Source organism: Bufo bufo, chromosome 3 (genome assembly GCF_905171765.1).
Source record: "Bufo bufo chromosome 3, aBufBuf1.1, whole genome shotgun sequence".
Lineage (NCBI taxonomy): Eukaryota > Metazoa > Chordata > Amphibia > Anura > Bufonidae > Bufo > Bufo bufo.
Window position 1 is genome coordinate 377710138 of NC_053391.1, and position 144179 is coordinate 377854316.

The 144179-nt window shown below is 44.0% G+C and overlaps 1 protein-coding gene across 1 annotated transcript; it reads left to right on the forward strand.

Annotated features, from left to right (window-relative positions):
• Positions 1 to 14681: 14681 nt before the first annotated feature.
• APPBP2 (amyloid beta precursor protein binding protein 2) lies at positions 14682 to 99436 on the forward strand. The gene is made up of 13 exons (XM_040424692.1): positions 14682 to 15087; positions 55390 to 55478; positions 56712 to 56863; positions 57996 to 58119; positions 60363 to 60531; positions 62259 to 62348; positions 67077 to 67144; positions 67234 to 67339; positions 85559 to 85683; positions 88191 to 88276; positions 89301 to 89491; positions 95739 to 95904; positions 96998 to 99436. Exons 1-13 carry the CDS (start codon positions 14950 to 14952, stop codon positions 97252 to 97254), a joined length of 1761 nt encoding a protein of 586 aa, XP_040280626.1. The 5' UTR covers positions 14682 to 14949; the 3' UTR covers positions 97255 to 99436.
• The last annotated feature ends 44743 nt before the right edge of the window (positions 99437 to 144179 follow it).

A 144179-nucleotide genomic window follows, 5' to 3' on the forward strand; every position in this document is an offset into this window, starting at 1 on the left:
TAATGTCCTTCTCTCACATACATGACACTTATCAAATACCCCACAAAGAATTCTATAAATTCTTGCAGATTAGATCCTTTCTGGTAAAACTGAAGGAAACCTCACTACAAATCCCCAAAATAGCACTGAGATACCTCCACGAGGGACATCCCAGAAGAGGCGGAATATCCCTCTTCTACAATCTCCTAGGCAATGAGTGGTCTAAGCCGCCTCCCTTGATAAAATGGGAGACTGACCTCCAAAAATCCTTCTCAGCAGAACAATGGTATACTGCCTTCTGCATGGTCACTACTGCTTTCCATAGTGTATTTCATCAGGAAGCAGTATTTAAAACTAGCCGACGATGGTACTTTACACCTACCAGACTTCACATAATGTTCCCATCCTCATCGCCTGACTGCTGGAGGGGTTGTGAACATAGGGGATCTCTCCTCCATATACTATGGTCATGTCCCAAGATCTCGCCGCTGTGGGACAGTGTACAGAAGTTACTAGATGACTTTATTACCAACAGACTCCAGAGCTAGCGCCTCTCTTTATTGATATTAGTACCCTGGCACGCCCATACAGAACAGTAACCACTCATATACACTGCTCAAAAAAATAAAGGGAACACAAAAATAACACATCCTAGATCTGAATTAATTAAATATTCTTCTGAAATACTTTGTTCTTTACATAGTTGAATGTGCTGACAATAAAATCACACAAAAATAAAAAAATGGAAATCAAATTTTTTAACCCATGGAGGTCTGGATTTGGAGTCACACTCAAAATTAAAGTGGAAAAACACACTACAGGCTGATCCAACTTTGATGTAATGTCCTTAAAACAAGTCAAAATGAGGCTCAGTAGTGTGTGTGGCATCCCCGTGCCTGTATGACCTCCCTACAACGCCTGTGCATGCTCCTGATGAGGTGGCGGACGGTCTCCTTAGGGATCTCCTCCCAGACCTGGACTAAAGCATCTGCCAACTCCTGGACAGTCTGTGGTGCAACGTGACGTTGGTGGATAGAGCGAGACATGATGTCCCAGATGTGCTCAATTGGATACAGGTCTGGGGAACGGGCGGGCCAGTCCATAGCATCAATGCCTTTGTCTTACAGGAACTGCTGACACACTCCAGCCACATGAGGTTCTAGCATTGTCTTGCATTAGGAGGAACCCAGGGCCAACCGCACCAGCATATGGTCTCACAAGGGGTCTGAGGATCTCATCTCGGTACCTAATGGCAGTCAGGCTACCTCTGGCGAGCACATGGAGGGCTGTGCGGCCCTCCAAAGAAATGCCACCCCACACCATTACTGACCCAATGCCAAACCGGTCATGCTGGAGGATGATGCAGGCAGCAGAACGTTCTCCATGGCGTCTCCAGACTCTGTCATGTCTGTCACATGTGCTCAGTGTGAACCTGCTTTCATCTGTGAAGAGCACAGGGCGCCAGTGGCGAATTTGCCAATATTGGTGTTCTCTGGCAAATGCCAAACGTCCTGCACGCTGTTGGGCTGTAAGCACAACCCCCACCTGTGGACGTCGGGCCCTCATATCACCCTCATGGAGTCTGTTTCTGACCGTTTGAGCAGACACATGCACATTTGTGGCCTGCTGGAGGTCATTTTGCAGGGCTCTGGCAGTGCTCCTTCTGTTCCTCCTTGCACAAGGTCAGAGGTAGCGGTCCTGCTGCTGGGTTGTTGCCCTCCTACGGCCTCCTCCACGTCTCCTGATGTACTGGCCTGTCTCCTGGTAGCGCCTCCATGCTCTGGACACTACGCTGACAGACACAGCAAACCTTCTTGCCACAGCTCGCATTGATGTGCCATCCTAGATAAGCTGCACTACCTGAGCCACTTGTGTGGGTTGTAGACTCTGTCTCATGCTACCACTAGAGTGAAAGCACCGCCAGCATTCAAAAGTGACCAAAACATCAGCCAGGAAGCATAGGAACTGAGAAGTGGTCTGTTGTCACCACCTGCACAACCACTCCTTTATTGGGGGTGTCTTGCTAATTGCCTATAATTTCCACCTGTTTTCTTTCCCATTTGCACAACAGCATGTGAAATTGATTGTCACTCAGTGTTGCTTCCTAAGTGGACAGTTTGATTTCACAGAAGTGTGATTGACTTGGAGTTACATTGTATTGTTTAAGTGTTCCCTTTATTTTTTTTGAGCAGTGTACTTATGGCAACCAAGCTAATCATCACCCGGCACTGAAAAAGTCCTCCCCCACCCTAACAAAATTGACTGCCCTGGTTAAGGCCTCTTTCACACTTGCGTTGTCCGGATCCGGCGTGTACTCCACTTGCCAGAATTACACGCCGGATCCGGAAAAACGCAAGTGTACTGAAAGCATTTGAAGACGGAACCGTCTTCAAAATGCGTTCAGTGTTACTATGGCAGCCAGGACGCTATTAAAGTCCTGGTTGCCATAGTAGGAGCGGGGAGCGGGGGAGCAGTATACTTACAGTCCGTGCGGCTTCTGGGGCGCTCCAGAATGACATCAGAGTGCCCCATGCGCATGGATGACGTGTCCAATGCGATCACATGATCCATGCGCTTGGGGCGCCCTGACGTCACTCTGGAGCGCCCGGGGAGCCGCACGGAAGGTAAGTATACTGCTCCCCCGCTCCCCGCTACACTTTACCATGGCTGCCAGGACTTTAGCGTCCCGGCAGCCATGGTAACCATTCAGAAAAAGCTAAATGTCGGGTCCGGCAATGCGCCGAAACGACGTTTAGCTTAAGGCCGGATCCGGATCAATGCCTTTCAATGGGCAAGTGTTCCGGATTTTTGGCCGGAGCAAAAAGCGCAGCATGCTGCGGTATTTTCTCCGGCCAACAAACGTTCCGTTCCAGAACTGAAGACATCCTGATGCATCCTGAACGGATTTCTCTCCATTCAGAATGCATTAGGATAATCCTGATCAGGATTCTTCCGGCATAGAGCCCCGACGACGGAACTCTATGCCGGAAGACAAGAACGCAAGTGTGAAAGAGCCCTTACTCGACTTATATGTACGAGAAAATGTTCTTCGCTCAACAGCCCTCCATGACAAAATTCCATGCTATTTGGTCAGTATGGAAGTCTAGCAGATGGTTTGTGACCTAGTCCACCTATCAATGTGATAACCACCCCCTGGAGATCCCCTTGACCGATCGCATAAATGTTCTTGCTCATCAGAATGGTATACAGGTGACAGCTGGTATTACTCACTCGGACACTCCTATAATTTTTTTTGCTTTTATATATATTTTTGCTCTTCTATTTTCAATTTTTTCTTTTTATGATTATTTATGTGTTAGTTTGACTCTTGTCTACGGTTTTATTTGCAAATCCACTGAGACCCACATTTTGGACCTAGACCTAACCACTATCTCGGTTAGAAATCATATATCGCTCTGAGTGTGAGAAAGTTTAGATATATACGTACCTTCACTCTGTATTGTAAAGCCTATGTACATTCGATTACTTACTGATGTATGATACGACTCTGATAATTGATTGTATCTGTTAATTGAAAAATAAAACTTATTGGATATAAATATATTCTTTTAAGGGGTGTAGTTTCCAAAATGGGGTCACTTTTTGAGGGTTTCCACTGTCGGGGTGCGTCAGGGTCTCACAAAATGGTGCCTAAAAACTATTCTAGTGAAATCTGCCTCCAAAATTCATATGGCGCTCCTTTCCTTCTGACCACTGCCACGTGCCCATAGAGAAGTTTACCGCCACATATCGGGTATTTCTGTAAACTGCAGAATCAGAGTAATATATATTGAGGTTTATTTTGCTGTTAACCCTTGCTGTGTTAAAAGAAAAAAAATTGATTAACATAAACAATCTACCAAAAAAGTGAAATTTAAAAATTTCTCCTCCATTTTCCTTCAATTTTTGTGGAGCACTCCAAGGGTTAACAAAGTTTGTAACATCAGTTTTGAATACTTTGAGGGGAGTAGTTTCCAAAATGGGGTCATTTATGGGTGGTTTATATTACATAAGGCCCGAAAAATCATTTTATAACTGAATTGGTGCTTAAAAAATTGTTTTGGAAATTTTGTTTTTAATTTGAAAAATAACTTCTAAACCTTCTAACGTCCTTAAAAAATACAAAGACATTTACAAAATTATGCCAACATACAGAAGACATATGGGAATTGTGAATTTTTGTGATTATTTTATAAATAAAGGTGTAATATATCAATTCAAATTTACCACTGTCATGAAGTACAATGTGTCAAGAGAATTTTTTTTTAAATGGCTTGGATAAGTATTACCACATAAAGTGACACGTGTCACTGAAGTGTTAAAATCCGCTGCATGTCAATTTATTCTATTTTTCCTGACAGAATATTCTCTATTCACTTCAATGGGGAGAGTAAAATCCGCATGTAAATCCGCACCAATTGATGCTGATTGTTGGTATGGATTTCCTTGTGAACACCTGCAGATTTCAGTGCAGATTCTCTGCATATAAATCCTGAATGTGTGCATTTACCCCAAAGGTTTAACCTTAGCACTGTTCACTAAGTGTTTTTTTTTTTTTTATTTGGTGTGGACACCGTGCTGAACGTCGCCTGACATCCATGTTGCTTCTGCCTCCTGTTCTTTTCAATGTGAGGCAGCGCTAAAGATTGTGGAGCGGCGGTTTAAGGCAGTGACAGTGCTAAGAAGGGATGTGTGCCTCACTCCGCGATCTTCAGCACTGCCTCCCATTTAAAAGACTGAGAGACATTTTGATGTAATGTCCGCTCCAAGATTCTGCAGGAAAAAACCCTATGTGAGAGGCCTCAACGGGTTGGTTCACATGGAGGATTTTGTCCACGAGTCCCACAAATAAATCCTCAGCATATCCCATGGCAGAAACCGTTGCGATGTGGGTTTTCATGCGGACCCGCTCTAGAAGGAGCTCCAGTTACTGCACCAAGAATGGACCTGTACACTCTTGACTAGGGATGAGCGAACTTCTGTTTTCAAGTTCAGCGTACAAAGTTCGTATTATCTAAGAATTCCGTTATGGATTCCGCTACCACGGACCATAACTTATGGTCCATGGTAACAGAATTCAACCGAACCTTGTACGCCGAACTTAAAAACACAAGTTTGCTCAGCACTACTCTTGACGTGGTCTTGGAAACCACACGGCAAACATCATCAGCCACATGAACCGCAACACTGCCTCTTAGGCTGGTTTTGTTATGGACTATTGATACAAAATGGATACTTGCTTGTTGAGGACTATGTTTAGCTAAGATGGCGGCCAGGCATTCAGCCAACACCTATAAACTAGAATCTTACTTTGTGTTTTATCATGTGTTTCTTTGTGGTTTCCGTTCAGCTCAAGCAAGCAGTTACAAAGAAAGAAGAAGTAACGGTTTCACCCACGAGCAAGGGGGGAGGGGGGAGGAATTTTCTCTGGCCGTCAAGGTTACAGAAAAGTATAGAGTTCGTAGCCAATAGAAAAGATATACTCTTATCTTTCACCCCCCCCTCCCACTTCTTCCTGTCGTAAAACCTATGTATTGTCTGCTGTTTTCAGAAAATAAACTAGAGATACTGTTTTAACTCCGTGCTGTGGGTTGACTCAGTTTTTGATCTCTCCGTGCACGTACATTAATTAATTTGGAGCAGTGCATCAACCGAACTGGCAGCTTGGCCAGAACCAGAACAATTTTGGCGCCCAATCGTGGGGCTCGAGGATTGGACCCTCTGTTCCCGTACCCCCAGAGACCAGACGAGGAGAGGCGCACTAACGGACACCGGGATCGCAACCCGTGATATGAGGTAAGAAAATTGAGTCATCTTGCCCATAAAGTGTCCCCTGGTGTAGCCTCTTGGTGTTCGTCTGAGGGAGGGGTGCGGAAGCAGTCTGGGACGTCCTCGAGGGCATGAAAGTAAGAACCCCATATGTTTTTTAAAGTCTTGATGTACTGTGTTGTGCCTATAAGTTCTGAAGACCCTGTTGACAAGTATCACTGACTGAGACACGGAGTTCTCCTGTGTGCCTGTATCAGAGTTCAGCCCGGTGTCTGACTCGAATCTCCATAAAGGGGAAGATCACAGATGGGGGGAGAGCGGTTCGCGGTAGCCCAGAGTGTGCTGACCGGGACTCAAAGGTCTTCACGTCCAGTGATTACTCTATACAGAGGTCTTTAGGCGGCTTCAGTAGGTACGAGAGATAATGGGAAATGAGGAAAGTGTCCCGAAGGGCTACTGTTCACCTGAACAGTACGTGGCGGACAGGAGAGGCAAACGTTTCATAAAAGGATTAACTAAGTTGGAGAAGAGTTATAGTGTCTGTAAAGGAGGCATCCTATGTAGTGCCACCTGGCAAGTGTTGTTAAACGAGAAGAGGGGGAAGTTAGAAGATGATAAATTGACAGACATGGTCCGTGTGTGGTTGGACTGTAGTAAAGAATTTGAACAGACCGGGGGGGAACTAAATTTTGATGAGAAAAGACAGAGATATTTCTGTAAGCCTGGTGTTGCATTGATACATGACTTGCCACCACCCTATAATGGCGCCGGGAAGAAAGCAGGTGGGTGGACCTGCAAAACATGTGGTCAACAGAATCCCTCCTCCCGTGATACGTGCCTTCCCTGTGGGGTTCCCCACCCACAAAACCACACCTTGGTAACTACTCCCCAGCACGTCCCATCACTTCCCGTGTTAGCTACAGCGCCATCTTGTCCCCAGGCAACGGCCATGAACGGACCTTTAATATCATTCGGTCCGGACCCCCCCGTCACTCCTATGTCACCCTTGTCCCTTCCTACTACCTTGTACCCCATGGTTAACCCGGACGGTACATTCATGCTACCCCACTCACCTGCCACCCTTACTCCTATAATGGTAGGGGGGGCAACCTGATGAAGCAGAACAGGGGGATGCAGACGGTGCTGCAGAATCCACAATGGGCATACAAAATGCACCGGGTAATATGCAGACTCCTTCGCGGGGTACCCCGACAGACTACGGTGATCCGCCAACTTTATCCCTGGCACCACAGTGGACTGTGCCCATGGTCGTGCGCCCATCACGACGTTCACAAGATCGAATACTGCAGGGTCAGATTACAGAGTTACAAAAGAACTTACAGAAAATTGAGCAGGGAAACCTTGAGACACTGAAAGAAGCCCTAGCACTTAACCGGCCACAGGGACCACCAAAATATGTGTCTTTCACCCCACAACAGTTATTCACCATAGTGAATTTGCTGCCTGACCCTGAGACCCATCCCATGCCCTTTTTCAGGAAACTGTCCCAAGTGCATCAAACCTATGGGTGCACATGGTCGGACCTGCAAAGTATAGTGGAAAACAAGACAGGTGAATACTCCACACTGATAATGGATCAAATCCACATCCCTGAACTTAAAGGTGCTAACTTTGACCCCCGGGATCATGAGTCTGGAGAATTCTTTATAGAACAACTGCAGAAATGGACGAAAGCAAGATTAGCAGACCAATCCACGACATTACAGGATATGACACAGGAAAAAGTTGAAACTGTCGAGAAATTTGCTCAGAGGATTAAACAAAATTACAAAGACATGGGTTTTAGTCAGAATGAGCCTGTTCATCTCAGACTCTTGGCCCGCTCGTTTGTCGATGGTCTACAACCAGAGATAAACAAAGCCCTTGTGACCTGTCGCCCCGAGTGGAAATCCTTGACACTAGATATGTTGGAGCAGATTGCAAAGGGTCTAGAGAGTAACACAAAGAAAACCCGTGCTGCTGTGATAGCCGTAATGTCAGGAGAAGATGGTGGAGAACACCCACCCCCTTATGTCTGTTATGGGTGCGTTAAGCCCGGACACATAAAACGGCACTGCCGTAGCAAACATCTGTGGCCAACCAATCAACGGCGACAGGGGGGCACTCAGCCCCCTTCATCGCAATAGGACGCTGGCAAACCAGTGCAGGGAGGGGACATTCCATATATGACAGTCTCTACCCCTCCTACCGGTCCCACCCCTCGAGTGACTCTCGAGGTTGCAGGGAAGGAACTTTCATTTCTTGTGGACACTGGTGCAGCCCGCAGTGTATTATGTGAGACTGCCGTACCTCATTCTTGGCTCACTGACATTCAATTACCTTGTTCTGGACTAGAGGGGGTTGTGCAACATAACTCCGTGACCAAGCCACTCACAGTCACTTCTCCTAGATTCTCCCGGACTAAAACCCCCCAACTCCACCTCCCTGCAGGAGTCATGTCGCAGTTTGTTGTCAGCCAAACATGCCCCTTCAATCTGTTAGGCTCTGATTTTCTTCAGAAAATCCAGGCTAACATACAGTTCAAAGAGGATGGAACAGTCACCCTCGGTACAGCCCTACACCCGGAGGATACTTGCCTCCTTATGGCATTAACCACACTTCAGGACGCTGACTCATATGAACAAGGGGATTCGCTGCAAACCATTTTGCACCTCATCCCCGATACTCTCTGGACCAAAGGACCCCATGATATCGGACGCCTCAATGTCCCACCGGTCACTGTGACCCTGAAGGATCCCAAGGTTCTGCCATACAAAGCGCAATATCCGCTTTCTATCTCACAACAGGATGCTATTACCCTCCAGGTGCAGGCCCTCCTGCAGAATGGGGCAATCAAGATCACTACTTCTCCCTGTAACTCACCCCTTTACCCAGTACGGAAGAAAAGGGAGAAAGGACAGCCTCCAACGTACCGCATGGTGCAGGACCTCCGAGCTGTCAATGAGGCTACTGTTCTTGAGACACCTATTATCCCCAATCCGCACACACTCCTTGCTGGCATTCCACCCACTGCCACTACTTTCACTGTCATTGATCTGGCCAATGCATTCTTTTCTGTTCCCTTACATGAGAAATGTCAGTTTATTTTTGCTTTCACACATGCAGGCAAACAGTACACCTGGACTGTTATGCCTCAAGGGGCTCAAAACAGCCCTTCCTGCTTCAGCAAGGCTATGTCCTCTGTTCTGCAACCCTGGCAAGCAGATCACCCGGATGTGGAACTCCTCCAGTATGTGGATGACCTTCTCCTCTGTGCGGTCTCTCCCCAAATCTGCATGACAAAATCTGTCTCACTTCTCCAGTTTTTAGCCTCTGCTGGATGTCGAGTCTCACAAGCCAAACTACAACTGTGTCTCCCCAAAGTTGTCTTCCTAGGTCATTGCATCTCTCAAGGTCACAAGCACCTAACTGAGGCGAGGAAGAAGGCTATCTCTGACATCCAACTCCCGGACACTCCTCATCAGCTGCAAACCTTTCTGGGACTCATCTCCTACTGCAGGCCTTGGATATCTGATGCTTCTGTCCTCATGCAGCCCTTATATGACTGTATACCTCGTAATGCTGCTACTCCTTTCCAGATGACAATGGAGGCCGGAGAAGCTTTTCAGTCATTGAAGGCCGCCATTGCATCTGCCCCTGCTCTTGGCATCCCCAACTACAACCTTCCTTTCCGGCTGTATGTCATGGAACGCCAAGGTCACGCCACTGGAGTCCTCACTCAAACTCATGGTGGCCGCAATCGACCCTTGGGTTACTATTCTAAGCGTCTTGACCCGGTAGCCAGAGCTGCCCCTTCCTGTGTCAGAGCTATCCATGCTGCCAGCTCTCTTCTAAAAGTCACATCTGACGTTGTGCTGGGTCATCCCCTCACTATTCTGGCTCCCCATGACATTTCTGCCATCCTCCAGCAGACTCAACCTAAACACCTCACTGCACAGCGCCACCTCCGGCTTCAGTGTAGTTTGCTTCTGCCAGATAATGTCACCATTTAGAGGTGCCACATCCTCAATCCTGCTGCACTCCTTCCTCTTCCAAGGGGGGAGTATAATGGAGATTCTGAAGATTTTATTGATCTACATGCTGAAGAGGATCTTCAGGAAGAAGAACTATGGGCCTCAACCGACTCTCTTTACAAGGAACAAGAACATGATTGCATCACAATGATGGAAGCTGAAGTAGGGACACCACCATCAGTCCAAGACACTCCTCTGACAAACCCTCATTGGATTCTCTTTGTGGACGGCTCAAGGTACGCCGATGACAAGGGGAAGTTCCATACAGGCATGGCAGTCACAAGTGAACATGAAGTGCTGTGTGCAAGACAATTGCGCCCAGACCAGTCAGCACAAGAAGCTGAACTCATTGCCCTCACTGAAGCCTGCCTCATGGCAAAAGACTCTACTGCCAATATCTACACAGATTCTAGATATGCCTTTGGAGTGGTTCATGACTTTGGACTAATATGTAAGGCCCGGGATTACATCACAGCTGCAGGAACCCCGATTAAGAATGCTGCAGCAGTAGCAGCCCTAATGGCAGCAGTACTCCTGCCCAACCAAGTGGCAGTGATCAAAGTAAAGGCCCATACTCGAGCTGACACCCCTGAGGCCGGAGGAAATGCCCTAGCTGACCAAGCAGCCAAGGAAGCAGCAGTGAAAGAGGAAAGAGTCCAGTCAGACCAGATTATGATAACACAGGAAGACCTGGAACAAGAAGAAATCACATGGGACCTACTGAAACAAATGCAGAAACAGGCCACTCCCAGGGAAAAGGAAATCTGGCTGAAAGAATCAGCCCTCGAAGAAGAATCTGGACTCTGGACACAAGGAAAGAGAGTCTGCCTACCCAGAGCTCTTTATCCCCTAATAGCCTCAGTGGCCCACCCACCAATCCAAAACCATCATGAAAGAACTAATTGACAAAATATGGGTGGCCCCAGGGATAACCCCTGTCCTGGTGAGACATACTCAAGCGTGTCTCATCTGTGCAGAGTGTAACCCCGGCAGAACCGAGCCCACTCCCAGAAAATGTCTCCCGAAAGCCTTATATCCCTTTCAGAGGATACAAATCGATCATATCCAGATGCCAATGTGCCAAGGGTTTCAATATGTGCTAGTAGTGATAGACTTGTTCTCTGGGTGGCCAGAAGCCTACCCCGTCCGAAACCAGACAGCAACCACTACGGCAAAAAAACTGATGCAGGAGCTTGTCTGTAGGTTCGGAGTACCTGAGGTCATTGAGAGTGATCAGGGCCCAGCATTCACTGCTAGTCTAACCCAAGAGGTCTGGAAGATGGTAGGGTCACACCTGGCGTATCATACCCCATACAGGCCCCAAAGCAGCGGCAAAGTCGAAAGATTGAACGGGGTGTTAAAATCTAAAATGCTGAAGATGACCAGGGAGACAGGGCTTAATTGGGTTCAGTGTTTGCCTATAACCCTCTTTTCAGTTAGGCATACACCAAGGCCCCCACACAAACTAACCCCATATGAGATCTTATTTGGAACAGGGCCAAGAATGGGACAGTATTTCCCACAACAGTTACAAATGCATTATGAATCTGTTGCAAAATATGTGATAGCCTTGAGCAAGCAATTGTCTAATATACATGCACAAGTTTTCTCTTCCATTCCAGATCCTAACTCCCTGGAGGGAAGCCACACTCTCAAACCTGGAGAGTGGGTGGTGGTCAAGAAACACGTCAGAAGCACCCTCGAACCACGATACGAGGGACCTTACCAGGTGTTGCTGACCACCCCAACCTCTGTGAAACTCGAAGGGAGACCCACCTGGATCCACGCTTCACATTGTAAAAGAGTGAAGGCTGTCCCACCGTCCCAGGAACCATAAGCCATGAGGATTCTGATCATGACTTTGACAGTGGGCATATCTGCAGTATTCACGCCACTGGGTGATGAATGGGACAATTCACTGATACGGCATCATCAAATTTTAGTCCAGGGGTTGAAGGAGACTGAAACTCTGAGAGATTGTTGGATCTGTACCCACAGTCCCGTGAGTTCAACCAGTATGCCTTATTTTGCAATACCCCTGGACCTTTCTGAACTGATTGACCTGTCTAATTCTACCATCTTTCTCACTAGTATACACCAAGTTAAATCCAGTACAAACAAGGACAGGGAAGTAGCCTTACCTGTTGCAGGATGGGCAGATGCCCCATGGCTCATGATAAACAGATCAGGACCCTCGGTAGATTATAGCTCTACTCCTTGGCAAGAGGGACACTGGGCTAATGTCACATGTTTTCCTAGCTGGACACACTGTTATTGTCTCCAAGTACAAACCAAAGGTATGACATTTAGTCCACACATACACTCAGGTTGCAATTATTCAAAAACAGACAGCCACGTGCAGTGTATTGGTGTAGATGCTGTGAACGGAAAGGATCTGCCCTGTAACAACCGTACTGTACAGGATCTCCGGACAGGTATATTAGCTAACGACACCGAAAGTCAGTCAAAAGGATATGAGTTGGCGAAAGGGACACAATTAGCCAAACTAATTACCCGATTATTCAATGGCACAGCAGTAGCAATTCCAGACGACATATACTTAGTTTGTGGACACAAAGCATACAAATGGTTATCCGAGAATGTCACAGGACTGTGCACCATCGCCAGGCTTACTCCTGCTACCTTTATAGTACCACACTCTGAAATTGACGTAAATGCAGTACCTAAACACACCTTGTATCGTAGGGCCAAAGATAACACAACCAGACCAAATGGCAAGCCACGTGTAGTAGAGATGAGCATTACCAACAAAATTGTTAGTTCCATCTTCATATATCCCATGATAATGCAGATGTGGGATCATCTGGTAGTAGCAACAGACTACCTGGATGACCAAATATGGGAGGTGATGAGACTTATGAATACCTCAAACATTGTGCAAAACCAGTTAATCATCGTCACCAACCAACACACATTAGTTCTAGATTATGTTACAGCTAAAGATGGAGGTATGTGCCAGATTGTGGGACCCTCTTGTTGCCATTACATAGACCCGCAGGGTAATTTGCAAGTTAAGGTGGATATAGAGAAGATGGCGGATTTAAGAGATAAATGGCTGGATGCACATAAAGCTGATAAAGATACATGGTGGTCTGATACCTTCTCTTCCCTTAACCCCAATAACTGGTTCAAAGGTATTGGGGGTTGGCTCATGGGAATTGTCCAAGTAATATTGCAGGTAGCTCTAATAATATTGGTGATATATGTAGTGATTAAGCTCGTTCTTATTTGTGTGACCCGCTTTTCAAAAAGAATGAAGAAAACTGATGAACGACCTATTATGCTCCTCTACGATGAGGAAGGAGAGAAGGAAACATCGTTCAACACAGCTCCCCCTCCTCACAATGATGCCTGGCTGAGATGAATCCCAGGGTATTACCACAAGTCCGAGCAACCGGGAGCCTACCTATAAGGGGTAGGTTGTCGCCACTGCGGGTGAAGAGGATACGAATGGTATTCCCAGGGGATTCGCTAGGCGAAGGGAAAGTCTACAATCAAGTTTCCAAGGGGGGACTGTTATGGACTATTGATACAAAATGGATACTTGCTTGTTGAGGACTATGTTTAGCTAAGATGGCGGCCAGGCATTCAGCCAACACCTATAAACTAGAATCTTACTTTGTGTTTTATCATGTGTTTCTTTGTGGTTTCCGTTCAGCTCAAGCAAGCAGTTACAAAGAAAGAAGAAGTAACGGTTTCACCCACGAGCAAGGGGGGAGGGGGGAGGAATTTTCTCTGGCCGTCAAGGTTACAGAAAAGTATAGAGTTCGTAGCCAATAGAAAAGATATACTCTATCTTTCACCCCCCCTCCCACTTCTTCGTGTCGTAAAACCTATGTATTGTCTGCTGTTTTCAGAAAATAAACTAGAGATACTGTTTTAACTCCGTGCTGTGGGTTGACTCAGTTTTTGATCTCTCCGTGCACGTACATTAATTAATTTGGAGCAGTATATCAACCGAACTGGCAGCTTGGCCAGAACCAGAACAGTTTCACACGGGCGTTGCGGATTGGGGCCGGATGCGTTCAGTGAAACTTGCACTATTTTGCAAGCAAGTTCAGTCAGTTTTGTCTGCGATTGCGTTTAGTTGTTCAGTTTTTTCCGCGAGGGTGCAATGCGTTTTGATGCGTTTTTCACGCGCGTGATAAAAAACTGAATGTTTACAAACATCTCTTAGCAACCGTCAATGAAAAACGCATCGCACCCGTACTTGCTTGCGGATGCAATGCATTTTTCACGCAGCCCCATTCACTTTTATGGGGCCAGGGCTGCGTGAAAAACGCAGAATATAGAACATGCTGCGATTTTCACGCAACGCAGAACTGATACGTGAAAAACAACGCTCATGTACAAAGCACCATAGAAATGAATGGGTCAGGATTCAGTGCGGGTGCTATGCGTTCACGTCACGCATTGCACCCGCGCAGAAAACTTGCTCGTGTGAAAGGGGCCTTATTAAACACAACGGGAGGCAATTTCAGCGCAGTTTTGGCCTGGTTTTCAGCACTGAATCTTCACTTGATGGTTCCAATGCGGATTTGGTGCAGACACCAGGACCAGGGTTTTTGTCCGGCAGTTTTCGAGTCTGTGCCAAGATGTATAGGTCCATTCTCGGCACGTTTGCGTTGCAACCCCCTCGCAAAGCTGCAGAAGGAGCCTGCTCAATGTTTAGTTCTATTCAACGCAGCTAGGCTGTCACATGAAAACCACGGTAGAAACCGCAGCGGTTTCTGCTGTGGAATACGCGGAGAATCTCGTCACGGAAGTATCAGCTCTGCTTCTCCTAGAAGAGGCAGTCGCATCAGACCCCACGTGACCTTCCTGTCAGCCAGCTCATCCCAGACCCTCCTCTTACGCCACTACCCCTGTGCGCGATGAGGTCATTGCCGTGGTCGCTCACGTTCTGCGATCAAGGCGATATAGAAAGCTAAATGTTCGCTTCTAACAATAAATAAGAGCGGCGCCCCTGAGTGACAGTACCGGGGAGGAGCAACCTAGGATAGCTAGTGATACCGTGCCCTGCGGCGGGGGGCAGAGAACGGAAATTATAGCTGTGCCTGACAAGGAGGGAGGGGCTAGCTCCCGGGCCGTTGCTGTAACCGGAGAGTAGGGGGAGCGGTGGGCTCTGCCGGGGCCACCAGCGATCATGGCGGCGGCGGAGCTGGAGTGGATTCCGGAGACCCTGTACAATACGACTATTTCCGCAGTGGTGGATAACTACAGCCGAGCCCGTAGGGACATCCGCAGCCTGCCCGAGAACATCCAGTTCGACGTGTACTACAAGGTGACAGCGCGATGTGTGTACTGTCTGTAGTGTGTGATGTGTATACTGTCTGTAGTGTGTGATGTGTGTACTGTCTGTAGTGTGTGATGTGTGTACTGTCTGTAGTGTGTGTGATGTGTGTACTGTCTGTAGTGTGTGTGATGTGTGTGATGTGTGTACTGTCTGTAGTGTGTGATGTGTGTACTGTCTGTAGTGTGTGATGTGTATACTGTCTGTAGTGTGTGTGATGTGTGTACTGTCTGTAGTGTGTGTGATGTGTGTACTGTCTGTAGTGTGTGTGATGTGTGTACTGTCTGTAGTGTGTGTGATGTGTGTACTGTCTGTAGTGTGTGTGATGTGTGTACTGTCTGTAGTGTGTGATGTGTATACTGTCTGTAGTGTGTGATGTGTGTACTGTCTGTAGTGTGTGATGTGTGTACTGTCTGTAGTGTGTGATGTGTATACTGTCTGTAGTGTGTGATGTGTATACTGTCTGTAGTGTGTGTGATGTGCGTACTGTCTGTAGTGTGTGTACTGTCTGTAGTGTGTGATGTGTGTACTGTCTGTAGTGTGTGATGTGTCTACTGTCTGTAGTGTGTGATGTGTCTACTGTCTGTAGTGTGTGTGATGTGCCTACTGTCTGTAGTGTGTGTGATGTGCCTACTGTCTGTAGTGTGTGTGATGTGCCTACTGTCTGTAGTGTGTGTGATGTGCCTACTGTCTGTAGTGTGTGTGATGTGCCTACTGTCTGTAGTGTGTGTGATGTGCCTACTGTCTGTAGTGTGTGTGATGTGCCTACTGTCTGTAGTGTGTGTGATGTGCCTACTGTCTGTAGTGTGTGTGATGTGCCTACTGTCTGTAGTGTGTGTGATGTGCCTACTGTCTGTAGTGTGTGTGATGTGCCTACTGTCTGTAGTGTGTGTGTGTGTGATGGGCGTACTGCGGGCCGTATACAGCCCGCAGAGCTGTCCGGAGCCAGCAGGAATGGAGATGAGCACTTCCATTGTGGAAGCGCTCATCTCCATATTCATCTGTATCGCCGTCCTCAGGATACCGATACAGATGAATGGTGCGGAGGAGCAGGGAAGAGGCGTCTCCCTTGCCCGTTCCTCTGATATATATGCCCATTGTGGCTTCATGAGTCAAAAAGTTTGCCAACCTCTAGTGTGTGTACTGTCTGCAGTGTATCTAGTGTGTACTGTATCTAGTGATGGGTATACTGTAGTGTGTACTGCATCTAGTGTGTGATGTGTACTGTATGTAGCACAGTGTACGCCTGTACTGTATGGATCTCCATGTACATTATGTAGCGCAGTGTGCGCCTGTACTGTATGGATCTCCATGTACATTATGTAGCGCAGTGTGCGCCTGTACTGTATGGATCTCCATGTACAGTATGTAGCGCAGTGTGCGCCTGTACTGTATGGATCTCCGTGTGCAGTATGTAGCGCAGTGTGCGCCTGTACTGTATGGATCTCCGTGTGCTGTATGTAGCGCAGTGTGCGCCTGTACTGTATGGATCTCCGTGTGCAGTATGTAGCGCAGTGTGCGCCTGTACTGTATGGATCTCCGTGTGCAGTATGTAGCGCAGTGTGCGCCTGTACTGTATGGATCTCCGTGTGCAGTATGTAGCGCAGTGTGCGCCTGTACTGTATGGATCTCCGTGTGCAGTATGTAGCGCAGTGTGCGCCTGTACTGTATGGATCTCCGTGTGCAGTATGTAGCGCAGTGTACGCCTGTACTGTATGGATCTCCGTGTGCAGTATGTAGCGCAGTGTGCGCCTGTACTGTATGGATCTCCGTGTGCAGCGCAGTGTGCGCCTGTACTGTATGGATCTCCGTGTGCAGTATGTAGCGCAGTGTGCGCCTGTACTGTATGGATCTCCGTGTGCAGTATGTAGCGCAGTGTGGCTCGCTCGCGGTTTATGTATTTCACCTGCTGCTACGGTCTTTTCCTTGTCCATGTGTGCGCTCAGCTTGCCAGTTTTACCAGTGCCATGTCTTGAATTCTATAGGTATCATGCTCATTTTTCATGGTCTTGGTATCAAGGATGTTATTTGACACTGAAGGGGAGACTTATCAAAGCTGATGCAAAGGAAAACTGTCTTGGTTGCCCCTAGCAACCAATCAGAGCAAGCCTTTCATTTTCCAAAGGAGCTGTGAAAAATGAAAGATGAAATTTGATTGGTTGCTATGGGCAACTTAGGGTACTTTCACACTAGCGGTTTTCTTTTCCAGCACTGAGTTCCGTCCTAGGGGCTCAATACCGGAAGAGAACTGATCAGTTTTATCCTAATGCATTCTGAATGGAGAGAAATCTGTTCAGGATGCATCAGGATGTCTTCAGTTCAGTCTTTTTGACTTTTCAGGACGGAGATAATACCGCAGCATGCTACGGTTTTATCTCCGTCCAACATTCCGGAACACATGCCGGATCCGGCATTTTTTCCCATTGACATAAATTAATGCCGGATCTGTCCCCAAATGTTCCAACAAAACGCATCCGGCATTGCGGTCTGCGCATGTTTAGACCGCATAAAAATGTGAAAAAAATAAATGCCGTATCCGTTTTTCCGGATGACACCGGAGAGACGGATTTAGCATTTCAATGCATTTGCCATACGGATCAGGATCCTGATCCGTCTGACAAATGCCATCAGTTTGTATACGTTTTGATGGATCCGGCAGGCAGTTCTGGTGACAGAACTGCCTGCCGAAATCCTCTGCCGCAAGTGTGAAAGTACCCTAAGCCAGTTTTCATTTACACCAGTTTTGATAAATCTCCCCTTGAGTATTTTGTGTACATGGCATCATCTCTGTAGGTCAGAGACAGGAAAAGGAAAAAAAGAGGGTTAGTCACTGGGCCGTCAGAACGATGGTCCAGGGGTAACTTCGCAGGGCGCCAAAAGTTGGGGCAGAATAAGTGTCCTTTTGATTTCACCTGAATATTAGGGGAAAAAATGTGTGGAATGAAGAAGTGGAAAAGGATGAGGGCAGGCTGCCAAAATGGTCTCAACCCACCTTGAGAGCCTTAAGGTGGGTGATTGGAGAGTAAGGAGTGGGGTAGCGTGGGGACGCTGAAAAAAGAGAGAACCACAGGGAGGCGCCAATATCCCTAGTATCTAGACTTGTGGGGGTATGTAACCCAAAAGATAGCAGTTATAAATAAAACAAATAGTAAACAAATGGTAAAAGCAATGGTAAATTGCAAGTATAAAATTGGTATTTAACCACTTAAGGACCACAGGTTTATACCCCCCTAAAGACCAGGCCCTTTTTTACAAATCGGCACTACACTACTTTCACCGTTTATTGCTCGGTCATGCAACTTACCACCCAAATGAATTTTACCTCCTTTTCTTCTCACTAATAGAGCTTTCATTTGGTGGTATTTCATTGCTGCTGACATTTTTACTTTTTTTGTTATTAATCGAAATTTAACGATTTTTTTTGCAAAAAAATGACATTTTTCACTTTCAGTTGTAAAATTTTGCAAAAAAAACGAGATCCATATAGAAATTTTGCTCTAAATTTATAGTTCTACATGTCTTTGATAAAAAAAAAATGTTTGGGTAAAAAAAAAATGGTTTGGGTAAAAGTTATAGCGTTTACAAACTATGGTACAAAAATGTGAATTTCCGCTTTTTGAAGCAGCTCTGACTTTCTGAGCACCTGTCATGTTTCCTGAGGTTCTACAATGGCCAGACAGTACAAACACCCCACAAATGACCCCATTTCGGAAAGTACACACCCTAAGGTATTCGCTGATGGGCATAGTGAGTTCATAGAACTTTTTATTTTTTGTCACAAGTTAGCGGAAAATGATGATTATTTTTTTTTTTTTTTTTTTTTTTCTTACAAAGTCTCATATTCCACTAACTTGTGACAAAAAATAAAAACTTCTATGAACTCACTATGCCCATCACGAAATACCTTGGGGTCTCTTCTTTCCAAAATGGGGTCACTTGTGGGGTAGTTATACTGCCCTGGCATTCTAGGGGCCCGAATGTGTGGTAAGGAGTTTGAAATCAAATTCTGCAAAAAATGACCAGTGAAATCCGAAAGGTGCTCTTTGGAATATGGGCCCCTTTGCCCACCTAGGCTGCAAAAACGTGTCACACATCTGGTATCTCTGTATTCAGGAGAAGTTGAGGAATGTGTTTTGGGGTGTCTTTTTACATATACCCATGCTGGGTGAGATAAATATCTTGGTCAAATGCCAACTTTGTATAAAAAAAATGGGAAAAGTTGTCTTTTGCCAAGATATTTCTCTCACCCAGCATGGGTATATGTAAAATGACACCCCAAAACACATTCCCCACCTTCTCCCGAGTACGGGGATACCAGATGTGTGACACGTTTTTGCAGCCTAGGTGGGCAAAGGGGCCCATATTCCAAAGAGCACCTTTCGGATTTCACAGGTCATTTTTTACAGAATTTGATTTCAAACTCCTTACCACACATTTGGGCCCCTAGAATGCCAGGGCAGTATAACTACCCCACAAGTGACCCCATTTTGGAAAGAAGAGACCCCAAGGTATTCGCTGATGGGCATAGTGAGTTCATGGAAGTTTTTATTTTTTGTCACAAGTTAGTGGAATATGAGACTTTGTATGAAAAAAAAAAAAAAAAAAAAAAATCATCATTTTCCACTAACTTGTGACAAAAAATAAAAAATTCTAGGAACTCGCCATGCCCCTCACAGAATACCTTGGGGTGTCTTCTTTCCAAAATGGGGTCACTTGTTGGGTAGTTATACTGCCCTGGCATTTTCCAGGGGCCCTAATGTGTGGTAAGTAGGTAAATGACCTGTGAAATCCTAAAGGTGCTCTTTGGAATGTGGGCCCCTTTGCCCACCTAGGCTGCAAAAAAGTGTCACACATGTGGTATCGCCGTATTCAGGAGAAGTTGGGGAATGTGTTTTGGGGTGTCATTTTACATATACCCATGCTGGGTGAGAGAAATATCTTGGCAAAAGACAACTTTTCCCATTTTTTTATACAAAGTTGGCATTTGACCAAGATATTTCTCTCACCCAGCATGGGTATATGTAAAATGACACCCCAAAACACATTCCCCAACTTCTCCTGAGTACGGCGATACCAGATGTGTGACACTTTTTTGCAGCCTAGATGCGCAAAGGTGCCCAAATTCCTTTTAGGAGGGCATTTTTAGACATTTGGATACCAGACTTCTTCTCACGCTTTGGGGCCCCTAGAATGCCAGGGCAGTATAAATACCCCACATGTGACCCCATTTTGGAAAGAAGACACCCCAAGGTATTTAATGAGGGGCATGGCGAGTTCATAGAAATTTTTTTTTTTTTGCACAAGTTAGCGGAAATTGATATTTTTAATTTTTTTCTCACAAAGTCTCCCGTTCCGCTAACTTGGGACAAAAATTTCAATCTTTCATGGACTCAATATGCCCCTCACGGAATACCTGGGGGTGTCTTCTTTCCGAAATGGGGTCACATATGGGGTATTTATACTGCCCTGGCATTCTAGGGGCCCTAAAGCGTGAGAAGAAGTCTGGAATATAAATGTCTAAAAAATTTTACGCATTTGGTTTCCGTGAGGGGTATGGTGAGTTCATGTGAGATTTTATTTTTTGACACAAGTTAGTGGAATATGAGACTTTGTAAGAAAAAAATAATAATAATTCCGCTAACTTGGGCCAAAAAAATGTCTGAATGGAGCCTTACAGGGGGGTGATCAATGACAGGGGGGGTGATCAATGACAGGGGGGGTGATCAATGACAGGGGGGGTGATCAATGACAGGGGTGGTGATCAATGACAGGGGTGGTGATCAATGACAGGGGGGTGATCAATGACAGGGGGGGTGATCAATGACAGGGGGGTGATCAGGGAGTCTATATGGGGTGATCACCACAGTCATTGATCACGCCCCTGTAAGGCTTCATTCAGACGTCCGGATGCGTTTTGCGGATCCGATCCATCTATCAGTGCATCCGTAAAAATCATGCGGACATCTGAATGGAGCTTTACAGGGGGGTAATCAATGACAGGGGGGTGATCAGGGAGTCTATATGGTGTGATCACCACAGTCATTGATCATGCCCCTGTAAGGCTTCATTCAGACGTCCGGATGCGTTTTGCGGATCCGATCCATCTATCAGTGGATCCGTAAAAATCATGCGGACGTCTGAATGGAGCTTGACAGGGGGGTAATCAATGACAGGGGGGTGATCAGGGAGTCTATATGGGGTGATCACCACAGTCATTGATCACGCCCCTGTAAGGCTTCATTCAGACGTCCGGATGCGTTTTGCGGATCCGATCCATCTATCAGTGCATCCGTAAAAATCATGCGGACATCTGAATGGAGCTTTACAGGGGGTTAATCACCACAGTCATTGATCATGCCCCTGTAAGGCTTCATTCAGACGTCCGGATGCGTTTTGCGGATCCGATCCATCTATCAGTGCATCCGTAAAAATCATGCGGACATCTGAATGGAGCTTTACAGGGGGGTGATCAGGGAGTCTATATGGGGTGATCACCACAGTCATTGATCACGCCCCTGTAAGGCTTCATTCAGACGTCCGGATGCGTTTTGCGGATCCGATCCATCTATCAGTGGATCCGTAAAAATCATGCGGACGTCTGAATGGAGCTTTACAGGGGGGTAATCAATGACAGGGGGGTAATCAATGACAGGGGGGTAATCAGGGAGTCTATATGGGGTGATCAGGGGCTAATAAGGGGTTAATAAGTGACGGGGGGGGGGGGTGTAGTGTAGTGTAGTGGTGCTTGGTGCTACTTTACTGAGCTACCTGTGTCCTCTGGTGGTCGATCCAAACAAATGGGACCACCAGAGGACCAGGTAGCAGGTATATTAGACGCTGTTATCAAAACAGCGTCTAATATACCTGTTAGGGGTTAAAAAAAACACATCTCCAGCCTGCCAGCGAACGATCGCCGCTGGCAGGCTGGAGATCAACTCTCTTACCTTCCGTTCCTGTGAACGCGCGCGCCTGTGTGCGCGCGTTCACAGGAAATCTCGGCTCACGCGAGATGACGCCTATTGGCGTTAGTGTGACCTGGGAGCGCCGCAGAAATGACGCCTTTCGGCGTTAGCGTGGCGGGAAGTGGTTAAAATCAAAATTTTAGTGACTCACTTCACCCAGGAGGGTAATGTGGGATAAAGCTCAAGACACCCACATCACACCTCCTGCGCCTGGATATATACCTATATGCTCCTGATGAAGGGGACCCACCAAGAGGCCCCGAAACGCGTTGAGCTGCTCACTCCCCCAACCCTGGCTTTTGGAATAAAAGAAAGAACAAGGACTCGAGAGTGATCTTTGTTCATCTCTAAAGACTCTACTGGCGATCCAGGCGCAGGAGGTGTGATGTGGGTGTCTTGAGCTTTATCCCACATTACCCTCCTGGGTGAAGTGAGTCACTAAAATTTTGATAAAATTTTGATTTTAAATACCAATTTTATACTTGCAATTTACCATTGCTTTTACCATTTGTTTACTATTTGTTTTATTTATAACTGCTATCTTTTGGGTTACATACCCCCACAAGCCTAGATACTAGGGATATTGGCGCCTCCCTGTGGTTCTCTCTTTTTTCAGCGTCCCCACGCTACCCCACTCCATCATCTCTGTAGATCGGGGCTCTACAACTCCCAGCTTGCCCTCTAATGTTTTTACTGAAACTGGAAGTTGTAGTCTAAGGCCCCTGCAGGCCACCGTTCCTCCCGCAGCGAGTCCGCATCGCAGCACCCGGCCTGACCTCCCAGCACTGACCGGATTCACATAGCATGATATGGATTTATGATGCTATGTAACCCTTACAGTTCTGGAATGTATTGTTTAACAGTGGCATAATGCTGCCAGTGTTATCTAATACATTCCAGAACTGTAAGGGTTACATAGCATTATATTAATTTATGATGCTATGTGACCCCGGCAGCGATGGGAGTTCAGTCCGGGTGCTGCGATGCGGACTCGCTGCGGGAGGAACGCTCGCCTGCAAGGGGCCTAACAGCTGCTCAGCCACAGGTTTCAGACTGTTGATCTATAGACATCCGTGTACTTGTGATTTGGGGCTCCTAGTATATCCAGTCCAGTAAAGCCCTGTGTGGGCCACTTGTCAGTGCTGGTGTAGTAGTTGGTAATGCCATGGTCATTGTGGCCCCCTGTTCTGGAGCTAGATGCAGGTCCCACCTCCAGGACTTGCACCTCAGACATTTATGTGCATATTATGTGAATAGATGCTAATAGTGTACTGAAAGTATAAGAATCCAATATGTTTGCGGTGTCCTCTTCTGTGTAGTCACTTTTATCTGACATATCTCTCTCTGGCAATGTTGAGTGGAGACCAGAGTAGCTGGCACTACAGCCACCATAGAGGCCATCACCTAGACTTCTTTGTGTTGAGATCTGCTTCCTGTCCCTTAAGGCCTCTTTCACACGGGCGTTCCGGATTTGCTCTGGATGTGTCGCGCGTGCATTGCGGGAAAACCGCACGAGAAGGCACACAATTTCCGTCAGTTTGGACTGCGTTTGCGTTCCGATGTTCAGTTTTTTTTTTTCCGCGCGAGTTGCAATGCGTTTTGCACGTGCGTGATAAAAAAACTGACTGTAGTACCCAGACCCGAACCCGGACTTCTTCACTGAAGTTCGGGTTTGGGTTAGGTGTTCTATTAATTTTATTATTTTCCCTTATAACATGGTTATAACGGAAAATAATAGCAATCTTAATACAGAATGCTTACTAAAATGTGGCTTGAGGGGTTAAAAAAGAAAAAAATTAACTCTCCTTATCCAATTGATCCCGCAGCTGGCATCGTCCTCTTGCTTCTTCTTTCAGGACCTGCAAAAGGACCCTTCCTTCAGCAGGACCTGCGCTGACGTCACCACGATTATGTCATCAAAGGTCCTTTTGCAGGTCCCGAAAGAAGAAGCAAGAGGACGATGCCAGCTGCGCGATCAATTGGATAAGGTGAGTAAATTTTTCTTTTTTTTCTTTAACTCCTCAATGGACATTTGACTTTGCATTCTGTATTAAGAATGCTATTATTTTCCCTTATAACCATGTTACAAGGGAAAATAATACAGTGAATGTACTTTGATGGAGTCCGGGGTTGCTTTCATCCCTATCATCTCCTAGCAACCATGCGTGAAAATCGCACCGTATCCGCGGATGCTTGCGAGTTTCACGCAGACCCATTCATTTCTATGGGGCCTGTGTTGCGTGAAAAACGCAGAATATAGAACATGCTACTATTTTCACGCAACACACAAGTGATGCATAAAAATCACTGCTCATCTGTACAGCCCTATTGAAGTGAATGGTCCGAATTCAGTGCGGTTGCAACACGTTCACCTCGCATTGCACCCGCATGGAATTCTCGTCCGTGTGAAAGGGGCCTTAAAGGGATTCTGTCACCTGGATTTTAGTGACAGAGCTTTTAACATCATCACATCAGTCTGCTCGTTTTGTATTGAAATATACTAGTATTACTACCCTAAGTGTTGTCATTTGTCTAGAAAATTACTTTTATTAATATGGTCATGACCTGAGTAAGGAGCCCAAGGGGCTGTCCCTCGGCCGTTGGAGCCCAGCACCGCCCCACTGCTAATTTATTCACTCCTCATTGCCGGCTGGCGCATGTGCAGTGCGTCCTGTGAGGTTGATTCCAGGTATCCACGGCGCATGCGCGAGATTGTGGCTCAGCGAACGCATTCCAATGTCAGCGTTTGGAATCGACCTCACAGGACGCACTGCACATGCGCCAGCCGGCAATGAGGAGTGAATAAATTAGCAGTGGGGCGGTGCTGGGCTCCAACGGCCGAGGGACAGCCCCTTGGGCTCCTTACTCAGGTCATGACCATATTAATAAAAGTGATTTTCTAGACAAATGACAACACTTAGGGTAGTAATACTAGTATATTTTAATACAAAGAGAGCAGACTGATGTGGTGATGTTAAAAGCTCTGTCACTAAAATCCAGGTGACCGAATCCCTTTAAGGTGGATTTACACAGACCGACTGAGCTTTGCTTCCCAACAGTCGGCTGCTTGTTCAGTGAAGGAGACCACAGCAATCTCCTTCACCGCATGAGGTCGGGGGATTGCTATAGTGATCCCTTGTCCTCATAACGAATCATAGCTTCTGTGTTTAGATTACACGATGTGCTGCTCTGAAGCCATGAACGGTGGTGCCTGCACGAGCGACCGGACCACACGATGAATGCACGTTTCGCCTGTTCATTAGGTAATCAGCTGCACATTTAGACAGCCAAATGACGCTACTTTCACACTAGCGGCAGCACCGTGCCGCCTGAAGTCTGCTCCGACCCCATTCACTATATGGGGGCCGGGCCGGAAGTCCGGCCGCAGCACGTCAAACTTGCCGAGAAGCGACCAGAATAAAACTACAACATGTCGTCGTTTTATTCCGGCTGCCGCTAGTGTGAAAGTAGCCTGATAGGGACGATTATTGGTGTGTCTAAATGCACCTTTACTGGCAGTTCTATTTCAGATCTGACAACTCTTGTAGGATTTGTAATGGTGGCCATATTGGTTGTCAGTGAAGTTTAACTGTAATGATGCACGTTTTGTAAGCACTTGATCATGCACTCGGCATCTGTCACCAGTATGTTGGTTGTCACATACATGAGCAATTATCATTTCAATACCTTTCATCATCATCATCATGGTCAGGGTTTTTAAACAGAACGTGTCACCAATAAATGCAGTGTAATCTGCAGGTAGAGCTGGAGGTGCTGAGCAGATTGATGTATAGTTTTCTGGGGGGAAAAAAATCGCTAAAACTTTAAATTTGTACATTTAAAGTGGTTGCCTCACTTCAGCAAATAAAATTTGTCATGTACAGAAAGTTAACACAAGGCACTTACTAATGTATTGTGATTGTCCATATTGCCTCTTTTGCTGGCTGGATTCAGTCCTACATGCAGGACTTTTTTCCTATCGTCCATGACAGCACCATGAGAGAGGGTCCGCCTCCCAGGACAGGAAACCCACAGGTATAAAAAAGAAGGAGCCTCTCTCTTCCTCAGTGGTTTCCTGTCCTAGGAAGTGGATCCTACAGGTTTGGCCATAGAGGGGAATAGTTTCTCCCTCGGCATCTGAGAGTTTTTTTATTAGCTATGGGGGGGTGCCGGGTGATTTCCCGGCTCCACACACCCGAAGACACAGCTGGGAAGCGGGGCATCTGTACTGAGCGGCTGTGCCTTCATCTTCCTGCTTGTAGCCTGACTTCAGTACGTGCCGAGGAGACGCGCGATGAGCTTCCTAGCTCTACCTCCACCTCACTCTTCCCTCACCCCGTGTACTAACCGGGTGGAAGACCCTCCCGCTGTTGCGGGCATCTCTGGAAGTCCAGACAGGCTCCCCATGCGTCACGCTAAGCCGGGAGAGGACGGAGTCATATTATAATAATAATAATAACCCATCCGGCTCATCCTCTTATGTGTGCACGAGACGCAGGAGCGTGTAAAATTCTGCGAGATTTGTTCCTGCAGACCATTAAGTGCGGGGAAAAAGCGATTTTTAAATTCAGATACCCAGCTACAAGCCAAGATCTATGTTGGGAAGGTCCGGATTCAGGCTGTTGAAGGTCATGGAGAGTACTAGTGACCAGAAGGAGCCGTCTACCCCTCGCCTGTGGTATGGATGGAGGGTATGTGACGTTCTATGAATACGGGCTTATGGCAGTCTTGTTGTTTTTCAGGATAAACCCAAAAAGGCATCCTCTAAAACAAAATACAAAGAATGTGGATTGTGTAAAGCAAAGTTAGCTCCCGCCTATACTAAGCTACTTTGTCGCCCTTGTATTGAGTCCACAATTGCGGAAGAATCACCTTCTATGATGAAATGCATGAAGAAGTTAATTAGAGAGGAAGTGGGGAATGCGCTTAAATCTAAGAAGGTTCCTCATAAATCTCAGGATAAGTCCTCCTGCACACGACCGTTGTGTGCACCCGTGGCCGTTGTGCCGTTTTCCGTTTTTTTTTTTCACGGACCCATTGACTTTCAATGGGTCCGTGGAAAAAATGGAAAATGCACCGTTTTGCAGCCGCATCCGAGATTCGTGTTTCCTGGCCGTGAAAAAAAGGACCTGTCCTATTTTTTTCACGGCCAACGGTTCACGGACCAATTCAAGTCAATGGGTCCGTGAAAGAACACGGATGCACACAAGATTGGCATCCGTGTCCGTGATCCGTAGGTTACTTTTTATACAGACGGATCCGAAGATCCGTCTGCATAAAAGCTTTTTCATAGCTGAGTTTTCACTTCGTGAAAACTCAGAACCGACAGTATATTCTAACACAGAGGCGTCCCCATGGTGATGGGGACGCTTCTAGTTAGAATACACTACAAACTGTGTACAAGACTGCCCCCTGCTGCCTGGCAGCACCCGATCTCTTACAGGGGGCCGTGATCAGCACAATTAACCCCTTCAGGTGCGGCACCTGAAGGGGTTAATTGTACTATCATATCCCCCTGTAAGAGATCAGGGCTGCCAGGCAGCAGGGGGCAGACCCTCCCCCCCCCTCCCCAGTTTGAATATCATTGGTGGCCAGTGCGGCCCCCCCCCCTTCCTCCCTCTATTGTAATAATTCGTTGGTGGCACAGTGTGCGCCCCCCCCCCCCTTCCTCCCTCTATTGTAATTCGTTGGTGGCACAGTGTGCGCCCCCCCCTTCCTCTAGGGTTGGTGCACAGTGTGCGCCCCCCATCGGCCCCCCCTCCCTCTATAGCATTAACAACATTGGTGGCCAGTGTGCGGCCTCCCATCTCCCCCCCCCCCCCCCCATCATTGGTGGCAGCGGAGTTTTCATACTTACCGGCTGCTGCGATGTTCGTGTCCGGCCGGGAGCTCCACCTACTGGTAAGTGACAGGTCTGTGCGGCGCATTGCTAAATGAACTGTCACTTACCAGTAGGAGGAGCTCCCGGCCGGACACAGACATCGCAGCTCCCAGGTAAGTATGAATCTTTTACTATTGTACTATTGCTAGTAACCCGCTGCCACTAATGATCGGGGGGGGGGGGGGGGGGGAGATGGGAGGCTGCACACTGGCCATCAATGTTGTTAATGCTATAGAGGGAGGGGGGGGCCGATGGGGGGCGCACACTGTGCCACCAACGATTTATTACAATAGAGGGAGGAAGGGGGGGGGGGGCGCACACTGTGCCACCAACGAATTATTACAATAGAGGGAGGAAGGGGGGGGGCGCACACTGTGCCACCAACGAATTATTACAATAGAGGGAGGAAGGAGGGGGGCCCGCACTGGCCACCAATGATATTCAAACTGGGGAGGGGGGGGGGGGGGAAGATGGGAGGCCGCACACTGGCCACCAATGTTGTTAATGCTATAGAGGGAGGGGGGGCCGATGGGGGGCGCACACTGTGCACCAACCCTAGAGGAAGGGGGGGGCGCACACTGTGCCACCAACGAATTACAATAGAGGGAGGAAGGGGGGGGGGCGCACACTGTGCCACCAACGAATTATTACAATAGAGGGAGGAAGGGGGGGGGGCCGCACTGGCCACCAATGATATTCAAACTGGGGAGGGGGGGGAGGGTCTGCCCCCTGCTGCCTGGCAGCCCTGATCTCTTACAGGGGGATATGATAGTACAATTAACCCCTTCAGGTGCGGCACCTGAGGGGTTAATTGTGCTGATCACGGCCCCCTGTAAGAGATCGGATGCTGCTAGGCAGCAGGGGGCAGTCATGTACACAGTTTGTAGTATATTCTAACTAGAAGCGTCCCCATCACCATGGGATCCTTCAAAAATCAAGGAAGACCCACGGACGAAAAAACGATCACGGAAAAACGGGACCCCGTTTTGCGGACCGTGAAAATATACTGTCGTGTGCAATAAGCCTAAATCTCCAGTTTATTCTGATCTCTTTAGTTCAGAAGAACATTTTTTGTTAGAAAGCGGGGAGCTGGGCTCGGATTCTTCTTCTGAGGGGGACAGAGGTGGTAAACCCCTGTTTCCTATTCAGGATACGGATCAGCTGTTAAAAGCAATAAGAGCAACTATGAACATTGAAGACCAAAAAGAGGTCCTTTCCATTCACGATGTAATGTTTGAAGGTCTAGAAGGGAAAAAGCGGAATTTTTTCATTCATGAAAATGTATCTTCCTTAATATCAAATGAATGGAAAAATCCAGATAAACAGAGTTTTATTCCGTCATCTGTGAAGCGGAAGTATCCCTTTGAGGAGTCAGATTGTTTATCTTGGGATTGGGCCCCAAAGATTGATGTTCCCGTAGATCCTCCCTCCCCTTTGATGATTTGGGTCAGTTAAAAGACCCTATGGATAGGAAGGCAGACCACTTTTTGAGACGCACATGGGAATCACTGGGGGCCTCCTTTAAGGGTACATTCACACGACCGTGTGTAATCCCTTCCGATTTGCGGTCTGCAAATAACGGAACCGTGTGTTTGCATTTTACGGACAAATGACTTCCGTATGTCTTCCGTTTTTTACAGTCCGCAAAAAAACGGAAGGAAAAAAATAATAATTATTAAGGCCTTCCAAAATATGGAAACGGATCCGCAAAAAACCGATGACATACGGAAACCATTCCGTATGTCATCTGCAATTTGCGGATCCATTGACTTGAATGGTGCTGCGCACCGATCTGTACGGACAATAGTAGGACATGCTTCATATTTTTGCGGAATAGAAATGCGGACACGCGGATGCGACCAACATACTGAATGTTGTCCGCACATTTTATTCACCCATAGGAATGAATGAGTCCGCTTTTATTCCGCAAAATGCGGAACGGATGCGGATCGGTCGTGTGAATGTACCCTAAGCCTAATATTGCTGCTACTTGCACAGCCAGAGCCCTGATTTTATTTATCAAACAGCTCGAGTCTCAGATTAAAGACCCCAGAGAACAATTATTGGAGAATATTCTAGTTATTATAATAATATGGTGGCTCACTCCATCGATAACTATGGATTGGGTGCTACTAAGCCTGATGACTCGCCCAGTCATAAAGAATTGTAACAAAAAACTAGCTATAAAGGCTGAGCACTCACCACCTGGACCCCACGGAGAAACAGATGAACCTGAGTAGTAATAACGCCTGAGTATTTTAATATTAAGAAATGCAGATAATGCGACATAATAATAAAACAATAAAAAATGGTAAATGCACAAAAGATAACTATGGTACAATATAAAATCTAAAATAAATAGTAACTGAGATGGTTATATATTGGGTCCACTGAGGAAGGGGCCAGGAAAAGACCCCGAAACGCGTCTGGTTGTTTAGAGACCCGCACGTCAGCTGATGGACAACTATTTATCCACTTACTCTGGATTTGGACCCTCATTCATGCAAAGTCCACTATCATAGAAGCTAGATTTTTACCTGGCATATAAGGAACGCCGCGATTTTAATATTCGGTCCTGACAATCGGGAGACACCACTTGAATAATCCTCACGGTTGGAGACAGTCCGGAGGGCTACTGGACACCGTATGGACTAGTGACTGTCGAATCGTCCGAGTCGTTCCAGCTGATAACTTGTAACCAGGTACCGCTGTATCCGACATTGTAAGCCACGTGGGACGCCACTGTGTGCGCAAGTCGTACGGCAATACAATTTCTCTATACTGGGAAGTAGGGATCGACCGATATTGATTTTTTAGGACCGATACCGCGCCACCAATGAAGATAAGTCTCTCAATCATTCATATACAGGAGGCGGGAGCTGGCTGCAGAATCACATAGCCGGCTCCCGACCTCTATGAGCGGTAGCTGCTGCGATCCGCGGCACCTGAGGAGTTAACTACCGCGGATCGCAGCTATCGCTCATAGAGGTCGGGAGCCGGCTATGTGATTCTGCAGCCAGCTCCCGCCTCCTGTATATGAATGAATAAAAGGCTTATCTTCATTGGTGGCGCAGCGGCCACAGCCCCTCCCCTCCTCTTGTCTTCTCTTCTGTCATTGGCGGCAGCAGCAGCACAGGGGGAGGAGACACTGCTTCCTTCTCCCCTGTGCTGCGGAGGGAACACAGAACGCGCTGAGAGCAGCGCGTTCTGTGTTCCCCATACGTTATCGGAATATCGGCAAAATAGATGCCAATACCGATAACGTTCAAAATCCTCAATATCGGCCGATAATATCGGCCAAACCGATAATCGGTCGATCCCTACTGGGAAGTGCAATCACAATATATCTGTCAGCGAATTTCTGTCGAATTTTTGACAGCCATAGGCTAGGAAACAGTATATGCGATACCAGTTATGATGGTCATTATCACCATCTACTGGGAATTCTAATCACAATATATCAGCGATTTTATGCCGAATTTTTTATTGCCAGCACATCGATAACAAACAATCGAGTTGGGAACATTATAAGCGATATAAGTTACGATTATAACTACTATCCAATATCGATGTCTCAGTATTGAATATCCGAATTATAATAGAAGACACATACTGCTACATATAGGAACGGTGATTCCATCCATGCTGTCAATATTTATTACTGCTATATAACCACCTCAGTTACTATTTTAGATTGTACCATAGTTATCTTTTGTGTATTTACCATTTTTTTTTGTTTTTATTATTATTTTTATGTCGCATTATCTGCATTTCTTAATATTAAAATACTCAGGCGTTATTACTACTCAGGTTCATCATATTCTAGTTATTGCTAAGGTGGCGGACTCTTTAGCAGATGCCTCTGTAGACGCTGTTAGATTATCTGTAAGAGCCACTTCGTTATCTAAGGCTACTTTCACACTCTTGTTTTGTGCCGGTCCATCATGGACGGATCCGTTCAGATAATACAACCGCATGCATCCATTTGTATTATCTTTAACATAACCAAGACGGATCCGTCTTGAACACCATTGAAAGTCAATGGAGGACGGATCAGTTTTCTATTGTGCCAGATTGTCAGTGAAAACGGATCCGTCCCCATTGACTTGCATTGTGTGCCAGGACGGATCAGTTTGGCTCAGTTTCATCAGACGGACATCAAAGCGGAATGGAGACAGAACGGAGGCAAACTGATGCATTCTGAGCGGATCCTTTAACATTCAGAATGCATTAGGGCAAAAACTGATCCGTTTTGGACCACTTGAGAGAGCCCTGAACGGATCTCACAAACGGAAAGCCCAAAAAATTGGTCATGCGATGTAGTATCTAAAAACCGCCTATGTAACATCCCTTGCGAAGGAAAGTATTTGGCTCCACCTTAGATTACATTTTAGTGAAAGGAAAAAGGGGTTTCCCTCTTGGTTCCGCAGGCAATATAACCCCTTTCGTGAGAATAAAAGATTTCCCGGTAAAGATAGGAACATGGGTAGAAAGGATAACTAAATCAAAGGATATCTAAATCAAAGGGCTTTGTGTTCAGGGGTCAGGGCTCTGCTCCCAGGAAGGATAATACACAATTACACCAGGGTGAGAGGAAGATTGTCAAACTTCCTCCCCGCCTGGACAAAAATGTCAAACTGCAATTGGATCTTAAAGGGTTTCTATCACTTCGTTTCACCTATTTAGCTTTCAGACACTAGCGATCCGCTAGTGTCTGCTTTATCTAACCATCCTAATATAACTGTTTATTGGGCAGCCGTTTAGCTAAAAAAATAACTTATATAGATATGCAAATGAGCCTCTAGGTGCTATGGGGGCGTGATTAGCACCTAGAGGCTCCGTCTACCTTAACAAACTGCCGCCGCCCAGCGCGTCCCTCCAGCCCGCCCATCTCCTCCGGAATGCGATGCTCCTCGTATTCGGCGCATGCGCAGTGAATGTCTGATCGCTTCCCTGCTCAGACATCTCCACTGCGCCTGTTCCTCGGAGCACTATGACGTCATCGGCGCAGGCGCAGTGGAGATGTCTGAGCAGGGAAGCGATCAGACATTCACTGCGCATGCGCCGAATACGAGGAGCATCGCATTCCGGAGGAGATGGGCGGGCTGAAGGGACGCGCTGGGCGGCGGCAGTTTGTTAAGGTAGACGGAGCCTCTAGGTGCTAATCACGCCCCCATAGCACCTAGAGGCTCATTTGCATATCTATATAAGTTATTTTTTTAGCTAAACGGCTGCCCAATAAACAGTTATATTAGGATGGTTAGATAAAGCAGACACTAGCGGATCGCTAGTGTCTGAAAGCTAAATAGGTGAAACGAAGTGATAGAAACCCTTTAACCTCTCTAAAAGAGGGGTTCAGATTGGAGTTCAGCTCTTCTCCACCAGAAAAGTTCTTTGTTTCAGAAAGAAATCAGAATTCGTAAGGGGCGCTAGAAAGAGAGGTGGATACGTTATTAAGAAACGGTGCTCTTATTCCTGGCCCTCCTGGGGAAAAGGGTATTATTCCAATCTCTCTAGTGAAGAAGCCAAACACTTATTACAGGAAAATTATAAATTTAAAAGGGTTGAACAGATTTCTGAAATACAGAAAGTTCAAGATGGAGACATTCAGATCTGTAGTAGGCCTTCTTTTACAAAGATTGTTTTATGGTAGTCCTGGATATAAAGGACGCGTATTACCATCTGCTGATTTATTTGGTTCATCAAAAATTTCTGAGAGTGGCACTGCATCTGAAGGGGAAAGTAAGACACTTTCAGTTCCAAGTACTTCCATTTGGATTTTTTTGGCTCCCCGTATATTTACCAAGTTGGTGGTGGAGATGGCTGCTCATATAAGCGAGAAGGACATCTTGTTTGTTCCCTACCCGGACGATTTTTAATTAGTAGCCCCATCCAGGCAGAATTGTCTTTCACAGGCAGACCAACTAATTCAGATCATGGAATGATTGGGTTGGATAGTGAACATGGAGAAATCCAGGATGATCCCCCTACAGTCGCAGAGGTTTCTGGGGATTTTGCTCGACTCGACCTCCCAGAGATCCTTTCTGACCTTGGACAAAGTGAACAAAGTAAGGTCAGTGGTGCAAGAGCTAATTCTGTGCCCTTGCGTTTCAGTCAGGAAAGCTATGTCCATCCTCGGTACCTTGACATCATGCATTCCAGCAGTTATGTGGGCTCAGGCTCATTCCAGGGATCTCCAGTGGGAGATTCTCCAGTCATGGTCAGGGACGCCAGAGGAGCTGAACAGCAAGATTCTAATCTCCAGGAAGACCCATCTTTTACTAGAATGGTGGCTGATACAGGAAAATCTAGATCAGGGGGTCCCGAGGAAGGTGGTAAATCCTTTAGTAGTCCCTACAGATGCCAGTCCGTCTGGGTGGGGGGCCCATGTTTTGGACAGAGTTTTTCAGGGATCCTGGGACAGTGCAGATTGGGAGATATCTTCCAATGCAAAGGAATTGACAGCAGTTCGGAAGACTCTGTAGAAAATCCTGCCTTTGCTTCAGAACTGGCATTTAAGGGTTTTGTCCGACTGATTCCACGGTGGCCTACTTAAATCGTCAAGGGGGCACCCGATCCAAGGAGTTGATGGGAAATACGAATCAAATATTTCCCTCGTTGTTCCCTTGTCACTATCAGCCCTTCATATCAGGGGTATAGACAACTGGAAAGCAGACTACTTAAGTCGAAACAGACTGGACCAGAGGGAGTGGTCCTTGAATAAGGACATATTTGCAAAGATAGTAAGCCTGTGGGGGTTGCCAGAGATAGACCTCTTTGCAACAGGAAGGTGAAAAGGTTATTTTCCATTAGTCCAGGGTATTCTCCCATAGCAGTGGATGACTTCCTTCAGCCCTGGGGCAGAGGTCTTCTGTATGCTTTCCCTCCATTACAATTGATTCCCAGGGTGTTAGGAAAGAGAGAGCTTCTGTGATCTTGATAGCCCCGTCGAGCATGGTTCACCTGTCGGTCAGGGAGCCATGAATCCTTCCGGAAATTCCGAATCGCTTGTGTCAAGGCCCAGTTATACATCCCCCAGTCAAGGGCCTTAACTTGACGGCTTGGTTTTTGAAAGGTCACTACTGATCCAAAAGTGGCTATTGGGGTTGGTAGTCTCTACCTTATTAAAGAGTAGGAAGGAAATTACTACAGGCATATACGCTCGAGTATGGTCAGTTTTCTTAAAGTATTTAGGGATACCTCTTTCACCTTTTTGTCAGCTTAGCATCCCTAGGACTTTAGAGTTTCTCCAGAGGGGATTAGATAAGGGGTTGGCCTTAAGTACCTTAAAAGTTCAGATTTCCGCCCTGAGTGTTTTGTTTGATTCAAGTCTAGCTGCTCATCCTTTGATTGTTAGATTTTGTAAGGCCGTTGCTAGGAACATCACGGCTAGCATCGCTAGGGTCCCTCCTTGGGACCTTGGCCTGGTCCTTCAGGTTTTAGTTAAGGCACCCTTTGAACCCCTCTCTGAAGTCCCCATTAACATTCTAACATTAAAATGTGTCTTTTTAGTGCAATCACATCGGCCAGGAGATTAGGCGAGATGCAAGCTCTTTCCATCAACCCTCCTTATATCTCCATTCAGGAGGACAGGATTACTCTTTGCCCCGATCCAGCATTTCTCCCCAAGGTAGTCTCGGATTTTCACAAGGGCCAGGAAGTGTTTCTCCCTTTTTGTGATCACCCTAAGGAAGCTGAGCTCTATCATTTGGATGTTAGGAGATGTGTGCTGCCTTATTTAGAGGCTGCCAAGGGGTGGAGGAAGACAACCTCTTTGTTTATACAATTTGCAGGCCCTAATAAAGGAAAATCAGCTAGCAAGAGTTCATTAGCTAGGTGGATAAGGCAGGCTATCTGTTTAGCTTATGTTTCCCTACAGAAGCCAGTTCCCTGGGGATGGTCGGCTCACTCAACAAGAGCGGTGGCAACTTCTTGGGCAGAGAGAGCAGAAGCTTCAATCGAAGACATCTGCAAAGCCGCAACTTGGTCATCTTCCTTGACCTTTAAGCACTATAGGTTGGATCTTTCTTCTTCTTCTGACTTGTCCTTTGGTCGTAAGGTTCTCCAGGCCGTGTTCCCACCCTAGTTTTTCTCTGGGATCTCTCATGGTGCTGTTATGGACAATAGGGAAAAATGATAATTACACTTACCGGTAATTAGATTTTCAAGAGTCCATGACAGCACCCCTAAATTTCCCACCCTTTTTACTTCGGTGTTGGTGACGGTTCTTGGGTATGGTCACAAGGTATGCAAAAAAACAGAGGCTATAATTAAACGTTAGAGATCATATGTCCTCAACCAAGCAAGCGAGGAAAGTTGGAGGATTGGATTATGGGGGGCTTCTCGTCTCTGAAAACCACTGAGGAAGAGAGAGGCTCCTCCCTTTTTTTTTTTTTTAAATACCTGTGGGTTTCCTGTCCTGGGAGGCGGACCCTCTCTCATGGTGCTGTCATGGACTCTTGAAAATCAAATTACCGGTAAGTGTAATTATCATTTTCTGTCCACTACAAAAACGTTCTCCTGAACAGAAACGGATCCCTTTCTAGTCAGTGGGGTCCGTTAGGCTCCTTTTGTTTCAGGTATTTGCAGAATACGGCATTTTCGTTGTTTCCATTCTTCTGCTTCTATAACTGAGCAGAACAACGGAAATAAGAGGGGCTGGTGTGAAAGTAGCCATACACAGAGAATGCCATCAGTGACTGACAATTATCTTTGTATACACACTTGCACAGAGAATGCTATCATTCACTGATAACACCTCCCCTGTATACAACTATCAGTGACTGACAGCCATCTCTGTATACAGTCTTGCACAAAGAATGCGATCAGTCACTAACACCTCCCCTGTGTACAACTATCAGTGACTGACAGCTATCTACGTATACACACTTACACAGAGAATACTATCAATCACTGATAACACCTCCCCTGTGTACAACTGTCAGTGACAGCTATCACTGATAACCAGTGATGGCCAGTTCGCATTGTTTGCCAGCGAACACATGCGGGCTGCCATCTTTTCTCACAAGTCCGGCGATGCACAGGTAAGCCCTTACCTGTGCCTGTGCCGCGAGCCAGTCTGAAATCAAATGCGGTCACCGGGAGCATGCAGTTCCGGGGGGCCCTCATCGGGCTGTTCTCGGAACTGCCTGCTCCTGGTGACCGCATTTGATTTCAGACTGGCTCGCGGCACAGGCACAGGTAAGGGCTTACCTGTGCATCGCCGGACTTGTGAGAAAAGATGGCAGCCCGCATGTGTTCGCTGGCGAACAATGCGAACTGGCCATCACTGCTGATAACGCCTCACCTTTTAACAACAACTGAAGTCAGAAAAAGCAGAGATTTTAGATGTATAATTTACAAGTTTTATGATACTTTTCCCACAAAACTATATATCAATCTGCTCAACTTCTCCTCTATAACCTAGTTGCTACAGGTTCCCTTTAAGAAAATCAAGCCCTTGCAAGTGTTGTCCATCTTCTGATGTTTTCTTGTCGTATCATTTTAATATATCATTATAGGGGTCGTCCAGTATTTTTGCGTAAAGACCTATCCTCAGGATAGGCCATCAGCTGTTCTGTGTAGCTGCACTACAGGACGTTGGTTGTGGACCTGCACTGTAGCGGACAGCGCTCATCACTGCAGCGCTGCTCCAAGTGAAGTGAATGAGATGCCGTGATGAGTGCTGTCCACTACAATGTTGGTGCTGCTCAGTAGCTCCAGCGCGGACTTCCAACTGATTCAGCCTTTAATTGCATGGTTGCATTATGCTCCACATCAGTGGTTATCGACTTCAATGAATTTTGTCTGGATCAATGGAAGTTCACATGGGGTGTGTATGCGATGGCAGAATTCTATCTGCCAAATATGCAGTAGCTCAGGTTAGAGAATTTCATCTGTGGTCGGCAGAAGCTACATGTGCATGGCATAGACACACATGTGAATAAGGCCTTAGCATGGTGTTGCTGGTTGGATCATTTGTATAAACTTTGTCATAGATTACACAAGCATTACATTATGTATGTATGGCCAGATATACATTTCCAACAGTCCAGTGTGTTTTTGTTGCAAATTATATTTTCAATGTAAGTTACACAATATATCTGAGATGCTCACCAGTCTATGGACTGGCGCACAGCCCACCAACTACCAATTGATGTTAAAACATACGAGACAAAAGAAAGACAATGGCCGACTCACAGTGGACTTGCATACACTTTGCTAAATCAATACATATACATTTATTATAAAAATGATATCCCCATTGTAAAATTATTCAAAACACACTCACCGTCCCTTTAGGTGTTTAAAATGCAGAGCTCTCGCATAAAACCTCCAAATATGGCTTTGTGATCCCTTATAGTCTCTTATATCGATATATCTAATGCGCACTTAATTGTATCTTATTTATATAGATGTCTTGATAGCCACAGTCTAGCGCTCCTGAGCTTATGCTGGGGTTTATAGTACTATTGGATTATGAAATGTCCCGCTGTAGATAAATGTTCAATAGTCTAGTGCTCCTGCGCTCGGACTAGGACTTCTAGTCCCCACGAGCTATGCCTAGAATGTCCCACTATGTATCACTTATCATGTTAGATCGTTCTATGTTGATGGTGGTTTATTACTCACGAGACCCACAGCGCTGTGTTCGTATGCAAGTTGACTATAATTTCAATGTGCTGATTGATCATTACAGCATACTGTATTAATAAACATGATGCATGTTTTTTTTTACTTTTTATTTAAAGAACAGAAAACACATACAAAGCTATGTATTATTTTAATAATTTGTCATTGTTAGTCATTACATACAATTAAAGTGGCTCTGTCACCAGGATCATTCCTATTACCCCAGACATGCTGCCGGGTAGGGCTCATCATTCTGATTAACACAATACCTTTCTTTTGTCTGTATGCCAAACGGCTGCAGAGAAATCTGTGTTTGTAGTCATATGCAAATGAGAAGTTGGAGCACCAGAAGGCAGGTCTGAATCCTTTGAGCACTGCTATGTAACACCCCCTGTGCCCTGCACACTCCGCCTTCCCCTTGGTTGACAGGGCTGGACATCAGACTGGGGCAGAGCTGTTTCCTAGCATGGAGTAAAGTAGAACTGGCTTAGTTACCCATACCAACCAATCAGATTCCACCTTTCATTTTGGACAGCTTCTTTGAAAAATGAAAGGTGGAATCGGATTGGTTGCTATGGGCAACTAAGCCAGTTCTACTTTTCACCAGGTTGATAAATGACCACATTGAGATCTGCTCAGAAAGCTAATCTACATATCACTGCTTTATTCACAAGCATGATATATGATTATACAGACACCAGTAATATGTGTCGGCTTATAAGCATAGAAAAAACATGCATCTCCATGTGGTAATACTATAGCTTTGTGCCAAGTGCATGATTTTGCATGTAGAGCTCCCAGGTTTGAGAAACTTCCAGGTGTTTTTTTTCTTCAGATATTTTTTTCATTTTCCACATTTAACCCATAATAAAAGTCTAATGGGAGTCATTTATTAATAAATAAAGCCCCTTCTCTGGCGGTGGATCGCTGAAGTTATGAAGAGGCACAGGCTCGTCCCCTTCTCTGCCTTAATCCCGCTCACTTTCTTAGACTTGGCGTGAGCGGAGAAATGTCACAGATTGCGTCACAGATTGAGCACGACTTATGGTCAAAATAACATCCATATTTATTTTTTTTGGTTGTGTTCTTCTGACTGATCAGAAGAACTGAAAGCTAAAGGGGGATGTGAACCTGCCCTAAGCTGCCTGTTAAACCATGCCTGTGGCAGGACTTGACAGGCAGCCAGTTAAAATCCCATAGTCTACAATAGTATTCTATTGCAGTCTATGGCACAAGTGATCAGAGGATTGCATGAAAAAACTAAAATATTGAAAAATGTAAATCCTCCTTTCCAATTTTACACATAAAAATTAACATAACAACATAACGGGAATCAGTGTCCCAAAAGAGTTTGTACATTTAAAATTATAAAAATAGTTTTCCTGCACGTTAAATGCCATAACGGGGAAAAAAATTAAAAAAATTATCAAAAAGTCGTATGTATCCCAAAATGGTACTAATGAAAACAGTAGCTCTCCCTCAAAATAGCTTTGTAGATGAACATATGGTAAATTAAATGGTGCTGTGAAACAATAAAATAACCCCGATATGGCCATGTGAACAGAAAATATAAAAAGTTGTGTCTCTTGGAAATGTAAAGTCAAAACCTGGCTTGGTCCTTAAAGGGACACTGACAGGCCAAATCAGCATATATAGTTATATATATGACATTACAGGTCTTATAGAGTCTTTTAAAAGCATATAAGTATCCCCCCTGTCCACCTTATAAAAAACGAAATATAAAGTTTTATAACCTGCCTGTCTCGTCACCAATCTGCCCAAGGGGCGGCGTTTCATCTTAAAATGCGCCCAGCCAGCCGCTCCCAACTGCCGTTCTGAAGCCCCGCCCAGCTCATCAATATTCACTTCGCTGGGCGGCGGCTACAACTCTCCCCAGTCACGATCCTGCGCATGGGCAGATTTGACATGAACGATGCCAGGAGGATTCAATTGCCCATGCGCAGGATCGTGACTGGGGAGAGTTGTAGCCGCCGCCCAGCGAAGTGAATATTGATGAGCTGGGCGGGGCTTCAGAACGGCAGTTGGGAGCGGCTGGCTGGGCGCATTTTAAGATGAAACGCCGCCCCTTGGGCAGATTGGTGACGAGACAGGCAGGTTATAAAACTTTATATTTCGGTATTTAGAAGGTGGACAGGGGGGATACTTATATGCTTTTAATAGACTGTATAAGATCTTTACTGTCATATATATAACTATATATGCTGATTTGGCCTGTCAGTGTCCCTTTAAGAGGTTAACTCTGTTTTCTGTTTTTATGAAAGGTCAGAAACATAGAACTCACAATATAGATGTGAACTCATGCTTTCCTTAAGGGTCCATTCACACGTCCGCAAGTGTTTTGCGGTCTGCAAAACACGGACACCGGCCATGTGCGTTCCACATTTTGCGGTCCGCACATGGCCGGCACTTTGAATAGAAATGCCTTTTCTTGTCCGTGTCTGTGGCCAAGAATAGGACGTTCTATTATTTTTTTTTTTGCGGAACGGAAGTGCGGATGTGGACTGTGTGCTGTCCTCCTCTTTTGCGGGCCCATTGAAATGAATGGGTCCACATCTGATCTGCAAAAAATGCAGAACGGATGCAGACCAAATCTACGGTTGTGTGAATGCCCCCTAAGAAGCATCCTGACATCAAGAGAGAATATGCAACATGCAGTAAAAGTAGTGCAGTTAAGAACTGCGACAATATAGAAGAAATTGGATGTGATTACATTTTTTTATTTTTTTGCTATTATTGCATTATTTTATGTCATAGAAACTCAACCTTGAGCTGGTCTTATAGAAAACTACATTTGCTGTACTCTATTACAGAGCTGCACACATTTCGATCGATACCCATGGTCACTACCAAGAACTTGCTACGCTTTAAAAGAGTGCAGGATTGTCTAGAGCAGGGATCAGCAACCTTCGGCACTCCTGCTGCTGTGAAACTGCAACTCCCAGCATGCAAACTTACTTGGCTGTTCTTGTAATTCCCACAGAAGTGAAAGGAGTATTCTGGGAGTTGTAGTTTTAGAACAGCTGGAGTGCCAGAGGTTGCTGATCCCTGGTCTAGAACTTCCTCAAACCTGTAGTCTAAAAGCCAACTGCGTGTGAACCAAACCCAGCACTGGGAGAATGTCCTGCATGAAACCTTCCAGTGTTTCCTTGTCTTTTCTCCATACCTTTCCTCCGGTCTATCTCTCACATGTCACCTTCTCCAATTCACTCATTCACTTTTTCACATATAGTACAACATCTTGCCCATCACTCAACCTCACTTTCTATCCTCTTTCCCTCTTTCAACATAGCTGCTCTGCCCTCAACGATTCCCATACCAGCCAGACTTAGAGGCTCGCGAGACTAAAGCGGGATTTCGATTTCGGGTTAAAATAAACTATCCCCACTGCACTCCTTAAAAGGCCAATCACTTAGAGTAACGCCACTGCAACTAGTGACCACATCAGCAGGCATCAGCGCTCTCCACCCCCCCCCCCCTCTACACAGAGCGCTCGCCATACATCCCCCCCCCCTCTACAAAGAGCGCTCGCCATACACCCCCCCCCCCTTTACACAGGGCGCTCTCAGTGCACCACCCCTCACAGTCTGCTTCCTGGGATCTTTTATTCCCTTGTCCTATTCACCCTATGGCCTCTTTCACACGGATGAGATTTCCACGCGGGTGCAATGCGGGAGGTGAACGCATTGCACCCGCACTGAATCCGGACCCATTCATTTCTATGGGGCTGTGCACATGAGTAGTGATTTTCCCGCATCACTTGTGCGTTGCGTGAAAATCGCAGCATGCTATACTTTGTGCGTTTTTCACGTAATGCAGGCCCCATAGAAGTGAATGGGGCTGCGTGAAAATCGCAAGCATCCGCAAGCAAGTGCGGATGCGGTGCGATTTTCACGCACAGTTGCTAAGAGGCAATCGGGATGGGGACCCGATCATTATTATTTTCCCTTACAACATGGTTATAAGGGAAAATAATAGCATTTTTGATACAGAATGCTTACTAAAATAGGGCTGGAGGGGTTAAAAAAATAAAATTTAATGCCACTTAATCCTCTTGTTCTCGCAGCCGGCATCTCTTCTGTCTTCATCTGTGAGGAAAAGGACCTGCGGTGACGTCATTGCACTCATCACAGATTAAGACAGAAAAGAAGCCTGGCTGCGCGAACAAGAGGATTAAGTTGAGTTAAATTATTATAATTTTTTTTTTAACCCTCTCCAGCCCTATTTTAGTAAGCATTCTGTATTAAGAATGCTATTATTTCCCCTTATAACCATGTTAAAAGGGAAAATAATACAATCTACACAACTCCTTAACCCAAACCTGAACTTCAGTGAAGAAGTTCAGGTCTGGGTACCACATTCAGTTTTTTTTATCACGCGCATGCAAAACACATTGCACCCGCGCGATAAAAACTGAACAACGGAACGCAATCGCAGTCAAAACTGACTGCAATTGCGTACCTACTCGCGCGGGTTTGCTGCAATGCACCCGGGACGTATCCGGAGCCAAAACGTGACGCCCGTGTGAAAGAGGCCTAATAGCTAGATTTGCTTTGCTGATCATGCTTCCTTGATCCCTAGGTGCTGGGCCTTGGCTCATTCGCTTCCAGTCCTCCGCTGCTTGTCTTGGGTTTCTGCCTGAAATCTTTTATCTTGATGCCACTGCAGCCAATCATTGGCCACAGTGGAGATCTGCTCCCCTTGCATCACATGACCATTTAACATAATGCAAGGGAACAGTGGTCAGTTATTGGCTGCCCTGTGCTTTGTGCACACGGATTACACTGCTGGGGCTCCCATCAGAAGCTACCACTGCACCACCCATGAATATAATAGTTATAATACTGGGGGGGGGGGCGCGCACTGCGCCACCAATGAATATAATTAACACATTAATGTAAGTGTAGGCAGCGGTATCACATGCACGGCAGGAGGGGTAATTGCCGGGGATTGCAGCGACATGTCATAGAGGGCGGGTGCCGTGCATGTGATACCGCTTCCGGCACCCGGCTGCCTACACTTAAAGGATAACTGTCATATTTTCACTCAAAATTCAATTTTCATATGTTGTTGCTGCTGTGGTAATAATTAATAATCACTAATTATAGTGTTCACATACCACTTGTTTAATAAGATTCCGTCCATAGCAACTGCTCCTCAGAAGACTTTTTTTTTCTGACTATCTTCTCAAGATGGCCGCCGATGGCCTTACCCTGAGGCTAAGACCTCCTTCCCTAACTACCCAGAATATATATATATATATATATATATATATATATATATATATATATATACATATATTCTCACAAAAAGGGATATTTGGCTTTTGGGTGAAATTTATGGAAAACGTAAAAAAGTTCACACTGCAGTGATATTATATTATGAAAGTAGGGCATTTAAGTAGAAGCATGCAATGGTGATTTCCTCATCTCAAACGTTTTTTTTTTTTTTTTTTAACCAAAGCCAACAGTGGTAGGTATAGTAGGTATACCTCCACAAAAATGTCACTGTCTCAATAACTTGTCATGTGGCCTCGAGCATCAATTACAGCTTGACAACGACGTCTCATGTTGTTCACAAGTCGACTTATTGTCTGCTGAGGCATGGCATCCCATTCTTCTTGAAGGACAGCCCTCAGGTCATTGAGGTTCTGAGGTACAGAGTTACGAGCCTCTACACGTGTAGGTTTTCAATGGGATTCAGGACTGGAGACAGTACAGGCCACTCTATTTGAGGTACCCCAGTCTCCAGCAGCCGTTCCCTAATGATGCAACCTCAATGAGCTGGAGCATTGTCATCCATGAAGATGAAATTAGGCTGTGTTGTTCATGTAGAGGCATGATGTTATTCCAGTAGTATGGGCTTGTCACTGTACCATTCACAAAGTGTAGGGCAGTTCTGTATTGACTAGACACACCTGCCCACACTAACACCACCACCACCGGCTTGATGCATAGCGCTCTCCTTGACGTCTCCAACATAATTGGCAGCCATCATTTTTGCTCAGCCTGAATCAACTTTCATCAGTGAACAGCACTGAGGCCCACTTGTCCCTCATCCAGCGTAGATGCTCCGTGGCCCATGCAAGACGATGATGCCTGTGTCTGATGTAAATGGTTTTGTATGGTCTGACGTGACACTTGGGTGCCTCTAACCTCCCTTAAATGTGCCTGGAGTTGTGTGCCATTCATCATCCTGTTCCGCAGGGCATTGTTCACAATGAAGCGGTCATCAGTGTGGAATGTGGCCAAATGACGTCCACTTCTATGCCTTTCTGTGACTCTTCCAGTCTATCTGTTGCAACCTGCTGATGACACTCTGTGACCCTCTAAGCTCAGTGGTCACAATGGTGAGTTACTGTTGATCAATTGTTAGCTGTCTTCTTGGTCTCATGATGTCAAAACATGAACAGCATGATGAGGAGGACTGTTTAAATACCAATTCTAATTGAACCAGTATATATTGGTTGATTCATGGATCAAAGACCTGTTGTGAGTTTTGCCGTTAAGCTCCTTGTTAGATAGCAGCAAGTTGTGCAAAAATTACTGAAACGTTAAACAATTGGATATGTGCATTCAAAAGTTTAGAGAAGGTCACATTAAAGGGTTTCTATCATCAGAGATTCTGTTATGTAGCTGACTGACATTAGCGATGTGTTAATGTCAGCAGTACATAAGTTTTCTTTATACTTTTGTCCCTGCCGCCGTTCACCTAAAAAACACACTTTTAAAATATGCTAATGAGCCTCTAGATCAGGGGTGCACAACCTGCGGCCCGGGGGCCATATGCGGCCCTTGATACCATTCTGTGCGGCCCCCAACCATCTGGTAACAGACATGTATGCCTATGTCTTGTAGCATGTATTTTTCATGTATTTCTCCCATTACATGGGAGTCCTGGAAGTGTAACTAGACATTAATGGTATATAATGTGTGTTCAATATAACATAAGTACAATATTTCAGTTGTTAATACACCTTTAAATTTTAATTTCGGCCCTCGTCATTGGTTCAGTCTGGCGATGTGGCCCCCAACCTGGAAACGTTGTGCACCCCTGCTCTAGATGCTATGAGGGCTTTCATTAGCACCTAGAGGCTCGGTCTACTAACCATTTATCCCGCCCAGGTCCTCTGTTTAGCCCGCCCCGCTCCTCTTGAATGACGTCAGAGATAGCTGGATCGCTGAAGAAATCCTGCGCCTGCGCCGTCCACTTCTGTATTCGGCGCAGGCGCAGTGAGGAAGCCAGCACCAGGAGCGCGTCATTCACTCACTGCGCCTGCGCCAAATACAGAAGTAGAGTTTTGGTTTCAAGTTTTAAAGTGGTTTTCCACCTTAAAAATCAACTGCCGAACATATTCAACGAAGTCGCGCGCGACTTTGCGAAAAACTAACTTAGGCTCATCGGAGCCCATACATTTTAATACTGTTTGGAGACTGATCTCTGTACAGTATTAATCCGAAGTGGTGAATGAAGCGACTTCGGATGTAGCACCCGAAGCTCGCTTCGCTCAACACTAGTGACAACGCTAGTCCACACAAGTTCTGTCCATAAAATGGCTTCTGATGGAGGGTCATGTGACCAGGCAAATCAGCTCCATGTGATGTCGCCTCCATTCAAACACATTGCAGTTTAAGTGCAGGGTCAAAGAGTGCAGGTGGAGGGTGTAGTGTATTTGAATGGAGAAGACATATTAGAAGACATCACATGGAGGTCACATGACCCTCCATCAGCGGCCATTTTATGGACAGGACCTCTGTGTGGACACTACAAAAGATTTGGCAAACAAGTGGGCATAGCTTATGAAATATAGAAAATGTGCAGAATTTCAACAAAGGCTATATTAGTAAGTGCCATTTAGTCACCTTACAAACACAGTTGTCAAAAGTAACCAGAAAGTGGCCAATCCCTTTAAGCTTGTTAAAGAGAACCTGTCACCATGATTTAGTGCATAGAGCTGGGGACATGGGCGGCTAGATGGCCACTAGCCCATCTGCAGTACCCAGTCCCCACAGCTCTCTGCGCTTTTATTGTGTTAAAAAAACAGTTTTGACCCATATGCAAATGACCTGATATGAGTCCTGTATCCGGAGAGGAGTCCAGCGGAAAGGAGCCCAGCACCGCCCCGCGTCCTCCGAATCTCCTCCTTGCTGTCTGACGTCACAGAGCTGGAGCGCCGAAATCTCGCGATGCGCGAGCTAGCGCATGCACAGTGTCGGCATCATGTTCATTCCCTGTACTGGCATCAGCACAGGGAACGAACTACGCATGCGCTAGCTCGCGCATCGCGAGATTTCGGCGCTCCAGCTCTGTGACGTCAGTCAGCAAGGAGGAGATTCGGAGGACGCGGGGCGGTGCTGGACTCCTTTCCGCTTGACTCATCTCCAGATACAGGACTCATATCAGGTCATTTGCATATGGGTCAAAACTGTTTTTTAACACAATAAAAGCGCAGAGAGCTGTGGGGACTGCGTATTGCAGATGTGCTAGCGAACATCTAGCAGCCCATGTCCCCAGCTCTATGCACTAAATCCAGGTGACGGGTTGCCTTTAAATGGTGCATATCTGCGGTTTGATATGTGGAATTTAGTATCTACAAGTTATGTCCTTATAACATGTCACCGCAACAGTAAGAACATCTGTAAGATGCCTATAAGGCAGGGTTTTTTTTTTCATATTTTTCTTGCAGAGTCCTTATAAAAAATTTGCAACACATTTCAGTACAATATTAGCAAATGGAGTTTTTGAAACCTTTTTCACACATTGCAGAAAAAAAGCATGCAGGCTTTTCAAATCCACAGCGGAACCCTTGTGTAGCACGTAATATTTTGGGTAGGATGACGACCGTGTTGCATCTGTTTTGTTTTTGCGGACCCATTGTAACAATGCCTATCCTTGTCTTCAAAATGGACAAGAATAGGACATGTTCTGTGTTGCGGGACTGCAGAATGGACATATGGTGTGCTGTCAGCATTTTGCTTTGTCACCGTTGTTGACAAAACCCAATCTAACTAAGCTTGTAGCAGTTGTACCGTTTGTGTCTTATTGAGAGCCATCCAGAGTGCAGAGAAAAAAAGTGAACCTTTACCAAAACGATGTGGCCACAGTTGTTTCAGTGAAGGAAATCGGCATTGACATGTGCACTGCCCTCTAAATTAAGGCACACAATGACTGGTTACTGACAAATCTGTTTTTGTTAAGAAAGATTGGTTAGTGTGAGTAGTTTTTCAGAAGACTTGTTAGAGATGCTTGAAGAGATGGAAAATGCTATAACCTCATTCCTACGTGGACATCCCTCCACGTTTAGACAGATTGGCCCATGTTTACTATTGTGTGGGTGACTTGACTTGGCTTGACTTGAACTGTACTTTAACAACCTGGTTGTACAAGAAAGGGGGGGGGGGGGGGGGGGGGGGGGGGGGGGGTAGCAAAACATCCCATTCTGCCGGTCCTTCAAAGGGAAGATGACTTGACTGTTTTCCAGCGCTGGCTCCCTGCTTGTTCTCTTGCAGACCTGCGATGCGCCGCTGGGCTCCATCGATTGGCTGCAGCGATGTCAAACCGGATGTTGGAGCCCAGTGGAGCATTGCAAGCCTGCAAGGGAAGCAAGTAAGTCTTCTTGCAGGTCCATGAGGATGTAAGGTGTTGCCAGATGCTTTCTGTCCATTTCTTTCTTGTTGGCGCAGGTCCATTTTGACGTATAACCATGTGTCGCACTATTGTAGGTAACTAATGGGGTTTTCAGGACTACAGATATATTCCTAGGGATAAGTCATGAAAATTCAACTAGTTCGGGTCCAACACCCCCACCAATTAGCTGTTTCCAGCAGCCACTGGTGTCTTTTGGTGGGTTTCTACTGCTCAGCACTGCGCAGAGAACGGAGCTGTCAACTTCTGCTCGGTGTGGGTGTCAGTCCCCTATCAACTGATGAATTTTGATAGTGCGCTGGTACTTTTTAACTGTAGTTTACTCTCCATTTTGTATGTAAAGTTTTTTTTTTTTTTGTTTGTTTGTTGTTTTTTTGTTAATGAATTTCAAGAAAATGTGAATTTTGTTTTAATGAGATTAGTACTCCATAGTATATTTGAGGTTGTCACTTCAGCAACATTTATCATGTAGAGAAAGTTAATACAAGGCACTTACTAATGTAATGTTATTATCCATATTGCCTCCTTTAACCCCTTCTACCCAGGCTAGTTTTCACATTCTGCCCAGACCATTTTTTTGCAAATCTGACATGTCACTTTATGCGGTAATAACTTTGGAAAACTTTTACTTATCCAAGCCATTCTGAGATTGTTTTCTAGTGACATATATTGTAATTTTAGTCAATATATTTCCCCTTTATTTATGAAAAAATACCAAATTTAACAAAAATTTAGAAAAATTTCTATTTGTCTACTTTTAAAACAGTAATACCTCATAAAATATTTATTTATTACTTAACATTCCCCATGTCTATTTTATGTTGGCATTTTAGAAGCAATTCTTAAAATTCTAAGGGGATCCCTCACCCGCCTCAAACATTAATGGCTGGATTCATTTTTCCATCACATTACACACTTGTTTCCATGGTTATGACCACCCTGCAATCTGTCAGCGGTGGCTGTGCTTGCACACTATAGGAGAAAGCACCACCAGAGAGGCCGTTTTTTTTTGTTTTTTTTCCTGCAGTGTGCAAGCACGACCACCGCTGATGGATTGCAGGGTGGTCGTCACTATGGAAACGAGCAGTCTATAATGGTGGAAAAGTGCACCTTTCCCTGTGCGCTTGAAATTCACTTCTCTGTACACCACTGGCTGCTCAGCGGTGTACAGAGTACGGAGTCTACGCTTTATAAATGGGACCGCAGAGCTGCGAGTACGGGCAGGAGTGCATTTTGCTTTCCTAAACTCCCCCCTCCCCCCCGAGGTTCACTAAATCCTGGCATAGTACATGGGTACCCTGTAACCACATGCTATACCGGGATTAGCTGCGTTAAGAGGGCTTCTGCATGTCTGCTTTTAGCTTAGCGAACCAGGCACAGGCAGGAACAGCAATGTGCGCTCCTGCCCGTACTCCGATCTCTGCTGCCCTATTCATAAAGTGTAGAGCCCGTACTCCTACACCGCTGAGCAGTAAGTGGTGTGGAGAAAAGTAGATTTTAAGCGCGCAGGGGTAGGTGCGCTTTAGGGGGGGATAGCTCTATTAAAAATACAAAATGCATTAATAATGTATATTACAAAAAGTATTATTTAGGACATTTTACCAAAAACTTAATTAAAAGTTTAGTTACTCTTTAAGTTATTTTGCATTGTGTCCTAAAGATGCCATAGTTTTAACCTTGTCCTCCAGAGCAAATTTAGAGATTGTACACTGCTCAAAAAAATAAAGGGAACACTTAAACAACACAATGTAACTCCAAGTCAATCACACTTCTGTGAAATCAAACGGTCCACTTAGGAAGCAACACTGAGTGACAATCAATTTCACATGCTGTTGTGCAAATGGGATAGGCAACAGGTGGAAATTATAGGCAATTAGCAAGACACCCCCAATAAAGGAGTGGTTCTGCAGGTGGTGACCTGACCACTTCTCAGTTCCTATGCTTCCTGGCTGATGTTTTGGTCACTTTTGAATGCTGCCGGTGCTTTCACTCTAGTGGTAGCATGAGACGGAGTCTACAACCCACACAAGTGGCTCGGGTAGGGCAGCTTATCCAGGATGGCACATCAATGCGAGCTGTGGCAAGAAGGTTTGCTGTGTCTGTCAGCGTAGTGTCCTGAGCATGGAGGCGCTACCAGGAGACAGGCCAGTACATCAGGAGACGTGGAGGAGGCCGTAGGAGGGCAACAACCCAGCAGCAGGACCGCTACCTCCGCCTTTGTGCAAGGAGGAACAGGAGGAGCACTGCCAGAGCCCTGCAAAATGACCTCCAGCAGGCCACAAATGTGCATGTGTCTGCTCAAACGGTCAGAAACAGACTCCATGAGGGTGATATGAGGGCCCGACGTCCACAGGTGGGGGTTGTGCTTACAGCCCAACACCGTGCAGGACGTTTGGCATTTGCCAGAAAACACCAAGATTGGCAAATTCGCCACTGGCGCCCTGTGCTCTTCACAGATGAAAGCAGGTTCACACTGAGCACATGTGACAGAGTCTGGAGACGCCGTGGAGAATGTTCTGCTGCCTGCAACATCCTCCAGCATGACCGGTTTGGCATTATGTCAGTAATGGTGTGGGATGGCATTTCTTTGGAGGGCCGCACAGCCCTCCATGTGCTCGCCAGAGGTAGCCTGACTGCCATTAGGTACCGAGATGAGATCCTCAGACCCCTTGTGAGACCATATGCTGGTGCGGTTGGCCCTGGGTTCCTCCTAATGCAAGACAATGCTAGACCTCATAAGGCTGGAGTGTGTCAGCAGTTCCTGCAAGACGAAGGCATTAGTGCTATGGACTGGCCCGCCCGTTCCCCAGACCTGAATCCAATTGAGCACATCTGGGACATCACGTCTCGCTCTATCCACCAACGTCACGTTGCACCACAGACTGTCCAGGAGTTGGCAGATGCTTTAGTCCAGGTCTGGGAGGAGATCCCTCAGGAGACCGTCCGCCACCTCATCAGGAGCATGCACAGGTGTTGTAGGGAGGTCATACAGGCACGTGGAGGCCACACACACTACTGAGCCTCATTTTGACTTGTTTTAAGGACATTGCATCAAAGTTGGATCAGCCTGTAGTGTGTTTTTCCACTTTAATTTTGAGGGTGACTCCAAATCCAGACCTCCATGGGTTAAAAAATTGGATTTCCATTTTCTTTTTTGTGTGATTTTGTTGTCAGCACATTCAACTATGTAAAGAACAAAGTATTTCAGAAGAATATTTAATTAATTCAGATCTAGGATGTGTTATTTTTGTGTTCCCTTTATTTTTTTGAGCAGTGTATGAAGGAGCGCCTGAAAACATTCTCTATTTTGGCTGCTTCAGAAAATGATCTTGTGTTTGGCTTAAAAACGTCTTTCTGACTGTTTTCCAAATCATCCATGGGGATCTCTTCATCGCTCGGTTTCTCACACAGTTACAGTTTTATTGTGGTTGCTCAGTAAAAATCAGTTTAGCAAATGATTTCAGTGCTATTTCAGTTTCTTCAGACTATTTTTGGTTTGGATTACTAGCAGTTTCTACGATGCTATAAAAGTCATTGCAACACTTGTAAAGCGTTCATAATGGTGCCGAGGCTGGGATTTTGGTAGGTCATTTGTGGCTAATCTCCTTTATTTTACCTCGGGCTTATGCACACAAACGTATTTTCTTTCCGCTTCTGTCCCGTTTTTTTGCGGACCGTATGCGGAACCTTTCACTTCAATGGGTCCGCAAAAACAATGGAAGGTACTCCGTGTGCATTCAGTTTCCGTTCCGCAAAAAAGTAGTGCATGTCCTATTATTTTCCGCCAATCACAGTCCGAGGCCCCATTCAAGTCAATGGGTCCGCAAAAAATACAGAACGCACACGGAACACATCCGTATGTCATCCGTTTTTTGCGGATCCATACTGTAGCAATGCTATGCCCAGCCCATATTGCTCATGTGATTGATGATTTAATAAGTTACTGTTTCCGCAAAAAACGGATCGCATGCGGAAACCATACGGATATGTTTTGTGGAATAACGGAACGGAAGAGAACTTAAATCTGCGAAAAAAGAACCTCGGATACGGAACAACGGATCCGTGAAAAATGGACTGCAAAACAACAACTGTCGCGTGCATGAACCCATAGTAACATAATTTAGTATGACCATATCATCATTTATTTTTTATTTTTTTTCAACCCCTTCAAACCCAGGCCTGTTTTCACCTTCTGCCCAGGCCATTTTTTTCTAATCTGACATGTCAGTCTATGTGGTAATAGCTTTGGAACACTTTTACTTATCCAAGCCATTCTCAGATTGTTTTCTAGTGATACATTGTACTTCTTGATAGTCCTAAACTTGAGTCAATATATTTCACCTTTTTATTTGTGAAAAAAAAATTACCAAAAATTTTGAAAAATTCCCAAATTTTCACATTTCAATTTCTCTACTTTTATAATAGATAGTGATACCTCGTATAATAGTTATAACTTTTACATTTCCCATATGTCTACTTCATGTTTGGATCATTTTGAAAATGACATTTTATTTTTTGGGGACGTTAGAAGGCTTAGAAGTTTGGAAGCAAATCTTGAAATATTTTGGAAAATTTCCAAAACCTACTTTTTAAGGACCAGTTCAGATCTGAAGTCACTTTCTGAGGCTTACATAATAGAAACCACCCAAAAATGATCCCATTTTAGAAACTACACTCCTCAAGGTATACAAAACTGATTTTTACAAACGTTGTTAACCCTTTAGGTGTTCCACAAGAATTAATGGAAAATGGAGATGAAATTTCAGAATTTCACTTTTTTGGCAGATTTTCCATTTGAATTCATTTTTTTTTTTCCCACTAGCAAAGCAAGGGTTAACAGCCAAATAAAACTCAATATTTATTACCCTGATTCTGCGGTTTGATTTCCAGTTTCTGTCACTTTTGCCATAGGCGTTTTCTAGTCACCATCCTTATTCTTGTGCCCACCTATAAACATATATGCCGCTATTCAAGCCACTGTAGACATTGATGTAAATGGATCCACACACCGAGGGAGATTTCCCTTCAGCCAAAACTAATGTTTCCCATGTATTTATTAAAGGAGTAATACTATGATTAATGTGAAAAATGAAAATCGTACGTAATCTAATACATGATAAACACTTTTTAACACAGCTAGTACCAGCCCTGTACCTCACATGGATCCAGAGATCTCCCCATTCATTGCTCCATTTGTTCTGCTAGAATTATTTCAAACTGGCAGCTTAGGGGTCGTGTTCTTTCTCAGGGGTGCGTACTGTCTGTTGCAGATAGTGGCAGTTGACGGATAAAACTGAGCGAGGTGGACAGGGAAATAAGGAAGAGAACAACCAGAAGGTGGCACTATACAGATACATTTTATTGAATAACTCAGTGGCTATGCTAAATTTTTACTTACATGCAGTTACAAAAGTATTCAGATCCAGGTGCTGGTTTGAAAACTGAAGAATGCTGCTTGTGGAACGACCCCTTTAAGGACACATTCAGTCCAAAAAGCTCCAACTGATCCGTGAAAAAAAACCGGACCACATGTGGATGAAGTCTGTTTGTTTTTTTTTGTTTTCTTCCCCCCCCCCCCCCCCCCTGTTCACTATAATGTACAAGTCTTGTGGGAGAATCAGACCTAAGCGATGCATGTCGTGATTTGTCCCATAGATTACAATGTGCCAGTGTTCCCTACAGGCGATGTCCTTTTTACACTCGGACTGTCTGAGCCCTAAAGATTTCCATGCATCAGTCTCTTACCTGCCTAAATACTGTGCCGGGGAGGATGCCGAGCTACAATGTGAACCACGCTTGGGGATCTACATGTCACTCATACAGTCCCCAGAAGTGTCTATAGATAGGCTCCTGTCAGTGATAAAGATGATGGCCGCTCAGTCCCCCTGACTGTATCTATGGTCCCTTACCTTACTGAGACCATAAAGGGGAAAACGAGTACGCTGGGGTGAAACCTAACATTCAGGAGGCTGAACTAATCCGGAGATGCATATAAAGTGGGTCGGGTGGAGGGGTGGTTGTGAAGGTGGGTTTCAGGTCTTTACTCGGGCTCCAGCTCTCCTGTTCTATAGACATCCCCCCCCCCCCCCCCCCCAATATCTTTTTGACAATGCTGACCTTGATGTAAATCGGTCATTGAAGTTGAGGGAATAAATCTAATGGCTGGCCAGTTATTAGCGATCAGAATAATAATTGAGGAACAGATCAATGACAAGCATGTAGCTGTAAACTAGATGAAAGCCTCGTGGTTATCAGAGGAAATGTCCAAAAACAACCGATGTTAAAAGAAGGCTTTAGACCGCACGTACAGCAATGATACCCCCCCCCCTCCAGCTTATTTGTGGTACTGAAATGACCTATCTCGCTTTCTGCAGGAAATGTGACCGTTCCATTTCTATACCGCGGCTTGCAATTGAGTGTCCCTCTTTTGCATGTATACGCTTTGTAGCCATTTGGCTGGGGGACCAACTATCCGATTCCTCCTACAAGACAGCCGTGCCAACCACTGCCATCCTTCTGCCCCGTGCTGCTACTGCCAGTATTGTTCCACCTAAGATTTTTGTTTGTTTAGTTGTTTTTTCATTTCTCTATGGGATCTGTGACTACTTGAAGGACTGATATATTTTGGAGTACTACTACTTCTAGATTTGAAGAAAGCAGACGGAGGTCACATTTCGGACTGTCTTGTAGTGGCAGGCTGTTGGTCAATAGTGAGTCCAGTGATGAGATGAGAATGGTGCTGTGTGGGGAGGTAGCAGCGGGCGTTTCTAACAGTAAGCACCGGACACAACATTCATTACAAAACCGGGGGAGGGGGGGGGGGGGGTTGGCATCTCATTCTCATGAACTTTGCTGATCGGTGACACTCCTGTTGTGATATAAGAAATGAATAGTTCCCAGATGTACTGGCACTTGGGGGTTTAGGAATGGCCTGATGGTCCATACATTTCTGAGGCTAGGAACAATTTCACTTGTACAGATGACGTCCGTGTGCTGCCCACATTTTTCATGGCCCTTTAGTAATTAATGGGTGGATCAGACACGGACAGAAAATACGGTTGTGTGCATGAGGCCTTAGTGAAGTATAGGTTCATTACACTGTACGTTCTCTGCACTTCAATACAGCTCTAAACCTGCCATTGTCTTCTATTTCAGCTTTACCAGCAAGGAAGACTTTGCCAGCTTGGAAGTGAGTTCTGTGAATTAGAAGTTTTTGCAAAAGTATTACGCGCATTAGATAAAAGGTAAGTCCGCAAAACAACCCCAGGCTCCCACAATATGCTCCCAGTGCATTTTTTAGACCTGTTATATTTTGCTGTCCCAGTTCTTCTGAAGCAGTCTTCTCACTGGTTTAGGGTCCATTCACACATCCGTGTGTGTTTTGCGGATCCGCAAAAACACGGACATCGACAATGTGCGTTCCGCATTTTGCGGACCGCACATCGCCGGCACTTAATAGAAAATGCCTAGCGGACAAGAATAGGACATGTTCTATTTTTTTCGGGATTGAAATTGCGGATCCGGAAGTGCGGGTCCGCTTTTCCATATCCGGGCTGCACATTGTGTGGCCCCATAGAAATGAATGGGTCCGCAATTCCGTTCCGCAAAATGCGGAACGGAATTACGGACGTGTGAATGGAGCCTTAATGTGGTGTGTGCGTGCCACTTCTTAAAGGTTTTGTATGGCCTAGGAGCAGACAAACCCAATGCATCTTGTGTGTCCCCTATGTAAGGATAAATAAAGGCCACTTACCTGTCCATGTTCCTGCCATGCCTGTGCTTCTGGTTCCCGTAGGACCAGGAAGTGGCTTGGTCCTATGACCACTGCCACCAATCACACACCTCGACAGTCACATCTGCTTGAGCGATGCCTTACTGGGGGAACCATTAGGAACATTGGGGTTGTTGTCTCCTAGGCTTAACATCCCCTAAGATACATTGTAATTTAGGTTTCTGGTACGTCTAAGATTGTAGTAAATGTATTCGTTGTTCATTTCTATAATCTCCAATTTAATGGGTGAATGCATTTTCAAATTTGGTAATTTAAATTGTCTACCCAAAACAATTACTCCTGTCCATAGACCCTGTTATGGAATGTAGATGTCGTCATCGAGGGGAACTCAGGACCCACCCTTACCCAGAGCAGAGGGCCGCTCTATGAGATTGGCTCGGAGGGTAGGGACTGTAAAGCAGTTTAATGCTGAGAGCACTTGACAGTGAAGCTCTGCCTTCATTGCACTTGCAGGAGAAGAATCTAGCAGAATAAGAATTCGTATTCACACTACTTCTGATAATACAAACTCCACAAAAGGTTTGGTTGCACTGCGCTCCCCAGCCCTACCTAGAGCTGTCAGCAGATTTGCATGGTTAGATCTGCTGACCGACTCCGTTTGACACCAACTGCTGTACTGTTTGAATGTTTGGTCCAAAATGGATTGTTTTCCTTGAACCCCTGTACCATTGTTTGTCCTCTACAGACATTTACTACATCACTGCTTCCAGGCTTTAATGGACCATGGAGTGAAGGTTGCCTCTGTGTTGGCATATTCTTTTAGCAGACGGTGCTCGTACATCGCAGAGTCTGATGCTCAAGTGAAGGAAAAGGCAATCCAGATTGGTTTTGTTCTTGGTAAGTCTTGCATTTGTTTTACAGCATCATACATGATACACAGTTGAGTCACAATATTATGACCATTTTATGAATATTTTACTTTTGACGTTGGTAGCGTGTAGCTCACCAAAGAAGTTGTGTCGTGGGCTGGCTTGATGGATATGTAAGGTGTGCGATAGGCTGTCGGCACACATATCCCTCGTTGTTATCATGGGTAAAGGGCGATTTTATCAGAGTTGCAAAAAGGGATGATGATTGGCTTTTGAGCCAAGTATGGCAGTATTTCTGACACTGCGCAGTTTTTGAACTGATGGCGTGTTGCTGTGGTGAATGGCACCATTGTGAATAAGCGACGTGGAAACTGTGGAGCACCACATGCTATGGATGTGAGAGGTGAAAATCTGTTATGAAGGTGTGCAAAGGCAGGCTCCATAATGATCCTTATTGTGTCCCCCATTAAAGGGCTTCTCCAGGTTCCTGATATCGATGACATCAATATCCTATCACTAGGCATCCGACACACTACATTTCCCCTTATCAGCTGTTCCTGCAGCCTCCGGCATCAGAACTAGCACTTTAAATAGAGCCGGAAGCGCAGCTCAGTTCAAAGTGTAGTTGCCATTGCGGGTTACTGTTGACTTGCTGAGCTGCAGTAACCCAGCACACTTCCATTCAAAGGATAGATCATCCGTATCAGGAGCCTGGAAAACCCCTTGAAAGGGTCTCAGACTTTCATGGCATATTGCTAGGATATGCCATTAAAGTCACATAGGTGCAGTCCTACCTCTGGGACCTGGTCCGGTCTCCAGAATGGGGCCCCCGAAGTGAAGGATAGCACAGCGCACATGCATGGGTGCTCTCCATTCACTGCTATGAGAATGCAGAAAACAGCCAAGTAAGCTATTTTCGGAAGTCCAATAGCAGTGAATGGAGAGTGCACAGGGCACGCACATCCACCTTTCCATTCACTTATATAAAACTGCTAGAAATGGCAAGCCAGCACTTAGCTATTTTGGAGCGCCCATAGCAGTGAATGGAGTGGGGCCACGCTTGTGAAGTGCGCCTTCCTGCCTTCACTTTGGGGAGGGGTCGGGCGAGTTTTGGAGATCGATGAGGGTTTGTTTTATATGTTTCTTTTTTCACATTGCAGGCGGCTTTCTTTCGGATGCAGGCTGGTACGGCGATGCTGAGAAGGTGTTCCTGTCATGTCTACAGCTCTGCACTCTTCATAATGAAATGCTGCATTGGTTTCGTGCAGTGGAGTGCTGTGTCAGGTATAGGGAGTTGAATTTATTTGATCTATATTCATATAGAGCATGCTGGGAGTAGTAGTTTCACAACAGCTGGAGTGCCAGAGATTGCTGATCCCTGATCTACAGTGACAGAGTTGGAGTATTAAAAATCCTATGACAGAAAAATAAAACTTCAGTTGAAATACTGCTAAAAAAAAGAGCATCCTATTAAAATGACTGATAAAAGAGCCTTAGAGGACTTAATGAATAATTTCTGAAAACACTTCTGGTTAGGCAGCATCTACGCCAATTTAGGTGGCAGCCTAGCAACAGGCAGCAGGTGAACTACAAGGCCATGCTTCACCAGCTCCCACCCCATTACACAGTCCCCTGTAATATAATAAGCAGACATTGATTAGTTATAACCGAATACTGTTTGTGTGTGTGTATATAATTGTTTAAAGGGACAGTGTAATAGATATGTGTACATGAGACATTTATATTACATTTATGACATTGTGGCGTCTTAAGATGCTGGATCATCTTCCATGGATGTAGTGTACTGTGTAGGTATTGTTTACTGCAAAAACAAAACACCAAGTTAGTCAGCACATCCTGTAAAATGAAGCAGGTTTTCTGTCGCCATGGCTGAAAATACAAAACTGTACATAACACAAACATTGACTATATGAACAAAGGCCATGTTCTATGTTCAACATATAAATGAATATGAGGTAATTAGCAAATATATTTTAATAAAAATGATTTGTGCCTGTCTACCATGTCAGGGTGACGTCTTTCAGATGGGACTCTACTCAATAATGACTCCTCTTTGTGTCAGCCGGCCTCAAATGAATTCAGGAAGAACAGGTTACAGCTGTATACTGCACTAACTAAAAGCCTATGGAAAGATGGGTTTTCTTTGGCGGGCACAACCAAGATGGAGGCAGCTACCCCTCCAAATGCAGACTGAAAAACAAGGGTTTCATTCAAAACAGTCGTTAAAAAACGGACATGCTATCAGTTTTTTATGGCAATTTTTTAAAACTATTTGTGGATCCATTTTCTGTCTGTCCATTTTTACCTGCCATTTTGCTTCTGTTTTTAATTGGCTTTTTTTTTATTTATTTTTTTATCCCAAACCCTGGAGGGCCCTTAATATACGTAATGCTCTCTATAGTGCCCCCAGTAAGATTAAAGGGGTTGTCCGGGTTCAGAGCTGAACCTGGACATACCCATATTTTCACCCAAGCAGCCCCCCTGACAAGAGCATCGGAGCAGTTCATTCTCCGGTGCTCTTCTTTGCCTATCAGAGCCGGTGATGTCACCGAACATACTGCTGGGTGGAAGCTTCCGCCCGGCAGTGTGTTATTGTAAATAAAAAAGCACTTGCCCTGCGCGATCTAGCGCAGAGCAAGGGAGAGCATCGGAGCATAAAATGCTCCGATGCTAACATCAGAGGGCTGCCTGGGTGAAAATATGGGTATGTCCGGGTTCTACTCTGACACCTCTTAATTCCACCATTAGTGCCTCCAGTATTAATAATGCCCACATTAGTGACACCAGTATTATTAATGCCCCATTAGTACCCCACAGTATAAAAAATAGCCCCCTTATTCCCCCATTCTGCCTGTGCCAAAAAAAACTCCATCCACTTGCATGCATGGGAATGCTCCCTCCTCACTGGAGACATCAGGCCCTGGCTCTTCCAGTATCATGGCTTTACATCAAGTGCCATCAAGTAGATGAGTTGATACTTTTTGTATTGTAACCCCTGAATGGCTTTTTCTTTTAACATAATGCACTTGTTTTTAACGGCGGTTAGATGGGTGCACTCCTGTCTAAAGGGCCATTAAACAGGCCCATTGATTTCAGTGGTGTTCGTCTGGCTGTGAAAATGTCCAAAAATAGGACATGTCCTGTTTTTTTTGACGGTTGCTTTTCAGCTATGTGTATAGACTTCAATTGGTTGTAAAAATGGCCTAATGGATGTTACTTAAACGGCCGTCACATGGGAATTTTTCATATTCGTGTGACTGCTTCAGTCTTGGTCATGCACTCCTAACAAACTCATCTTTCCCACAGGCTGTTTTTAATTAGTGCAGTATATAGGGAGAGCCTGCTCTCCTTGAATTAATTTGAGGCCTGTTGGCACAAAGAAAGAAGCCATTAAAGAGAGGATCCCATCTAAAAGAGGTCACCTTGCCATGGTAGATGGGCTCAAATGATTTTGATAAATTATATATTCTGTGGTGTAAGTATTGTTTGTTTTGTTTTCTTCCTAGATTGCTGCATGTTCGAAATGGGAACTGCAAATACCACTTGGGAGAAGAAACCTTTAAACTTGCACAGAGTTATATGGAGAAGCTAGCAAAGCACGGACAGCATGCAAACAAAGCTGCTTTGTATGGCGAGTTGTGTGCTCTGCTATTTGCTAAAAGTCATTATGATGAGGTATGTGCTTCTTCTCGACTGTGATAAAATAAAAAAAAATAAAAAAAAAATATATATATATATATATATATATATATATATATATATATATATATATATATATTAATCTTCTGAAATTGTGAAAAAAAGCTTGCCTCTCTAGTTTTATCAAATTTAGAAGATATGGACACCATTGCCCTGTTTATTGCTTATTTTCTTCTTAAATCCAAAATGATCCAACTTTTAAGTAGCCTTTATTTAAAGAATCTTACAAGTTTACTGTTATTAGAGTCACTCATTCAACTGACTGCTCTTCTGAATCTGACAATCCAACAGCACACTGCTCCCGACAGAGAGAAGCTGGCTCTCACACATTCCTCAGCATCAGTATCTGTAAGTGCAAAGGTCGTAAAGCAAGTCTATTCAGGAATAAATCTATATGAGAGCTAGTGAAGGCAGCAGCATCCTGGTCTTGCATCCATCCAGCTTGTGTTACAGGGAGGGACATGCAAATAAGAAAAGTCTAAAACTAGAAGCAGGTTGCAAACCGCTTATCAAGGTTTCTGATAATGATCTATCAAAGGAAAATTGCAGCCTGAAATTTTTTAAACTCTGTAACCGAAAGCGTATGTAAAAATCAATTTCCATGTCAGAGGTGTCCATATATCCTTTAAAGTATAGCTTATGTTTAAACGGTGTACTTATAGTATAATTTGAGGTTGAGTAATTTACCTTTGATACCATAGTGCATAAGTTGCATTTGCAAGTGGTTATTGTGGTGAACACTTTATATTTTCCCTTTTTATACTAGTCCAGCAGGGGCTTCTGCTTGCCCATTACGCCATTTAAAGGGGTTGTCTGACTTCAGCAAGTGGCATTTATTATGTAGAGAAAGTTAATACAAGGCACTTACTAATGTATTGTTATTATCCATACTGCCTCCCTTGCTGGCTGGATTCATTTTTCCATCACATTATACACTGCTCATATCCAGGGGTTATGGCCACCGCTGCAGGTGAGATATGAGGTGGCAGGGACTGAAGCTGCTGTGTATGTGTGCTCCTACAGTCCTGGCCGGCATTTTTCTCTACAGTGTGCAAGTACGACCACCGCTGCTGGATTGCAGGGTGGTCATACCTCCTGGTTGCAAGCAGTTTATAATGTGATGGAAAAATGAATCCAGCCAGCAAAGGAAGCAATATGGACAATCACAATACATTGGTAAGTGCCTTGTAATAACTTTCTCTACATAAGTTCTTTACAGAAGTGAGAGAACCCATTTTAAGCATTTTTTTTTTTATTGCTGACAAAGGTAGTTCTCAAAGTGAAATGATTCTAATGCTTCCTTGTCCATTGTATTAACCCCTCCAGGACCAATTTTGAAAATAACAGCTCAGCTTCGGATTCCAATCAATACGCCGCCCTTCACACACCTGTTCCATACATGTACATCAAGGGGTTTTCTGTGAATTTGCTATTGATGGCCTATCCTTGGGACAGGCCATCAATAGCAAATCGGAATGGGTCTGACCTCTGCCAGTCATGTGATTGATGTGGCCTTGATGCTTTGCCAAGTGCAAAGTGCCCTTCCCATTAATTTAGAGAGCTTTGCCTGCTGAATGAATAATGACTGGGAAAACGTCTTTAATCATCTCTGAACATAACCGTAATTGCAGGGCACTGACACTTACTTTATGTTTCTTTAACATGGTAGAAAAGTAATGTTCCTTGATTCTCTTATTTACTAGGCTTATAAATGGTGTATAGAAGCCATGAAAGAAATTACCAGCGGGCTTCCTGTGAAGGTGATAGTCGATGTGTTGAGACAAGCATCGAAGGTACTTGCAAGTTTTAGATTTTTCGCTGTAAATGTAAATTGCACCTGAAGAGTGCACTGATCTGGTCATGTAGACACTGTGGTCGCTGCATCTTTTGCCCTTTCCATAAAAGCTACTTGTGGGGGAAAAAACAACAGCCAAACCTTGACTTTTTTGCAGCACATAGGAAAATGTGGGTGATGTATCCAGATCTGCTCCACAAGAGCATGGAGATCTGTATTTATTACTCTGTGGATGTGGCTGACATTGATAAACAACTGGCCAAACATATTCAGGCCACGGCTTAGAAATCACTGGGGCAGAAATGGCTCAATTGGGACTCTAAATGACGCTCAAGTTTCTTTATGGAGTTTTTGGAAACTAGTGTTTGAACTCCTTGGCAGGTTGTTCCGGCAGAGAACAGCCAGCCCGAGCTCTAGTGGTAAGCTGGATGTTAATGCGTCCGGCGGAGATCCATCCGCTACCCAGCAAAAAATGCTGCACACAATTCTGTTTGTCCGGCCGGATCTTGGTCAATGGGGCTGGCGGGTGTGCGCTTACATCTGGCCAGACAGAACAGCCTGTTGGAGAGCTGTGCCGCAGATCTAAGGCTTCTTTGTTCACCCTTAATTGTTTACATGGCATTCCTTACCAACTGGCACTAGGAATGTATAGATTCTATCCCAAGGAAAGGAGGAGAACACAAGACATCAGTAATCCGGAAAACAGCAGCTTCCGGCACTCCAGCTCGGCTGTACTCGCAACTCCCATAGAAATGAATGAAGCATGCTGGGATTTGTAGTGTCCCAACAGCTGGAGTTCCCGGGGTTTCTGAACCACTCTTATAATTTGTTATTCTGGACGTCCAAAAATATTATTCTTTTAAGTATGGTGTTCCTGATGCTGGACATACATCAACCACCAAACTACATCAGATATCGGGCCCTATAGTTAGATTTATTTCATCTTGTACAATGTTATATGAACTCTAATGTGACTGTAAAATTTAGTTTGTAGTTTTATTACTGCAGAAAATGTAAAGTGTACATATGTACACCATAAATACCGTATATAGTCAGTCCACTGTTGGCTAGAGTGAATATGGTAAAGCGCCTACCAGCTTTTAATCTTGTACTGTTCAGTTGGATTAAATATCTCTCATAGGTTTACATTTTAAAGTGATCACCCCCAATACTGTATATCATCAAAGTAGTCCAAGACCATTAACATAAGAGGCTAGTTGTAGCTGGAACAAAGGTGCATTTTTTTTTTTGTACTTTTGGGTCCCCTAATACTCAGATTTGTTCTGATGTATTTTGCTCACTAAAAAAACGCCATAGAAAGTACTTGCGTGTTTTTCCATACTGCATGCAGTTTTTATGGCATTTTCTATACCACTCTGTGAACAACACATTGTTTATTTTTCTGGTGTTATTTTTCCCCCTGTAGAGAAGGAGATAAGAAAATGTATGGAAAAAATACACCAAAAGCTTAATCTTGCTGAGAGACAACCCCACCCCCACACAATTAACAAAAACATCAAACATCTGTAGCAAAATAGAATCTCATGTATGTCCTGCGTTTCATATAGACGTTCAGCTAGTATTTTTGCCCAAAGAAGTGCCGGTACACAAAATGCCAGTGCCATGCCAGTCTAATCTTTAAAGGGGGTTTGCACCTCGAGGGGCACTGCAATAGCATCAACTGACGTTTACATCCTGTTTTACAAAGCAGACAGCTGCTGGTAGAGTCTGTGATTGGAAACCGCTCCGATCACAGACTTTCAACCCCTCAGATGCTGGAGATGATTATGACCATAGTAATCTGAGAGGATAATTAATGAGTGCAGTGCTATCAATGGTCCCCGCAATGAGGTTGTGGGAGTCATTTGGTATAGCAGCATGGGGCCTTCTGAAGGCCCCAAGGTCTACAATAGTAAAGTCCTACACAGTGCTTTTCCCAATAAACACATGTTTACACATGGGACTAAAAACACATGGGACTAAAAATGAAATTAAAAAGAAGTTTCAAAAGTTGTTAAAAATCTCAAAGAAAATAAAAGATCATTGGTATTGCTTCATCTGAAAATGCCTGAACTACTAAAATATTAAACTATTTATCCCGTATGGTGATGAGAAAAAAAAAATCAAAATGGCTGACCTATTCATTGTTCACTTCGGCTTTAAAAAAAAAATGGGAGAAAAAGTGATAGAAGATTCATGCACACCCAGAAATGGTATCAATAAAATCTACAGATCGCCCCACAAATAATGAACCCTTACACAGCTCCATAGACTTTAAGAGGACCTTTCACCACTCCTGACATGCCTATTTTAATAGCTTCATGCATTCCCCACATTCTAACAATTCTGGAGCATCTATTCTTATGGCTCTATGTTGTGCCTTTCCTTTATTATTTCTACTAGAAGTTATATATGAATTGCTATTAACTTTCAGTAAGGGTACAGAGGGGAGGTAACCAGTTGGGGGGTGTACCTGCACAGTCTAAAAATAGCAGTGCTGATTGGATAGAGTGTGTGTACAGGGACACCCCCAACTGGTAACACCCCTCTGTACCCTTACAGCAATTAATTTATAACTTCTAGTAGAAATAATAAAGGAAAGGCACAACATAGAGCCATAAGAATAGATGTTCCAGAATTGTTAGTATGTGGGGAATGCATGAAGCTATTAAAACGGGAATGTCAGGAGCGGTAAAAGGTCCTCTTTAAACATACGAACAAGACTAGTTTTTAACGATATAAAAACACAAGATAAACTATAAAAAATTTGGTATTGCTGTAATTGTGCTGATCCGCATAATGAAGTTAACATATCAGTTTTACCTCATAAGTAACACCATAAAAATGAAACCCATAAAAGAATGGTGAAATTGCATTTTTATCCCCAATTCCACCCTTTTTAGAATTTTTCTTGAGTGTCCTACTGCATCATATGGACTATTAAGTGGTGCCATTAGAAATTCCTGCAAAAATAAAGCCACAATACAACTATGTGAATGGAAAAATTTCGTTCTGCAATTGTGCGGAACGGGTGCGGACCCATTCATTCCACATCTCTATTTAGCGGCGGCCATGTGCGGCCCGGTGTATTGCAGATCCGCAATACACCACGGACGTGTGAATGGACCCAGTGCTTTTCTTTCACCTCTGCTATTTAATTACATTGTTTTTCCTCCCCTTGTCATGTGTTATGGGACTTGGACTTGTTGATAGGCTGGGGGTGGTCCATCAAATTGAGATGTGTGGCTGGTTTTTGTTTGGTTTTAAGTGGCTTTAACATGTGATGGAGTCTATTTCTATCTAATAGAAATGTACTACATTTCAGTGTCCCCCAGTTGTGTCCCCATTCTTCTTCTTGTGGTCATATACTTCACTCTTATTATTAATTTTTTTTTATCAATTATATGCATTGTGATGCCTGTAGCATAATAGCATAAAATAAAACGTAAATTAAAACAAATCCTTGAGTTTTGTGCCTATGAGAGCTTACAGCCTAAAGTCTATTAAAGGGGTTGGACCAGAATGACAGCTTATCAGCTATGCCCAGGATAGGTGATAAATGTCTGACCGCAGGGATTCACACTGATCCCAAGAACAGGGTCTCTTGTCCCCATTTGAATGGAGTGATGGTCACTGCCAGTCACTCAGAAATAGCTGAGCGTTGTCCTCTATTTCCCCGCAGTCCTGTAGGAAATCCCTGGTTGAGGGGCAATATGTGTGGGGCTCTGTCTCAAACCCCCTCCTACATCTGCCTCTGGCTTATCATTTCTCTTTGGTGGTTAGGTATATTTCTTTGTGGCTGTATGTATTTGCACTATTGTGGGATTGACAATTAACATAGCTCCTTATATTGTGATATTTATTGCATATGGTGATGTTCGCTATTGGATTGGAGGGGGTTTTGTGGAGTTTTAGGGTTGTTATTGCCGACCCGTGTAAATAGTGTGTAATGTGCTTATATTTGATAACCCTTTTGGATGAATGAATTGGTAATGCCTACACTTAATTGCACATGTATTTTTCTTTTGGATATATACTTTGTACTCTGTCTCATAGATGTTGAATAGAGCCGCAGTGTACATGCTCAAATGCTGCTCTAGTCAAATGACAGGAGACCCCCACCAGTCAGATTCACTTAAGTGCCCTTTACACTGGCCATGAATCCACCAGATAATCGGTAACGAGCATTCTTAGGAACGCTCATTAGCAATTATCTGGCGGTGTAGATTACCCGTTGACCGAGCAAAACACGCTCTGCTGCCGGCATACAACGAGTCTTTATGTTGTCAAGTGATGGCATTAGCGATCACTCCTCTCCATACTGAGGAGGAGATTACTGCATGTAATACCAGCGGTCTTCTCCACTAATGAGCCGCCGATTGCTAGGAAGGAACGTTTTCTTCCCAACAATCGCCTGCTGAATTTGCCAATGTAAAGGGGCCCCTGTCCTATAGATGGGTGATAAGTAGTTATTCTTGGGTAACCTTTCTAACTTCCAGTTAATCTCCATTAAAACACAAGTCTTCTGTTTTTTAAGTTGATGTGCATCAGCCCTCTGGGTGGTTACTGGCCAGCACCATACTGATAATCTTTCCCAGTAATGTGCACAATAGTCAGTTTATTGTGTATATGTTCCAAAAAATCACCTTCTTTTTTTTAAAGATTTTGAAAATGAAATTGTTCCTATATTTGCATTTAATGTACTATATGTTAATTTTCCATTTAGGCATGTGTAGTGAAGCGAGAGTTCAAGAAAGCTGAACAGTTAATAAAGCATGCAGTATACCTTGCCCGGTAAGACTAGAGTTGTTTTCTGACACCTTTACGATCAATGGTCATTTTTTGAGACTAACCAATATTTTTGTATTTTGCTTTTTGTTTAGGGAAAATTTTGGCTCCAAGCATCCTAAATATTCGGACACATTACTAGATTATGGATTTTACCTTCTCAATGTTGACAACATATGCCAGTCCGTTGCAATATATCAGGTACATTGGTAATAATTTGCCCACTTGTTGCTGAGAATAGGAGGCTATAAATTTGCAAAGCTTATGTGCCATCTTGTACAATACTAGTCCAAGCAATGCTCAGAATCTGAAATTTTAGTGTGAAAGCTATTTATAGTGACCTCTGCAAACTCCCATATGGTGAAAGCTATGACTTGCATGTGAAACAAAAACGTAGTGCAAATGATGCTTGATTGATCCCAACCCTCTGTTGCTACACTTAGAAAATGCAAAGACTAACAGTAACTCCCCATATGAATAAGCTTTTCAGTAATTAACTGTTATCACATGATTTAATATTTCTTAGTTTATGTATAGTTTCTTTTGGGAGGTTATATGTTAAATACAATGTTCCCTCTAAACCCCTTCCCAACACATGACGTACTATTAGGTCATGGAAGCCACTGCGTTCCCGCAATTTGACGTAATTGTACGTCATGGTGATCGGGCGAGCACCGGAGCAGTGCGCGCGCGATCACTGCAGGGGCCCGGCAGTCCCTGGTAGCTGGGCCCCTGCTGTATCCGCCAGCATCGCTGTAAAAGCCAATACCGGCAGATTAACCCCTTCAATGCCGCTGTCCGCGACATAGAAGGGGTTTGTGTCGGGTGAGGGAGCGCATCGAGTCCCCGCGCTGCTGTGACTTGATGTGTCAGAAGGCAGCCCGATGCCGTGCAGAGGCTGCCCAATGCCTTGCACGGCATCGGGACCTGCCTTCTACGGGTGCTGAGGAGATCCAGCCTCAGGCCGGGTCTCTTAGGCAACCTGTTAGTGTGCTACTCACTGTAGTACACGAACAGACAATGCATTACAATACAAATGTATTGTAATGCATTGCAGAGGGGATCAGACCCCCAAAAGTGAACATCAAAAATAAAGAAAAAAAAGTAAAAAAATTAATAAAATAAAAAGTTTTTAATAAAACTAATAAAGTAATACAATTCATAACTTGTATACTTTATTTTATAATAAAAAACTAAAAAAACACACATTAGGTATCACTGCATCCGTATTGACCGGCTCTATAAATATATCACATGATCCACCCTGTCCGATAAACACCAATAAAAAATAAAAACGGTGTAAAAAAAAAAGCCATTTTTGTCACCTTACATCACAAAAGGTGCTACACCTAGCGATAAAAAAAGGCATATGTCCCACAAAATGGTATCAATAAAACCGTCACCTCATCCTGCAAAAAATGATCCCCTACCTAAGACAATCGCCCAAAAAATAAAAAACAATAGCTCTCAGAACATGGAGACACTAAAACATCATCATTTTTTTGTTTCAAAACTGCTATTATGCTAAAGTGAAATGCATAAAAAAAATATAATAATACATATTAGGTATCGCCACGTCTGTAACAACCAGCTCTAAAAAAAAAAAAAAAAAGGTAAACTGTAAAAAAAAAATTGCAACACCAAGCGATCAAAAAGGCATATACCCCCAAAAATAGTAGTACCAATCAAACAGTCACCACATCCCGCAAAAAATTAGTCCTTACCGAAGACAATTGGTCAAAAAATAAAAAAGCTATGGCTCTCAGACTAGGGATACACTAAAATATCATTATTTCGGTTTCAAAAATGCTATTATTGTGTAAAACTTTAATAAATAAGAAAAAGTAGACATATTAGGTATTTCCACGTCCATAACGATCTGCTCTATAAAAAAAAAAAGGTCACATGACCTAATCCCTCAGGTAAACGCTGTCAAAATAAATAAAAACTGCGCCAAAACAACCAATTTTTTTGTCACCTTGTAATAAAAAAATGATCAAAAAATCATATGTACCAATAAAAACATCAACCCTTCCTGCAAAAAAACGAGCCCCTGCACAAGACGATCGGCAGAAAATAAATAAATAAATAGGGCGTTCAGAAAATGGAGATACAAAAAACAAATTTTTGTTTTCAAAAATGCTTTATTATGTAAAACTGAAGCAAACATCATAGAAAGTAGACATATTTGATATCATTGTGTCCGTAACAACCTGCTCTATAAAAAATAGCACATGATCTAACCTTTCAGATGAATGTTTTTAAAAATAAAAACTGTGCCAAAACATCAATTTTTCTTGGTTAACTTGCCTCACAAAAAACGTTATATAGAGCAATTAATTATATGTACCCCAAAATAGTACCAAGAAAACTGGCACCTTATCCCGTAGTTTTCAAAATGTGGTCACTTTTTTGAGTTTGTACTGTAGGGGTGCATCAGGGGGGCTTCAAATGGGACATGGCATCTAAAAACCAGTTCAGCTAAATCTGCCTTCCAAAAACCATATGGCGTTCCTTTCCTACTGTGCCCTGCCGTGTGGCCATACAGCAGTTTATGACAACATGTGGGGTATTTCTGTAAACCGCTGAATCAGGGTAATAAATATTGAGTTTTGTTTGGCCGTTAACCCTTGCTTTGCTACTGGAAAAAAATTGATTCAAATGTCATCTCCATTTTCCATTAATTCTTGTGGAACACCTAAAGAGTTAACAAAGTTTGTAAAATCTGTTTTGAATACCTTGAGGGGTGTAGTTTCTAAAATGGGGTCATTTTTTGGTGGTTTCTATTATGTAAGCCTCACAAAGCCTGACTTCAGACCTGAACTGGTCCTTTAAAAAGTGGTTTTTGGAAGTTTTCCGAAAAATTTCAAGATTTGCTTCCAAACTTATAAGCCTTCTAACGTCCCCAAAAATAAAATGTCATTTTCAAAATGATCCAAACATGAAGTAGACATATAGGAAATGTGAAGTAGAAAACTATTTTAGGAGGTATAACTATCTGTTTTAAAAGTAGAGAAACAAAAATTTTGGTAAATTTGGGATTTTTTTCACAAATAAAGATGAAATATATTGACTCACATTTATGACTATCATGAAGTACAATGTGTCACGAGAAAATAATCTCGGAATGGCTTGAATAAGTAAAAGTGTTCCACATAAAGTGACACATGTCAGATTTGCAAAAAAATGGCCTGGGCAGAAGAGCGAAAACTGGCCCAGGGTAGAAGGGGTTAAAGGGACACTAAACTCTGAAAAACATAAATGACAAAAATACGGTTAATCTATAGTGCGCACATCGCTATATCTCCAAGGTGCTTCCCAAAACTGATAACAGGAGAACATTTCTCACTGATAAACTATATTACCAAGTTTCTTGTGGTCACTTGTACTACTGATTTTCGAAAAAGTTGTATGCTCTGACTTCATATATAGTTCATGGATATGGCTTAGGAGTCCCTGCTCTCTGGCTGACTCCATATATGCTTGGGGATACCTCTGTATATTTAACTTTTATTCTGTCTCTACACTGCGTGCAGAATTATTAGGCAAATGAGTATTTTGACCACATCATCCTCTTTATGCATGTTGTCTTACTCCAAGCTGTATAGGCTCGAAAGCCTACTACCAATTAAGCATATTAGGTGATGTGCATCTCTGTAATGAGAAGGGGTGTGGTCTAATGACATCAACACCCTATATTAGGTGTGCATAATTATTAGGCAACTTCCTTTCCTTTGGCAAAATGGGTCAAAAGAAGGACTTGACAGGCTCAGAAAAGTCAAAAATAGTGAGATATCTTGCAGAGGGATGCAGCACTCTTAAAATTGCAAAGCTTCTGAAGCGTGATCATCGAACAATCAAGCGTTTCATTCAAAATAGTCAACAGGGTCGCAAGAAGCGTGTGGAAAAACCAAGGCGCAAAATAACTGCCCATGAACTGAGAAAAGTCAAGCGTGCAGCTGCCAAGATGCCACTTGCCACCAGTTTGGCCATATTTCAGAGCTGCAACATCACTGGAGTGCCCAAAAGCACAAGGTGTGCAATACTCAGAGACATGGCCAAGGTAAGAAAGGCTGAAAGACGACCACCACTGAACAAGACACACAAGCTGAAACGTCAAGACTGGCCAAGAAATATCTCAAGACTGATTTTTCTAAGGTTTTATGGACTGATGAAATGAGAGTGAGTCTTGATGGGCCAGATGGATGGGCCCGTGGCTGGATTGGTAAAGGGCAGAGAGCTCCAGTCCGACTCAGACGCCAGCAAGGTGGAGGTGGAGTACTGGTTTGGGCTGGTATCATCAAATGATGAGCTTGTGGGGCCTTTTCGGGTTGAGGATGGAGTCAAGCTCAACTCCCAGTCCTACTGCCAGTTTCTGGAAGACACCTTCTTCAAGCAGTGGTACAGGAAGAAGTCTGCATCCTTCAAGAAAAACATGATTTTCATGCAGGACAATGCTCCATCACACGCGTCCAAGTACTCCACAGCGTGGCTGGCAAGAAAGGGTATAAAAGAAGAAAATCTAATGACATGGCCTCCTTGTTCACCTGATCTGAACCCCATTGAGAACCTGTGGTCCATCATCAAATGTGAGATTTACAAGGAGGGAAAACAGTACACCTCTCTGAACAGTGTCTGGGAGGCTGTGGTTGCTGCTGCACGCAATGTTGATGGTGAACAGATCAAAACACTGACAGAATCCATGGATGGCAGGCTTTTGAGTGTCCTTGCAAAGAAAGGTGGCTATATTGGTCACTGATTTGTTTTTGTTTTGTTTTTGAATGTCAGAAATGTATATTTGTGAATGTTGAGATGTTATATTGGTTTCACTGGTAAAAATAAATAATTGAAATGGGTATATATTTGTTTTTTGTTAGGTTGCCTAATAATTATGCACAGTAATAGTCACCTGCACACACAGATATCCCCCTAAAATAGCTAAAACTAAAAACAAACTAAAAACTACTTCCAAAAATATTCAGCTTTGATATTAATGAGTTTTTTGGGTTCATTGAGAACATGGTTGTTGTTCAATAATAAAATTAATCCTCAAAAATACAACTTGCCTAATAATTCTGCACTCCCTGTACTTTTAAATTGTCACTGCAGGGTCTTGACCCTTCTGTATTGAAGACCCATTTACACGTCAGTGTTTCACGGACATGTGCTGTATGTGTTCTCCACGGACAGCACAAGTCCCCATTCATATTAATGTGTGTTTTTAGACATCAGTGTTTTAGCACAGTCCATGGGTCTGTGTTTTTAGCACGGATGCATGCTCTATTTTGTATGTGTTCACAGACCCTTCATGTACATTATAATCTATGGGTCCGTGAAAACCACGGATGCCATCCGTGTTTCCCGGATCATTAAGAAAAGATGCTTTGAAAATGATTTTTCAGTGTCAGTGAAACATGGACAGCAAAAAACGGACACACAGACCCAACATGGATCCTTTACGGACAGCTTCACAGATGCCTCACTGACCACCAGATTTGAGCACGGACACGGACGTGTGAATGAGGCTTTATGCTGTAACCAGTAGGCTACAGAGCGCACTGTTATTAATATTCACATGACTGTATTCATTTTGCGGTTTGAAAATCGCGGATTCGCAAAATTTGTATGCGGTTCGTGTGCATCCCGTGTTTTTTGTGGTCCCCATTGAAAAAAAAATATGACAATCCTTGTCCGCAAAACGAATGATTTCCATGTGCTGTCCACATTTTTGTGGCCCCATAAAAATTAATAGGTCTGTAGAAAATACGGATTGAACTCTGTTGTGTGAATAGGCCCTAAACCTCACTCTTCCCATCTTTGAAATGTACAATTAACTGTTTTCTACAGATACAGCTCTGTATATACTAGTACAGTATATGGATGTGTTTTTTGTAAAGGACGAAAGCTAATGTGTATATGTATGTATATATATATATATATATATATATATATATATATATATATATATATATATATATATATATATATAATATTTTTGATTATTATTTAATTTTTTTTTTTTAAAGTAATTGCAAAAAATGTAATGCCCCTAAATAAATAAAAATAATCACAAGATTGTCTAGTGCTTGTAATGGGATCTGGTTTCTATTAGAAAACCCAGCATTTTACCAGACAAGAGGGCGTAGAATGCTGTGCTATTCTTTTCTATAGGTTTACATATGTGGGAGAAAGCTAACATGGACTTTTGTACATGTAATCAGTCTTCCCATCAGTCAGAGCATGCTTGCTCTCTGATTATGACATATGTATTTTTTTTCCCCAGAAAAGTATTCAGAGAATACGATCACTTGCCATCTAGTCCCCTCTGTGCCGAATGACACAGTTTTATTTACGCCATGTCCCAGAAATGTACCCACGTCCTGATCGTCAGATTTGTCACACCAAACATACAGACATCAGTAAAGTCTCCACATTACACTGTCCTCCTGTCCATACTGGATCTTTAACGCAAATCCTGCAGAGCACTTCTCTAGCGATACCCATTAGGGGCTGATCACATTATGTTTTTCTCCCAAGTTTAACATATAAACAGATATGTTTGGAAAACTACACTTTTCCATCCTCTAAAGTCCAGCAAAAAAAGTATATGCTGATGTTTAAATTATTATTATTTTTTTTACAATAAAACCCTATGGTAACTGATGACCCCGTATGACATCCTGAGGCAGCCGTAAACATTATGTGTATATATTTAAACGTAGGACAAAAACATGATGTGAACCCAGCCTTACATGCTCCAGTAATGATCACTAGAGAGGAAGATCTCATACATTTCTGACAGATGGAAAGGTTTCGACAGAACAGTCGTTTTTCTCTCACTGACTGTTGCTACAAACCATTGTCTGGATTGTATTTGTATGTATTTGAGTGGGGAGGGGGATTTATCATGGTAGATTCAGTGTTACAGTTCCACATGGTTTTTAACCCAGCTTTCTTAGGACCCTGAAGGGCAAGTCTGCCTCACTATGGCACTACTTAGGAATAAGGAGGGAATTGATATTGGTAAAGTTAGTAATTTGCATTTTGTTTTACAGCTCCACATGGTTTTAACCCAGCTTTCCAATGACCCAAAAATGCAAATCTGCCTAGTTGTGTCACTATTTAGGAGGGAGAAGAAGGATTTATTTAGGCAGACTTAGTATTTAGCAGTCCCTATTACAGCTCCTTATGTTACCCAGCTTTCCCGGGACCCTGGATGACAAATCTGTCAAGCTATCCTACGGCAAGGTGTATTTGTGACTGGGATTCTTACTCTGCTTTTCCAGACCCCAGGCTAGCAAATCCAGCTAGGTATTCTACAACCCTGGGGATTTACCTATTCATAAATAGGCTGATCTGGCATTCTTGCGTTAAGTACTAAAGAATAAGTAAATGTTACAGCTCACCGCAGCCCTGTTTGTAGTTTCACAATCCTCCCAACGCATGAGAGCGGTGCGCTGGCTCCAGTCCGTTCCGGATCCAGTTCAACCACTTGCAAGTCAAATATTCCCAGCACTCTTCTCCATAAAAAATAGATGCTTTATTTATTCCATTATTTAATGTTCTAAAATCTTCCACAACCATATATGTGATTTAATAAAACATTCTACGCGTATCGAATAACAACTAATAGTTACATAGTTAATACGGTTGAAAAAAGACATACGTCCATCAAGTTCAACCAAGGGATAGGTGGGGATGCGAATCCCACCTCCTGTATCCTTTCTCATGTTCTGAATAGTGTGTGTACTCCAACACATTTAAGTCTCGTAATACTTTCACACCCATTGCTGTTAACAGGTGTGCACAGAACACATCACTAAAAATTAACCCTATCTATGAAGGACACAAAACATTTCATGTGTATGCCAGATATATAATATTTGGCAAGCGAATAGAATATATTATATATACTGTACTCATTGTGCTTTTCAATTAAAATACATAATGTCCGTGCCCTAGTTCAGGCCTTTAGGCATTTGTGTCTGCAATTGTAAAATCCACAATGCTTCTCTTGTACATTATATTGTTAATTCCCTTTTCGTCATGGTCTAAAAAAAAAAATTCATAACCATATACTAGTAAGTATAATTGTGTCTGTAAAAAATGGCTCATTGCAGCTGACATGTCAACATGAAACATTTGAGTATACACTATTCAGGCCATGAGTAAGGATACAGGAGTTGACTGAAACGCGCAAGTCGTTTTAGTCATCACGTATATAGCAGTGGAGAACTTTTTAACATAGATTAAATAAACCATCTATTTTTTTTTTTTTTTTTTAATGTAGAAGAGCTCCGGGAATATTTTATTTGCAAGTGATCTGCATTCTGCAGTCTGGGAAAGCTGGGTAACTATCATTGTGGGGCAGTGATGAGGGAGTATTGGTTATATAAAATACACACAATGCCCCCCTGATGTATTGTGTGACAAAGCAACATAATCTGTTTTCACCAATATAGCTACACAGTCTTGCCACTTAGCTTTTCCAGGACCCTGAACGGCAAGTTGGTCTAGCTATATGAAGGGATTTATCACCACAGTTAAGCAAATTGTGTAATTCAGCAGTCTGGGAAAGCTGGGTGTTACAATGTATATACTACAGGGTGGGCCATTTATATGGATACACCTTAATAAAATGGGAATGGTTGGTGATATTAACTTCCTGTTGCTGTCCTAGCTTCATTCAGCAAGAGCCCACAGCGTAGCACTCGCCGCATGTCACTGGAGAGTGGCATTAGTCGAACATCCCTTCGACGGATATTAGCTACTCACAAATGGCACCCTTACAAACTCCAACTACTGCAGCATCTCAACGAGGATGACCCAGATCGGCGCACTGAATTTGCAGTAGGGATGTCCTGATACCATTTTTTTAAGACAGAGTACGAGTACCGATACTTTTATTTAAGTACTCACTGATACCAATTACCGATACCAATTATGGTGTAGTAATGTTTTTACAGCAAATTAAAATTTAATTTGGTCATAGGGGAGATTTATCAAACCTTGTACAAAGAAATAGCGGCACAGTTGCTGATAGCCATGAAAAAATATAAAGCTGGAATTTGGTTGCTATGGACAACTGCTTTACTTTTCCTTTGTACAAGGGTTAATAAATTTATAAATGGGCATAAAACAGTGTTTCCCAACCAATGTGCCTCCAGCTGTTGCAAAACTACAACTCCCAGCATGCCCGGACAGCCTTTGGCTGTGCTGGCATGCTGGGAGGTGTAGTTTTGCAAGAGCTCGAGGCACATTGGTTGGGGATCACTATTATATTCACTGTTTGTCTGTTGTAACGTGAAATGGAGAGAAATTAACAGAATTTCTCCTCCATTTCATGCACCATACCCACCTGGCCTGCTGCAATCCCTCCCATGCCAATGCACCAGAGTACTGGGAGGAAGTGGCTTTAACTTCCTCCCAGTGCCAGTGTTCCGGAAAAAACGGATCTGGCATTGCGGTCAGACCGCAAAAAAAAAGTGAACAAAAATAAATGCCAGATCCCTTTTTCCGGGTGACACCGGGAAGGCGGATCCGGCATTTCAATGCATTTGTAAGACTGATCAGGATCCTGATCCGTCTGACTAATGCTATCAGTTGGTATGCTTTTTGACGGATCCGGCAGGCACTTCCGGCGCCAGCATAATGAAGGCGACTGAGTAGTCACAGACTGTAGGAGTGCTCCCAGTCTGGTAGATCCTTGGTGACAACCACAGCAGCCATCATCACAGCAGTCACAGGGGTTGTCACCCACTTTCCCTGAAGTTCTCAATGCCAGATCCTCCCACTTCTGCTCTGGGTGGCTCTGCTTATGAGAGGCAGCCATATTGGCCGTCACCCAGCTTTCTCAGAATCAGATGCGGCTGGCAGACATAAGAATGGAGTCTGGACTGCAATACCTGCGCTCCGGCAGCTCCTGCCATCTATCCACCTCCGGCCCAGCTTCTTGCAGTCCCCTGAAGATAATATCCAGAACCCCAGCCAGAGGCGGCCTCCTCCTGCCGCTGCCGAGCCAGCACGTCCCCAGGGGGATAATATCCGCTGCCATCCCCAGGTCTGTGCGTAGTTGACTTGACATGAAACCGCATGGAACTTGAAACACCGCCGCAAAGAAGTCCCGCCCACATGCCGATCAGCTGGGAGCAGCGCCACCGCCGCCCGGAAGAAGATGGGACAAGCCGCCACCACCGCTGATCTGAGCCATGTGGTATCGGCGACATTCGCACGAGTACAAGTACTCATGCAAATGTCTGGTATCGGGACATCCCTAATTTGCAGGATGGGCAAAACAAAAATTGGAACAGGACCCTCAGTTTACGCAGAAGATTTTGTTCAGTGATGAGGCAAACTTTTATGTGAATGGTGAAGTTAACAAACAAAACCACCGCTATTGGTCTGACACTAACCCACATTAGATAGTTCCCTCCAAGACTGTTGGAACAAAATAATTGATGGTATGGTGTGGTATATGGGGTACAAAGATAGTGGGGCCATTCTTCATCAATGGAAACCTCAAGGCCACTGGATATGCGAAATTGCTACATGATGATGTGTTTCCCTATTTATGCACTGAAGCTGGCACGTTCCCTGAGTTTTTCCAGCAAGATGGTGCACCACCACATTATGGGTGTCAGGTCCGAGCATTCCTAGATGAACAGTTTCCTGGAAAGTGGATTGGTCGTCGTGGGCCAGATGAATGGCCCCCAAGGTCTCCCGATCTGACCCCCTTAGACTTTTATCTTTGGGGTCATCTGAAGGCAATTGTCTATGCTGTGAACATACGAGATGTGCAGCACCTGAAACTACGGATACTGGAAGCCTGTGCTAGCATTTCTCCTGCAGTGTTGCTATCAGTGTGTGAAGAGTGGGAGAAGAGGGTTGCATTGACAATCCAACACAATGGGCAGCACATTGAACACATTCTATAAGTGGTCAGAAACTTGTAAATAACTCATGAAAGAATAAAGTTACATTAAAACCAAGCACACCATTGTTTTTCTTGTGAAATTCTTAATAAGTTTGATGTGTCACATGACCCTCTTCCTATTGAAAAAACAAAAGTTGGATTCAAAATGGCCAACTTCAAAATGGCCGCCATGGTCACCACCCATCTTGAAAAGTTTCCCCCCTCACATATACTAATGTACCACAAACAGGAAGTTAATATCACCAACCATTCCCATTTTATTAAGGTGTATCCATATAAATGGCCCACCCTGTACATCTGGTACTACAGTTGGTGCTGTTACCAAATCTATTTTGTACCAGGGCTCCAGACTAAAAAAAATAGCCACTGGCTCCTAACCTGAAAAATGTGTGTATATAATATATATATATATATAACACACGTGTTGCCTAGGGTTGTCACGATACCAAAATGATGACTCTATTTCGATACCATAAAAAAAATTGCGATACTCGATACCACGTGAAAAAAAAAACACCAAAAAAGCCGCGTGCATTCCAGATTTTATGGAACGTCTGGACCATAATAGAACAGTCCTAACCTAACTTTTGTCGGGACAAGGTGACAAATTTTTTTTAAATTGCATGTTTATTTTTCTCGCCCATATTCATTGGGGGACACAGGAACCGTGGGTGTAGCTATGTCCTCTAGGAGGCGTTGACACTAGTAAAAGCTGTTAGCTCCTCCCCTGGCAGCTATACCCCCTCCAGCCTGGAGAGAGAGAGCTTCAGTTTTTTCTAGTGTCAATAGGAGGCAAGACCTCCCTGCTCTTCTTCAGGGATCTCCTGAAGATTTTTTATTTTATTTTATTTTTTTTCCTTCTTTTTCAGATGGGAAAACAGTGGATGCCTCTCCTCCCTGTTCTCCCGGGGTTGAGTTGCGCCAGTGCCGGTCACCTGCACTGCTGCCTCCCCCACAGAAGACAAGGTGGCCCAAGGCAGCCTCGCTCCCCTGTATCCCGCCAGCCAAAGGGTCACCCATCCAAGCCCCCCTTTTCCAGCGTCCTGCCACTACGGTGCCAGTAGCTGAAGTGGTGACCCTGCTGGACCAGAGGAGGGGTTGAAGATTGCGGCAAGACAGAAGATGAGGTGAGTACACGGGACTAGGTAAGTATGTTTAAGTTCCCCCTCTGACCATTCTCTTCCATTCTTGGTTATCAGGGACAGTCTATGACCCTATCCAGGGAACGCTGGGGTGCCGCCAGTGTCTGAGTGGTGAGACACTCACTTCTGTTCACTTCCTCTGGGAGTTAATCATGCTGGCGCTCTCTGGCTATTCCTCATTAATCACTGGACGCACATTGGGGGTTAATGGCACTGTAAGCAGGAGACTGAGCGCACCGCTGCCTGGGTGCGCTCGGTCAGACAGCAGAGACACGTACCACCATCATCCACCCCTTCCGGACACGCTGCAGTGAGAGCACGCCGCTCTGGAGGGGGTTAACTGTCGAGGTTCACGGCCACTTCGGCGCTGTGTATTCGGTGTTCCGGCCGTGTTTTTTCCCTGCTCGGCTCGCGTTAGTACCAGAGGGGCCAAGAAGGAGAATCGCTGTCCGGTCCGCGGCGTGGACGCCCCTCCCCCAGTTAGTTGCGGGTGCATTCACTGCTCTGCTACCTCTGCGCCCCGGCCGACCTACAGCTCCAGTGTGCGCAACATGCGGACCTGACCACCCCCGCTGCGAACCGGGGGCAGGCACCAGCGCAAAAACAGGGATGGGAGCCCCTATGTAGATCGCTGCTGTCAGGGCACTAGGCGGTTAATAGGCGTGAATTCTTCCCGCCATTCACACACACACCCCCCCCGAAGTCGCTTGGCCCCGCCCCCCTTCCTCAGGGCAGCTTAACTCCTCCTGGCCAGCCACCTGCGGCCGGCCCCAGATTTTCTGAGGATTCTATCTTCAGTACAAGTGCCGGAAAGTTAAAACAGTTAACCCCTTCCTGCCTCTCTCATAAAGGCCTCATCACAGCAAACCCCCCCCCTGTTTGTGTGGTACCAAGCTGGGCCCGGGTCCTATACGGACAAAGGAGGACCTCTAATAGTTCCCAATCCGCCCCCTTGTGTCGTTGGTTGATAATCCTCCACCTGCGCAGTTCCAGGGAGGACAGCTGAAGTATTTCAATCCACCCTCTGGGTCGTGTGGTTGATAGTTCTCTAGCGTACTTCTCAAGGATCTCTGGGTTCCCAATCCGCCCTCTGGGGCCGTTTGGTTGATAATTCTCCACCTTCGCAAATCCCATGGAGGACAGCTGAAGTATTCCCAATCCGTCCTCCGGGGCAGTTTGGTTGATAATTCTCCACCTGCTCAATACAGTGGAGAACCTCTGCAATTCCCAATATCCCCTCCGGGGTCGTTTGGTTGATAGCTCTCCACCTTCGCAACTCACGTGGAGGACAGCTGAAGTATTCCCGATCCACCCTCCGGGCCGTTTGGTTGATAATTCTCCACCTGCGCAATTCAGTGAAGGATCTCTGCAGGATTCCCAATCCGTCCTCCGGGGCCGTTTGATCGATAATTCTCCACCTGAGCCATACAGTGGAGAACCTCTGGAATTCCCAATCCACCCTCTAGGGTCGTTGGGTTGATAATTCTCTGCAGGCTCAATTTTATACAGGACCTCTGTTCCCAATCCACCCCCTGGGTAGTTTGGTTGATAAGCCCCCACCTGCGCAGTCCGCAACTGCTAGGGGCGAGATTCTGAGGCGTAGACCTGCGCGCTAGCGGACCACAGCAGGTCATCTTCTCCTCGAATATCTCCACACCCCCTCCCTTCCTCCCCAGGTCACGCTCAGGCGCACCCTCTCTCACAGGAGTGGGTCCATCCGAGGGAGGGGTGAAGAATCACTGATTCGGACCCTGACGTGAATCCGAAACAATCTCCTAAGATTGTGTCTACGGTGGCCAGTAGCACTTGTCGTAGGCATTACCCCCTTCCTTAGGCGGAGTATTTGCACTACTTCATTGTCCCCTGCCATAGGTGGACTAAGTACAATAACACTGTTTTCAGTGCATTCCCCCTTCTGTAGGTGGCGGAATTGCACCTCCACTGGGTTCAGTACCTGCCGTATTCCCCCCTTACTCAGGTGCTAATTGCTCTCCCACAGGATACAGGATTGCCATATGCACTAGTTCTCGCCATGGGTATTAACCCCCCTTCTTAGGTGGGGTATTTTCCCGTGGCAACAGTTTGGATGCGGTCCGACTGTTGCAGTATCCTTCCATAGGCGGAGTGTTGCGCGTCACTGTGCTTCCTACATTCCTTACCCCCTTTCGCAAGTGATCCACTAGCGGGCGAATACCTGAACATCTTCAGATTCTGCAATTCAACTGCGCCACGGCTCTAGGTGCCTTCGCTTATTTCATTAGGGGGCGTGGCAACAGTCGGTACTCGACGGTGCTCGGCACTCTTACTCTAGTGCTATAGGAGTCCCGCCAGTGGATACGGTGACTATTCCTCATTGTGTTCCTTTGGAGCTGGGTTTGGGCATGATTATATCTCCATGGGCTTCCATTGTCCCAGTCGGTCATGATATTGTCCGCATCAGTAGTAGTGCGTACACCATTGCACATATATGATGATTACGTGCCAGTGAGTCAAGTGTTACACTGATTATATTCTCTTTCCACCATTCTTGATGTGGGGAGTGGTTGTGCTGGCACTCTGGTTTAGCTGGTGAGGCTTTTATGCTGGTACTAGCGTTCGCAGTCGCTACAGTGGGGCATTCCTTCAGGTAGGGGGTTCTACCCTGACGCTGGCTTGGCGGTTGTTCCTGTTCAACACCCTTCCCAGGTGGAGCGTTTAAGGTTAGCTCTCCTTCCCTGGGGCAGTATGATACCGTGGCTTCTACCGGATTCTTCTACCTCAGTTTGTGCTGGCGGGGCACGCTGCAGCTCCTACAGTATGGGGGTCCTGGAGTAGACATTACATACTCTGGCTCCTCCTGCACAGCTCCTTCGTCATGTGACGGATTCTTCTATCGCCGTATTCGGTGGCGTACGCTGCATGGCCTCCTCCTTAAGCGGAGTATGGCACCGCCGCTATCATCCGGTGGCTACTTCTGTGTACTGCCAGTCTCAGATGGGGAATGGGCTTCGCCCTTCCCCCTTTTTCCTTCTGTTTATTCCTTCTCTGGCTCAGGGTTCACGGCCACTCCGCAAACCTTGGTAGCTCCTATGTTGCTACTTCCCCTCATCTACGTTGATGCAGGGTATTGGTTCTGTGGTTTTTTCTTCCAGTCTTGTTCCGGACTGACTGTTGGGCTGTGACGTTTTCTATATTCCTCCTTGTACAGGTGAATCCTACCCGTTGGTCCTGGGTGTACTACCCGTATCTACAACTACCTCTCTTGAGGCTTGACTAGTGACTGCCATGTCAGTCCGATGTAGTCATACCTTTTCACTGCACATTCCGTGGCTAGACTATGAGACTCTCCATGCCAGGCTGAGCAGGGGTGCTGTCACGACTATTCATGGAGTTTCGTTCCTGGAACACCCCTTCTATTCTTCCTCCTTGAGGCAGGAGTTTTTTTCTCTCTAATCTTGGTTTGGTCGATAATTCCGTCGAGCTGTGTTGCTACACCGTCAATACTCGGTCGCTGACGGAACTCTTCCGCCGATGATTCTCATATCGTCTCTACTATTACCTATCCAATGTGTTGATTCCCTGGCTTGCGGTTGGACATGCCTCATTCAGGCGTTCTTTCTCGATAGTTTATCAGCCAGCTTCTTAGTCTCCCCACAAGCCTTGTTGGCTCGGGGGACATTGGTGGACCACTTACCGTTTCCGTAGAGCGCTTCCCTTTAGCAGGGGTGAATCCTGCAGTCCTGGGTTTTTGCTTGGACATTAGTCCTTGCCTGGGTAAGGTTCGGCGCTGTGTATCCTTTCCAGCGTCCTCTGACCCACCCGGGGCCCACAATACCTTTCTTCAGGGATGGCACATACGGTTCCTCCATACCGTCCTCCTTTACCGCCTTGGGATCGGACCTTAGTCCTTTCAGCGCTCCGGCATTCTCCCCTTGAACCCTTGCGGGAGATGTCACTCCGACTCCTGTCCTGGAAGGTGGTTTTTTCTTGTGGCTATCGCATCCATCAGATGGGTGTCCGGATTGGGGCGCTCTCTTGCCGAGCACCTCCTGGTTCTGACAGGGATAAGCGGTTCCCTGGCCCGTTCTTTCCTTTCTCCCGACGGTGGTCTCTGATTTCCACTTCAATGAAGAAACTGTCCTTCCATCACTGTGTCCCTCCCCTTCACACCCTAGGGAAAGGGAGTTAGGTCATTTGGACGTTGTCAGGGCCCTGACTATTTATTTGCCAGCCTCCAGTTCCTTCCGGCGTACGGACTGTACTTTGTTTTTGTCATCCCGGAGGGTCCTTGCAAAGCATTGGCGGCCTCCAGGGTGGCAATTGCACGTCTGCATTTGCTTAAGCATACTGCACCCGGGGCAGGGTTCCACCCTTCTGTGTCGCGGCTCATTCCACCAGAGTGGGCGCTCTTGGGCTCGGAGGATTCAAGGTTCGGCCACGCACTTGTGCAGGGCGGCTACTGTCCTCCTCTACGCACATTCACTAAATTTTGCCAGGTGCATACTTTTGCATCGGCGGACGCCACCTTTGGACCGCTTGGTCTTGCAGGCGGCAGTTCTTAGTTGCCTGCAGGGGCGCTTGCTCCATGGGTCTGTGGTTTTCCCCCCTGTGGACTGCTCTCGGACGTCCCACGGTCTCTGTGTCCCCCAATGAATATGGGCGAGAAAACGAGATTTTTGTAAAACTTACCAGTAAAATCTCTTTCTCGCTCTTCATTGGGGGACACTGCACCCACCCAATATTGTTTTTCGGCCACAGTTGTGGCTGTTGCTGGTTAGAACCTAGTTCGGTTCTTGGCATTGTTGCTGTTCCACGTTTTTTCGTTGGTTTACTTGCTTCTCCTACTGCTTCTCACAAACTGAAGCTCGCTCTCCAGGCTTGAGGGGTTATAGCTGCCAGGGGAGGAGCTAACAGCTTTTACTAGTGTCAACGCCTCCTAGAGGACATAGCTATACCCACGGTCTCTGTGTCCCCCAATGAAGAGCGAGAAAGAGATTTTACTGGTAAGTTTTACAAAAATCTTCTTCTTTTTTTTCTGTTACGGCGTTCACCGCATAGGAGATATTTTTTAATATTTTTAATAGTTCGCACTTTTTCGGGCGTGGCGATGATTATGTAATTTTTTTTTATTGTTTTATATATTTTATATGTAAAATTGGGCAAGGGGGTGATTAAACTTAATATTTTGGTATTTGTTTTTTTTTGTTTTTTTATTTGTTTTTTTTTTATTTAATACCTATTTATCCCCTTAGGGGCTAGAGCCTGGGATCTTTCATCCCTTGTCCTATTCACCCTGATAGATCTCTATCAGGGTGAATAGGACCTCACACTGTCCCTGCTGCTCTGTGCTCTGTGCACAGAGCAGCAGGGAGCCGACTATGGCAGCCAGGACTTCAATAGCGTCCTGGATGCCATGGTAACCCAGGATTACACTGCTGGGGCTCCGATCGGAACTGCCACTGCCACCAATGATAATACTTGGGGAATGGGGGGTTGGGGCGCACTGCACCAACAATGATTGTACTTTATAATACTGGGGTTGGGGGGGGGGGCATGCTCACCAATGAATATCGTTTATGCTTAATACAAACGCAGGCTGCGGGTGCCGGACATATCCCATACCCAGCTTCTATGACTGTGTGCTGCGATCCGCCGCTATTAACCCGTCGGGTACGGCACCTGAGGGGTTAATAGCGGCAGATCGCAGCGCGCAGTCATAGAAGCTGGGTGCCCGGTATGGGATATGTCCGGCACCCGCAGCCTGCGTTTGTATTAAGCATAAACGATATTCATTGGTGGTGCAGTGGCCACAGCCCCTCCTCCTCGCTTCTATCAGCCCATTGGTGGCAGAGGTACAGGGGGGAGGGACTGCCTCCTTCTCCCCTGTGCTGTTGAGAAGAACATAGCACGCGCTGACAGCAGCGCGTGCCATGTCAGTTTAATGTGAAAGTGGAGGGTCGGTCTAGGCGCAAATGGCGACAAGACTACAAAGTCTTGTCGCCATTTAGCAATTCTAGGTCGCATTTGCAACCATTTTGGTCGCCATCGGGAGCCCTATGTACTATTACTAAGAGATTCCTTCCAACAAAATGGCCACGCTCCCTGTGTAGACAAAATTATCCAGACTAAACCCAGCCCCCCAACTCCTAATTTTCCTGTATCTACCTGCACTAGCATCAGAGAGGGAAGAAGACATGGCTGCAGCCTGACAGAATAATGGACTGCTTTTCTATTGTATTTTTCTTACAAAACAAAAGCAAATAACAAAGGCACACAACTGGTTTTGTTGGTTGTTCTTATTTTGTGTTTGAATTCTGGGTTTAGTGGCCCTTTTAATCCTAAAATTTCTCCTCTGGATGATTTTAGACTGCCCTTGATATCAGACAGTCAGTATTTGGAGGAAAAAATATTCACGTGGCAACAGCTCATGAAGACTTGGCCTACTCTTCTTATGTCCATCAGTACAGTTCAGGGAAGTTTGATAATGCATTGTGAGTATTTTCTGCTATTTCTTTTTACCTTCCATTGTCTCTTTCACAGTACTTGTGAGTAAGGAATCCTTTGTATTTGGGTCTGTGTTCCGGTCTGGATTATTAATTTTTTTTTCCAAAATTGGTATAGGGAATGAGCAGAAGATAAGTGAAAATTTTTTGTTTAGGCAGAGAATTCCCATCCCAAAATTCCACATTTATGTAATGAGGAACACTGTAAATACGGCAAATGTTATGTGAGACGGTGCACTTTAGAAGAACGAGCTGCAGTGCTAGTTAAAGTGGTTGGCCACTTTCTGGTTACTGTTGACCAATGTGTTTATTAGATGTCTATATGCCACTTACTAATAGTCTTATTGAAATTCTGTGTCATTTTCTAAAGATATGTCTGCTTGATGGCCAGGTCTTTTATGCTGTCCTCATAGAGGTCATATCTATAAAATGGCTGCTGATGGAGGGTCATGTCACCAGGCAAATAACCTCTGTGTGATGTCTCCTCTTTTCAAATACACTGCTCCCGCCATCTGCGCTTCACTGTTGGATGTTTAGAGCAGGTGCAGTGTGTTTGAATGGAGTTGATCTGTCACATGACCCTCCATCTGCGGCCATCTTATGGACAGGACCTCTATGTGAACAGTACTGAAGATTTGCCTAACAAGAGTACACGGCTTATAAAATATACAAAATGGTACATAATATCAACCAAGGCTATTTTAGTAAGAGGCATTTATTTGTCTTACATACACATTGGTGACAAGAACCAGAAAGTGGCCAACCCCTTTAAGCGCTGTGGCTCCTTAACAGATTTTCCCTGCATGGACGTAGCTGGCAGCTGCAAAACATTCCCATTGACTGCTGCTATTCTCCGCTCCGTGGGTAATGGGTACACAGCTGGGCAGGGGAAAAGCTTTTGCTTACTTGACAGCTGAGATTGGCACCTCAAAAATCATTGTGATGCCATATCTTACTAGTCACTTCTCATGGTTGCAATTCCCCTTTACAGGAGGAAGGGTTGTACATGATTAGATACAGCATCACACTTGGCTAGAGACTGTGTTTGGTATTGCAGCACAACTGCATTACAACTGGGGCTGGTCTGCAATACTTTACACACAAAAAAAGGGGCACAGCTAAGTTTTCGAATCCTGGACAACCCCTTTAAGTAGGTTGTGATTGACCTTAAAAGAAAACCCTCATTGTCTTGTATCAGAACCAATCATAGGCTGCTTAAAGGGATTTCCAGGATTAGAAAACATAATTGTTCTTTAACATCTAGAAAGGTGCGATTATGTTTCTGGGGGGAAAAAACAGCTATGTTTTCTAATCCTAACAACCCCTTTAAGGGCTCTTTCACACTTGCGTTGTTCTTTTCCGGCATATAGTTCCGTTGTCGGGGCTCTATGCCGGAAAAATCCTGATCAGGATTATCCCAATGCATTCTGAATGGAGAGAAATCCGTTCAGGACCGGAACGTTTTTTGGCCGGAGAAAATACCGCAGCATGCTGCACTTTTTGCTCCGGCCAAAAATCCTGAACACTTGCCGCAAGGCCGGATCCGGAATTAATGCCCATTGAAAGGCATTAATCCGGATCCGACCTTAAGCTAAAAGGCGTTTCGGCGCATTACCGGATCCGACGTTCAGCTTTTTCTGAATGGTTACCATGGCTGCCAGGACGCTAAAGTCCTGTCTGCCATGGTAAAGTGTAGTGGGGAGCGGGGGAGCAGCACACCCACCGTCCGCGTGGCCCCCGGGGCGCCCCAGAGCAACGCCAGGGCGCCCCACGCGCATGGACCACGCGATCGCATGGATCACGAGATCCATGCGCATGGGGCGCCCTGACGCCACCCGGAGCGCCCCAGGAGCCGCACGGGTGGCAAGCACACTGCTCCCCCGCTCCCCACCACTACCATGGCAACCAGGACTTTAATAGCGTCCTGGCTGCCATAGTAACACTGAACGCATTTTGAAGACTGATCAGTCTTCAAATGCTTTCAGTTCACTTGCGGTGTTACGGATCCGGCGGGCACCTCCGGCAACGGAAGTGCACGCCTGATCCCAACAACGCAAATGTGAAAGAGCCCTAAGTAGGTTGTGATTGGTTCAAAAGCAAGACAGTTGGGTTTTTAAAAAAACTTTGGAATTGCAGTGGAACTTGGAAAGAGATTATCGAGGAATTGATAATGATAACTCATCCTCAAGATAGGTCATCATTATCACATCAGTGAGTGTCAGAGTCCTCGCACCTCCACTGATCAGGTGCCTCTAGGAGGCGCTGTGCTCACTGGAGCTCTGGTGAGGGCAGCCTGCTCTCTAAGCACAGTGCTGTACATTGTATAGTAGCAGTGCTTGGTATTGCAGCCCAGCAATATTCACTTGAATGGGGCTGAGCTGGAACTAGGTAGCTGATCAACGGGGGGGGGGGGGGTCCCGGGTGTTAGACCCCCACCAATTCCCAGATAACCCCTCTAATGTCTAATTGTGTATACAACTTGTGTTTTATTTTAGATTTCATGCTGAACGTGCCATAGATATCATTACTCATATACTCCCAGAAGACCATCTTTTATTAGCTTCTTCAAAAAGAGTTAAAGGTATGCATAATTAAAAAAAAAATTTAACTTGCAGATCTTTTTCTTACTCAATATTAAAGGGATTGTCCCATCTGGGACATATATGGCATGTCGATAGGATGTGCCATAAATGTTTCAAGAACAGGGCCCCTCCATGAATCGAGAGCTCACTGAGCATGTGCAGTGTCCTCCCCATTCACAGTTATGGAACTACTGAAAATAGCTGACCAAGCACACTAGGCTGTGTATGGAAATCCCCTAGCACTGAATGGAGAGCAGGACATGCACGCCCAGCCACTCCTCCATTCACTGCTAATGGACTACCGAAATTAGCCTAGCCAGCTCTTGCCTTTTTTCGCAAGTCCCATAGAGGTGAATGGAGGATGGCCCCCAAATGAGTGCCTTGCTCTCCATTCCCTTTAGGTTTCCATTTGTAAGATTGTTCTCTGCTCTTATAAGACATGTATGGCATATCCTATATTAAAGATTTCTCTATTAGTGGTATAATTGATTTCAGCAGTTGATGTTTATTAATGCAGTTTGTGATTAAACACAGTTTTTATAGCCACAGTCATGCAGGATTTGGGACAAAAATTGAAGACCACATGGCTCTACAGCTAGATCTTTACAGGTTCACCTGGGATCTAAAGTAAAATTGTGGCACTACTACAGATCTTAGTGTATTGAGCGTTTCCTTATAAATTTTTGACTTTACATGGTTGCAGAGGGAAACAGAGAAGTTGCCCATAAGTGACGCCCTGAAAACTATGCTCAGGCAGTCCACCCTCTGACCACCTAGTCTACAACAGAGGGTCAACAACACACATGGTCAAACAAAATAGTTTTCAATCTATGTACTATTTCATTGGTTTACCACAAATTCTATACTAGCCCTACTAGGAGGAGTATTTTGCATGCTACCGGTATATGTATAGTATCGGTGTAAATATCAACTTCAGTAATTTCATAGTACATTTTATTGAATTGAATTGTAAATGTTGCCGTTTTATTATATTTAACTTTCTCTCCTCTTCTCCATCCAAAGCACTAATCTTAGAGGAGATTGCTATAGATTGTCACAACAAGGAGACTGAGCAAAAACTTCTTCAAGAAGCTCATGATCTTCACCTTTCTTCACTACAACTTGCTAAAAAAGCCTTTGGTGAGTTCAATGTACAGACAGCAAAACACTACGGAAATCTTGGCAGGCTGTATCAGTCCATGAGAAAGTTTAAGGTGAGCATATACTCTCAGCACTTCCAATTGTTTTTGGGTACTTTTTTTTAAGCTGATACTTCTTAGCAGTCCACTTCTAAATTCTCCATTTGTGAAGTCTTTCTTTTTAGTGACAATCTAATCTGTAATATTTGCTGGCAGTGATTATAACCTTAGTGACATACTTTCTGACTCAGAAAAGTGCAGACGGTATCAGCAGCATCTCACATCATCGGACTTCAAGCAGGGCTGTGGAGTCGGTAGATAAATGCTCCGACTTCTCAGTTTTTGGTACTTCCGACTCCTCTGTATTTAATATGCAAATGTATTTTATACATTCCTTGAAGGAAAGAAAGGCAACATACATGTCATTACCACAGAACTACTGGCTAGGAAGCTGCTGCCTTCTCCTTTGTGTGCTGATCTTCTGCTGAAGATAGGGCAGTGGGAGGATCCAGGAAGGGGCATTTATTGTAAAACCTGATTTCTCTAGTAGAATCCCATAGTCATGTTTAAAGTTTAAGCTAACAATCTGAGTTTACAAGTTTTTATAGCCTTAGCTGAATGACAGCAGTTTTTCAAATGGTTTACAGCTTCAGTCTTGAACTATTGACTATCCATTCCCTTCACTTATACAAGTGTCTAGCCCTTCAAAAAACATATTTACTTGATCAGTTATCAGTGAGAGGCTAGGTTAACCATGGGCGTTGCGTTCCCTGTAACAGCGGAACACAACACAATGGAAAGTATAAGTATTGCCGCTCCTTAACTGTGCGTTGCGTGCCATATAGGGAAGCATATGAAAAGCATGCTTCTTCATGGTCACTTAACGTGTTCATTTTGCGGTAACGTGACGCACTGCATGCATTGGCCTTTTTTCTTACAATAGAGAAGTACCGTATTTTTCGCCCTATAAGACGCACTTTTTCCCCCCAAAAGTGGGGGGGAAATAGCAGTGCGTCTTATGGGGCGAATGCTGCAACCGTCCGGTGAATAGGCTGAGAGGGAGGAGGGGCTGGGGGCCGGCATCTGTTTCTGTAATGGCAGCGGGGCCCGGTGCAGTCACTGTATTCTACTACACCGGGCCCCGCTCACTGTAGTATTCGGTAATCATATCTAACTTGTGGGTATTGTTAAAGTATTCCAATCATCTTAAATCTAGCGCTGTACTACTTACTACTAACTTCTTGGCAGTCAGGAGGCCGGGCGGGCGGGCGCTCGTAGTGTAGCTCACTACGTCACGCGCCTGCTCCGCCCACTTTATGAATGAAGCAGGCGGTGCAGGCGCCTGCCCGGCCTCCTGACTGCCAAAAAGTTTGTGGGGGATCTGTGGATGACACTGTTATGGGGGATCTGTGGATGACACATAAGATAACATGCTATATATGTGTCATCCACAGATGCCCCCATAACAGTGCAATCCACAGATGCCCCCCCCCCACAATGATCCCCCATAACAGTGCCATCCACAGATGCCCCGATAACAGTGCCATCCACAGATGCCCCCATAACAGTGCCATCCACAGACCACCATTAGTTCAAAACCCAGCAAAAGCACACCTTTTGGTTCAAAATATATTTTTTCTTATTTTCCTCCTCAAAAACCTAGGTGCGTCTTATAGGGCGAAAAATACGGTAATTAATTATAACTTTTTGTGAATTGGGACATTTAAAGCTTTTTTAAATTTTTTTTATTCCAATTTAAATTTAGTAGGAGTCGGTTCATTTTTTGCCAACTCCGACTCCAGGTACCCAAAATTGCCTCTGACTCCTCGACTCCACAGCCCTGCTTCAAAGCAATAATACAAATGGCAACGTTTCGGCTGATACACAGTCTTTGTCAAGCCTACTTACATTGTGTTACATACATCAATTTATAGTAAAAACAAGTGCGCCACCCCCATCCGGATTATCCAATTGCGGGCAATGGCACAGACTGACCAATGAGAATGCGTATTCACTTAGTCTAATTCACTTATATGCCTCACCCGAGTATCCAACAATCCTCCTAAAGGTTAACCCCATCATCGCATAACGTCTGTAATTGCTAAGTCTCAAATATAAAGCAAACAACACTTGCCATATCCGGCGTTCCTAATCATTCACATCATCATTGATGGTCTACGTATGATGGGTCCGCCCCTAAGCGTCGCGTTGCTCCATCCTCTACTGCCGACGTCATCCGGTCGCGACAAGCGCTCCCGATTACATCATCCTGGCGTTGACGCGCAACTTACTGACCACACAGAGGGCGTCCCAATGTTACCGCAGCAACACACAGAAACACTGAAGGTATCCAGGGATCCATAGAAGTCCCATAACTGTAAACAGTGATCAATCACATGCATAAGGGAAACTTGATGATCAATGATCCCAATCCACACTAAGGTATGGATTGTGGGGTAATGACCCTATACTGTCCGGATAATCAATCCGCATATTACAATAAAGTCAGACACGCATGTGATCAGGGCAACCCCTATGTGATCTAATCCGCAGAGGTAATCCATATGCTGATGTCAGTATACATACTCCTCATCACCTAATTCTGCCCCCCCAACAACTCAAGTGGGCATCAGCATCTCCTGCTCCGCCATTGTCAAAAGACAGAATTGCCATATACACTCCCTCAGACAATCACGGATGGGGAAAAGGCCCTTGTATGTAAAAACAATAATAGCATTGTACACCCACAAAGAAATCACACAACCCAAACTGAATCTATTGTGGCAACATTGAACTCAATGTTTAATCCATAGGGTTGGAGTGACTTCAAATTGTATATCCATTTGAGTTATTTTTTTTCTCAAAATCTTGTTCTTGTCCCCTCCCCTTCGGAGATAACCTACCCCATCTATTGCATGAAAACGTAATTGATTTATGGAATGTCCACATACAATAAAGTGCTTTGCTACAGGTTTGTCAATCATCCCTTTCCTTATTGTGCTCTTATGCTTATTGATCCGCTCCCTTAAATCCATTGTCGTCTCACCAACATATATAAAACTGCATGGGCACTGTATCATATAAATGTTATCTCATATCTGCATGTGTAATATCCCTTCAACTTAAATATTTTGCCACTGTATGGATGTGGGAAGCTATCACCTCTCATGATGCCACTACAGTTGCAGCATGAGAGACCAGGGAAATTCTGGACAAGATCTTGCGTGTCCATGCGACCTCGGCCCCATTCTACATTAGGGACACGGGTCACTTTCTGACCAAATGGATATACAATTTGAAGTCACTCCAACCCTATGGATTAAACATTGAGTTCAATGTTGCCACAATAGATTAAGTTCGGGTTGTGTGATTTCTTTGTGGGTGTACAATGCTATTTGGGGCTGCAGCTAACGATTATTTGAATAATCGATTAGTTGTCGATAATTTAATCGGGAAAAAAACACCAAAATTACAAAACAGGTTTATATGATTACAGAGGTTTATATGATTTTACTTGAAAAATTATGTTCAAAGGCCATATTAGAACAAATTGTGGATGGCACCATTATGGGGATCTGTGGATGGCGCTGTTATGGGGGGGGATCTGTGGATGACACTATTATGGGGGAATCTGTGGATGGCGCTGGTTTGGGGGGATCTGTGGATGGCACTCTTATGGAGGGGATCTGTGGATGCCACTGTTATGGGGAGGGGGATTTGTGCACTGTTATGGGAGGGGGATTTGTGCACTGTTATGGGAGGGGGATTTGTGCACTGTTATGGGAGGGGGATCTGTGCACTGTTATGGGGAGGGGGATCTTTGGATGGCACTGTTATGGGGAGGGGGATCTGTGGATGGCACTGTTATGGGGAGGGGGATCTGTGGATGGCACTGTTATGGGGAGGGGGATCTGTGCACGGTTATGGGGAGGGGGGATCTGTGGATGACACTATATAGCATCTTATGCTATATGTGTCGTGCACAGATCCACCTTCCCCATAACAATGCACAGATCCACCTTCCCCATAACAGTGCACAGATCCACCTTCCCCATAACAGTGCACAGATCCACCTTCCCCATAACAGTGCACAGATCCACCTTCCCCATAACAGTGCACAGATCCACCTTCCCCATAACAGTGCACAGATCCAACTTGCCCATAACGGTGCCATACACAGATCCACCTTCCCCATAACAGTGCCATACACAGATCCACCTTCCCCATAGCAGTGCCATACACAGATCTACCTTCCCCATAGCAGTGCCATACACAGATCCACCTTCCCCATAGCAGTGCCATACACAGATCCACCTTCCCCATAGCAGTGCCATACACAGATCCACCTTCCCCATAGCAGTGTCATACACAGATCCACCTTCCCCATAGCAGTGCCATACACAGATCCACCTTCCCCATAGCAGTGCCATACACAGATCCACCTTCCCCATAGCAGTGCCATACACAGATCCACCTTCCCCATAGCAGTGCCATACACAGATCCACCTTCCCCATAGCAGTGCCATACACAGATCCACCTTCCCCATAGCAGTGCCATACACAGATCCACCTTCCCCATAGCAGTGCCATACACAGATCCACCTTCCCCATAGCAGTGCCATACACAGATCCACCTTCCCCATAGCAGTGCCATACACAGATCCACCTTCCCCATAGCAGTGCCATACACTGATCCACCTTCCCCATAGCAGTGCCATACACAGATCCACCTTCCCCATAGCAGTACCATACACAGATCCACCTTCCCCATAGCAGTGCCATACACAGATCCACCTTCCCCATAGCAGTGCCATACACAGATCCACCTTCCCCATAGCAGCCCCGGCCCCGCTGCTCACAGCAGACTATTCTGGCAGTAACTTTTACTCAGCGCATCTTTATTACCTTACAATGAAGCTCAGGTAACAGGCAGAGCGGGCGGTGACGTAACGTCATTCACTCACGTGACGCACCTGCTCCGCCCACTTTATGAATGAAGTGAGTAAGTGACGTTACGCCGCCGTCCGCTCTGCCTGTTACTGGAGCTTCATTGTAAGGTAAAATAAAGATGCGCTGATTTAAAGTAAACCGCCCACCCGCATAGCAACTAATTGGCGATTATTCGATAACTGGATTCGTCGACAACGATTCCAGTTATTGAATATTATCGATAAAGTTGATTAATCGTTGCAGCCCTAATGCTATTATTGTTTTTACATACAAGGGCCTTTTCCCCATCCGTGATTGTCTGAGGGAGTGTATATGGCAATTCTGTCTTTTGACAATGGCGGAGAAGGAGATGCTGATGCCCGCTTGAGTTGTTGGGGGGACAGAATTAGGTGATGAGTGTGTATAGTGACATCAGGATATGGATTATGCCTCTGCGGATTAGATCACATAGGGGTTGCCCTGATCACATGCGTGTCTGACTTTATTGTAATATACGGATTGACTATCCGGACAGTCTGGGGTCATTACCCCACAATCCATACCTTAGTGTGGATTGGGATCATTGATCATCAAGTTTCCCTTATGCATGTGATTGATCACTGTTTACAGTTATGGGACTTCTATGGATCCCTGGATACCTTCTATGGATCCCTGGATACCTTCACTTTCTGTGTGTTGCCGCGGTAACATTGGGACGCCCTCTGTGTGGTCAGTAAGTTGCGCGTCAACGCCAGGATGATATAATCGGGAGCGCTTGTCGCGACCGGATGACGGCAGTAGAGGACGGAGCAACGTGACGCTTGGGGGCGGACCCACGGACGCAGTATGTAGACCATCAATGATGATGTGAATGATTAGACAGCTGGGTATACATGTGCACTGAGCGGTAAGGAACGCCGGATAATGCAAGTGTTGTTTGCTTTATATTTGAGACTTGGCAATTACAGACGTTATGCGATGATGGGGTTAACCTTTAGGAGGATTGTTGGATACTCAGGTGAGGCATATAAGTGAATTAGACTAAGTTAATACGCATTCTCATTGGTCAGTCTGTGCCATTGCCCGCAATTGGATAATCCGGATGGGGGTGGCGCACTTGTTTTTACTATAAATTGATGTATGTAACACAATGTAAGTAGGCTTGACAAAGGCTGTGTATCAGCCGAAACGTTGCCATGTGTATTGTTGCTTTGAAGTCCAAATAAAAGTCGATGATGTGAGATGCTGCTGATACCGTCTGCACTTATCTATATATTCTGGCCGTTGGATCCAAGGCCATTGGTGAGGCTGTTGCATCTATTTGGATACACCAACAAGGACCGAGTGGTGCTGCTTCTACACTTTGTTTAATACTTTCTGACTTGTCACTTAGGAGGCTGAGGAAATGCACATCAAGGCTATTCAGATTAAGGAGCAACTGCTTGGCCAAGAAGACTATGAAGTAGCACTCTCAGTGGGACATTTGGCCTCTCTCTATAATTATGACATGAATCAGTATGAAAATGCAGAGAAGCTCTACCTTCGGTCTATAGCTATTGGTATGTAGAGCAGTATTTCACTGTAATGTCTTTTCCAGTGGTGTTAACTGCTCAGGAACGGTGCAGAATCTCTTTAGAAACCAGTCCTGTATAGAGACTTACTGGAAGTACACCATGGTATGGAGACTTATTGTCAGTGCACCACGGGAAACAAATATATAAAGTGGTATCTCCCAAGAAAGAGAACCATCTTGCCAGTGCCACCAGTGGCTCTCTGAGTCAAGATCCGACTTTCCAACAAGCCTTGTGACTTGACAAGGTTTGTTGGAAAGTTGGATCTTGACTCATTGGGAGCCGCATTCAATAGGTGGCGCTGGTGAGATGGTTCTCTTTCTTGGGAGATACCTCTTTGCACTAATGGTTTTAATATATGATCAACATTTGTAATACTGATTGGCTACCGGTGGGCACGAGTTAAATAGAAACTGGAGCATTCCCTGTAAATGGTCTAAAATTAACAAAAGAATCGCTACTCGCCCCTTTTCTCCACTGCTTCTTCCTGCATTACTCTGGTCCTACCCACTGCTGTTTGTTTTCCCTGGCTGCAATGGTGATGTCCCATGCAAAAAGGTCACCGCTGCAGCCATTCACTGGCCTCAGCAGTGACCTCCCATATACTGTCGAGGCCAGTGATTGGCTGCGTGCTTTGTGCATGGAACACCAACGCTGCAGCCAGGAAGATGACATCAGGACTGGAGCTCAGAGATTAAAGAATCAGTGGAGAAAGGGGACGGGGTATTGATTCTTTTGGTATTTTAGACCATTTACAGGCAGGGGTGCACCTAGCCTTTCTGCTGCCTGAAGCGAAAACTGAAACTGCACCCCCCTTCTCCCCCCAATGCCCGTTTTTTTTTTTTTAACCTAACCACTTGAAAGTGCTTATTGTCCATGGCCCTTCCATTGCCCCCCTCTTGCCCCTACCTGGTGGCATCGCCTCACCTGGCCTCATTGGGGGTGCACCCCTGTTTACAGGGGCTGCTTAAGATTCCATTTTTCAGACAACCGCTTTAACAATGGTGTAATATTATTTCAGTTAGTACTCCATTTCTGATTTTGGTTTGATAGCGTGTGTCTTTTTATGTATTTTCTCCAGGTAAGAAGTTATTTGGTGAAGGTTACAGTGGACTGGAATATGACTACAGGGGCCTCATTAAACTGTACAATTCTGTGGGTAATTTTGAGAAAGTGTTTGAATACCATAATATATTGGCAAACTGGAACCGATTGCGAGATCGTCAGTTTTCAGTCACCGATGCCCTTGAGGATGTAAATGCCAGTCCCTTGTCAACAGAAGAAGTTGTGCAATCCTTTCTCATGTCACAGAGCACCACGGAAGGGCCGACTTGTTAATTAAAGGAAAAACAAAAAACTCTTCAGCTATGCCAGCTGTTTTTTCTCAACGTACTGGGAAAGTTCATACTGTGAAATTGCAAGCAAACACACAGATGCAACTCTAGCTTTGTCCTATGGAAAAATGGCCTGGATAACAGTCACGTGTCTGCTTGATGCCTAGTCCCATAAGGAATGTTCACATCGTAATCCACCATTTCTACTTAAAGTCACAGGACAAAGAACTAGTGTTTCCATTTCTTTTGCAGCTCCAATAGGCAGATGCAAATAAAACTGTTTAAGAGTTTATAAGAGATGCGTTTCCCTGTTTCATTGGGGCAGGGTGTTACATATGATGTACTGATAGTTCACTCCACCTATTATTTCATGCTCACGGGAGCTCTGTTTTCAAAATGGCTGACTCCAGTTAATGTTCTTCTGTGTCTTGTTAATGCCAGATCTTGAAGGAGAAAAAAGTGTTTGTAGAAATCCTGTAAGGCCATAGTCTGCTCTCCCTTTTAGCTGCTCCCTTTTGCTCACAGCGCATGCTAAACAATAGCTTACCGCTTCTACGTAATCCATTTCCGGCGGATTTTGACATCTCGGCATGCTGTAAGTTCAGCTCATTAACATTCGCTAGCAAGAAAATACACACATAGATAACGATGGTACCATTCTCCATACAGCAATAAATCTGACTCTTTCTTAGGGTTTGAAGGAAATCTATTCTAATTAACTCATTTTATTTTCTGTATTTTTATTTTTTTCTTGCAGCGCCTTAGTACTAATGTTTTTCATTACTAACTGTACAATGTAACACAACTTTTATACTATTATGAAGTACTATAAGGAATAGTCAAATTGTCTGTGCCAAGGAGCCCTAAAACCTGTATTGTCTTTTACGTATTGCAGCAATTCACTATTTTTTTTCTTTTCTAATGTTACATGTTATCAGTTCTTAATTTTAGTATGCTGTAGTGTGTATGTGAGCTGTGTATTAGGACCACATTCATCATGTGTTGGGTAAATGCCAAAAAAACACTGCGTAGGCCATCAAGCACAAGCAATGCAAACTGAATCTTAAATTGTCGTAACATTTGACCAGCAAGCTGTAGAATTGACGTTGGCAGTGCCCCAATGGGCAAGAAGGTTTGAGGAGATACAGACCGAAAAAACAATTATTTATATATTTATATCTAATAAGACATTTAGAAATGGAAGAAGTAAAAAAACACTTAACCTATATAAGCATATCCTTATAAAATAAAGATTTGTAAGTATCCGTTACAGATCCTGAGACTAAGTTTTGCTTGTGGACTACAGTTATGCACAAGGCTATTTTATCATCTATAAAATCTCACCCCATGCGCAAGGCCATATATGTAAATGGGTTGCACAGTTTTGGACAGATCCTCAGAGGGCCACCCAACGTCCACGCCTGGATTCTGTTATCGATGATGTGCAGTGAAGAAATTTTTGGGAGCTTTTGTACTGTAGATGACTTTTTTGGCTACTACTATAGCTAACATCCCATTGCACTTTTATTTTAGTCAATTTGTTTCCCCCTCTTCCTCCTAAAGTGGGAGAGTTCTTCTCATGTATGTGTGTAACACAAGTCACAAATGTCCCTGTCTTAGTCCCAGCATAATTTGCCTTTGACAGAATATGTCTTCTAGAACTTTGACATGTGCTTAGTGATTTGTGGCTATGAAATGTCTGTACCCAATGGTCTGTATTTGCTGCTTAACTTTAGTAGGCGTGCTGGGTGAAAGTTTTGTGCCTTTTCCACTTTTCACTGGTATAACCAGTAAGTGCCTCTTTCTGCTTTTCACATTTATGATGTTAGCAGACAGAGAAATGTAGTTATAGATAGGACTAAGCAGATACATATACCCACTAATAATAAATAAAAATCCTGGCTGTGAAATATATATAAAAAGTATATAAAATATATAATATATGAACATTGCCAGGCTTTGATGAAACATATAATAGAATGGAGTAAAACCTGAACAGAGTGCGTATCTTTGCGCATTTTTAGCCAACAATGACCTCATTTTCCTTTAGGAAGTCTCCTAAAATACAGCACTTAGGTGGCATGTACATTCGTGTTCTTTCTTCTCTTGGTATTATGTAGGTATAAAGTAAAATAGATAAAACATTCATATTTTCACTTACTTTTGGTTTAGACTACATTTCACGTAAAAAAAAAAAGCTTGAGAGCATAGAAAACAAGAAAAGGAGTTCTCATGTGTCAGCATCTGCTCCATTTGTACTCGCTGTTGTCTAAATTGTGATAAGTGGTCATACCTTAATTGTGCATATAGTTAAAAAATAAAGAAAAACACAAAGTTCATATCTAGTGTAAATACAAGGGCTTCTTCACGTCATGTGTTTTCACTATTTCTTTTCCGTCAGGAACAGAAAAACATGCGCTTTAATCCACATTTGTTTGAGTGGGTTATTTTGGGCATCAGTTATGTGCAGTTTATATCTGTTCTGTCAGTTTCGGTTATTTTGGATAGGAGAAAAGTCCTTCCTATTGCTGTTTTTTCCTCAAAAAACTGAAACCTAATGGAACAAAGCTTTCTGTTTTAGATTTTTGGGTCTTTTTTCCAAACATTGAAGTCAGTAAATAAATTATAGAATTATATTTGTATCCATCATTCAATCCATTTAACATATCATTTTTTTCCCCTGGTTTTCTAAATTACCAAAAATACAGCACTGATGTGAACAAGCCCTTAGATATGAATACTGGCATTACATTATGTTTCTTAAGAGTTGGCTAGTTTACATTACTAGCTGCACATGAGCTAGGAACAGCACATGCATGCAGCTAGTAATAAGCATTATTAAACCATCGGCATCTGATGTCCGATAAATGTTCGGCTACGAATTTAATTGAGTCCAGTGCGACTCTCATTTTGACGACAACCCCAGAATCGCAAAAAAAAAATCCAGGAGCGTTGGTTTTTTGCAATTCTGGGTTCTATGCTAGCACCACTACACTGAGATCCTTGCACACGACCAAGATCGCCATGTAGCCAAACTCTAATGCATATTTACATGCAGATGCGCTCCCCTTCTTCTGGGTGCTTCGTTCCGAACATGGCCGCTGATGGAGGGTACCGTCAATCAGCGCCCTCCATTCACTTCATCGGAACTAGCACATGTGCACCAGCATAGGTTTCCAGCATATGCGCAGCTAGTAATGTAAACTGGCCATCCCCTTTTATATCCAGCTAGATCAGTTTGTTTGTTTTTACAATGGAGAATTAGAATTTATAATATATGAAATTGGTTTCTCACCATGGTTACACTTCATCTAGATAAAATAAGCTAGGCTCTTGTAAATTACACACTTAATAGTACATCCACACAGTGTGTAATCTGCAGATTTTCTGCTGTGGAATTGTAGGTGGAAAATCTGCAGCAAAATCTGTAGCCATAAAGTGGATGAAATTTAAGCTGATCTCCTCCACACTCTGCATTAGAAAAACCAGCCTAGAAATTGACATGTGGTGTGGATTTAAAATTTGGACCTAAACCATATGTAACTCATGCGGAAGTCGTTGTGGATTTACATCAAAATCCATGGCAGACCTTTCCAGTAAGATACACTTTCCAGTAACCAAAATTTTGAGTACAGTATTCTGTGCCTCACATCCAACTGAAAAGGATCTTTGGGAAGGAGCACTGTTCTTAGGGCAAATTAGCCAGACCACCCGCCCTGGGTGGTGTTCATCCGAAATGTCCTTTTCAGATGGATGGCAGGCATGGTTTTAAAGTGCTTTTTGTCTCATAACACTTAGAAGTAGCAGTGTTTGTACACATTTCTTTTATCTTATAATAGGGGCATTTTTTAATTAAAAAGTACAATTCGATATTTTTTATAATTTTTTTTCAATATTTTTTTTTTTGTGTTTTGCTGAATAAATTGTATTTGCAACTTAAGTGCACACTAATATGATGTATGGTATTGTAAAATCTATCACCTGTACATTATGACCTGCATCTCACCTCCTTAGCTGATTTTTTTAGAAACTATAGTAAATATGCACTTTTCTGCTTAAACTAGTTATAGATGGCTTACTGCAATATAAAAAGCTACAGTATTATTGTAATATATGTATATCTTTGTAGCTTTAATGTGGTCCACAAATAAGTTTGTCAGACATTTCTTTGCGTACTTCAGTGTTGGAATCCAAATCTCACACTAAGTTTCATATTTCTTATATGTACCTGTTTTATGAAAGTGCTTTCAGTAATAAATCTGATCACTGTACCCTATGTATGTCCCACAAAATTGTGTATTTTGTTTTGGTCTTTTATGTTGGCGGCGGTTTCTATAATAAGATTGTAGTGATAAATTTTATGCATTTTTGCAGTAGAAATTCTTATATAAATACTGAGTAATGTATAATTTCAGAATTAATACTATTATTGTCACACAATGTGAATGCAAAATCAGCGGTAAATGTAACTTGTACGTTAGTCAAGTATATTATCTGTAAAAGGGACTCCCAGAATCCCTTCAGTATATTATTTCTGTCCATTATTGTTTGATCAAGTTATGACTAGTTCAGGTTCAAGCCTATGTGTGAGAAGTGCTACTTTACGATGATTCTTTTTACAAGGTCTCCCAGCCCTGTATTCTGGCTGCTCACTGTGTTCATAGGCGCATTAGGCCTCATAGTGACCATCCTCGTCGCTTCTGTGCTTTTCTACCCTATGCCTGGAAACTGAAATATGGGTTTTGATTGTGAAAGCGCTGAAATGTCAGCTCACAATAAGATCTTTACTTTTTTTCCCCCCACTATGTTGAACATACTAAAGGGCTTTAATACAGGTCTTCTAGGAGTACTCCTTTAAATGAGTATTCTGGTTGTGGAAAGTTATCCCCTATCCACAGGATAGGGGATAACTATTAGATTGGTGGGGGTCCCAGCGGTAGGATCCTTTACCCTGTGGGTGTCACCCCTGAAATGAAGGGAGAGGCAGGTTGGGCATGCACACTTCCACTCCATTCATCTCTATGGGAGTTTCATAGAGATGTGCGTACAGCTCTTAGCCACTTCTGGAACTCCCATAGAGATTAATGCCTGACCTGCCGCTCCATTCATGTAGGGGGTGACTCGCGTAGGTAGGATCCTCACTGATCTAATAGTTATCCCCTATCCTGTGGATATTCAATGACTTTGCACGCCCTCACCTTAATGGGTTTGTCAGGATTAGCAAATTTTTTTTTTGTATGTTTAATACAATAAGCAGTGCCACCCTTGTGTATGGGCCATGTCATGTATTCGTTCAAATAGATGGGATAGCTCTCAATCCCATCTATTTTGAACGGAGATTCATTGCAATATCAGGCATAGGTCTTGGACTACAGGGGCTCTTTCTAGAATGGAAAAAAGCAGACACGTTTTTTCTAATCCCAGACAACTCCTTTAAAAGTGTCTGTCAAGAGTAGTCATGCCCAACCTGCGGCCCTCCAGCTGTTGCAAAACTACAACTCCCAACAGGAACTGATAGCTGTAGGCTGTCCAAGCTAGGAGTCGTCGTCTTGCAACAGCTGGAGGGCCGCAGGTAAGGCATCCCTGGTCTCCAGCTGTTGAGTATGCTTTAACCTTTTGTGCCTCTGAGAGCATGGTAGTTATTGTAGCTCCGCCATAGGTAGAGCGACAGGTTGGAGACAGTTGGTCTAGAAGAAGCACACAAGCATTCTCACTCTTAAGTAGTTTATTTTTATCACTTAAGCCCACCCCCAATAAGTGGGTAGTATATTGGAAGCTATTTGGTGCCATAAAGCTGATGGTAACCTATGTATTGAACATCATAGATAAAGAGAACCCCTTCCCCATAGAATGATGTTTTGTAAATGCCTTATGTCTTGACATGTTAAACTTTTTTAGACTTTTTTTCGTACTTAAAAAAAAAACCTATACTTATTTTCCTACATCTCGCATACATTCCATTTTCCCATTGATTGGCATTTAAAAAAAGACTGTTTTCTATTCCATCTGAAACATCACATAATGCTGATTTTCATATTTGTTTGTACGCTCTTGTATAGTGTTTTTATTTATAGTAAGTATGTGAGTTTCCTGTTTTTTAGCTAATGTTCGGTTTATAAATTTAACACACAATTCTGCAATCATATCTTCATAGCAATTTATTTAGCTTTTGTACAATCCATTAATTGGCTAGGATTTAGTGTAACTTAACATTGCTTTTTTTTTTTTTTTTTCTTCTGATTTTAAACACAATAAGATTGTATTATAAGGAATTGGCAAAGATAAAGGGGTTATCCCATGATTGATAGAAAGAGGTTGTCATGTATGATTTTCATTTTTTACAACAAAGCTACAGCCCTGTACCTCCCATGGTTCCAGAGAGCTCCCCATTCATTGCTTCAATTGTTCTGCTAAATTTATTTGAAGCTGGCAGCTCAGGGGATGTGTCCATTCTGCTGCAGCTAGTGGTGAAGGATGGAACTGAGCATGTGAGCAGGACAGAGAAATAATAAAAAAGCAAACAGCAGGTGGCGCTATACAAATAGATTTCAATGAATAAATCAGTAGCTATCAGGGCCGTAGCTGTAGGTGAAGCTGCTGCTTTGGGGCCCATCCAGGAGGAGGAGGACTAAAAGATTTTGTCAGGGGCCCCTCAACAGTATTACACAATTAAATTATATACAGTGGCAGTATAGACGGATGGAACAGCTGCCGGGTCTGGTCTGAGAGAGCAATCTTTACTAGCCACAGGAATGGCGGCTGCATGAAAGGAAGGGGTTGCGAAACAAATACTGGGGAGGGGGGCCCCATTCAAAAATTTGCTGTGGGGCCCAGTCATTTCTAGCTTCGCCACTGGTAGCTATAATAAGTTTTAATTACATGCAATTACAATAGTATTCAGATCCACGTTGTGGTTTGAAAACTGTACAATATTTTTTTTTTTTGTGGGACAACCCAAATTAAAACTTTTTTGTTTGTTTTTTTTTCTTTCTTACCTGGGGGTTTTTGGGATGTAGCGATTTCTAGGCATACCCTTGCCTGCTTTACCATGGTATACTCCATGATAATACTTTGCAAGAACCAGAAAAATTGCTTAAAGATCTCTACATTGTCAACCCCATTGTAAATAAGGCTACTTTCACACTCGCGTTTGGTGCGGATCCGCACAGGCGGATCCTTTCAGATAATACAACCGTCTGGATCAGTTTTCTATTGTACCAGATTGTGTCATAGAAACCGGATCTGTCCCCACTGACTTACATTGTGTGTCAGAACGGATCCATTTGGCTCAGTTTCGTCAGACGGACACCTGGTGTCCGCTTCCAAAGCGGAACGGAGGTAAACTGATGCGTTCTGAGTGGATCCTTTTCCATTCAGAAAGCATTAGGGCAAAACTGATCCGTTTTGGACCGCTTGTGAGAGCCCTGGACGGATCTCGCAAACGGAAAGCCAAAACGCCACTGTGAAAGTAGCCTAATACGTTAGAGGATATGTTTGGTACCTTTATTTTAGGTTATATCTGCAGAATTATTTTAAATAGCACTTCAATATTTTGTGAATGGCTTCTACATCATAACATTAAAGGACCACTAAACCAAAAATGTTATTGCTTTGTATAAAATGTTTTAAAAACAAAATTATCTGACAATCCATGCTGTGGCATTGGGAAGACCCAAGTATTGAGTCTGTAGTAGAGTGGACTTCTGGTGGTTTTATTCACTGGCCGTGGCATCAGTTCAGACAGCCACTTGAAACCTTTTCGCTGCTATGTAGCAGGCCCAGGGTTGGCAAAATGTGTTCCCTAGACGTATGAAGGACAGTTACAATAGGGAGATTAATTTTTCTGCAAGAGTTTCTTCTACGATTCTGTTCGAGCAGATAGGGATATGTATTTTAATATGACACTTCCTATACTCCGAGAACCCAGCTCTTACGTTTACCTCGTATGGGTCTTTCTTTTTTGATGTTTTAAGATGATAGGATTCTGAAGGTTTCCATATGGTAGTTAACCCTATGTCACAACACATTATTATATTGAGTTTTTCGTCAAGGTTTGTTAGAATGAGATTGTTAGGCACACATTTTATAATACCGATAATGGAATATGTACTTGCACAGCTTTAAGTACATTGGGCTGTCTTGAAGCATGTTTTTCTTTTATCTGCTTGAATAATGTCACACCGGCTGATTTTTGTTTAAGTTGCCCTTTCTCGCCCATAAGTGTCCTTCCAATCTTACTGCATCATAAATTTTTGTGTATCAGCTGTTTACATGAAAACTGTACAGAAATTGGGCGGCTTAACTATTAAGCTTGACTTTTCAGTTATGCGATAATCCTGTTGTATTTCTTAAAATGCCATTGTTAGACTGTATGTGTTTGCTTCTTATCTGCATGGATATGTGCAAATACTATCCGAACGGGAGATTTCTTATTGGATGGTAATTGGAGAAAATTTTTTCCATTAGCCACATTTTTTTATGTAATGTATACAAAGAGGTCCTTGTGTTTGGAATACAGTTACGTTACATTTTGCACTGAGGTTCAAGTGGTTTGACTTTGTCGAATTTGTATTTCCGGTCATTTGATGACTGATTCCGTGCCAGTCTTCTAGTAATGTAGTTTGTGTACTGTGCATAATGCTTTCTACAGGGTGTGCTTTTGATGGTCACATGCTCTGTATTGAATCCGTTTCTGTATCTCATGCAGGTGGTCTGTGGTGTTTTACATCAGGCTTGACAGTCTGGCACTTTTTCGTATAGAGGGATAAAAGAGTCAACCAGGTTGAATAGGTTGTCAGAGTGTTTAATACTAATGAGTGTGGGGGTCGACCCGACGATCCGCTGTTTGTAGAGACGCCCTCTTCATTAGTCACACTGCCTAGTTGGAGCTTAGTTTTATTCAAGTGAATTGGGCTGAGCTGCACTACCAAGCACTCGCAGTAAGGGTCCATTCACACGTCCGTTGTTTCTTTCCTGATCTGTTCCGTTTTTTGCGGAACAGATCTGGACCCATTCATTTTCAATGGGTCCTGAAAAAAAATCAGACATTGAGCTGTCCGTTTTTTTTCAGGACCCATTGAAAATGAATGGGTCCAGATCTGGTCCAGATCTGGTCCCGCAAAAAACGGAACAGATCAGGAAAGAAACAACGGACGTGTGAATAAGGCCTAAGTTGCGGCGCCCAACAGTGCACCGTTGCCTCCTTAACCAGCTGATAGGTGGGGATGCTGGGAGTCAGAGCCAACAGATAACATACTGCTGACCTATCCTGAGCCCATCAGTATTAAACACTCGGAGAATGCCCAAAACAAACACCACACGTAAAGGCAAACTAAACATTATATGCCAGAATTCACTAACCAAGCATTTTTCTAAGGTCCCTGTATCTGAGATAGATGAAGCTGCTACCCATATTTAATGCATGAGTGGCCTTAGTGAGTTTGTAATAAACTGATTTTTTTTTATATGTAAGTTTCAAGAAAAACTAAAACTATATACATAGGTATCTAGAGAAAAAAATTGGTGCACAAGTTTATTAATGAAAACATTGCTTGTATTGATTGACTCGTGAGTGGTACAGTAATTTCTAATTCAATATTTGTCACTTGAGACGTTCTATATGATGACAAATGGTGACTTGCGTGTATGATGGGTATGTCTATGCAGGTGTGTGGCTGCACACCTCACTAATATTTTTCATATTCTTTATAAACCAAAAGTTTTTCATGTCCTCAATAATATATTTGTTATAATATTGAAAAAAAATTACAAAATTATATCTGCTACTGGTTTCCAGTTTTACCCAAAATGAGACATATCTTGATGTTCTATTTGTGTGAAGAATAACTTTCATACCATTCTAGGCATTTGTCCATGCCAGGTTACTTGTGTTCATCCAGCCATACTGAAAATGTTTGTATTTGGCATTGTGAGAACATGTAATTGCATTGCTAAAAATAAAAAGATAAAAAAAGATACTGACTAAATAAACAAATGTTTCTTCTACTATATGCTAGTATGTGAACTGTTTTTTTTACTTATTTCAATAAAAGCTAAATATGGATCTCAATGCATATTTTAGTTTTACTGTTAAGTTTGTAATAAAACTGGTTGTAAACCGCGTCTACATCAAATGTATGACAAGGCGACTACAGTGCACAAAGAGGCTCATCGGAGCCAATACATTCTAATACTCTACAGAACTCTCGCTCTGTACAGTATTACAATGCAGGTTTATGCGAATCGACTTCAGATGAAGCAGCCGAAGTTGATTCACTCATCCCCAATAGTAATATATATATATATATATATATATATATATATATATATATTTATATAATTATTATTATTTTTTTTACTCCACTATATAAAACGTTTGATAATTATTACAGGTTTGGTCTGATTAGACACTGGGTCTTGCCGCAAGAGGATGTAAAATCTCTTGGGACGGTCCCGGTATACTTGGCAGCTTGACCTACTGAGGTCAGCAGCACTGGTAAAAACCAGAGACACAGGCATGGCACAATACATGGAGCACTGGCAGACAAACAGATCAGGAATCCATGCAGGCAGACTAAAAGAGCCAAACATACAGACTACTGGAGTGGACTTCTGGAACTCAGACACAGTTCAGACATAGCAGATACATGAGCAAAAACTTGGCAAGACAGAACAGGCACAGAATACTAGGACAGAGTTTAGACACAGCGGTTACAGAAATACGGACAAAAGCCAGCATACACAGAGAGATAGAAAGATCCATGCAGACTTTAACTGAGCACATACAATCCAAAGCAAGGTCAAGCAAAATGCATAGAACAGACATAGGGTAATGGCATACAACACTAAGTCAGAATTCAGACAAAAACTTGAGATATAAACTCCAACACAGGGCACAGACAGACTCCAAATAGATCAAATGAAAGACCGAGACATCTAAGGACTGACACAGAACTCAGGAACTTATGTAGCAGATTTAAAAGGGTTATCTGATAATATTGATGACCTATCCTCAGGTTAGGTCATCAATATCATATCGTTGGGAATCCCGGGTGTTGGACCCTACCGATCTGCTGTAAGAAGAGGCCAGCGCTCTATCAGTGCTGTGGCCTCTACCTAGGACATGTGACGTCATCGTACATTGATCACATGGCCTAGAGGAGAGATACAAGCAAATGGCAGAATTCATACCCACAAAAACCCACGTCGGGATACAGGAAGCAGTGGTAATATGAACCTCTATTGAACATAATGGCCTCAATTTAAACCCACAAGCTGCCAACTCTGGCACACAAGGTAGAATGACAACAAGTGAAACGCCATTGTAGCATTTTGGCCATGACCTGAAGCTTACCAGAAAGGGGTGTTGTTTAAAATGCAACACAGTGCACCAAAAATTGGCCCTTTTTTTTAAAGTAAACTAAAGGCCCCTTTACATTGGCTAAGAATCGGCCAGATAATCACTAACAAGCGTTTTTAGGAACACTCATTAGCGATTATCTGCTGGTGTAAAGGTGCCTGCTCGTTCATCGGGTAATATGATCATTTGTGCGGACACCAAAGTCATCATTTACCAGCAGCAGACCATGCTGTCTAAACGCGATCTTGCCAGCAAACAATGATTCTTTATGGGGACGCGCGTATGGCTGCATGTAAATGCAGCGGTCTCCTTCACTGATGAGCAGGCGATTGCCAGGAAGGAACCCTTCCTTCCCGACAATCGTCTGCTTAATTGAGCTGTGTAAAAGGACCTTACAACAACAAATAGGTGGTGTAAACCTAAACTAGACAATCTATAGGTGTGCCAGATTTATCATCCAGCATCAGCCACTGTGATAAATCTGGCACGGTCTTACTTTTAGACAGCATTGATAAATATGCCCCATTGTCTAACTTTGAGTCATACCTTTGAATTCACTATTTTGGTATAGTTAGATCTCTCTTGCCCAGATTCTGAAGTCTTTTTACTCATAGAAAAAAGATTTGAAAGCTATAAGTAGCAGAATGTGTTAAATTGGCTTAAATTAAATGTGTTAGTTAATTGGCTTTTAAACCAGGAGAAATAAAAAGAAATGCCTGTTTTTCTAAGGACAATTCCTCTAAATACTGTGGCATAGTTAGCACAGACATCTTCAGATGTTGAGCTGTACATTAGGCCTCATGCACACGACAGTATTTTTTTGCGGTCCGCAAAAAGCTGTTCCGTGATCCGTTTTCGTTTTTGTTTCAGTGTGTCTTCCTTGATTTTTGGAGGATCACCAGACATGAAAAGTGAAAAAAAAATCTAAGTCAAGTTTGCCTTGCAAATGATAGGAAAAAAACGGACACGGACGCGGATGACTATCTTGTGTGCCTCCGTGTTTTTTCACTGACCCATTGACTTGAATGGGTCCGCAAACCGTTGTCTGTGTAAAATATAGGACAGGTCATATTTTTTTGACGGACTGGAAACACGGATCACGGACGCGGATGACAAACGGAGCATTATCCGAGTTTTCAACTGACCCATTTCAATGGGTCCGCAGAAAATCACGGAAAACGGGCACGGAACACAACAATGGTCGTGTGCATGAGGCCTTAGGGAAAGAAGAAGAGACGAAGTTAAAGAGATTGTCAGTTAAAAACAAGAAGGCAAAAACCACATTCAAAAAGGAAAATACTGCCTATCCATACAGACTGAGCATAATTCACTCACTGTCAGACAAGAGTCTGATGTATTCATAAAGGCTCCCCCATCCTTCTTGCCGCTGATTGACAGCTTTCTCCCTAATTACTATATAGAGAGAATTTTGTTAATCAAAGGCTGCCAGGCAGGGAAGCCTGCATATCCTGACTATATCAGACTCCTGCCTGACAGCGCTGGCATTACACTGAAACTGTGTTTTTCCAAAATGCTAAATTTTTACACAGACGCAAGAAAGGGATCCAATCAGCCTGCCTGACAATACTACATGCATGTAGCTAGTTGTGATGACAGGTTCCCTTTAAGGGAGCAGAACAAAAATGTAATGTGTTGATCGGAGTTGATGATTTTATAGTGAGGTTTAGGTCTGTTCTATTCAGTGTTTGTTTACTTATTGCTTTTTATTATGTTCTGTCCTAGATCAGGTTGGAACCAAAACTCATTGTTGCTGCAGATGATAAAGAAATCGCAGATTATTTTTTTTTCATGTAATGAACCCAGAAAACACACTTGTTATTTTGGGTATTGCATTTTTGCAATCCACCACATGAGGTCAGCATGGTCTTACATTAGCTATCATGATTGTTCTGCAGATAGTTTATTTGACTTTCACTGGCCATAGGGAAGTTCTGTAGACTAATTTGTATTACAAGCTTTCAGTCTAAAGAAGTGTTCTCTTGATCATGGATTATTGTTCTGTTACCCCATAAAATTCTAGAAGTCATTCTGAGGTTGTCATTTTGAGAATATTCTGAAACATTTGCGACAACTCCTGTAGCCCTCTATGCTGTAAACGTATGGCGTGGTGAGCTGAACATTAATGCACCATGCCAAACATTTACGACATTGAGTAACATACACCCTGCTGCAACAGCTGAAATCAGTGCTAGCACCATTCCTGGCTATGTAACCCATAGATGCTGCGGTCTTTAGCAACTGCTGTAGCTAAGAAGTTTAAAGAAGGAGCGATCTCACTCTATCCCCCACCTGGCACCCATAACGCGATTGCATGATCCTAATGGAGCAGGGTTACAGGGTTCCGTCAGATACACTGGAGGAAAAATAAGAGTTATGAGTCTTAGATGTGAAGATGCAAAGAATTTTTTTTTTGTATCAACCTGCAGAATAAAGTTATCATATATACTGCATGCAGGGCCGTCTTTAATATTGATTGGACCCTGGGCAAGAATTTACTTGGACCCCCTGGATCCCGCCTTCCCACACCCTAGCATGCAATCACGCCCTCCACCACAACACGCACACACAAAAAAAATCTACACACCTCGTAGAGTAGTAAACTTTAATAATAATGAGTGGCCAAGGTATTCCTTGGCAGTAATGTAAATACTGCCTTTTTTTCTGAAAAGGCAGTGTTTACATTAAAAAGCTTGCAGAACATGCTATAGACACCAGAACTACTACGTTTAGCTGTTGTGGTTCTGGTGACTATAGTGTCCCTTAACCCCTTAAGGACTCAGCCCTATTTCACCTTAAGGACTTGGCTATTTTTTGCAAATCTGACCAGTGTCACTTTAAGTACTGATAACTGTAAAATGCTTTGACTTATCCAGGCCATTCTGAGATTGTTTTTTCGTCACATATTGTACTTCATGACACTGGTAAAATGAAGTAAAAAAAATTCATTTTTATTTATAAAAAAATACCAAATTTACCCCAAAAAATTTAAAAATTGCAAATTTCCAAGTTTCAATTTCTCTACTTCTATAATACATAGTAATACCTCAAAAAATAGTTATTACTTTACATTCCCCATATGTCTACTTCATGTTTGGATCATTTTGGGAATGATATTTTATTTTTTGGGGATGTTACAAGGCTTAGAAGTTTACAAGCAAATCTTGAAATTTTTCAGAAATTTTCAAAAACCCAATTTTTAGGGACCAGTTCAGGTCTGAAGTCACTTTGCGAGGCTTACATAATAGAAACCACCCAAAAATGACCCCATTCTATAAACTACACCCCTCAAGGTATTCAAAACTGTTTTTACAAACGTCGTTAACCCTTTAGGTGTTCCACAAGAATTAATGGAAAATAGAGATACAATTTCAAAATTTCACTTTTTTTGGCAGATTTTCAATTTTAATAATTTTTTTCCAGTTACAAAGCAAGGGTTAACAGCCAAACAAAACTCAATATTTATGGCCCTGATTCTGTAGTTTACAGAAACACCCCATATGTGGTGGTAAACCGCTGTACAGGCACACGGTAGGGCGCAGAAGGAAAGGAATGCCATACGGTTTTTGGAAGGCAGATTTTGCTGGACTGTTTTTTTTTTTACACCATGTCCCATTTGAAGCCCCCCTGATGCAACCCTAGAGTAGAAACTCCATAAAAGTGACCCCATCTAAGAAACTACACCCCTCAAGGTATTCAAAACAGATTTTACAAATGTCGTTAACCCTATAGGTGTTCCACAAGAGTTATTGGCAAATGGAGATGAAATTTCAGAATTTCAATTTTTTGGCAAATTTTTCATTTTAATCCATTTTTCCCAGAAACAAAGCAAGGGTTAACAGCCAAACAAAATTCAATATTTATGGCCCTGATTCTGTAGTTTACAGAAACACCCCATATGTGGTCGTAAACTGCTGTACGGGCACACGGCAGGGCGCAGAAGGAAAGGAATGCCATACGGTTTTTGGAAGGCAGATTTTGCTGGACTGTTTTTTTTGACACCATGTCCCATTTGAAGCCCCCCTGATGCGCCCCTAGAGTAGAAACTCCAAAAAAGTGACCCCATTTTAGAAACTACGGGATAGGGTGGCAGTATTGTTGGTACTAGTTTAGGGTACATATGATTTTTGGTTGCTCTATATTACACTTTTTGTGAGGCAAGGTAACAAGAAATAGCTGTTTTGGCACCGTTTTTATTTTTTGTTATTTACAACATTCATCTGACAGGTTAGATCATGTGATATTTTTATAGACCAGCTTGTCACGGATGCGGCGATACCTAATATGTATACTTTTCTTTTATTTATGTAAATTTTACACTGATTTCTTTTTTGAAACAATTTTTTTCAGTTTTTGGGCAATTACCTTGGGTAGGGTAAGATTTTTGCGGGATGAGATGACTGTTTTATTGGCACTATTTTGGGGGGGGTGTGACTTTTTGATCGCTTGCTATTACACTTTTTGTAATGTAAGGTGACAAAGAATGGCTTTTTTTACACGCCCGCTGGATAAGTTAAAACCGCAAACCGCAGGTCTGAAATTGAGCTGCGGTTTGCGGCGATCGCCGATGCGGAGGGGGTCACATGACCCCCGGCGTTGTGACAGGATGTCCGCTGAATGATTTCAGCGGACATCCTGTTCCGATTAACCCCCGCCGTGCCCAATGTAATTTTAAAGTTCGGACGTACCGGTACGCCCTGGGTCCTTAAGTACTCAGCAAACATGGCGTACCGGTACGTCCTAAGTCCTTAAGGGGTTAATATAGAGAAGAAAAAAAAAAGAATCAACACAAAAGTACCAAATAAAATGGCTGTATCATTAATTTTAAAATTTTAAAAGGATAACTTCTGACACAAATATATAGTATTTTGCAGATTACTTTTTTTTTACAATGTGCAGATAGTACTGTACTACTAACCCCTCCATCCACCCCTACATACAGGGTAATACAGCTCCACATACCTCTCCCATCCAGTGAAATCTCTTTGATGTAGATGTTCTCTTTCCTCATCTTATCCTTTTAGACCTTCAGACCAGACCCCCATTTTTCAGCCATTTCTCGTCTCTGCAGTTTGACAAACAAAATCTTAGTTTACTTTTCCATCATCCTCCCATCTTCTGGACAAATCATCCTACCACCCCCAATACTGTGCCGCTGTGCTTCCCAATACTACACTGCGTGCAGAATTATTAGGCAAATGAGTATTTTGACCACATCATCCTCTTTATGCATGTTGTCTTAATCCAAGCTGTATAGGCTCGAAAGCCTACTACCAATTAAGCATATTAGGTGATGTGCATCTCTGTAATGAGAAGGGGTGTGGTCTAATGACATCAACACCCTATATTAGGTGTGCATAATTATTAGGCAACTTCCTTTCCTTTGGCAAAATGAGTCAAAAGAAGGACTTGACAGGCTCAGAAAAGTCAAAAATAGTGAGATATCTTCCAGAGGGATGCAGCACTCTTAAAATTGCAAAGTTTCTGAAGCGTGATCATCGAACAATCAAGCGTTTCATTCAAAATAGTCAACAGGGTCGCAAGAAGCGTGTGGAAAAGCCAAGGCGCAAAATAACTGCCCATGAACTGAGAAAAGTTAAGCGTGCAGCTGCCAAGATGCCACTTGCCACCAGTTTGGCCATATTTCAGAGCTGCAACATCACTGGAGTGCCCAAAAGCACAAGGTGTGCAATACTCAGAGACATGGCCAAGGTAAGAAAGGCTGAAAGACGACCACCACTGAACAAGACACACAAGCTGAAACGTCAAGACTGGGCCAAGAAATATCTCAAGACTGATTTTTCTAAGGTTTTATGGACTGATGAAATGAGAGTGAGTCTTGATGGGCCAGATGGATGGGCCCGTGGCTGGATTGGTAAAGGGCAGAGAGCTCCAGTCCGACTCAGACGCCAGCAAGGTGGAGGTGGAGTACTGGTTTGGGCTGGTATCATCAAAGATGAGCTTGTGGGGCCTTTTCGGGTTGAGGATGGAGTCAAGCTCAACTCCCAGTCCTACTGCCAGTTTCTGGAAGACACCTTCTTCAAGCAGTGGTACAGGAAGAAGTCTGCATCCTTCAAGAAAAACATGATTTTCATGCAGGACAATGCTCCATCACACGCGTCCAAGTACTCCACAGCGTGGCTGGCAAGAAAGGGTATAAAAGAAGAAAATCTAATGACATGGCCTCCTTGTTCACCTGATCTGAACCCCATTGAGAACCTGTGGTCCATCATCAAATGTGAGATTTACAAGGAGGGAAAACAGTACACCTCTCTGAACAGTGTCTGGGAGGCTGTGGTTGCTGCTGCACGCAATGTTGATGGTGAACAGATCAAAACACTGACAGAATCCATGGATGGCAGGCTTTTGAGTGTCCTTGCAAAGAAAGGTGGCTATATTGGTCACTGATTTGTTTTTGTTTTGTTTTTGAATGTCAGAAATGTATATTTGTGAATGTTGAGATGTTATATTGGTTTCACTGGTAAAAATAAATAATTGAAATGGGTATATATTTGTTTTTTGTTAAGTTGCCTAATAATTATGCACAGTAATAGTCACCTGCACACACAGATATCCCCCTAAGTGCCCCCAGTAAATGCCCCCATAGTGCTCCTCTTCCCCCGTCTTTCTAGTGCCCCCCATAATTTACCAGTAAAAAATGCCCCATATATAGTGCCCCAGTAGATGCCCTCAGTGTTACCCATAATTTGCAAGTATAAAATACCCCTTCTAAGTGCCCCCCATAGATGAGCCCATAGTACTCCTCTCTCCACTTCCCCATAGTACCCACCATAATGTTTCCTAGTATAAAATTCCCCTATACAGAGCCTCCCATATAAAATACCCCTTCTTTGTTGCCTCAGTAGAAGCCCCCATAGTGTTCCTCTTCCCCCATATAAAATACCCCTTCTTTGTGGCCTCAGTAGATGCCTCCTTAGTGCTCCCAATAATGTGCCAGTGAGAAGTGCCACCCAATAATGTGCCAGTAAAATGTTCCACCAATAATGTGCCATTAAGAAGAGTCCCCATGGATGCCCCCACAGTGCCCCCAATAATGTGCAAGATGTGCCCCCATAGATGCCTCCCAACAATGTTCCAGTAACAAGAGCCCCCATAGATGCCCTCCAATCATATGCCAGTAACAAGTACCCCCATAGATGCCCCCCAATCATGTGCCAATAACAAATGCCCCCATAGATGCCCCCAATCATGTGTCAGTAACAAGTGCCCCCATAGATGCCCCCAATCATGTGCCAGTAACAAGTGCCACCATAGATGCCCCCCAATCATGTGCCAGCAACAGGAGCCCCCATAGATGCCCTTTGCCTAATTGGCAGTGCGGCCCTGCTAGCGCCCCTTGGAATTTTGCGCCCGGGGCAATGCCCCCCCCCACACACACACACACGATACGCCGCTGCCTTGGGCCCCCCATGAGCAACTGGGCCCGGGGAAGCTGCCCCTTTTGCCCCGCGTTAAAGATGCCCTGACTACATGGTGAACCACATAAAAAATTTAAAACACTGACAGAATTACTATTTTTGGCAGCCTCACCTTTGGCAAAGTCATATTAAGTGATTTTTAAAAGTGATTTTATGATGCAAAAGTTGTAATACATGAAAAAAAAACTGTATAAATTCAGCATCACCATAATTGTATCAACCCGCAGAATAAAGGTCTTATCATATGTAGAGTTGCAAGAAAAAGTATGTGAACCCTTCGAAAAACACACAAAGAATTAAATGTTACCATGTTTTTATTGAACACACCATGTGAACATTCACAGTGTAGGTGGTAAAAGTATGTGAACCCCTAGACTAATGACATCTCCAAGAGCTAATTGGAGTGAGGTGTCAGCCAACTGGAGTCCAATCAATGAGATGAGATTGGAGGTGTTGGTTACAGCTGCCCTGCCCTACCCTATAAAAAACACACACCAGTTCTGGGTTTGCTTTTCACAAGAAGCATTGCCTGATGTGAATGATGCCTTGCACAAAAGAGCTCTCAGAAGACCTACGATTAAGAATTGTTGACTTGCATAAAGCTGGAAAGGGTTATAAAAGTATCTCCAAAAGCCTTGCTGTTCATCAGTCCACGGTAAGACAAATATTCTTTAAATGGATAAAGTTCAGCACTGCTGCTACTCTCCCTAGGAGTGGCCGTCCTGTAAAGATGACTGCAAGAGCACAGCACAGACTGCTCAATGAGGTGAAGAAGAATCCTAGAGTGTCAGCTAAAGACTTACAAAAGTCTCTGGCATATGCTAACATCCGTGTTAGCGAATCTACGATACATAAAACACTAAACAAGAATGGATTTCATGGGAGGATACCACAGAGGAAGCCACTGCTATCCAAAAAAAACATTGCTGCACGTTTACAGTTTGCACAAGAGCACCTGGATGTTCCACAGCAGTACTGGCAAAATATTCTGTGGACAGATGAAACCAAAGTTGAGTTGTTTGGAAGAAACACACAACACTATGTGTGGAGAAAAAGAGGCAAAGCACACCAACATCAAAACCTCATCCCAACTGTGAAGTATGGTGGTGGGGGCATCATGGTTTGGGGCTGCTTTGCTGCATCAGGACCTGGACGGATTGCTATCATCAAAGGAAAAATTAATTCCCAAGTTTATCAAGACATTTTGCAGGAGAACTTAAGGCCATCTGTCCACCAGCTGAAGCTCAACAGATGTTGCAACAGGACAACGACCCAAAGTATAGAAGTAAATCAACAACAGAATGGCTTAAAAAAGAAAATACGCCTTCTGGAGTGGCCTAGTCAGAGTCCTGACCTCAAACCTATTGAGATGCTGTGGCATGACCTCAAGAAAGCGATTCACACCAGACATCCCAAGAATATTGCTGGACTAAAACAGTTCTGTAAAGAGAATTACTCCTGACCGTTGTGCTCGTCTGATCTGCAACTACAGGAAACGTTTGGTTGAAGTTATTGCTGCCAAAGGAGGTTCAACCAGTTATTAAATCCAAGGGTTCACATACTTTTTCCACCTGCACTGTGAATGTTTACATGGTGTGTTCAATAAAAACATGGTAACATTTAATTCTTTGTGTGTTATTAGTTTAAGCAGACTGTGATTGTCTATTGTTGTGACTTAGATGAAGATCAGATCACATTGTATGACCAATTTGTGCAGAAATCCATATCATTCCAAAGGGTTCACATACTTTTTCTTGCAACTGTATATTTTTCATTTTCACAGTCCAATATTAATAAATTTATGAATAACCTGTGGGTCAAAACCATCACTGTGTCATGAAAGGCTAGCCAACAGTCCCTTACCTACTTGCATGATCAGTCCTAAGTGACGGCCCCTTCTTAGCTAAGTGTCTGGGCTTAAACCAAAATGGTAAAAGAGAAGACAGATAGAAAGAGGTGAAAACCAGATAGGCAAAACGGGACTGGATCAGGATCCAAATACAGAAATAAAAAACACAGCAGAGTGAAACCAGGAGTAAACATCAGATACCAAGTCAGCAAGCAAAGGCAAGGTGACAACAAGTGGAGTCAAATACCAGGAGATCACGTCAGAGGCAAAGTCAAAGAAACTGGCAAATGGTCAGAAATCCAGAAACAAACACACAGCTAGCTAGGGAGGCAAGAATAGCAATCACAGTGATCTGTGGCCACCTCAGGAAGCACACTGTCACAGAGTTTGATTGGTCTGGCTTCCTGGCTTCTTGATAGGTTGAGTAACCCTACTGTCAGCAGGGCTGGTTGCCATAGTAACAATGTGACACCACCATATTGCGTTACACACTGCATCCCTAGCTGAATTCCTTGGGGGTGTAGTTTCAAAAAATTGAATTATTTATTGAGGATTCCACTGTACTGGTACCTCCGGGGTGCTGCAAGTTCAACATGACACCCAAACCTAATTTGGATTTCAAAAGCCAAATGTTCCTTCCCATCTGAGCCCTGCTGTGTGCCCAAACAGCAGGTTACAACCATATATGGGGTATTGCCGTATGCGGGAGAAATGGCGTAACAATTTTTGGGGTACTTTTTCTCCTGTTAACTAACCCTTGTAAAAATGAAACATTTTGAGCTAAAACTACATATTTTTGAATGGAAGACATTCTTACAATAACCTAGCAGTGTTGTACAGTTTTGTATGGATGGAGATTAAAATTTTACAGAATGCTCACTCTGATTCAATTGTAAAAATTAAAACAAGAATACTGTTTTAGGATCTAGAGCATAGCCAAATTACTATGTCTATGAGGTTTGCCAAAACTGCAGAAATCCCATTGCATTTGCTTATCCATTAGTTGCACATGTCAACCTTAGTCTCTTGGCACCAAAACAGTTTCTTCTTATTCCTTTTGCCAGTTGGTTCTGTCACAGCCATCTGCAGTAGAAACAAAAGCAACATTTATCTAATATTCCCAAGCCACATATATTGATCTACATGTTTATAGCCATATACCATAGTCATGACTCACCAGCCGCAGATACAAATTACTTCAATTGTCATTGAAGAGAGCGTTATTAAGTAATCAATGAAAGGTTTACAGCATTTGCCATTTTCTAATTCTTTAAAGCTGCAGGACACACTTTTTTATATGTGACTTTACTTGGCATGTAGTATACTTAAGTATAAAAAATGCCCCCAATTTTATAATGAGGCAAGAGTATGAATGTAAAGCAGATAAAGGCCACCTGACAAATGAAGCAGATGCAGCAAAAATCATCCAGTGAGAGATATCTAAAAATGGTGTTGGCTTACAGAGTCACTATTGCTTTCAGAGGGAATGAAATACATTTGTGAAGAAGCCAAGAGACATTTGGACTGTTAGTTTTATGCTGAAAAACATAGCATCCATGTCTATTATGCTTGTACGCTTTCCTAAAGATTATAACGTTTATGAATAATTCACCACTTATGTGCCAGAGTATCAGCTGCTCATCTTTTATTATGTATTTGTGGACTGTATATGGACAATGACAATAGAAACCTTTACCAAGACTACTTTTGTGAGTCTAGTCATGTCATATAGTGCATTTGGGGAGATTTATTAATCACCCCAAATGCACTATAATTGGTCTGTACTAAAAATATGGTAAAAATATTACTATTACTGTTCCATGTAAAAAATCTCATCAAAAGACAAGGGGGCACTGCCTCCGTCTGTTGAAAGAAAGGTTCAGGGGCAAAAAAAAAATTATTTTTTCCTTCAAGAAGTCCATTCTGTTCCATTCGTCTGATGGCTGTAGATTTTTAACACAATGCACCTCAGTAAAGTTTCATCAAAAAGTGACGTCAACCACAGGAATGGGTCATCATGGGTGACGTCAACCACAGGAAATAGTATGTAGCAAGCTGGAGAACCAATTACTCAGGCACCCATAGGGTAAGGTGCCCTATAACACCCAGGGACAGCAGGGGCACTCTGCAAATCAGACAAAGTACAACAATGCTTACAAAAATTTGGCGCATAACAGGTAGTATTTAGTGTTAGGACCCGTCTAACAGAGATCGCCTTGGCGTTCGGCAGACGGGATTAGATGGTTTTGTACAAAATGCATTGTCCAAGCATCTCGCTTTTAGAAATAAGCGTAGTATTAGCACCATAATTTTTGTAAGCATTGTTGTACTTTGTCTGATTTGCAGAGTGCTGCTGCATTGTCTCTTTTTTTCCTCTAGGTCTTTGCCATGGCAGCGTGCACCTGCGCACTGGGAGGTGCTGACTAACCCCCTTTTTTTGCAGACCCAGGGACAGCAGCCATTGATTTGGGACAGATTAGGCCACATAAACTGGCCTTTTTAAGAACAAGTAGAGCACACGCATGCACCCTAGGGACTGCAGGCTAGAAGAAGAGGCTGGAAGATGTCTAACAGACAGATTACTGTGTGCTCTAGTGGCCTGGCCTGCCGGGAGGAGGGAGAGGATAGTGGGCATGATCACCTGACCCAGACTCAAGTGCAAGGCATTACACAGCAACAGCTCACAATGTTAATAAACAGGAGAAAATTAGACAACAGGAAAACCATTATTGCTAGTAAGATAATCAAATGTTTGTCTGGGGAACGATTGTTACACCAACATAGTAATACAGATTAGTCCATATTGGCTGTTACAGCTGTTTAAACTGGACATACATTTTGGATGACACCGGGTGAAGGATGAATAACCTTTCTAGGAGTGTTCTTTCACAGAAGGATCACTCATGAATTAGGAACAATCTAAACACAGCCTACTTATCAGATAATGACTGTATCATCTGTTGGCTAAAATGATTGTTGACTTTTAAATTTCACTGCATGAAAAATAACTTTGGCTGAAATTTTAGCACACCAGAGGTGGGCCTTGTTATAATCATCCATTTTAATCAACTTTAGACTAATGTATATGGGTACCCTAACCCTGGGATATCCTCCTTTGCATGTTTTGTTGCTACCTTCCAACCAAACCCATAAACTGGAACGGGCTAGAATGTTACTTACCCTTAATAATACATTAGCGATAATGATAGAAAATACAGTATGAAAGAGAATAGCGAGTTTGTGCTGCCCTGCTGTTATCCTTGATGCATGTTTAAATGTATGTAAAGCTACACACTAAGCGCATGCTACCCCTTCTCAAATAAAGGAATATATAAAACTATAAGTATTAACTATGTTATGAAATAAGAACAGACATGAATAACTGTAAATATGAATGGATTTAATTAGATTTAATCGCTACACAGTAAAGTAGGTAAAATTAAGCTTTTTTTATTTGTTCCATAGCATGCTGTGTAGCATTCCTGTGACCTCTTATTACCGTCAGGCTCGCATCACCCTAAAGCCAATCCTCAAAAGGCACTGAATAGGATGGAAGAAAAGCATTAAGGCCTTATGCACACGACCGTATTTATTTTGCCGTCTACAAAAAAAAAGATCCGCAAAAAATACGGATGACATCCGTGTGAATTGCGTATTTTGCGGAACGGAACAGCTGGCCCTTCATAGAACAATACTATCCTCGTCCGTAATGCGGACAATAATAGGACATGTTCTTTTTTTTGGCGAAACGGAAATACGGACATACGGAAAAGGAATGCACACAGGGTACCTTCCGTTTTTTGCGGACCCATTGAAATGAATAGTTCTGTATACGGTCCGCAAAAAAAACGGAACGGACATGGAAAGAAAATGTGTTCGTGTGCATGAGCCCTTAAAATCATAAAATGAAATTGCTGAGCGTTAGAATCTCCAAGCTTCTGCCTGGGCTTGTGGGGGAGGAGCAAGTGGGATTTGTCCCAGGAAGAGAGGGGAGGCATAATGTTAGTAGGGTAGTCCATGCTGTATCTTATGCTAAAAAGAACAAGACCCCATTGGTGCTACTGGGTACCGACGCGGAGAAGGCGTTCGACAGAGTCAGTTGGCTTTACATGCGCAGCGCTTTAGAAGCATTTGGTTTTCCTGAACAGTTTATTGGTGCCATATTTTCTCTGTATTCCTCGCCATCAGCACGTATCATGGTAAATGGAACTCTGTCGGACGCCTTCCCAATACGTAATGGTACACGCCAGGGGTGCCCACTTTCCCCTACTCTCTTTATACTTACCTTAGAGACCTTGCTGTTAAAATTTAGACAAAACCAGGTGATTAAAGGGTTACATCTAGGTACATTCAACCATAAAATGGCGGCGTTTGCCGATGATTTGCTTCTTTTGCTAACAGACCCAGTTGAAGCTATGGCAGAAGTTATGGTTACCTTCCAAAAGTTTGGGGAATTGTCCAACTTCAAGATCAATATGGACAAATCAGAAGCATTAGGGATCTCCCTTTCACAGACACAGCAATCTAAACTTAGGGATTTGACTCCCTTTAAATGGCCCTCAACCTCTATTAAGTACCTAGGTATAAATATACCTAGCGACCCTAGATTGTTGTTCAGTCTAAACTTCCCTCCTCTGCTGAAAAAGATTGAGTACTTCTTAACAAAAAGCTCTTTACCATTCCTTTCCTGGCTAGGGAGGAAAAATGTGATCACGGCCTATATTCTCCCTCAACTGTTATATACCCTTCGTTCGCTTCCATTACACTTACCGGCGAATTACATATCCAAAATTAGACTGCTGATTGGGAGATATATTTGGGCGAACAAAAAGGCTAGACTCCCCTTTGGGCTGCTTACTAGGAGACGAAAACAGGGTGGGATCTCACTCCCGGATGTAGAAAAATACACACAAGCCATTCATCTAGAGAGATGGATTGCTCTGACTAGGCCTACACCCCCACCCATACATGTAGAGATGGAACTTGCCCTATTGGGGAAAACGGCAGACTATATGTTGTGGTTCCCTTTCAAAAAGCCAGATAAAGATACTCTGCTTAGTGTTATCACAAAGAGTACTATCCTCGCTTGCAACAAGACAGGGGCGCTCAATATGGGAAGGGGGAAGCTGTCACCTTTGATGCCACTCAGAATGTTGCCCCAAATACTAAACACAGCTCGTGTGGAAGCCAGTCCCATTTGGAAGTCCTTACCAGGAGTATTAGTAGGAGATCTTGCGAAATTGGACAGCCAGTCAAGATTTTATACCTCCCTTAGTAAAGAAAAGAATACAAAATGGGATTTTCTGCAGGAAAGAGATTTTGAAATCACGTGTACTAAGTTCAAAAAATCCAGACTTGTTCCACTAGCAGATCCTACGTGGTTAGAAACATATATATTGCTTCCCAAAACACCCCTGAAATGTATATCACTCATATATACGCAATTGTTGAGAGACAAGAATAGTTGCCCACCATCATATGTTGGAGCCTGGGAGAAAGAACTGAACTGTGTGTTGGATGACAGTGACAGAAGATTTGTTTTAACTCATTCGCACGGATTCTCAAAATGCATTCTGACCCAAGAAAATTCCCTGAAAATACTCACCAGATGGTACAGAACTCCTGAATGGCTATTCCAAAAGGGGTTAGGGATAGATGACCTCTGCTGGAGATGTGGAGAACATAGGGGATCTCTTTCTCATATCTGGTGGTTCTGTCCAAGTCTGAAGAGGTTTTGGGAAGATATTGAAAAGCTGATTAACCAGATTTGCTTAACGAATTTGAGGCTTACACCGGAGTTAGTTCTAATGTGGTTACCCTCGACCGTCTTCAGACCGAACAGAATGAACCTACCCACACATATGATAGCGGCTGCTAAGCTATTGATTCCTACAAAATGGAAGGATAGGGACCCGCCGTCAATTAAAATGTGGCATGATAAAATGGACGACATATGTAGGATGGAGGAGTTAGTGGGATGGTCATGTCATAGCAGAGACAAATACTTGCAAATCTGGGGACCATGGATTAAATATACCAAAGATAAGAAGCTTTAAGGAGACTAGACAATGTTAGCTACAAAAGTGGGAAACGTACCTTAAACAGCCTATGAGTTAATGAAGAGTGAGATGGGCCATTAGATCTGCTCTAAATCTAACGCAATTTAACTGAAAGCCGGAGTGAATCCTTTTGCTTCAGCCTATCCTTTGATCTAGGAGTTGATGACATCTTGTCTATACAGGAGAGAGTCAAGTAGGCAGGACTTACTTATTACTTTTTCTTTTAGTGATTATTTCCGTTTTGTTGTATTATTTCTTTGTTCCCTCAGCATATGTATGCATACATAGGGGTATGAAAGGAACTGCTTGTATTGACTGTACCTGTTCACCTACTTGTGTTGTCAGGCTTATGGCCTAGGAGTACAGATTTTCAGACTATTATTGTGAACTGGAGAGGTCGTCTGTATGCTATAATATATATGCACTGATTGATGTTCTGCTCTTCCATTATGTACAATATGACTGTTACTTGTCAATAAAAACAGATTTGACTAAAATCATAAAATGCTTGCAGGAAACTAGAGAGCTCTTATATCACATCATTGCTGCAAAGTCTACTGTAAAACTTTCTTATCACTTATATAGAAATTCTGTGGCGTAATGTAGAACTGACTGCTTTCCCCCTCAGTCCCCTTAATGCAGACCTTACACCGGACCCAAAAAAATACCTCCTGCTGGAGCCTCCGCTCTTCATGCAGCACCGTGTCTAGGCAAGTACTACACTGTGACCTGACATTGCATGTATGCTGCCAGGAATTAGTGCAGCTCCTGGAGAAGAACACCAGGGAGCGGTTAGTAATATCAGTACTAGGACTAGGAGCACCATACTCACCACTCCCTAGAACCTGAAAATAATTCCATTTGTTCTCCTCCTGGGCTCTTCCTGAGTTCGGCCCCATAGCAGTTGATTCCCCTGCTTCCTTGGTACAATAATCGCTCGGTTTCCTTACCATTATCATTGTTTTTGTTTGAAGGCCTTGCTCTGTTCCAAATTGCTTGAGCCTCTATCATAAAGGTGCCATACACCTTCAGTAGCTGCTGGCAGACCACTCATTTGTCCAACAGCTATCTCTTCCGACTCCACCATACACTCTCAGTTTGGACAAGTATTAGTTAAAGTCCATTTAGAATGGCTCTCATGAGAACCCTAGAATCCTAGCAAGGCTCTCATTAGATCAATATGCTAGCCACAATTCCTAAATTCGCAAAACACCAAATAGATGACCTAATGGCCAAATTTTAAATTACCACTTGGCATTTCAGTGAAGAACGGAAGGGCTCTCTTGCCTGAAAATATCATGGCTATGATGTGGGGCAGATGGGGGAGACAACTGACTTGTTTAAAGGGACACTGACAGGCCCAATAAGCATATTTAGCTATATACAGTACAGACCAAAAGTTTGGACACACCTTCTCATTCAAAGAGTTTTCTTTATTTTCATGACTATGAAGGCATCAAAACTATGAATTAATACATGTGGAATTATATACATAACAAACAAGTGTGAAACAACTGAAAATATGTCATATTCTAGGTTCTTCAAAGTAGCCACCTTTTGCTTTGATTACTGCTTTGCACACTCTTGGCATTCTCTTGATGAGCTTCAAGAGGTAGTCCCCTGAAATGGTCTTCCAACAGTCTTGAAGGAGTTCCCAGAGATGCTTAGCACTTGTTGGCCCTTTTGCCTTCACTCTGCGGTCCAGCTCACCCCAAACCATCTCGATTGGGTTCAGGTCCGGTGGCTGTGGAGGCCAGGTCATCTGGCGCAGCACCCCATCACTCTCCTTCATGGTCAAATAGCCCTTACTTTCAAAGTTTTCCCAATTTTTCGGCTGACTGACTGACCTTCATTTCTTAAAGTAATGATTGCCACTCGTTTTTCTTTACTTAGCTGCTTTTTTCTTGCCATAATACAAATTCTAACAGTCTATTCAGTAGGACTATCAGCTGTGTATCCACCTGACTTCTCCTCAACGCAACTGATGGTCCCAACCCCATTTATAAGGCAAGAAATCCCACTTATTAAACCTGACAGGGCACACCTGTGAAGTGAAAACCATTTCAGGGGACTACCTCTTGAAGCTCATCAAGAGAATGCCAAGAGTGTGCAAAGCAGTAATCAAAGCAAAAGGTGGCTACTTTGAAGAACATAGAATATGACATATTTTCAGTTGTTTCACACTTGTTTGCTATGTATATAATTCCACATGTGTTAATTCATAGTTTTGATGCCTTCAGTGTGAATCTACAATTTTCATAGTCATGAAAATAAAGAAAACTCTTTGAATGAGAAGGTGTGTCCAAACTTTTGGTCTGTACTGTATATGACTGCACAGGTCTTCTAATGTGAGTTAAAATCGTATAAGTATACCCCCTGTCCACCTTATAAATACAGTAAACTCAAGTTTTATAACCTGATAGAATCGTCCTCTTTCTGCCCAAGGGGCGGCGTTTCAGCTTGACTTCTGCCCAGCCAGCCGCCCCAACCGCCGTTTTGAAGCGCCGCCCAGCTCATCAATATTCACTTCACTGGGCGGCTTCTGCTGTCCCCGATGTCTTTGAGAGCAGCGCTCTGAAGCGCTGCTCAGAAGAGTGCCCGGCGCAGGCACAGAACGCAGAGGCTGAAGCGGCCTCTAAGAAGCAGAGGTGACGCAGGCGCGATGTGATCCCGGCCAGTGAGGGTGCCGGGCGCATGCGCTGAAGATGAAATGGAGTCCGATGCCAATAGCTTTGTATTGGGCATGCGCTGCTCTCAAAGACATCGGGGACAGCAGAAGCCGACCAGCAAAGTGAATATTGATGAGCTGGGCGGCGCTTCAAAACGGCGGTTGGGGGCGGCTGGCTGGGCAGAAGTCAAGCTGAAACGCTGCCCCTTGGGCAGGAAGAAGACGATTCTATCAGGTTATAAAACTTGAGTTTACTGTATTTATAAGGTGGACAGGGGGTATACTTATACGTTTTTAATGCACATTAGAAGACCTGTGCAGTCATATATATAGCTAAATATGCTTATTGGACCTGTCAGTGTCCCTTTAAGGCTCAAGCTAGACGGTGACATGTCATGGCACAGCAAGTCATGTGACAAAAAAACATTTTGTCTGCAACTTGTCTCCTGACTGTTTAAGATCTGTGATTTGACTGTTAAAACACAGCCAAATCCCAGAAATGCAGCTTGCATTGTGGCCTATGATGGCAAAGTTGCATGCGACTTGTAATCTGCAACCAAAAATCCAACAGCGTTAGACTTTCTGCGATTGTCGTGTCGCGGTCATGGCAAGTCATGTGTCATATTGTGACACCATTGATAATCATTAGATGCAATGTCACACAACACATGTCACTGTGTAGCCCCAACCCAAATTCAAGTTTATTGTCAGGGGTGTAGTTATAGGGGAAGCAGCTACTTTGGGGCCCAAAGTCACAAGGGGCCCACCCAGGAGGAGGACTATAAGATTTTATTGTCAGTATTATACAATGACATTATATAGAGTGATGCAGTAGAAAATGGACAGAGCAGCTGGTCTAAGAGAGCGATCTTGACTAGCCACAGGAGTGGGGGTTGCATGGAAGAAGGGGGTTGTGAAGAAGTTTCTGGGAAAGGGGCCTTCAAAAATTTGCTGTATATTGCAGAGGCAGACTTGGAACTTAAAGTGGCCCTGGAAAAAATACAAAAAATGGCCCCGTTTTGTAGTCGGGTCCAAATTGATGGAATGTGGGGCCAGTAATACCATATTGTGGCACATTATACCACCCCAACAAAGCCAAATACTACAGTCCAGCACAAAATACATCCCCAAAAATTTCCACTGGCCAGCCGAGAGGAGAGCTCAGGCGGGCCCCTGGGCATCGGCTCACCGGAAGATTTCCCTGTAAGGTCTATAGCCAATCCACCCCTGGTTTTGTCACGGTGCGGTTCACTGTGACAGTTTTGACCGTGTAGGCTGGCTGCATGCCCTCTTGCGTACTGGCTGCAGGCTGTCTCTTTTGTATGCTGGTTGCTTGGGGCTACGTGCTGGCTGCGGTGTCTCGTGTGTACTATGCCCGTGAATGTGTGTACTTTCCTTGTTTGCATCTCTGTGCAGTTCTTGGCACTGTTGCCGTGTAGGGTGCCTGCAGGCTGTCACCTTTGTATGCTGGTTGCTTGGGACTGTAGCCTGTGTTTGTGGCTTCCGTGTCTGCATCTCTGTGGTTTCTGTCACCGGTGCCGTGCTGGCTGGCTGCATGAACTTTGTATACTGGATGTTGGTGTTCCCATGTATGCTGGTTCTGCGATGCGTGCTGGCTGCGGCCTTGTGTGTGAACTGTGGCCTGTATCGTTTCTTCTATGGTTCTGGTACTCCTGGTTCTGATGGGGTAACATCCTCTGGTCTGTTCCTAGGTGTGGCTTATCAGGTGCCCTCCTTATGCAGCTATATCTATCTGTGAGCTGTGGGGCTTGTGGTCAATCTATCTTATGTCTTGCTGGGTGTAGCACCTTACTGCTCTCCCAGGAGGGTCAGTCTATCTTCTACCTTACTGGGTCTAGCCCCTTGCTGCTGACCCAGTGGGTTTTGCCATCTGCTCTTCTGTGTGGTGTCGCCTGGTATAGTTCATGTCCAGCCTGGCAGTGCCTACTGCTTCTGATCCTGTCTGTTTCTTGTCTTGCTTGCAGTGCCTTACTGCTTTTGTTCCTGTCCTGTGTATGTCCTGCGTTCTTGAGAGGGCTCCTGGGTTCTCCGAAGGGAGGATCTCTAGTCTGTGTGCAGCTCTGCCTTAGACCGCCATACTTCCATCCATGGGGTCCAGGCATCTGCTTCTGTACTGGTTCCTGTTTGTCTTGTTGTTTGATCTATGTCCTGTGTTTTTTGGGTTTCAGTTCTGTTGCCTGTTCTGCTGGTGGTTTCACCAGTGTGGTTCACTGTAGGTAAGGGCCAAGTATACCGGGACCTTCCTGGGGGGGTGACCAGTGAGCCCATGGCCCAGTTCAATCCCACCACCAGGGGTTCTGTGAAGAACGGGGCTCACTGGCTCTCCGGGTTTTGCCTCTGGTCTCCCCTGCATAATGGAAACGGGACGGATCCGTTTTGCAGCCCATAGACTTCTATTATGACGGAATGAATAACGGAATGCCTATAAAGGTGGTAATGGAATCCATAACGCAATTCACCTTTTACCAACAAACGAAGTGTGAATGAATTTCCAAATATGAAATTTGCTCATCTCTAATCACATTGGCTTGGAAACCAGTGATTTGTGACAAAAATTGATAACAAGAGCCACTGCTGCTACATGAGATGGGCCATTTATATCCAATGAGACTGACTTGCCTTTCTACAGAAGTGAAAAGTATATGAATATTAAAGAACCAGTAGTTATCACCCACTGCAATGTCTGAAATTGAACAATATCCACTTAAAAGCAGCATTGCTTATTGATGATCTTCATGTTTTATTAAAGGACATCTCCAGCCAAAAATGCAAAGCTCCTTCATCCTTCTGCTTAGTAACATACAGTATAATACATGTGAATATTGAAAGGATTCATCAAAAACGCTTTCCCATTTATATGGAAATAATTCTTGTTTGTTGTATAATAGGAAGGTATCCAACCCTCTAATACACTTTCTGTAAATTTTTATTTTTATAGAAGAAAAAATTGCTTTGTAAACAATTGGAGTTAATTCACTCCTAACAAAATAGATGTGATACAATTTTTGGACAAACCGTAACATAGTAATACAGTTAACAGGAGAGAAAGGGAAAGGGTAGAAAATAGAGGAGGGTAGGGGGTACGGGGAAGGGGAGAAGGAAAAGGAGGTACCAGTCAAAATAATCATTTGTGAACAATTACATTAAATAATAACAAATAAAGCAAAATCATTTTTACATTTTAACATTTTAACCTGTCAACTTAACAAAAATTGAGAAACTTTCTCTGGAATCAAGTATTCCATCCAAGCACTCCATATAACCTTATATTTTAGTAAATTTTGCACAACAGTCCATCTGAGTCTCTCAAAGTCCTGTATTCTCCGTATTTCGAGAAACCAATCTTTGACTGTCGGTGGGTCTTCTTGCAACCAGTTTCGTGGTATAAGTATCTTTGCAGCATTTAGGAAGTGTATACACAATTACGATTTTATGTCCACATGACCAATATCAAATATGTATAACAGAATCAATTTTTCTGTGAATTTGGACTTTGTTTTAAATACCTCATTAACTATTCTATTTATTGCTTCCCAAAAAGGGGTGATGTGTGAGCATCTAAACCAGATGTGTGTGTAATTACCCGTGTCTCTTTTGCATCTCCAACAACAATCAGAAATGTCCTGATTGATCCTATGCATTAGGGCCGGAGTTTTATACCAGCGAGTTGTTAATTTGTATTGCATTTCCTGATAAAGGTAGGATTTAGAGATAGTAAGGGAATTTTTTAAAATGTGTTCTGCTTCCGTATTATTGAATAGGGAATTACGTTCTTTGTTTAAATTCTCTATATACGACGGCAAGCTATCTGTTTTGCTAACCACTTTGTAACATTTGGACACTAGGTGATCCCCTATTGTATTCTTGTGCAACAAGGAGGCCAAAAGGTTATCTTCAACAGGTTCAGTCTGCTCGTTAAAACAGTTGGTCAGCAGCTTAGATAAAATTGCATATTTTTTAGGGGAGATCGCCCTACCCCTTCTAGGGGTATAAGGGTGTTGTTTCTAAAGACATCCCCCTATAGGGGTTTTCCCTAACTGTTTGTTCTCCTTCAAAGTTTTAACCAGCGTATGCCAAGTATAAGGGATGAAACTGGCAACAGGGGTTTTTGTATCAAACTTGGAGATTAGTTTTAAGGATCTATTAATACTATGCCATTTTTTAATGAGTGTTCAGTAATCATATTTTGAGTTGTGCTAAGGTTTTTAAGATATTGAGGGGTCTTCCACAACAAAGCAGAGAGGTTAACTTTGGAACAGTCTTGTTCTATATCTACCCAAATTTTGTTTGTTGGATAGACACCCCATTCTAGTAATCTAGACAGAGTGGTTGCCTTGTAGTAGTTCTCAATGTCAGGTAGACCTGTTCCTCCGTTCTTCCCATGTCTGGTCAGTGTGTTATATTTGATTCTGTTATGTTTCCCTTGCCAGATAAATTTCGCTATAAGATTCTTAGCTTTTTTAAAGAAATCCCTGGGAATTTCTATGGGGAGGGTCTGGAAAAGAAAAAGGAATTTAGGTAGGATCATCATTTTTATTAAATTGATTCTACCAAACCATGCCAACCATAATGCTAATACACTTTCTGTGTCAATACAGTTGAAATTAATTGTCCCAGAATCAACATGTATCAGAGGATAGGTGATAAGTCTGATCACTGGGAGCTCCACCACTGTGATCCTCACTGGTCACAAGAATGGGGGTCTAAGGTCCACCATCTGAATGGGGCAGCAGTCATGAATGTGCAATCCATTCCATTCAAAGCCTATAGGACCTACAAAGTTAGTTGAGTAGTGTTCTCTATGGTAGCGGAAGAGTAGAATAAGTAACGATACATTATACAGTACATGTTATTCCATTGCTTCCCTAGTAGTAACAGGTGTTCAATGTTTACGGCTCCATTGCTTCATGTACAGCAGCCTCTCATTCAAGTTAATCCCAGGCTAGTGGTTTGGTGCCTCTGGTGCTAAGTAGCCCTTTATCTGTTAGGCAGTGTGCTTGGTCTCTTTAAAGAGACCAGCTCTGTATGGAGATTTATAGGCAATGCTCCCTGGGAAAAAAAATTATGCAAATAGCTATTTCCCAAGGAAAGAGAACCATCTTACTAGCGCCACCTTATGGAAGTGGCTTCCTATGAAAATTTTGTTCTAGAAGCTATAAGCTTCTTGTTCTTGCAGTGATTACCAAAATCACAATAGGAAAAAGGGAATAAAATAGCTGTAATATAAAAGTTACCGTATTTTGGTCTCTTTTTTTTCTGTGAATTGTGGGAGAATATGTAAAGTTTTTAACAAGGCAGCTGTCTCATCTATCTGTCTACACAAAACGAACCCAATCTGGGCCAACCTTACATTAATTAAGACCTATCTTGATGAGATAGCTGTTGATGAGATAGAGTTTTTATAAATACTTCAGACTACGCAGCTACACATTCAGCTGTCAATTTATTATTAACTTTCTAGAAGGATTAAAAGAGGAAAACACACATTATAGGGCATACAATTATTTGATCAAATAGATCAGGTGAGGTGACAGACCGTCTTTAACTAATTTAATACCTTATTATATATTAATAATGTAGTCATTACCTGGAAGCTTTCATTTAGCTATGCCCAATGGTTTATTGTCTTCATTGCCACCCATGTTTACGTACCAAAAAAAAAAAAATTAGAAAAATGGTGTGGCGTCCTCACAGAAGCGTTCCTACTACCATTTGTAGGCACTCATTTGCTTACCATTTCTCCTATAAAGTATGTGCCCAGCAATTGATGTTCTTGATTATATGAGGGCTTATGCCTTTGGTGTATTTACAAAATTGGGGCCTCTTACAGAAGTATCTTCTCTACTACCCTGATGATAGTCTCAAGTTGAATAAAGAGGACAGAAGTACATAGAGGTGGATTGGAGACTTTAAGTGGCCCCTATGTTGTAGGTGGTTCTAAGTTGACAGAAAGTGGGTCAACACAAGTAGATGGGGCCAACATAAGAAGGTTAGGTTGGCAATACCACAGTGCAGCACAAAATATCTCCCAGAAGCTGTCCCTCTGTGGTGGATCAATAACTGCCATGTTCTGTCCTGCTTAGGAGGTGAGATGCGGGCCACAGCACCAAGCCAGCCTTAACTTCAGCATGCTGTCTGGACTTCCCTAATAATGACCCTAATAGTTCCCCAAGTAGTATACTTTCTAAGTGGTTGAAAAAAGAAGAAAAATTAAAATACTTAAGTCCTTTCCAAGTCGCCCCCTCGGATGCAGCCTACAGGCCTGGTCCAGCCTAAGGTCTGAGATTCCTGTGCCTGTGGCCTTTGAAGGTGAGCAGAAGGGCATACTTGTACCAGGCCAAGGGCTCCCATGCCCCACTGCAGTGTTCAACTGTATTATCTCAGAATATTGATGCAATTAAATTTATGAGGACACCTGTGGCCATCTTCAAATAACAGAAGCACCTGATGCTCCCAGCGTTAATTATAACTGGGAGCATCAGATTATTATGTACCTGGTCAGTGGCAGTGAGGAGGGCTCTGGCAACCCCCTGAGCATTGTCCCACCAGGAAAGTTCCCTGTAGGGTCAATCTGCCCCTAGAAGCAGAACCACAAACGAGCATAAACAACAAATAAAGATGTCATTTATCATATATAACATGGTACTCTTTGTTCTGTAAGTGAGTTTCAGTCCTGCTAGTTGAAAGAACATAGGCCTACATGCCACATCTTTTTTTTACTAAAACACATGCTGAACCTACCATATCTTCTAGGGAAAAAGAGTGAGACAAGAGAATGAGTAGCTCCTTAGGTAAAGAAAAAGCCCGTAATGAAAAAATATTCTTCTGTAAAATTTAAAAAGCAGGTTTTATGTTGACCTGATGCAGGAATAAAACCTTTTTACAAAAGGTCACATTTTGCATAAAATATTTTAAAATAAGTGCACAAATAATTGGGGAATATATTGTGTGACATAGTTTTCACTCAAGAAAGAGCTTTATTAATGTCTTCAGTCTGCATAGATCTGCATGCCTTTTACACATAAGAGTTTACCATTCAAAAACTTGAAACTACCAGTTCAAAATCACCCTGCCCACCCTTCACAAAGAAGTATATTGATAAAACTTTACGGCTCACTTGAATCTATGAGCTTCTGTGGGATGATATTCAAAAATAGAACTCCCATTGATGCTCGGATGGCTATGGTACTCCCAGCAACATGGGAATGGTGAAGGACCAAAAATAAAATTGCTTCAAAATGAAGAATTCCTACCTGGAGTGACACCAGCTTAGTCTGGAATAACCTAAGCCATTTATATAAGTAAATATGTGTGGTTCAAGTAGTGACAACAATGGAAGGTATAAGCATCTGGTCAAAGAAAGATCAATACCCTTTTCTGTAGCCCCAGAATCCATAAGCTTGACAAAATCCATCTTTGAAGGTTCTGATTCATCCAGGTCATGGTATGTCAGTAATCATATGTTAGAGCAAATGGACTTGTTGTATTTTTTTTACCTTGAAGACATTTCGCTGGTCATCTGTCATGCCCCACTCTGACGATGTGCGGAGGTCAGCCAGGATTGCAGCACGAGTCTAGTATTTGTTTTGATGCTGTGCTGGATCCGATTATACTGTTCATTATGGTCTGGGGAGTTTGGAGGGAAGGTTGGCTGTTTGTTCCTGCTCTCAGCAGATAGGTGTCTTTTCTTGTTTGGTTGTTTATGTCATCTATCCCATCCAGGTTCTGTGCGAGCAGGCTGCTCCTTTCTCCCCACTTCACCATCTCAGGGAGTTCAGGGTTCTGTTAGTATAGGCTGGAGGACACAGCAAATCTACCTTCAAGGTTTGTCTGTGGGCTGAGCATTGCAGGGAAAGAGGTCAGGGATAAACTAGGAGGTGACCCTTCCCCTGTCTCTCATCCAGAGCCTGGTTGGTGTGTTATCTGTTAAACTGTGCACGTCCGCCGTGACATTATAATCCGCCATACTGTGACCGCCATTTCTCAGTGTTTATGTGATGGCGTCAATTGATGCACTGGTTGACCGCATGCAGGGTTTGTCCCTGGAGGTTGCGGATCTACGTAGTACGGTCACACAGTGTCAGAGGGTGTTGGCTTCAGGTACAGGTCAAATTGTTGGGGAGCCTGAAGTCGCTCTTCCGGAGAAATTTGCAGGGGGTACTGATGATTTTTTCCGTTTCAAGGAATCATGTAAGTTGTGCTTTCGATTGTGCCCATTTTCATCAGGTAATGAGGATCAGAGGGTGGGTATCGTCATGTCTTTGCTGAAAGGGGACGGGCAATCCTGGGCTTTTTCCCTGCCGCCCGGTTCTCTGGCTCTCCGGCCGGTGGAGGAATTTTTTAAAGCCCTGGGATTGATTTACGATGACCCAGATCGAGTTTCGATGGCAGAGTCAAAATAACGTAACTTACTACAGGGTAAACATACTGCTGAGGTTTACTGCACAGAGTTTAGGAGGTGGGCTACTGAGTCAGGGTGGAACGACCCCGCGTTACGTAGCCAGTTTTGTCAGGGGTTATCTGAAAGGTTGAAGGATGCTCTGGCTTTTCATGAATACCCAGATACTTTGGAAAACGCAATGTCTTTGGCGATACGTTTGGATAGACGTATCAGAGAGAGGTGTATGGGTCCCTCTGTGCAGGGGATTCCTCTCGCGTGTGGTTTTGTTTCACCAGCTGCCCAGGGTGATATTGCTTGTTATTCTGGGGTAGGGGAGGAACCCATGCAGTTAGGTCAGATATCTTTCCATTCGGATAGTAGAGACTTTCGTAAAGCGCACAATTTATGTTTCTATTGTGGAAAGAGGGGTCATTTTGTTTTTTCTTGTCCGTATGTTGAACCACAGTGGAAAGTGATAAAGAAAAAAGAAAAAGAAAAAAAAAACTCCCTCACACTTGGTAGTATGAATGGTGTGGTAGAGCAGACTGGTATGCAAGTTCCCTGCAGTTCCCGTTTTCTCCTTTCAGCTATGGTGGCGCTAGAGTCTAGAAATGTGTTTGTTGATGTTTTTCTTGATTGTGGTGCTGGGGTAAATTTAATTGACTTTCTGTTTCTTGATGGTTTGGGACTAAGTATTTGCACGTTAGAGAACGAGATTTGTGTTTTTGCCATTGATTCTTCCCCTCTTTCTCAAGGGAGCCTTACTCACATTGTTCATGATATTCATTTAAGGGTGGGTGATTTACATGCTGAGATTATTTCCTGTTTCGTCTTGAAGGATTTGCCAGCTCCAATAGTTTTGGGGTTGCCATGGTTGTCTAAACATAACCCAATTATAGACTGGCAGGCGAGACAAATCATTGGTTGGAGCAAGTTTTGTTCGGATAATTGTCTTGTCACATCTATTTCTGAAGTGTCCGTTACGGCCTTGCCTCAGTATCTCTCTGATTTTTCAGACGTGTTTTCGGAGTTTGGGGCTCAGGAATTGCCCCCTCATCGTGACTATGATTGTCCTGTGAATCTCATTCCGGGGGCTAAGTTGCCTAAGTCTCGGCTCTACAACCTCTCTCAACCCGAGAGAGAGGTCATGCGAAAGTATGTCGCCAAGAGTTTGGCAAAGGGTCATATTAGACCATCTAAGTCTCCAGTGGCTGTAGGTTTGTTCTTCGTGAAGAAGAAAGATGGATCACTGAGACCGTGTTTGGATTTCCGGGAGCTGAATCGTATTACAGTCCGGGATCCATATCCCCTGTGTCACGACCGCTATCCCAGCAGCAGTCATGTCGCACCAGACGGAGGGGAAGGGGGACCCTTATCTACGGATGGGAAATAGAATGGCCACCCCTGACTAAACCTAAGCTGGCACCTGTCTGCCCTGATACCCTAGACGGGGTGTGAACCCGTGCGGCGAGCAGGATGCCTAAACCCTCAGTCGCCCTAACAAGACTGGACTGGGGAAAGGCCGATGGGAGCGCTAGTCACCATCACTCACGTCTAGGAAAACAACAGGGGAAGACAGCAACAAACAAACAACAGCAGAGATAGACTTATCCAGTCACGAGCAGAGAAGGCGATCCCAAACACGACAGTCCACGCCGGACAAGAGCTCCACAGCAACACCATCAAACGATCTCCTTCCAAGGTCAGAGTAGCACTGGAAGTAAGGACTATATCTGGCAATGACTGCAAGTGAAAGTGAAACTAATATAGTAGCTGGGAGTGGCAGACAGGACTCACCTGAGAAGGATGCCTACAAACTCCCAGTCAGGACAAAAAGGTTCACAAGGCAAAACCCAGATGACATACCCTGTACCACGGAGCAAACTCACAAGCTATCGCGAGTAGCAAGTCGCTGCGACCTTCTCCTCCCAGACCTGTCTGGATCAGTCACAGTCGTGACAGTACCCCCCTTTCTACGAGGGGCCCCTGGACCCTCAAGACCAGGCCTCTCCGGATGGGAGCTATGAAAAGCCCGAATGAGTCTGTCCGCTTTTATCTCTGATGCTGGAACCCACATTCTCTCTTCGGAACCATAACCTTTCCAGTGCACCAGGTACTGAAGAGAGCGGCGAACATATCGTGAATCAACAATCTTTTCTACCTGAAACTCAAGACTGCCATCAACAACCACCGGTGGAGGCGGTAGTGGCAATGGTTCAGGAGGTTCTACATATCTCTTAAGCAGAGATCTGTGGAAGACATTATGGATCCTTAGAGTCTGAGGTAGCTCCAGACGAAAAGCCACCGGGTTAATGATCTTAATTACCCTATAAGGACCAATAAATCTCGGACCTAATTTCCACGAGGGAACCTTCAACTTGATATTTCTGGCAGACAACCACACCAAGTCATTCACCCCAAGGTCCGGACCTTCAGAGCGCTTCCTATCAGCCGCACGTTTGTATCTACCACCAATTCTCTTCAAACTTTCTTGCACACTCTGCCACACTGAAGAAAGTGAAGACGCAAATCGTTCCTCCTCGGGAATCCCAGACGGCCCCCCCCTCACTAAACGTACAAAACTGAGGATGGAAACCATACGCACCAAAAAATTGTGACTTATCGGTGGATTCTTGACGACGATTATTAATGGCAAACTCGGCTAACGGTAAATAAGATGACCATTCCTCCTGATTTTCGGAAACAAAGCATCTCAAATATGTCTCTAGGTTTTGATTAGTACGTTCAGTCTGACCGTTGGACTGTGGATGGAAAGATGAAGAAAACGACAGATGAACCCCTAAACGAGAACAAAAAGCTTTCCAAAATTTAGAAACAAATTGGGTACCACGATCCGAAACAATATCGGAAGGGACCCCGTGAAGCTTCACGATGTGGTCAATAAAAACCTGAGCCAGTGTGTTAGCATTAGGCAATGCGGCAAGAGCAATAAAGTGCACCATTTTACTGAATCTGTCAACAACTACAAGAATAACAGTCTTCCCCGCTGATACTGGTAGATCCGTAATGAAATCCATTGACAGGTGCGTCCAAGGCCTGTTGGGGATGGCCAGAGGTAAAAGACACCCTGCTGGACGAGTATGATCTACCTTAGAACGAGCACAGGTAGCACATGCAGACACAAAATTCAACACCTCCTGGCGCCATTTAGGCCACCAGAACCGACGAGACACTAACTCAGAGGTTGCCCTACTACCTGGGTGTCCTGCCAGTGTGGAGTTATGGTGTTCTTTTAGTATCTCCAGTCGTAAATTTTCTGGCACAAACAGTTTACCCGAGGGGCAGGAGGCCGGGGCGTCCCCCTGAGCTTCCAACACCCTCCCCTCCAAACCTGAGTGTAATGCAGAGACCACCACCCCCTTTTGCAAAATGGGCTCTGGTACCTCAACATCACCCCCTCCAGGAAAACTTCGAGACAATGCATCCGCCTTAGTATTTTTTGCCCCCGGGCGATAGGTTATTACAAAATTAAACCTAGTAAAAAATAACGACCACCGAGCCTGTCTAGGGGTGAGACGTTTAGCAGACTCCAGATATAATACGTTTTTGTGATCAGTAATCACCGTGACGGGATGAACCGCCCCCTCCAAAAAATGACGCCACTCCTCAAAAGCCAACTTAATAGCCAAAAGTTCCCTGTTGCCAATATCATAGTTCCTTTCTGCAGTAGACAATTTCTTCGAAAAGAAAGCACACGGACGCCATTCACCAGGGGACGGGCCCTGAGATAGTACCGCTCCCACCCACACCTCTGATGCGTCAACCTCTACAATAAAAGGAAGCGAGACATCTGGCTGTACGAGAATAGGGGCCGAGGTGAATCTCTCCTTCAGAGATGCAAAGGCAGTTTTGGCTGCATGTGAACATTTGGAAAAATCGGATCCCTTTCGGGTCATGTCCGTCAGTGGTTTGACCAGCAAGGAATAGTTCTTTATAAACTTTCTATAAAAATTGGCAAACCCCAGGAAGCGTTGCAATGCCTTCAGGTTCTCAGGCAGATCCCAGTCTATAATCGCCCGGACTTTCTCTGGATCCATGCGGAAACCTGAATCTGACAACACATACCCCAGAAATGGCAGTTCTTTTACGGCGAACACACATTTTTCTAACTTAGCAAACAATTTGTTGGCCCTTAATATCTGCAGCACTTGTCTCACATGGATCTTATGTGTATCCAGAGACGGGGAATAGACCAGGATGTCATCAAGATATATCACAACAAATCTCCCGATAAGGTGACTAAAAATATCGTTGACAAAATGTTGGAATACCGCAGGCGCATTAGTAAGACCAAATGGCATGACCAGATTTTCATAATGCCCTTCCGGAGTATTAAAAGCCGTCTTCCACTCATCCCCCTCTTTGATGCGAACCAGGTTATAGGCTCCTCTGAGATCCATTTTGGAGAACCATTTAGCACCAGCAACCTGATTAAAGAGGTCGGGAATGAGAGGAAGAGGATAGGGATCTCGGATAGTTATCCGGTTTAATTCCCGGAAATCCAGGCAAGGACGTAGGCCCCCATCTTTCTTTTTAACGAAAAAGAACCCTGCAGCCACAGGTGAAGTAGAGGGTCTGATGTGTCCCTTAGCCAAACTCTCCGAAATATAATCTTTCATAGCCTTCCTCTCCGGGCCGGAAAGATTGTATAACCGGGTTTTAGGTAGTTTTGCCCCAGGTAATAGATTAATCAGGCAATCATATGGACGATGAGGTGGTAACCCCTGACAACCCTTCTCAGAGAACAGATCCATAAAATCTGACAGAAAGGCAGGTAAAGATGTTACAGAGAGTGTAGAGCACCTACTACTCAAGCAGTTGTCCTTACAATGCTCACTCCACTCCACAATCTCCCCGGCCTGCCAATCCACCACTGGATTGTGAGTCACCAGCCAGGGAAGCCCCAATACCATAGGAGCCGGAAGACCGTCCAGGACATAACAAGAGATATGCTCTTTATGGAGGTCCCCTACCTGCAGATGGATATTATGGATGATCTGAGTTAACTCTCTCTGAGTAAGAGGGGAGGAGTCGATGGCAAACACAGGAATAGTTCTGCATACCGGTTCCAGAGTAAAACCCAGAGCCTGAGCAAACCGTGAATCCACCAAGTTGACCCCCGCCCCACTGTCCAAAAAGACGGAACAGATCTCAGTTTTATTGCCCGCCTCAACGGTAGCGGACAACAAAAACTGAGACATTCGTATGGAGGAAACGAATACGCCCAGACTGTTCTCCTCCGCACAATCTGGGGACTCTAGTTTTCCGGCGGCTCCTTTGTTTGTGGTCTCTTGGGTTCTGAGGGACAAACCTTTACAAAATGACCCCTCCCCCCACAATGAAAAGAAACCTCTGACCTACGGCGGAACTTAGGAGGATTCACCCGTCTAGTGGCGCCCCCTATTTGCATTGGTTCGACTGGACCATAACAGACCGATCCCTGCCCTATAGAGGCCTCCGTAAAATTTAATAGTCTCTCCCTGAGTCGTCTGTCGATTCTTATGGACAGAGACATAGCAGCCTCAAGAGACCCAGGGACCTCGTATACCGCCAGCGCGTCTTTTAATTTTTCAGACAACCCCTGGCAGAACTGACTCCTAAGGGCCGAGTCGTTCCATAACGTATCAGTAGCCCACCTACGGAATTCGGAACAATATAATTCAGCAGACCGGTTCTCTTGCCGAAGTCTACATAGCTTAGACTCAGCCAGTGAGACCCTGTCCGGGTCATCATATACGAGACCCAGGGCTTCAAAAAACTCCTCCACTGATCGTAAGGCCGGAGAGTCTGATGGTAGGGAGAAAGCCCAAGCCTGCGGATCTCCTTGCAGGAGAGAAATTACAATGCCCACCCGTTGTTCCTCACCGCCGGAGGATCTAGGGCGTAACCTGAAGAACAATTTGCAAGCTTCTCTGAAGGTTACAAATTGGTCTCTCCCTCCAGAGAACCTATCAGGTAAAGCCACTTTTGGCTCAGGAGTACCTTGTTTTCCCGTAGCAACGGTGGAACCCAAGGATTGCTGCTGCAGCACTGTTGCTTTTAATCCTGCCACTTCAAGGGATAACCCCTGTAATTGTTTTGCCAAAACCGAAACCGGATCCATAGTGGAACAGACAAAATACAAAGCAAAACAGCAAGCAAAAAAGAAAAAAAAAAAAAAAAAAGAAATGACACTTTTTTTTTTAAAAGGCCAGATATACTGTCACGACCGCTATCCCAGCAGCAGTCGTGTCGCACCAGACGGAGGGGGAAGGGGGACCCTTATCTACGGATGGGAAATAGAATGGCCACCCCTGACTAACCCTAAGCTGGCACCTGTCTGCCCTGATACCCTAGACGGGGTGTGAACCCGTGCGGCGAGCAGGATGCCTAAACCCTCAGTCGCCCTAACAAGACTGGACTGGGGAAAGGCCGATGGGAGCGCTAGTCACCATCACTCACGTCTAGGAAAACAACAGGGGAAGACAGCAACAAACAAACAACAGCAGAGATAGACTTATCCAGTCACGAGCAGAGAAGGCGATCCCAAACACGACAGTCCACGCCGGACAAGAGCTCCACAGCAACACCATCAAACGATCTCCTTCCAAGGTCAGAGTAGCACTGGAAGTAAGGACTATATCTGGCAATGACTGCAAGTGAAAGTGAAACTAATATAGTAGCTGGGAGTGGCAGACAGGACTCACCTGAGAAGGATGCCTACAAACTCCCAGTCAGGACAAAAAGGTTCACAAGGCAAAACCCAGATGACATACCCTGAACCACGGAGCAAACTCACAAGCTATCGCGAGTAGCAAGTCGCTGCGACCTTCTCCTCCCAGACCTGTCTGGATCAGTCACAGTCGTGACACCCTGCCTTTGATCTCTGATCTTTTTGATCAGATTGTTGGAGCCAAGGTGTTCTCCAAGTTGGATTTGAGAGGAGCATACAATCTGATCAGGATCAAGGAGGGGGATGAGTGGAAAACGGCCTTCAATACGCACGAGGGTCATTTTGAGAACCTGGTAATGCCTTTTGGGTTGACGATTGCACCAGCGGTATTTCAGCGATTCGTCAATGATATTTTTCATCATTTGGTGGGGAGGTTCATAGTAGTCTACCTAGATGACATTTTAATTTATTCTCCTGATCTGAAGACCCATCAGGATCATGTGAGACAGGTTTTGACGATCCTTCAGGAGAATAAGTTATACGCCAAATTGGAGAAATGTTTGTTTGCGGTGCAAGAGCTTCCATTTTTGGGATACATGCTTTCTGATTCTGGTTTTCGTATGGACCCCGAAAAGGTCCGGGCGGTTCTGGAGTGGGAGTGACCGGAGAATCAGAAAGCTTTGAGGCGATATTTGGGGTTTACGAATTATTATAGAAAATTTATTTTGAATTATTCCACGCTAGTCAAACCTCTTACTGATATGACCAAGAAGGGCGCTGATGTCTCTGTCTGGTCGGATGAGGCATTGCAGTCCTTTTCGGCTATAAAGGAGCGTTTTGCGTCTGCTCCCATTCTGGTGCAGCCGGATGTATCTCAGCCATTCGTGGTCGAGGTTGATGCATCAGAGGTGGGGGTTGGGGCGGTGCTTTCGCAGGGCCCTTCTCCTGGCAAGTGGGTCCAGTGTGCCTTCTTCTCCAGGAAGCTCTCAGTCGCCGAGAGAAACTATGATGTTGGAGATAGGGAGTTGTTGGCTATCAAGTTGGCCTTTGAAGAATGGCGTCACTGGTTAGAGGGGGCTTCTCACCCCGTTACTGTGTATACAGACCATAAGAATTTGGCTTACCTGCAATCTGCCAAGCGTCTGAACCCTAGACAGGCCAGATGGTCATTGTTTTTTACCAGGTTCAATTTCGTGGTTACCTTTCGCCCAGGTGTCAAGAACGTCAAGGCAGATGCCTTGTCTCGCAGCTTCCCTGGGGGAGGTGATTCAGAAGATCCAGCGCCGATTTTGGCGGATGGAGTGGTGGTCTCCGCTCTGTACCCTGAATTGGAGATGGAGGTGTTGGGAGCTCAGGAGGGGGCTCCTGGTTCGTGTCCCCCAGGGAGGTTGTTTGTTCCTGAGGGCCTACGATACAAGGTGTTCAAGGAACATCACGATACTGTTCTCGCTGGACATCCTGGTGCTAAGTCCACCAGTGATCTGGTGTCCCGGAGGTTCTGGTGGCCAGGTTTGCGTAAGAGTATTGAGAATTACGTGACAGCTTGTGAAACCTGCGCTCGGTCTAAGGTTGCTCATACTCGACCGCCTGGTTCACTTCTTCCATTGTCTATTCCATCTCGTCCTTGGACACATTTGTCCATGGACTTTATTACGGACCTACCGAGTTCCTCCGGGAGAACAGTGATTTTGGTGGTAGTCGATCGTTTCAGTAAAATGGTTCACTTTATACCACTAACAAGTCTGCCTAACGCTAAGACTCTTGCGCAGATTTTTGTGGCTAATATTGTTAAATTGCACGGTATTCCTTCGGATGTTGTCTCTGATAGGGGCACGCAGTTTGTCTCCAGGTTTTGGAGGGCGTTCTGCTCTCGACTTGGCATTCAACTTTCTTTCTCGTCGGCTTTTCATCCACAGTCGAATGGTCAGACAGAGCGTACCAATCAAAACCTGGAGACCTACTTGAGGTGCTTTGTGGCTGAGAATCAGGAGGACTGGTCCTCATTCTTGCCCTTAGCAGAATTTGCATTGAATAACCGTAGGCAGGAGTCCACGGGTAAGTCGCCATTTTTTGGCGCATACGGTTTCCATCCTCAGTTTGGTACCTTTTCTGGGTCTGGTTCCTCCGGGATGCCAGAGGAGGAGAGATTCTCTTCTGCCTTATCCTCTATCTGGCGGGGGATTAAAGGGAATTTGGAGAGGATGGGTGAGAGGTATAAACGAATGGCTGACAGGAGACGTGTGACTGGTCCGGACCTGTGTGTGGGTGATTTGGTGTGGTTGTCCACTAGGAATATCAAGTTGAGAGTGCCATCTTGGAAACTGGGTCCAAGATTTGTTGGTCCATATAAGATTTCTGCTGTGATCAATCCTGTGGCATTTCGACTTGATCTGCCGCAGACTTGGAGGATCCACGATGTCTTCCACAAGTCTTTACTAAAAAAATATGTTAAACCGGTGGTAC

What these genes read in the sequence shown, in the direction of transcription:
- APPBP2 (XM_040424692.1), top strand. Translation starts at nt 14,950, where the DNA reads ATGGCGGCGGCGGAGCTGGAGTGGATTCCGGAGACCCTGTACAATACG. An exon ending in GCAGTGGAGTGCTGTGTCAG is followed by an intron (nt 58,120 to 60,362) that starts GTATAGGGAGTT and finishes TTTTCTTCCTAG; the next exon opens with ATTGCTGCATGTTCGAAATG. An exon ending in AGTCCATGAGAAAGTTTAAG is followed by an intron (nt 89,492 to 95,738) that starts GTGAGCATATAC and finishes CTTGTCACTTAG; the next exon opens with GAGGCTGAGGAAATGCACAT.